Source organism: Squalius cephalus (assembly GCF_949319135.1).
Source record: "Squalius cephalus genome assembly, chromosome: 4".
In the NCBI taxonomy this organism is placed as follows: domain Eukaryota; kingdom Metazoa; phylum Chordata; class Actinopteri; order Cypriniformes; family Leuciscidae; genus Squalius; species Squalius cephalus.
Window position 1 is genome coordinate 12,459,251 of NC_137125.1, and position 144,179 is coordinate 12,603,429.

At 38.5% G+C, this 144,179-nt stretch overlaps 2 protein-coding genes and 2 long non-coding RNA genes across 4 annotated transcripts; 1 reads left to right on the plus strand and 3 right to left on the minus strand.

Annotated features, from left to right (window-relative positions):
* The first annotated feature begins 5,066 nt into the window (after nucleotides 1-5,066).
* LOC307156981 (E3 ubiquitin/ISG15 ligase TRIM25-like) lies at nucleotides 5,067-16,153 on the plus strand. The gene is made up of 5 exons (XM_079868711.1): nucleotides 5,067-5,695; nucleotides 6,091-6,186; nucleotides 6,273-6,506; nucleotides 7,074-7,227; nucleotides 15,457-16,153. Exons 1-5 carry the CDS (start codon nucleotides 5,126-5,128, stop codon nucleotides 15,975-15,977), a joined length of 1,575 nt encoding a protein of 524 aa, XP_079724837.1. The 5' UTR covers nucleotides 5,067-5,125; the 3' UTR covers nucleotides 15,978-16,153.
* Nucleotides 16,154-31,191: 15,038 nt separating this feature from the next.
* Nucleotides 31,192-32,292, minus strand: LOC307157428. Its single transcript, XR_013820956.1, has 3 exons — nucleotides 32,207-32,292; nucleotides 31,705-31,859; nucleotides 31,192-31,383 (listed from the first exon to the last, which is right to left on the minus strand). It is a non-coding gene; the product is annotated as an uncharacterized lncRNA (long non-coding RNA).
* An 8,369-nt stretch (nucleotides 32,293-40,661) lies between these two features.
* On the minus strand, nucleotides 40,662-78,167 carry LOC307157313 (uncharacterized protein). Its single transcript, XM_079869180.1, has 10 exons — nucleotides 77,631-78,167; nucleotides 77,439-77,520; nucleotides 73,181-73,403; nucleotides 50,253-50,503; nucleotides 44,759-50,151; nucleotides 44,487-44,664; nucleotides 43,954-44,171; nucleotides 43,445-43,717; nucleotides 43,173-43,279; nucleotides 40,662-42,110 (listed from the first exon to the last, which is right to left on the minus strand). Exons 2-10 carry the CDS (start codon nucleotides 77,505-77,507, stop codon nucleotides 41,893-41,895), a joined length of 6,930 nt encoding a protein of 2,309 aa, XP_079725306.1. The 5' UTR covers nucleotides 77,508-77,520; nucleotides 77,631-78,167; the 3' UTR covers nucleotides 40,662-41,892.
* A 31,095-nt stretch (nucleotides 78,168-109,262) lies between these two features.
* On the minus strand, nucleotides 109,263-122,591 carry LOC307157447. The gene is made up of 2 exons (XR_013820983.1): nucleotides 122,524-122,591; nucleotides 109,263-109,573 (listed from the first exon to the last, which is right to left on the minus strand). It is a non-coding gene; the product is annotated as an uncharacterized lncRNA (long non-coding RNA).
* Nucleotides 122,592-144,179: the final 21,588 nt, after the last annotated feature.

The following is a 144,179-nucleotide window of genomic DNA, read 5'->3' on the forward strand; positions in this document are numbered from 1 at the left end:
ATAAAAACCAGCTAAAATGAATGACATCTGAGGTGACACATTTATAGTTAAAGCAATACATTCAATCTCTGTATCCAATTTATCTTGCACATTTATCTGATGGCATTGTAAATGCTCTTTAACATATACAAGCAGTCCACCACCTCTTCCAGTAGGCCTATCCCTTCTAAATATGCTGTAGCCTGGAATGCAGTAGGCTGCCTGAGGAGATATCTTTGTTAACCAGGTCTCCGATAAACAAATAAAGTCCAAGTTCGAGTCAGTAAGCAGTTTTTCCACCTGGTCGGTTTTAGAGGAAATACTCCTAACATTTAAATGTCCCCCCAGCAGACCTCTAGGTTTCGATTTCGCATCCCAGATAACTTTAGCGTGGTTGAGTGTATGAAAGAGTGTCAAGTCATACCTCCGTGCCTGTGGTTTTGAGTGAGGTAGATTACTTCTCTTTTGTCGTAGATTGATCCGTTCTGTGGCGTTCCTCCGCCGCGTGCTCCCCACAGCTCCACTTCGCTCTCCCTCGGCATCTCGGCTGTATCCCAGCTGATCCGACTCAAAGCCAGGCTGATCATTCATCGCTCCTTCGCACCGTTTATCCTCGTGTAGTGCACTTTCCGTTGTACGCATATCCTGCCTAGTGCACCCAAAACACAAATCTCCATGTCCCGATTGGCTAGGTAAATCCAGGTGAAAATGCTCGGAGACCCTCGCAGCGTTGGATCCAGCCGGGTGGGCGCACACAGCGTCGCCGCGGCCCGTCATTTTGTCCGAATCGACGCTATTGGAGATAGGGCCTGGGCATTGATGAACGTCTCCCGATAATAGGAGACACAGGATAATGATCAGCGTTTCGCCTTGCGAACTGCGCTCAGGCTGTTTTTTGAGTCTTTTTTTGAATGAGGTCATGAGGCCAGGAAACACGAATGTAGTAGCCACAATGGTCTTTCCGTAGCCAAAATGCTTTCCCCCAAACTTGAGGGAAACATTTGCCTCCACCAGGTTACTATATCCATTTTGATTCAATGTTCTTGTGGCCAGTGATCTGTGTCGCCGTCCTGACGGTAACAGTTCAAACAGGTGGTGTCCAGGGTGAGTGGAGTCTGTGATGATTTTACCTGCTCTCTTCCTCACTCTGGAAGAGTACAGGTCCTGGAGGGTTGGCAGGGGGGCACCAATAATCCTCTCTGCAGTCCGGACTGTCCGTTGTAGTCTCCTGATGTCCGATTTGGTAGCTGAACCAAACCAGACAGTGATGGAAGTGCTTAAAACAGACTCAATGACGGCTGAGTAGAACTGGATCAGCAGCTCCTGTGGCAGATTGAACTTCTTCAGCTGGCGAAGGAAGTACAGTCTCTGCTGGGCCTTTTTCACAATGGAGTCAATGTGATTTGCCCACTTCCGGTCCTGAGAGATGGTAGAGCCCAGGAACCTGAATGACTCCACTGCTTCCACAGTGCTGTTCATGATGGTGAGAGGGGGGAGTGCTGGGGTGTTTCTCCTGAAGTCCACAATCATCTCCACTGTTTTGAGCGTGTTCAGCTCAAGGTTGTTATAGCTGCACCAGACAGCCAGCTGTTCAACCCCCAGTCTGTTAGCAGACTCGTCATCATTTTGGATGAGACCGATGACAGTGGTGTCGTCTGCAAATTTCAGGAGCTTGACAGAGGGGTCTTTAGAAGTGCAGTCATTAGTGTACAGGGAGAAGAGCAGAGGGGAGAGAACGCACCCTTGGGGGGCGCCAGTGCTGATGGTGAGGGTCCTGGATGTGAGTTTCCCCAGTCTCACTAGCTGCTGCCGGTCCGTCAGGAAGCTAGAGATCCACTGACAGATTGAGGATGGCATGGAGAGCTGAGTCAGTTTGGCTGTGAGAAGATCAGGGATGATGGTATTGAAGGCCGAACTGAAGTCCACGAATAAGATCCGTGCATAAGTCCCAGGTCTGTCAAGATGTTGCAGGATATAGTGCAGTCCCATGTTGACTGCATCATCCACAGACCTGTTTGCTCTGTAAGCAAACTGAAAGGGATCCAGCAGGGGTCCAGTGATGTCCTTCAGATAGGCCAACACCAGTCTTTCAAACGACTTCATGACCACAGACGTGAGAGCGACAGGTCTGTAGTCATTAAGTCCAGTGATTTTAGTTTTTTTGGGAACCGGAATGATAGTGGAGCGTTTGAAGCAGCAGGGAACTTCACACTGCTCCAATGATCTGTTGAAGATCTGCGTGAAGACTGGGGCCAGTTGGTCAGCGCAGGCTTTTAGACAAGCAGATGAGATGCCGTCTGGGCCTGAAGCTTTCCTAGTCTTCTGTTTTTTGAAGACTCTGCTCACGTCCTCCACGCAGACCTTAAGCTCAGGTTGGATGGCAGAAGGGGGGAGGAGAGGGGTTGCAGGAGGTGATGGTGGATGTGTGAAGTGCACATCAGAGCGGGTGTGAGGTGTGAGTCTGGGCTTCTCAAACCTGCAATAGAATGCATTGAGAGTGTCAGCCAGTTGTTGATTCTCCACAGATGGGGGGGATGGTGATTTGTAGTTGGTGATGTTCCTCAGGCCTCTCCAGACTGATGCCGGGTCGTTGGCTGAAAACTGGTTTTTCAGCTTTTCAGAGTAGCTTTTTTTAGCAACTCTGATCTCCTTTGTCAGTCTGTTTCTGGCCTGGTTATACAAGATTTTATCCCCACTTCTGTAAGCATCTTCTTTGGCATGACGAAGCTGTTTGAGTTTCCCAGTAAACCATGGTTTATCATTAGTGAATGATAAGAATGTCCTGGTAGGAATGCATGTATCCTCACAGAAACTGATATATGATGTTACAGTATCTGTGAGCTCATCCAGATCGGTGGCTGCAGCTTCAAAAACAGTCCAATCAGTGCAATCGAAGCAGGCCTGTAGATCCTGCTCTGCTTCGTTGGTCCATCTTTTTACAGTCCTTATTACAGGTTTAGCTGATTTCAGTTTCTGCCTGTAGGTCGGTATAAGATGAACCAAACAGTGATCAGAGAGCCCCAAAGCTGCCCGTGGGACGGAGTGATACGCATTCTTTATCGTGGTGTAACAGTGGTCCAATATATTACTGTCTCTGGTAGGACATGTAACATGCTGTCTGTATTTTGGCAGTTCACGGGAGAGATTTGCTTTGTTAAAATCCCCAAGAATGATTAAAAGAGAGTCTGGGTACCTTTGTTCCATTTCAGCTATATGTTCAGCCAGCTGTTGTAGCGCCGCGCTCACACACGCGTCTGGAGGAATGTAAACATTCGCGAGAATGAATGAGGGAAAACTCCCGCGGCGAGTAGAAAGGTTTACAGTTTATGAAATGCACCTCTAAATTAGGAGAGCACATCTTCTTCAGTGTTGTTACATCTGAACACCAACTTTCGTTAATGTAGAAACACAATCCACCACCTCTCGTTTTCCCCGTTAGTTCCGCGATGCGATCCGCTCGGAACAGCTGGAAGCCCGGCAGATGTAGTGCGTTGTCCGGTATGGCTTCACTCAGCCAGGTTTTAACTCAGCGGAGTTAAAAAAATCCTTGTTAGTGCGGGTGAGGAGAAGAAGTTCGTCCATTTTGTTAGGAAGAGATCGGAGATTCGCAAGATGAATACTGGGTAGTGCAGTGCGGAGGCCGCGCTCGCGGAGTTTAACCAGCGCGCCGGCGCGCTTCCCGCGTTTGCGTCTGACCGCGCGTTTTAACAACACCGCTGCCCCTCCAACGAGAATGTCCAGTAAAACGTCTGAGTTATCAAAATCTGTAAAAAACTTGTCTGGTGTGTGTTTCCTAATGTCCAGAAGTTCGTCTTTGGTGAAACTGATAGGAAAAGAATGACTAAACGCAGAACAAACGAACAAAAACAATACAATGACTGGAGAGCTCCACACCGCGGCGCCATCTTGATATTTTTAATGTCCATCAACTTTTTGACATCTTCAGAAATCCCCTCCTGGAAACTCCCTAAAATTTGTTCATTGGTAATCCTCTCCTGGAAACTACCTAAAACTTGTTCATTGGTAATCTCCTCCTAGAAACCCCCTAGGACTTGGTCATTAAAGCCTTTGCCTCTTCATCCTCCTTCTTCTGGACCTTTTCTTTGTCGCATTCTGTATCTCGTCCGCAACACACAGACGGTATTGCTTGCATTTTTCTTCTTTTTTTTTTGGCAAAGCTCTTTCTTACATTTTCAATTTCTCTCTACTCTGCCATATGCTTAATAAATGCTTACAACATTCAGTGTGGTCTGTTTTTCTTTATAAACCATTTTCTCAATAAATGATTTTACAACAACAACTTCTGGTGTCTTGCTTTACAAAAACACTTCCATTATTGTTGACGCCAATACATAATTGCTTCATACACAAAAAGGCATATTTATAATATAAAAGTTTGCATATTCCATAATACTGTCAATTAATTATGAAACAGCAATTTAAAAAAACATTTACTTTGCATAAAGCAAACATTAAATGTGAGTGATTCACTTTACATTTGTGGTCTATGAGCTCTATACGTGTAAACGTCCTCCTATTATTACTGAAAAACAGTAATAAAGATTAAAATAACTTAAAAATAATTACCATTGACAACAGACTTGCTGCCATGAACTGAATTGTTTTTGTAAATGTGACTCATCTTATACATCATGTATTAGTGTATGATTCAACTGTTCCCCAGGGTCTAGTATTAAAAATAATAATAGAACAATCGCAATACATTGCAAAATCGAATCACAGTAAATGTAGAATCGCAATTCTTAAAAATTGCAATACATATCGTATCGGCACCCAAGTATCGTGATAGTATCGAATTGGGAGGTGTATCGTCCCAGCCCTATGACGAACTGGACACAGTTTTCAGTCCTGCAGTACCAGTGAAGTATTTATGAAACAGAATTACTGAACTATTAAGGGTGTTGTCTTGTTTCTCAGTAACTTTTATTCTTTGAGTGTGTGTCTGAGACTGATTAAACACAATGTGTGTGGGACCAGGAGTGAGGAAGCTTTACAGACACGCCTGTTTCGCAAACGTCACTTAAACACAGAACCAGGAAACAAGAAACAGTTTCAGTTCAGGGAAAGAGACACTGAAGTGAAGTTGAACTGTTGTGTGTTTGCATCTCTGTATTTTTGCAGTAAAATGGCAGAAGCCAGAATTACTCAAGATGAGTTCCTGTGTTCAGTGTGTCTGAATCTCCTGAAGGATCCAGTGACCATTCCCTGTGGACACAGTTTCTGTAAGAGCTGTATTACAGGCTGCTGGGATCAGGAGGATCAGATGATAGTCTACAGCTGCCCTCAGTGCAATCAGACCTTCAGTCCAAGACCTGCTTTAGCTAAAAACACCATTCTGGCTGAAGTGCTGGAGAAACTGAAGACTAAACTTCCTGCGGACTGTTACGCTGGAGCTGGAGATGTGCAGTGTGACGTCTGTAATGGAAGAAAACGCAAAGCCGTCAAGTCCTGTCTGGGGTGTCTGAACTCATACTGTCTGAATCATCTTGAACAACATGAGAGTTTGTTTAAAAGAAAGAGACACAATCTGACAGATGCCACTGGACGACTGCAGGAGATGATCTGCCAGAAACACGACAAACTCCTTGAGGTTTTCTGCCGGACAGATCAGAAGTGTATATGTCTGCTATGTACGATTGATGAGCATAAAAACCACGACACTGGATCAGCTGCAGCTCAGAGGACAGAGAAACAGGTATGAACTTGGAGTCTCATAATACTCATTTACAGGCTCATAATTTTGTTTATGGGTCTACTAGAATATATTTACATATTTAATTTCTGTTTTCACCCTCACTGTCTGAATGCTGTTTTAGCCCTAGAAACAGAGACATTATTCATAATACATTCTTTTGTGTTATGCAAGAGAAAATCATATAAGTTTGGAAAGACATGAGGATGAGTAAACAATGAACGAATTTACATTTCTGGGTGAACTATCCTTATAAAATTGATGAAATAATTTCAAGAAAATAACCTTACATGTAAGACCTTTAACCCCTCAGTCTCACCACTTCACAGATAATGGATTCATATCTGTTTACCTGATGATTTGTGTGATGTTTCTCCTGTCATTGGTTTGTCCTTTAGCACCAGCTGAAGGAGACGCAGAGGTCGTTCCAGCAGAGGATCCAGCAGAGAAAGAAAGATATTCAGCAGCTGAGAGAGGCTGTGGTGTCTCATAAGGTGAGTCTGGAGAAGAAGAGAAGTTTGAGATGGCTCAGTCAGGACTCACTGAAGCTCACTGTGTGATTGTGATGTGTGTGTAACAGCGCTCTGCACAGACAGCAGTGGAGGACAGTGAGAGGATCTTCACTAAGTTCATCCGCTCCATTAAGAGAAAGCGCTCTGAGGCGACACAGCGGATCAGAGATCAGGAAAAGACTGCAGTGAGTCGAGCTGAAGCACGACTGGAGCGACTGGAGCAGGAGATCAATGATCTGAGGAGGAGAGACGCTGAGCTGGAGCAGCTTTCACACACACAGGATCACATCCATTTCCTGCAGGTAACAGAGATCTAGAAGAACAGGATCATAGTGGACTTGAGCAAGAGACTCAAAGAGAGACTCAAACATTTCATGACAGCAGAATGAGCAAAAGTTCAGATATAGTGTAAGTGTCAAACACTAGAACTTATAACACTAGCATGTAATGAATATGAGAAGAATGAAGCTGATGCTGTGAAAGTGCTGGATTGAGCAGAATGAGCTGTTGACTGAAGTGTTGATCTTCGTGATGTTCGGTGTGTTCCAAAGAATTCAGAATGAATCAAATCTTCTCAGTCCCTTCCATGTGACACCATTGATGCACTTGATCTCTTATATTAATGATATTGTCAGATGTTTGATCATCCAAGTGTTTTCCTAGAAAGTTCACATATAGTGTAAGTGTCAAACGCTAGAACTTATAGCAGTAGTATTATATAATGAATATGAGAAGAATGAAGCTGTTGCTGTGAAAGTGCTGGATTGAGGAGAATTACTAAAGATCAACAAGAGCCGCACAAATCTGACAATAGTGCAGATTATTGATGAAGTGTGGAGGTGATGAGCTTTGATTTCTGTTTTCTGTAGAGTTTCCAGTCTCTCTCAGCTCTTCCTGAAACTACAGACGGAAATGACAATCCCTTCAGTTCTCTCTCCTTTTTTGATGGCGTGAGAAAATCTGTCCGTCAGCTGAAGGACAAACTGGAGGATTTCTGCAAAGAGAAGTTGTTCTCTGACAGAGGTAAAGTCCTGGAGATTCTGCTCTCAGAAATGATCCTCCATCATCTCATATCATGTAGAAGATCATACTAGAAATGTCTTCGTAATTAGCAATTACTTAGCAATATCTTTTTTAAAGGCGCGCAAATGCCAAAGATTTACGAGATGAAACTTGTAGACCTGGTTTCACAGAAAGAGCTTAGATTAAGCCAGGATTAAGCCTTAGTTCAATTAGGGCATTTAAGTAGCTTTTATAAACGTACCTTAGAAAAAAAACATTACTGGTGTGCATCTTGAGACAAAACAATGGCACTGATCTATTTTAATGTCCAAGTTAATCTACGTAATTAAAGGTTTCAATGCCAGATTTCTAAAGCGGTTATTTAACACTCAGAAATATAATTTCATGATAATAAATGGAGAATACAAGATGCAAGTAACAACAGTTTGTTTATAAATGAAGTGTAGTGTAAAGTCCAAGCAGTCTGGTGCAGGGATGACTGCTCTTACCCCTTCTAAGGCCACCGTGACCTTCGATGAGAATTTTAGAATGACGGGAAACTTATTAATATGACACTTTATTCAACAGGAAGAACAGCTCGTTCCGCACGTCATTACCCTATTTAACGTCATCGCAGATGCGCAGTCCTTTCAGTTTCGGTTTTCAATCCGATCAAGTGTTTACATGTTCTCTCGATCGGATTACAAAAGGGATTAACCACCCCTTTCAATATCTACACTTACATGGACACTTATAATCGGATTGACGGCTCATTTGGACTAAAAAACCTTCATGTAAACACCTTAATCGATCCGATTGAGCTCGATCCGAATTAAATTTTGATCGGATTGAAAGAGGTGGTTTATCCCTTTTGTAATCCGATCGAGAGAACATGTAAACACTTGATCGGATTGAAAACCGAAACTGAAAGGACTGCACATGTGTAATGACGTATGACGCACGGAAAGAGCTGTTCTTCCTGTTGAATAAAGTGTCATATTAATAAGTTTCCCGTCATTCTAAAATTCTCATTTCACTTGTGCGTCTGTGAAGTGAAGCAGGACAACGTCCCACCAGTCCTTGTTTTGGATTATCATCCACAGACGACTGGTTTTGGCTGCGGGGAGGGGCATTTTTACTGCGTGATCAATAAGCAGCACGGCAAAACGGTTAATATGCTCTAAATTATGACCAGAGACGAATTAATATTACGTCTGCTGTTTAAAACAAATAAAGAACCAATAGAGGAGAATATTTATGCGCGAAAAGCGGGAAACTCTGTATATTTGTGCAGTGTGCGCATGTCAAAACATCAGATCCGATTTGAAACTTGTGACATATAAACTCGCACATCAACCCGATTACTTTTATCATTCATGTAAACATCTTGTTCGGATTCATCAATCGTATTGATTTCATTCCGATTGTGTCCATGTAAACGTAGCTAGTCCGATCGAAATTTCATTCGGATCGAGCTCAATCGGATCGATTAAGGTGTTTACATGAAGGTTTTTTAGTCCGATTGAGCCGTCAATCCGATTATAAGTGTCCATGTAAACGCAGCTACTGACATACAGGCAGAAAGAGAGACAGTGAATTCATGAACCCTGACATATAATTCCCCTTTACATGCTTAAATAGTACATGCTTAAAAATAGTAATAATATACAACAAAATAAACATTATAAATACAAATCTATAATATACACCCCTGATAAAAAGTTTGGGATCGTTAGTTTTAAAAAAAAATGTTTTTGAAAGAAGACTTAATTTATTTGATAAAAAAATACAGTAAAAACAGTAATTAGGGCCCGAGCACCGATGGTGTGAGGACCCTCTTGGAATTGCTCTGTTTATTATTAGGGCCCGAGCACCGATGGTGAGAGGACCCTATTGTTTTTGCTCCGTTTATTCTTCTTCTTCTTCTTCTTCTTCTTCTTCTTCTTCTTCTTCTCCAAAGTGAATCGCTTTTTAGAGGGCCTAAACATGCTCGAAAACTCATGAAACTTTGCACACGCTTCAGAAGTGGTGAAAATTTACGTGTGATATGGTTTTCAGAATTGGGGGGGGGCAAATTCGGTAAATTATTGCCCCCACATTTTGCCCCGGCTCCTGGTTTCACGTACAGGTATGAAATTTGGTACATACATGTAATGACCCAATACCTACAGAAAAGTCTCTTGGAGCATAGCCCTAAACACAACAGGAAGTGAGCTATTTTGAACTTCCTCCTAGATTTTGGGCATTTTTCGTAATTTCCTGATGTTGTACTTTAACAAACTCCTCCTACAGATTTGATCTGATCCTCTTCAAATTTGGTGAGTGTAATCTTAAGGCCTTTGTGACGTTAAATTGCTAAGATCTAGAGTTTTCGTCGAAGGGTGTGCCCTCGGCGGCCTGACAAACGTTCACCCAATTTCGGCCTTCTGGTGATATATGCATGATCAGATAAGTTCAATATTAATGTTGAATGCAGTTCCGATGTTGCTAGGCAACCACAGACAGCCTGCAGTAACTCAGCCATACAATTTCCAATCTGTCCCAAACTTCACATGTTTGATAAGACTCCTGTCCTGAACACATGACCATGCTCATATTTGGTTATAGCAATAGCGCCACCTGCTGGTAGCAGGAAGTGTGGCAAATACAAAACTTGCTCGAAAAATCATGAAACTTTGCACACGCCTCAGAAGTGGTGAAAATTTACGTGTGATATGGTTTTCAGAATTGGGGGGGGCAAATTCGGTAAATTATTGCCCCCACATTTTGCCCCGGCTCCTGGTTTCACGTACAGGTATGAAATTTGGTACATGCATGTATTGACCCAATACCTACAGAAAAGTCTCTTGGCGCGTAGCCCTAAACACAACAGGAAGTCAGCTATTTTGAACTTCCTCTCAGATTTTGTGCAGTTTTTGCCATTTCCTGATGTTGTACTTTAACAAACTCCTCCTACAGTTTTGATCTGATCCTCTTCAAATTTGGTGAGTGTAATCTTAAGGCATTTCCTAAAGGCGCCGGGTGGCGGTGGCAGGGGTGCGAGGGCCCTTTCATCGCTGCTTGCAGCTTTAATTATTATTATTATTATTCTCCGCATTTAATTGCATTTTTGAGGGCCTAAACATGCTCGAAAACTCACAAAACTTTGCACACGCGTCAGAACTGGCGAAAATTTACATCTGATATAGGTTTCAGAATTGGACGGGGCAAAATGGCTCGATAGCGCCACCTATAAAAGTTCAACGGAGTGCGCCTCCCGCAACGTTCCACGTACGTGCACGAAATTCGGTACATACATGTAATGACCTAATACCTACAAAAAAGTCTCTTGGAGCATAGCCCTAAACACAACAGGAAGTCAGCCATTTTGAACTTCCTCTCAGATTTTTGTGCAGTTTTTGCCATTTTCAGGCCTCGTACTTTAACAAACTCCTCCTACAGTTTTAATCTGATCATCTTCAAATTTGGTGAGTGTAATCTTAAGGCCTTTGCGACGTTAAATTGCGAAGATCTTGAGTTTTCGTCAAAGGGCGGGTCCTCGGCGGCCTGACAAATTTCGATGTTTCGCCATGAAACAGGAAGTTGCTGTAACTCAGGCATGGAATGTCCAATCTGCCCCAAACTTCACACGTTTGATAAGAGTTCTGTCCTGAACACATGACCATGCTCATATTCAGTTATAGTCATAGCGCCACCTGCTGGCAACAGGAAGTGACATGTTTAACACTGTTATGGACTCCTAATAACATAAAAAAGTGCCAGCAAGTGCTAAACATGCTAACAACATACTAGAAGCATGCTAAAACATGCTAGCAAACCCTTAGCTAAGTGCTAAAGCATGCTATTATTGCAATTAAATAGGAATTTGCTGTAACTCAGGCATGGAATGTCCAATCTGCCCCAAACTTCACACTTTTGATAAGCGTTCTGTCCTGAATACATCTACATGAGAATATTCAGTGATAGTAATAGCGCCACCTACTGGTAACAGGAAGTGTCATGTTTAACACGTTGATGCCATTCTAGCAACATGTTAAAAATGCCATTGACTTCTAAACATGCTAGAAACATGTTAAAACATGCTAGCAATACTTAGCTAAGTGCTAAAGCATGCTAATTCAATGAAACAGGATGTTGTTGTAACTCAAGAAGGCAATGTCCAATCTGCGCCAAACTTCACACTTTTAATAAACGTTCTGTCCTGAACACATGACCATGCTCATATTCAGTTACAGTCATAGTGCCACCTGCTGGCAACAGGAAGTGACATGTTAAACACTGTTGTGGACATATAAAAACATATAAAAAAAGTGCCAGCAAGTGCTAAACATGCTAACAACATACTAGAAACATGCTAAAACATGCTAGCAAACACTTAGCTAAGTGCTAAAGCATGCTATTGCTGCAATTAAATAAGATTTTGCTGTAACTCAGGCATGGAATGTCCAATCTGCCCCAAACTTCACACTTTTGATAAGAGTCATGGCCTGAACACATCTACATGAGAATGTTCAGTTATAGTAATAGCGCCACCTGCTGTCAACAGGAAGTGACATGTTTAACAGTGTTGTGGTCTCCTAATAACATTTAAAAAAGAGCCAGCAAGTGCTAAACAGGTTAGCAACATACTAGAAACATGCTAGCAAACACTTAGCTAAGTGCTAAAGCATGCTATTACTGCAATTAAATAGGAATTTGCTGTAACTCAGGCATGGAATGTCCAATCTGCCCCAAACTTCACACATTTGATAAGAATCATGGCCTGAACACATGTCTATGCTCAAATTCAGTTATAGTAATAGCGCCACCTACTGGCAACAGGAAGTGACATGTTTAACACGTTGATGCCGTTCTAGAAACATGTTAAAAATGCCATTGAGTTCTAAACATGCTAGAAACATGTTAAATCATGCTAGCAATACTTAGCTAAGTGCTAAAGCATGCTAATTCAATGAAACAGGACTTTGTTGTTACTCAAGAAGGCAATGTACAATCTACCCCAAACGTCACACGTTTGATAAGAGTTATCTCTTGAACACATGTCCATGCTCATATTTAGTTATAGTCATAGCGCCACCTGCTGGCAACAGGAAGTGACGTTTAACACTGTTCTTGACTCCTAATAACATATAAAAAAATGCCAGTAGGTGCTAAACATCCTACCAACATACTAGAGACATGCTAAAACATACTAGCAAACACTTAGCTAAGTGCTAAAGAATGATATTACTGCAATTAAATATGAATTTGCTGTAACTCAGGCATGGAATGTCCAATCTGCCCCAAACTTCACACTTTTGATAAGAGTCATGGCCTGAACACATCTACATGAGAATGTTCAGTTATAGCAATAGCGCCACCTGCTGTCAACAGGAAGTGACATGTTTAACAGTGTTGCGGTCTCCTAATAACATTTAAAAAAGAGCCAGCAAGTGCTAAACAGGTTAGCAACATACTAGAAACATGCTAGCAAACACTTAGCTAAGTGCTAAAGCATGCTATTACTGCAATTAAATAGGAATTTGCTGTAACTCAGGCATGAAATGTCCAATCTGCCCCAAACTCCACACGTTTGATAAGAATCATGGCCTGAACACATGTCTATGCTCAAATTCAGTTATAGTAATAGCGCCACCTACTGGCAACAGGAAGTGACATGTTTAACACGTTGATGCCGTTCTAGAAACATGTTAAAAATGCCATTGAGTTCTAAACATGCTAGAAACATGTTAAAACATGCTAGCAATACTTAGCTAAGTGCTAAAGCATGCTTATTCAATGAAACAGGACTTTGTTGTTACTCAAGAAGGCAATGTACAATCTACCCCAAACTTCACACGTTTGATAAGAGTTATCTCTTGAACACATGTCCATGCTCATATTTAGTTATAGTCATAGCGCCACCTGCTGGCAACAGGAAGTGACGTTTAACACTGTTCTTGACTCCTAATAACATATAAAAAATGCCAGTAGGTGCTAAACATCCTACCAACATACTAGAGACATGCTAAAACATACTAGCAAACACTTAGCTAAGTGCTAAAGAATGATATTACTGCAATTAAATATGAATTTGCTGTAACTCAGGCATGGAATGTCCAATCTGCCCCAAACTTCACACTTTTGATAAGCGTTCTGTCCTGAACACATGACCATGCTTATATTCAGTTACAGTCATAGCGCCACCTGCTGGCAACAGGAAGTGACATGTTTAACACTGTTATGGACTCCTAATAACATATAAAAAGTGCCAGCAAGTGCTAAACATGCTAACAACATACTAGAAACATGTTAAAACATGCTAGAAAACTCTTAGCTAAGTGCTAAAGCATGCTATTATTGCAATTAAATAGGAATTTGCTGTAACTCAGGCATGGAATGTCCAATCTGCCCAAAACTTCACACTTTTGATAAGAGTCATGGCCTGAACACATCTACATGAGAATGTTCAGTAATAGTAATAGCGCCACCTACTGGCAACAGGAAGTGACATGTTTAACACGTTGATGCCATTCTAGCAACATGTTAAAAATGCCATTGAGTTCTAAACATGCTAGAAACATGTTAAAACATGCTAACAATGCTTAGCTAAGTGCTAAAGAATGCTAATTCAATGAAACATGACTTTGTTGTTACTCAAGAAGGCAATGTCCAATTTGCACCAAACTTCACACGTTTGATAAGAGTTCTGTCCTGAACACACATCCATGCTCATATTCAGTTATAGTCATAACGCAACCTACTGGCAACAGAAACTGACATGGTTAACACAGTAATGCAGTACTAACCACATAATTATTGTGTACTAAGCATGCTAGAAACAGACTAAACATGCTAGCAACACTTAGCTGAGTCATGAAGCATGCTATTATCACCATTATACAAAACATTTTGTAACTGACTTTGACATACTCTTACTATATATACCTCCTTAAATGTACATTTCCCAACCATGCTCTGTCTTCCTAAAGCCACCGAGTGTTGATGGCACGGGTGCGAGGGCCCTTTCATCGCTGCTTGCAGCTTTAATATTGTGGAATGTTATTACTAATTAAAAGAACTGTTTTCTATTTTAATATGTTTTAAAATGTAAAATAATAATCTGGAATGTATGGAGGTGTTTTTATCTGGACTTTTTGATGAACAGAAAGATTGAAATAGAAATATGAAATGAAAAATAGAAATGTGAGTTATTTTAAATGATTTAAAATGTTTATTAACATTTTAAATGTCTTTACTGTCATTTTAAAAATTTTACTGCACATTTACAAAGTGGGAAAGGGAGCATAACTGTATCATACTTACTAACATCCAAAAAAGCAAGATTTGAAATGAACTCGTGACTTTAACAAAGATGTAAATCAGGACAGGCCTAATCTGGGGATTCAACATCTTCTTCAAAAACAGGATAACTAAAACTAAGGGATAAATATGGGTAACACTTTATTTTAAGGTGACGTGGTTATACGTTACTACATGTACTTACTATAGTAATAACAAATTTGTGCATAATTACAAGTAACTAACCCTAAACCAAACCCTAAATGTAACTCTATAGGAAGTACATGTAGTTAATTGATATTACTCAGTACTTACTAGAGTAAGTACAATGTCACTACATCACCTTAAAATAAAGTGTAACCTAAATATGATCATTTTTCACTGAAAGCCAATTAAAAACATTGATCCATGTTTTAGAGGTAACATCACAGTAGTAAAAAATGTGCTTTTCAAGAGTTTCAGGAAAGGAAGAACAAACTGAAAACTCTTCTGTAAAAACTATTCCACTATGTTTTTATCCTTAACAGGATTTTGTATCAATTCTCTTTAATTTTTGAGTCATCAGATGGAAATTTAAAAAGCTCAAGATCACCTAAGGCTGAAAACACTGAAAATCCCCAACAATAGGCCTACAATGCTTCAAAACTTTGTAAACCATATTATTACACTTATTGGTTAATCAATTTAATGGATCCTTGCTAAATTAATGCATCAGTTGCTTTAAAAAAACATAAAATTATAGGTAAATTCATTCTACCATTTTAATAGTGTAAATATAATAATAGACCTAATTATAATAAACAGAATAATAACCAACATTAATATTCAGGGAAGACGATTAGAAAATATTTTATTAAGAGGGGGGTGTCAGGGACCTGGATGATGGATAATAATGATGATTTGCACAGGATATCAGACAGATCTGACAGATTCATAATTCCTGATTCTGATGTGTTTTCTCTCCATCAGATTCCCATCGTTTCACTCTGGATCCGAACACAGTGAATAAACACCTCCGTCTGTCTGAGAGGAACAGAGTGATTACTAACACTGACAGAGAGCTGCTGTATCCTGATCATCCAGACAGATTTGATGTGTTTCCTCAGGTGTTGTGTAGAGAGAGTGTGTGTGAACCCTGTTGCTGGGAGATTGAGTGGAGTGGGAGATCTGTGTGTATATCAGTGTCATATAAGAGCATCAGCAGGAAGGGACGGGGTAATAAGTGTCGGTTTGGACTTAATGATCAGTCCTGGTGTTTGTACTGCATTTCCTCCAGTTACTCATTCACACACAATAACATAAAGACTGATCTCCCTGTAGAGTCCATCAGCAGGAGAATAAGAGTGTGTGTGGATCACAGCGCAGGAACTCTGTCCTTCTACAGCATCTCTGACACAGTGATCCTCATACACACAGTCCAGACCACATTCACTCAACCGCTCTATCCTGGGTTTAGGGTCCTTTCTGGATCATCAGTGAGACTGTGTTAATGAATGAGAATAGACTGTAGAGAGATTCTACCCATAATGCTTTGAGCTGCATGATAAATCAGTAACAGTGAGATGTTATAGAGTCTCTTATTTTCTCTTCATTACATTAATAACACAGCTGACCTTCTGTCAGTGAAATAACATGTCAGAATAAATGTGTGTAATGAATCCTCATATAGACAGTCAGATGTGTGTGTGTGTGTGTGTGTGTGTGTGTGTGTGTGTGTGTGTGTGTGTGTGTGTGTGTGGTAGAGCTTAGATTCTCTGCCCGAGCCCGAACTTGATCAAGCATCTGTGTTTTTTTAATCATTACTTTATTAGCCTAATTGGGTGGGGAGTAAGCTATGCCATTATCAGAAATATTATATATATTTTTAGCAAAGTAGGCCTAAGAAACAAATGTGTACAAAGTTGCACAAGTTAGGCTACAAAGTTACAAAATGCAACACGTCATGTGTCACGTGCAGCGTCTCCTCCACTCGCACGCATCACACTGGGCCTGCTGTGCTGTACTGTGTAGCTTAAGTGCAACATGGAGCTTGAAGATGTAAAGAAAAAAAAGAAAAACAGGAGAATTAACCTTGAGCAAGTTTGGAGGAAAGTCGGAGGTATGGAACCATTTTAAACAAGTCGTGGGCAGTGACAACATATGTGTTGGCTTTGTCGAGTGCATTAAGTGCGGCACGCTGCTCGCCTACGACAGCAACAAAACGGGACTTCGTCGATGAAGACACATGAAGCATGCCATGACAGAAAGGATGATAATCAGCCTTCAATGTCCTCTTTTGTTACTTCTCCAGTCCTAGGCCATCCAAAGTTCATTCTTGTTCATTTTCTGTGTTCATCATTGTTCACTTTTTTGTTCCAAGGTTTCTTTATTCGGATCCATTTGAGATCCATCCCATTCTGAATAAACAAACGCAGTTTACATGATTCGTCCTTGTTGCATTATTCAGTAAGATAATTCTAAACAGATTTCAATAGTTGAAACAACTCAGAATTGTAGTTGAAAACGTCAGTTATGACGGCCCACGTATTAAAAAAATAGTCTTTTAGGTTTAAATCGGGCTCGGGCTCATAATTACAGTTAATGTGTCGGGCCGGGCCGGGCTTGATTTTTTGGGCCCAATCTAAGTATGTGTGTGTAAATTACCTTTCAATTGAAAATGTATCGTTAAATAAAAAATTTTTGTAAAATTGATAAATGTCAGTTTATTAATAAATGTGAAATATATAAACCCAGATCCTCTGATCGCACTGTAAACCCTTGATCAGTGAAAGTATGAGCACAATTATTCTTATCTAATCCAATTTACTGTAAATAAAAAAGTGTAATGTTTCAATAGAGGTTGTCAAACACTCTTGTCACGGGTGACAAAATGCTGGGAAAAGCGGAACCTTTTTTTTCTTTCCATGTTCCCCGAGGGGAATTATTTTGGTGTAACACCTCACTCCGGTTCCGGGTGTAGCGGAGATATTGTCCAAACTAATTACCGCCGATGCACGACAGGTGTGAGGGAGAGAGGAGCGGTGTTTGCACAGGCTTTCCGCTTCACAAGAGGAGGATAAAAGAGCCATTCGAAGTCGAGTTGAGGTCGAGGTTGGAACTGGTAAAAGTCAATCGGTGTTCAGTTGTTTGGCTGGGTCTCTGTCGTTGTGTTTTGGGGTAGAAGATCTCCTGTTTGAATGCTTACATTTGATGCTGTGATCCTGGAAATTCGTGTAAGTGAAGAACTGTCATTGGAGTCTGTCGTTTAGAACTGCTTGTGGAATACTACTGGATTGAACTGCTGCTTGGATCTGCGCTGGAAGAGGAAGGAAGAAAGATAAGTGAATTAATTTCATCATTGAATCAAATGTAAAGCTTGAAGAAAAGACTGTGAATGTGAAATTTACTGTTGAGGAGGACATCTGTTTCAGTTACATTGGAGAGGAATTGAGAGTTGAATATTCCCGTTGAAATGCATGGATGAAGCGAGGCTTCTGATCAGCCCTACTGTGTGAGTGATTTGCAGTTGTTTGCCTTACCTGATGCACGTCGAATTAATGCTGTGGATTTGTAGTGAACACGAGTGCTGTGTGCTATGCTGAGAAGAGTCTCCCAACGCCTGTTTCATTCCTGTGAAATTATCTACTTGTCCTTATCCAACGTCCAGAATGATACAACTGAACTGGTGAAGTAATGCTTTGTATTATCCTCTTCCACTGAGTATTGTCGTGAAGTAATCCGTCATTGAAGGCTCCTGTTAATCCTCTCCCTCTCTCTGAAAGTTCAAGTCTCGTGAAGAACCGTATGGCTGTGGAAAAGTCTGAATCGTTATACTTACTGACCGAGCTCTGAAGATGTACAACATCGCTGGTAAAGCTGCCTATTGAGTCTCTCGCTAATGTCTGATGGAAGTGTTTGATGCTGAGAGAAGAAACCTTACCTGTTACCTACCGTCTGAGTCCTGCAGATGTGCAGCAACGCTGTGAAGTGAGTTTTTAAAGTCACAATTCCCCTCTCACGTCCTGATAAGAGAAGCTGCTGTTAAGAGAAGAAACCTTACCTGTTACCTACCGTCTGAGTCTTGCAGATGTGCAGCAACGCTGTGAAGTGAGTTTTAAAGTCACAATTCCCCTCTCACGTCCTGATAAGAGAAGCTGCTGTTAAGAGAAGAAACCTTACCTGTTACCTACCGTCTGAGTCCTGCAGATGTGCAGCAACGCTGTGAAGTGAGTTTTAAAGTCACGATTTCCCTTTGCATGTCCTGATCAGAGAATCTGCTGTTGGGCGAAGAAACATTGCCTGTTACTTACCGTCTGAATCCTGCAGATGTGCAGCAACGCTGTGGAGTAAGCCTTCCCAGCCACTATCACACCATTGTGTCTCGAAGACAGTGAAGAATCGATCCAGCGGCTACTCCGGTCAAATAGCCTTAGAAGACAAGAGTTGCTTATTCTTTCCTCAAGTTGATTATTATTCAATAAAGATTGTTACTTGTGAACTAAATTACTTGCCTCCTCCTTTATCCGTCTGTTGCGTGCCTGTGGTGTCGGCTCCTCACGGTGGTGTCTGGAGTCAGGGGCGGCTGGTCATCCGAGTCCGCCCCGGCCTGCACCGGTGACACTCTCATTAGCTTATTCTACATCTAGCAGCACGTTCATAGTTGAGCAACCCATGTGATCTCTACGATGACCTTTGACCTTCCTGAAAGATAAGCCAATCCCACTAGATTATGACCTCTGTCAGTATTTCTGTTAAAGAAACACGCTGTATCTGAAAAACTTAATTGAATTTCTGTCTTTGATCTGTTATTCTTTGTTGTATTATTAAGTCAAGTCGTCTTCATTTATATAGCGCTTTTAACTATGTAGATTGCTCCAAAGCGGCTTTACAGAGATACAAGGATATTTTAAAGTAACAGAGATTGTTTTGGCTTTATAGCAGTTCTTGAATAAAGTTATTTTCCAGCTAAAGTTAATTTTATTGACTCACTTCCGTCGCAACAATCATTAGTTATTAACTTAGGGGCCACTAACACGACACCGTTTTAACAGGAAACTCTACACAGACTTGAAATGCAAAACCTGTGAGAACGCTGATGGCGTGCACATGCGTATTACGAGGTCAGTCTATTGGTATGCGCGTTTGAATATATGTGCGCAGGTTTGGAATTCCCTACAAACCAAGCCTTAAACTACTTGTCTGGCCTTAACATTTTGATACAGAATTTTATCACTTTGGGGTAGATATGCGAACCGAATTTTCCCGGCAACGCTTTATCTGTAGAGTGGTAAAGGGATCCTCCATACGGAGAAACTAGTCGGCACTTTAGCACCCTGCTATGACATCGGGTCCAGGCGCAGGTCCTTCATCAGATCTGGATACAGCCTGGATCCGGCAGGCTGCGGGAAAACCTCGGGATAAACAAAAACACTAAAATTAGCGTAGATGCCATTCTTCTCATGATGTAACGAGTACATCAGGATTTATGGGAAGTGTTCCCAGTTCCGGCTGACCTAATCTATGCAGCCTAACATTGAATTATAGAAGTCTATAATGTGTTATGTGTATGCTAGGTCAAAGAGATGTGTCTTTAATCTAGCTTTGAACTGACAGAGTGTGTCTGCTTCCCGGACAATGGTAGGAAGACTGTTCCAAAGTTTTGGTGCTAAATAGGAGAAGGATCTACCGCCAGCAGTTGATTTTGATATTCTAGGTATTATCCACTGGCCAGAATTTTGAGATTGCAATAGACGTGAAGGTCTATAATGCATTAAGAGCTCACTCAAGTACTGCAGAGCTAAACCATTTAGTGCTTTGTAAGTAATCACCAATATTTTACAATTTATACGATGTTTAATAGGGAGCCAGTGCAGTGTGGACAGAACAGGGCTAATATAGTCATACTTCCTGGTTCTGGTAAGAACTCGAGCTGCTGCGTTTTGGACCAGCTGTAGTTTGTTTATTATGTGTGCAGTGCAACCACCCATAATAGCATTACAATAATCTAGCCTTGAGGTCATGAACGCATGAACTAATTGTTCCGCATTTGTCAATGAGAGCATTATGGCGTAATTTAGATATATTTTTAAGATGGAAAAATGCGGTTTTACAGATACTAGACACGTGACTTTCAAATGAAAGATTGGTATCAAAGAGCACACCCAGGTTCCTAACCGACGACGAAGACTTAACAGAGCAGCCATCAAGTGTTAGACCGTATTCTAGGTTATTAAGTGAGGAAGTTTTTTCTCCAATAATTAGAATCTCTGTTTTTTTCAGAATATTGTAGTAGGAAATTACTAGTCATCACATTTTTGAATTTTGTGAATTGGTAGTTTTCGTTAGGTTGTGAAGAAATATAGAGCTGAGTATCATTGGCATAACAGTGAAAGCTAATTCCATGCTTCCTAATGATATCTCCTAATGGTAGCATGTACAGAGTGAACAGCAGTGGTCGTAGTACTGAGCCTTGTGGTACTGAACTTGTGATCGATAAGACATCTCTTAATTTACTGCTACAAACTGATAACGGTCAGATAAGTATGATTTAAACCATGCTAATGCAATTCCACTAATGCCAACATAATTTTCAAGTCTATTTAAAAGAATGTTGTGGTCAATAATGTCAAATACAGCACTAAGATCGAGTAACACCAAAAGAGAGATACAACCACGATCGGATGATAAGAGCAAATCATTTGTGACTCTAATGAGAGCTGTCTCAGTACTATGCTGCCGTGCAAAGGCAAAAGACCGTAACTTCGATTTTGGTCGAAAATTAGTTATTTATATTTTTGGCACATTCAAGACCTTCTTTATCATGTGGTTAAGTATCTTGAATCAATTCCGTTGTTTTTTCGAGAAAATAATGAATTGTCTTAACAGTAACTTCCAAAAGCCCATGAGAAACAAAGGCAGAACACCGTAACATCAGTTACCGCTCTTTGGCTTTGTTTTGGAATGCTCGAAATGGAGTTACGGTACTCTGCCTTTGTTTAGCCGCGCATCAATATGAAGTTACTGTGCCGGTGTTCTATCAAATAATGCTACCTACCAGATTGTACGCTTATCAGTCCCTCTAACTTCTGATGTCCTCAGAGCTTTGTCTTGCACAGTTGCGGTCAGAACATTTGGTATGGTCTGAACCCGCCGTCGACAAACGTGCGATAACGATCGCAAAGGATTATGCAGAGTTGACAGAAAAACGTTACGCATTGCCGTATCAGATGAATACAACCAAGAATTAAAGCCCCGCCTCACTCAGTTCGGGTACAGGACCTGGTTGAAACACTCACGCATCTAGCTGGCAGAGTGCCAAAACTTCACCGGCGCCTTAGATTTTATACAGGTGTTACTATAATGATTTTGTTAATGGTGATCAGCAACCAAATATTGATAATGTGGAAGTTACTGCCTTTTGCCTTGGCATGACTTCTCACTTTTTGCTGACAATACAAAGGCAGAGTACAGTAACTTTAAAATAGTGGACAAAAGTCAAGTTTGAGCTCAAGATTTTTTTATGTATATAATTTCCATTACTAAAACATTTATTTGCCAGATTTCCAGTGTCCTACCTATAATTAATATGACGGGACAAGTAAAAATCTTTAAAGTCATTTTTCTCAGAACCACACTCTAGCGACTTAAGGTCTTTTGCCTTTGTAGGGCAGTATGGTACGGTCTAAATCCTGACTGGAAATCCTCGCAGATATCATTTCTTTCTAAAAATGAACATAGTTGTGAAGATACTGCCTTTTCTTGTATCTTTTACAGAAAGGGTAGATTTGAGATCGGCCTGTAATTGACTAATTCTGTAGGATCAAGTTGCGTTTTTTTAACAAGCGGTTTAATCATAGCCAGCTTAAAGGTTTTTGGTACGTATCCTAGAGACAAAGATGAATTGATGATATTAAGAAGAGGATCTATGACCTCTGGAAGCATCTCTTTCAGTAGCTTAGTTGGTATAGGGTCTAACATACTTGTTGTCGATTTAGATGATTTAATGAGTTTAGCGAATTCTTCCTCTCCAATAAATGAATCGAATTTTTCCTTAGGGAGACTACAGTGCACTCCCTGATGCAATACTGTAGTAGACGGTTGCATAGTTATAATTTTGTCCCTTATATTATAAATCTTATAAGTGAAGAAGTTCATAAAGTCATTACTGCTGTGTTGCTTGGAAATTTCTTGGCTTGAAGCTTTCTTTTTCGTTAGTTTAGCCACCGTTTCAAATAAATACCTAGGATTATGTTTATTTTCTTGTAATAGGGTTGAAAAATAAGCAGATCTAGCAGCTTTTAAGGCCTCTCTGTAAGCAATCGAGCTCTCTTTCCATGAAATGCAAAATACCTCTAGTTTTGTTTTCTTCCAGTTGCGCTCCATTTTTCTGGCTGCTCTCTTGAGGGCCTGAGTGTGCTCGTTGTACCACGGTGTTGGACTATTTTCTTTAATATTCTTTAAGCGCAACGGAGCAACTGTGTCTAAAGTGCTGGAAAAGAGTGAGTTAAGAGTTTCTGTCGCAATATCTAGTTCTTCTAAGCTATCTGGGATGCTGAGATGATGAAACTGATCAGGAAGATTATTAATAAAGCAATCTTTAGTGGCAGAAGTGATAGGTCTCACATATTTGTAACACGGAGTCAGCTTTGCAGCCTTGGCTAAATGTAATTTACACGAGACTAGATAATGATCTGAGGCATCAACATTTATTCCGTGTGATAATATTAAATCTAGGGTATGATTACGACAATGAGTAGGTCCTGACACGTGCTGTCTAACTCATAGAGTTAAGAATGTCTTTAAATGCCAATTCAATGCATCTTTTTCATTATCTATATTTATATTAAAATCACCAACAATTAGTACTTTATCTGCAGCCAATACTAACTCTGATAGAAAGTCAGCAAATTATTTTATAAAATCTTTATGGTGCCCTGGTGGCCTTTATACAGTAGCCAGCACAAATCTCAAACGTGATTTGTCATTTACACTATATATTTTTACATTAAGCACCAACACTTCAAAAGAAGTATATTTAAAACTAGATTTCTTAGTGATTTTGAAAATATTACTATAAATTACAGCAACTCCTCCCCCTTTTCGTTTCAGACGAGGCTCATGTTTATAACAGTAATTTTGTGGGGTGGATTCATTTAAAGTAATGTCATCGTTTGGTTTTAGCCAGGTTTCTGTCAAACACAGCACATCTAGGTTATTATCTCAAATCATATCATTAACAATAAGTGCTTTTGAAGTAAGGGATCGAATATTCAGCAACCCAAGCTTTATCATTTGTTCATCTGTATTATAGCTGTTTTTTATTTGTTGAACATCAATTACATTTTTAACCTTAGATGGGTTGAAACGTTTTTTTTTTGGATTTTCAAATTTGAGGAACAGACACAGTCTCTATGTGATGATAGCTAGGTAAAAGAGGCTCTATGTGATGGGATTTATCTGACCTTGGTGACGTGAGACAGCTAGCAGATGGTCGGTTAAGTCAGTCTGTCTGCTTCCTGACCTGAGCCACAGATTGTCATGTTTTATTTCTAAGACTATGAGCCAAATTACTAGAGAGAAGAGCAGCACCATCCCAGGAGGGATGAATACCATCTCTTTGCAACAGGTCAGGTCTGCCTCAAACTTTTCCAATTGTCTATGAATTCTATATTATTTTGTGGACACCACCTCGACAGCCAACCATTGAGTGAACACAATCTACTAACTATCTAATCACTCCTGCGAACAGGAAGGGGGCCAGAGCAAATTACAGTGCCTGACATCGTACTTGCAAGTTCACACACCTCTTTAATATTAATTTTGGTGATCTCCGACTGGCGGAGTTTGTGCCGACGTGAATAATAATCTTAGAGAATTTACGATTAGCATTTGCCAGCACTTTTAAATTTGCTTTGATGTCAGGCGCTCTGGCTCCCGGCAAACATGTGACTATGGTGGCTGGTGTCTCTATTTTCAAGTTCCGTGTGATCGAATCACCAATTACTAGGGCACATTCAACAAAATTCTCAGTGGGTGTTTCACTGAGTAGAGAGAATCTGTTTAATGTTGTTGTCGGAACAGAAGAGCGGCGTTTTGTCCCGCGACTAGAGCGTCTCACCGTCATCCAATTGCCCTGCTACACAGGCTCTATTTCAGCCGGAACCGAACAATGTACAGAGTTCACTAAGCTAGTCGCATCCAAAGCAGTATCTAAAGCCCTTCTTACTATCCTCGATTAAAGTTTGGATGCGTGTCTCTAGTTCTGAAATCTTCCCCGTCAGCTTTACTATCTCCCTGCATTTATCACATGTAAATCCTGTGCTGACAGAGAAGGATATTCTAAACATGTTGCATGAGGTGCAAGTAACAATAAGAGGAGAAGATGACATGACTTACCGTGTTTGTTGACTGATCCTACTCACCTAAGTTGTTTGATGGACTCATAAAAGACGCGAGCACGCGCAAGAAAAATAAATAAATAAAGAGCGCGTGGATGGCATGCTAACAGGCTAGAATTACTAGCGAATTACTAGCGTGTTGTGCTAGCAATAACGATTTAGTTTGAAGCTAGCTATATCAGGTTAATGTGTGATGTTGAGTAAGTTATATTTAGCAGTGGTATATTTAGCAGTATAAACAACAAGGAATGATAGTAAATAATGATTCAAAACAGAAAGATATACAAAGCTTTTCAGACGCACACCAACGCAAACAGCAACAGAAGCAACGAGGCAGACCAATTATTACACCATTCCTCTAACACTGACCGACAGGAACACAATGATATCATCACTGACTCTCTCGCATATCATTATTTGACTTTATTAACCACTATCAGTCCAAAAATAAATATACAGTATACAGAAAATCAACTTACATAAGGCTACAATGATAAATGAGACAATATAGACCTACAAACATGTTCAATTATAATGTATATGAAATTTTTGTTAACGTTATATATATATATATATATATAATTACATATATAACAAACAATTGATATTATATAATATAACTGAACACATTTGTAGGTCTTATATCATTTAGCCTAGATGCAGTATATATCCTACAGGTTTCTTTTTTTTCTTACTGGCTGAATGAATGTTTTGTGCCCAAGATTTAATTAGATTGTTTTAAAGATTCATGAATACATTTCTCTCTGGTTTTGTTTGGCAGCTGTAGTACATTTTATGGTTATTAGAAGAACATTAGAACATTTCAATAAAAAAAAAAAAAAAAAAAAAAAGGTTTTTAAAGCAGAATTTAAAATCACGAAATTAAAAATAAATAATATAATATAATTAATAAATATAATTAAATAATAAATAATAATAACAGATAGAATTTTAACTGGTAAGATGAATGTGAGCTTAGTAACTGGCCTGCAGTATATTAGCCTACATTTTATGTAACCATTAACTGTGACTGTTCACTCGTCACCCCTAATTCCAGTGTGTCAGAAGCTGTGAAGAGTGTCAAGGTGTTTTTGTGGCTTTGCCGCAGTAAAGGCTTCTTTCTGGCAACTCGACGTAAACTTCTGATCAGGAACATTTGGGTGATTTCTGTTATCATTATGATCAGGGATATTTGGGTGATTTCTGTTATCATTATGATCAGGGACATGTGGGTGATTTCTGTTATCATTATGATCAGGGACATGTGGGTGATTTCTGTTATCATTATGATTTAAAAAGGACCCAAATAACTATGTGATAATAAATGGCTTTATATGATCACTATCCTTAAATATCTATCCAAAATCAATGCCAAAATTTCACAATTTCTGCCAGAGTATGCAAACTTTTGAGCACAACTGTATCATGGCTTGTGTGTCACATGCTGAATAATAAAAATACCAAACTCAGTCAGTATAACTCAGTTTTGAACATTTACAGCACTTTAAAAAAGAACATTACTGATAATCCTGATAGAATTATTCAATCTATCTCACACGAGTTTCAGGTTCATGAGTTCAGGAGAAGAAACACTCTTCTTTGATCAACTTCTGATGCTTCATTTACAACTGAGCTTGACAGAAGATGTGAAAGATACAATAGACGTTTATTTAGTGTTCGATTCGTGTCTTTGATTTGTGTCGCTTATAAACATTCAAACAGTTTGTTATGGGTCTTAATGTGACGTAAAAAACAACTGCCTCATTCATGGATTTATTCACTGAATATTTATGTTCAGGTATGTTAATATGTATTATGATCATATTTTGTTTATAAAAAGTATTTTCATGACCATCTGCATTGTAGTTATTGTAGCCTCCATGTTTTTGTTAAATACTCTTGTATAATTAAGTGATAGAAATGAATGTTTTTTCACCATTCAGAAGGTGATTTGGGTTTTAAATGTTACACAAAATAATGTGTAAAAATAATATTTTTTATAATTTAATGTGTGACATGTAACAACTACTACATAACTAGTAAACTAGTACTAGTAAATGACTAGTTGAATAAAGTTGTTATTTTTGTTTGTTTTTTGCGCACAAAAAGGATTCTCATTTTTGGGTGAACTATCCCTTTAATATGCAAATAGCTACAAATGTGGTTTACAAGTTAAAAATACACTTTAAAAGCAGTATATTGCTTAATTCCATATTATGTGTGACTAAAATCCTATTTTAAGATATAAAGCAATTTCATTTAAGTAATGATAACAAAAACAATTTATCACAATATATTTTGGATATTTCATTTTTGTTATTGAAAATAAAAACAAAGCACCAAATTACACCCAATATGACAAATACAGAAGAAAAAGAACAGAAATGAAATTAAGTTTTTCAGGTACAGTAGGTTTCTTTAACATGTAGAAATACTGACAGAGGTCATAATCGAGTGGGACTGGCTCACAAAAACATGGTTTTATCATATCAGGCTACTTTCTAGATCAGGACAACCAGCATGAACCACTGAACAAAGAAACTCCAACAATTCTGGACATTTACAGTAATGAAGTGATTCATCTGGACTGATTTCAGAGTTCAGGTCACAGTTTTCCTTCTTTCATACCTTATATATTTCTGAGTAATCTGGATTGAACTGATGATGATTTGACTAAATCTTGTTGTTTTATCTCAGAGTTGTTAGAATATCAGCTTCTTCATCTACAACCGTTACATACGCCACTTCCTACTCATAAGTTGTGATTTATAAAACAAACTTGATGGGAAAATTTGCGCACATGTACGCAAACTCTGACCCATGCGTACAAACATTTGGGAGTTTGGCAACACTAATGGTGAGCCGAGGGACTGACGGCAGATGAAGGAAAACCACTTTAAAGACGAAGAAAATGAAGAAAGCGCGGTCGGAAGAGTCAAGGAAAAGAAAATGACGGCTCTGCGTGAGTGGTATTTACGACAGTAACGTTAAATACAAGTACTCCACAGCAACTGTAGGGGTCGCTGTTTGAGAAAAATGGAAACTGCATAGTGTGCCTTTAAATCCTCATTATGAGTCCTAATCATAAATACAGTGCGTCTTCACAATAACAGCTTAAATAAATAAAATAATGATTTAAACATCTGACATTAGACTTTATATGCAGTAAGAATATATTTAATTATTTAATCTGTATTTTATTCCTCTCCAGTTATTTATGTATTTTTTTTGGTTGACTTTTTGGTTGACAAAATTTTGCTAGCCTGCTTTTAATTTTTCTTTTACTCTGACTTTAATTTAAATTGTTACTACTTTGCTTGATAAATTGTTCAAAATGTGAGCCTATAAATATGAATAACACTCACAATGTCTCACATCCATAGAAAGGCAGACAAGGTAGAGTGTACAAACAAACAAACTTTATTAATGTGCAGAGCAGGCGCGTCATTAGACATGGGCCGAGGTCACGCGCGTGATCATAGGTACTAAACCTATGCGCGTGAACTCGGCAATCGATTACTATGGACTTCGACCGAAAACAGGATGTAAATACAGGTATGAGCGCTGGCTGAAATAACATCACTTTTATTAATATCTTTCACATCTACTGCAGTCAGATTCACCCGTGTTCACTCTGAAGGAATCACTCACATTGGCTGTGCACTTGTAATGACACATCAAGGATGTTAAGAGGCTAAAAGCAGGTTTAAAACTTGCCCCATTGAAGTCAACAGTGCGCAAATTTTAAAAAGAGGATAACACGGTGTAGGCAACACCGATTTTTGTCGTTGTTCTCTGTACTGACAGCACTCCAAATGTACAAAAAAATTAGCTCAATGTTAAAATTGACCGGAGTTCTCCTTTAAGCTTGGTTCTTATGACTTCCTTTACATCAGATGAAGACACACTGAATTTCTTTTGGATATAGTCTGAAAAAGAAAAGAAAAAAAGATTCAGAAAAACTCTCAAGTTTCAGTTACAGTCTACAACACAGGCATATAAGTATGCTTAAACTGAATCTTGCATTGTGGTGTCACCAAATGTTTGGGGTAAGTATTCATACTGTTCCCAATTCATTTGTAATGGCATATTGGTCAGCATTAATGGCTATGAACATTTCAAGTAAAATAAGTTAAGGTAACACTTTACTTCTTAAAGCATTTATGTATAATACATAATTAAGGTGTTCATAAAGCACATTATATTGCATTGTATCTTTTCATAAATAATTGTTACTAAAGTTAAAATGCATTATATTTGCAGATTGGTTGTTACATCTGAAATTGGTTGTTTGTCATGTGTTTTAATGCATTACACATTATGAAGACATAGCATAACACTTTTTGTATGAAGCCTGTATTTATAATGCATTACAAGGGTATTTTTATTGTATTATAATGCATGCATAATGCCTTATAAACAACCTTATAATGTGTTATGTCATCTCATTGATAACCGTAACAATAGTAATAATACTTATTTGTGGTTATAAGTATTAAGAGTATGACGATTTATAATTTTATTCACTTATGTAATAATGGATTATATATCCCATAGTTTCATATATTTTGCTTTCCCAAGAGTCATACTGTATCTTGACACTGTTGACTTAAGATACAGATACAGTACAGCTGAAGTATTACTAATATTGTATTTTTAAATGTAAAAGATTTTCCAGTGAGTTTAAAGGGATAGTTTACCCAAAAATAATAAATGTCATAATTCATTCCCCCTCCTGTTGTTGTGACTAAACCTGTATTGGTTTACAATTGTGTTTTTTTCTTTTTCTTTTTTCAAACTTATACAGGTTTGGAACGACATGAGGGTAAATAAATGATGATAAAATTTTTCTTTTTGGGTGAACTATCCCTTTAACTCACTGGAAACTCTTTTACATTTAAAACAATATAATATTGTTTTGTTGATTGCACATATGGAACATGTTTTATTTTCTATGTATTGCAATAAAAATGTAAAAAGCAAATGTCTTATAACCACATGATATCTTATGGCTGTTTAAAAGAAAACTTCACTTTTGTTAAAGCAGACAAAGACCACTTATAAATATCATGAGCACATTGTTAAGTGCTTTAGATGTTTAAAAGAAGACTTTGTTATTGTCCCTTTACTTTAAGCAGTAAAAGAGACTCATAAGATGTAAAATGATACTGTGCAGATCTTCAATGTCAACAATGTCAAGATATGAGTCTTGGGTAAGCAAAATATATGAAACTATGGGTTCTATATAATCCATTATTACATAATATAACACTTATATTATAAGGTTGTTTATATGTTTATTTGTTTATATGTTTATATAATGCATTATAAAGGCTTCACCTGGTGTTATGCACTCTTAAACGTTATGACCACAAACAGGTAAGCATTATAATGTATTGTTACTGTTGTTATGGTTTTTTATAAGATGATACAACATGTTATAAGCTTGTTTAAAATGCATTATGCATGTATTATAATGCATTAAGAATATCCTTATAATGCTGCATTATAAGTACAGGCTTCATAGGAATTGTTACCCAAATCTATTGCATTAATACAATGAAAAACACATGGGGAAGTGGTCTCATTAAGCTCACATATAGAGCAAATTCCACTTGTAAAAATCATGGAAAATCATGATTTCTGTTGTTGAAACTTTACTTTTTATTAGGCAAGATAAATATGTTGTTCTTAAGTTATCTGGGATAATATCCAGCAGTCACTGGAGAAGTACTAAAACTAACTGATATGATTTATCTTTTTGGTATTTAAAATATAATTTGTTTAACATCTGAAAATAGTTGATGTTATGTTAAAAAACAGTTCTCCATATGTATACAGTTTATCAACAATTCTTTAATGATTGTAATTTTTTTTTTTTTTATGTATTTTTTGAAATGTTAATAATTTAAATGTAAAAGGCATAGGGGGCTTAAGAACATGTGAGTATAAAAGGTGTTTTAATTCCACTCCAGAGTTTTAAAATTTGCAATTAAATAAGTCTTTTAATTATCATTTGATGACAAAAGATCACATGCTATTTAAATGGGAGATAAATCTTGATTTAATACTCACCTAATTCTGAAAGCTATTAATATAACAATTCGAAAATACTTAATTAAAGTCAACCGATCTCATTTTTGAGTCACTTCCCCTAATCACACAAACTATAAACAACTAATTATATACATGGACTGAAACAAACTAACTTGTTTGACAAATAAAAAATAATAAAGCAACTGATAAAAATCACAAATTCTCTTTCACAGCAGACCTAGTCTGTAGAAATACACGAGGAGTTGCCTATTAAGACAGACACTGTGTGAGCTGGAAGTGCCTCCTTGCTGGTCTCTGCATTGGGTGCCTTTCTTCCATTTAGAGAGTGAGTGGCAAGAGTTTCTCGCCCAAAGGTTACAAGGAAAAGCTCGCTGGTAAATTTTTTAAAATCTTGGGTGTTGATCCTATCCAACTGGCTTCTCTTGATCCGCACCCCCTCTCCCAAATTGATGTAATCGACTACCTAGTGGGGAACAGCAGAGAACAGATTCTTTTCTTTTCTTTTCTGAAAATGTAAAAAAAAAAGAAAAAAAAGTTGACCACCACAGTGACAGACTACAATCTAAAACAAAATGGCTCAGAAATGCCTTTTAGAATAAATTATAAAGCTACAGAGCAAAATCCAAAATACTTTTGGTTTGCCCGGTACAGAGTTAAAAACAACATCAGCAACCACAAGATGTGTTATGTAAAAGAGGTAGATTTTAACACACCTAGCTAGAATTGAAAAATCTGACAGAAAATGGAATACAATACAATAACTGTATAATTGGGACCTACTTACCTGCTCACTTCCTTGAGCAGAGCATGGTTCTTGAATTTGAGAACTGATGTTCTGAGTAGATGAAGTCTGCAGAGTGTCAGGCTTCTGCTTTGAAATGCACATCATCTTTATTTCTCCTACTGTGCCTTTCAGCTCCTGCACAACAGCATGAACTTCTGGAAAACAGCAGAGCGACACAATCATGTTCACAATCCACAAAACCTTTACAGTGCCCTCCACATCTATTGGCACCATTTATCCTCAAGGTCTTTCATTCAAAATTCAAATCTAAAATCAAAATAAAATAGTGTCTGTATGTGTGTGTCCTACAATAAAAGCAGCACATTAATTTAGAACAGTGATTCAACTGACTTGAAACCTGTGCATTCATTGTTTAATGCACACCTTCCAGCCAATCAGAATCGAGTATTCTAAAAGAACATGGTAAAATATATACTGAAGAAGATAGTTCACAAGTTGAGAACTGAAACACAATTGCTATGCTATAGCTAGATTTCATTACCTTTCCACTCCCTCAGCTCTCTCTCTGCTTTTATCCTGAGGCGCCGCTCATATTTTAAATCTTCTTTAAGCTCTTATTTCATGTTTTAACTCTTTGATCTCTTCAGCCATGTCTGACCTCTTACATGGCTGAGGAGACAAAGGACTTGGTACACTTGAATCCAGCACTCCCACAGCAGGTCTTGGTTCCTGAAGTACAATATCCGTTATTATGTATTCTAGCTGTAAAGTTATAGTTTATAAAAGATAAAATAAAGTAGCTTTCTGCTCACCTTTATTTGAGTGCAGCTTTGTTTCACCCCAGCCATAATCTTCTGTTGAATGATCTTTTTGGTCTTTTTTTTTTTGTGTGTGTTACCGGTGCATTTTCCTGAAAATAGAAATCACACAATAAAAAAGTATCCCAGAAAAATTTAACTATTAAACATAATGCTTGTCTACAGTGCATTTAGTACATGTATGAAATATACAGGACTTTAGGCCTACATGTAACTGGATTTCTTGATCTCATTTAAATACTATCTATAATCAGGTTGACATTTGAGGAAGAATGTGAATGAGATTTTATCCATTTACCAGGTCCAGAAATGAAGTCTCGCCAACATCTGTTGAGGACCTTTTTATTTTCTCTCTTCTACCCTTTCCTAACGCTTCCTCTGTTGCAAAGAGGGGTATACTGTCAAAGTCACAGCCATTTTCAATTTTTTTTTCTCAAGTCAATTAGGGGCTGATGCTCTCCTAAAAACAAACAAAGACACATTCAGTGCATTTTTGTTTATTCCATTGTTATAAATGTTTTTTTTTTTTTCATAAGTTTTTACTTATATTTAATTGTTGAACTTCAATGATAGCATAATACATTTGTCTATTCACAAAGGATTGTAACGTTAACTGGTTGGAGTGAGATTTTAATGATAGCCTACGATTGATCAGTCTCACTTTATCACCATATTGAAATGAATATCTTTACAACGCAATAAAATGGATCCCATAAATGGTCAGTTTACTTCTGGTAATTGTATTACTAAAACATGACAGTGAATGTATCACCTCCAAAAAAACAACATTGTTTTGTCTTTCTATCAGACTTGAGTTCTGTGTTGATCAGTCCTCGCGAGGCTCTGTGCTCGTGCCTTAATTGCACACCTGCGCGTGCGCTACAAATCAGTACGTAAGCAGCGTTTCCCCCTATTTTCTCAACTACTGTGTTTGAAGAAAAGATAAATAAAAGTATTTGTATAGCCCTCTAAATTAAATAACCAAAGATATGAGGACATTAGACGTTATAGCCTAAGCCTACTCACCACTAAACTGGATGATTCGACAAGGCCAACGCTGCAGCTCGCCTGACGAAGTTTTCTTCCAGTAAACATATGCTTCCTCTTCTTTGTTCCACTTGTGAATGGCCTTGGGGTGTAGTTTAGACATATTTTTGTGTTTTATTTGTGAAAGTTCACATATATGAACGGTGTTGTCTGTGAAAAAATCTACCAAAACGTATTTTATGTCCATCCTGAACTAACGACGACGCTGACTGACAGTTCGCTCATCAAGGATCATAGATATATACACTAGATGTCGCCTTGGGGTTCTAAACATGCATCAAAAGCACCGCCATCTTTGAACAGGGGACTTGTCATAGGAATTAGCTAGGTAACGCTGCTATCTCCGCCTGTACTTCGAATTCATGGATGATGCCGAACTTTTGTGCTGCGTATGGATGTTCACACGAACGAAATCTAAACCAGACAGGATGGGATTACATTTACTCTGTGGATGGTAGTAGTCAAGTTGTTGTTTTTATAAGTTAAGTGTACATTTCTCTGCTTTGAGGAAGATTCTCGCACAAAAAATTAACTGTGAATGTGCTGTACTCTTTAGATATTATTTGAAATAACCCTTGTGTTTAAAATGTACAATATGCAGGAGTTGATCCTCAATACCCACTTTTGGCTGTGTTGTGCTGTGTTGTTCCTAACTTTTGATTTTTTTTTACCGATTGTACTCAAACCTTTTAATGGAAAAAAAACAGTGTGACGCTTGTAACCTGTAAGTACAGTCCTAATAGTATGCTTGTCCTCTCCCTGTCAATCTTCAAACAGTACATCCATGATTATTATACATAGAATTCCACAAATCTGTATGTATCTGTGAGTTTTGCAGACGGATACAGTGGGCTCAAGGGCTTGTTTCTTCCTTGCAAACTGGGGATGGAGGTGTGGAAGGACACTGGAATTTGTGAAAATGTCAACTGTTTAAAGCCTTTCTTTAAAGTGAATTTCCTTTTGTATAAATTGTATCTTAATTTTAATCAATTTTATTCATCAACAAATTACCTGTTAATATAATCATGGAGGCGTCCACGCGGTCACTTGCATTGCACGTTAACTGGAGCGCATGCGCATCTCATCCTAACTTAACGAAACTCAGTGTATGCCTCACACAGACATGAGAAATACATCAAATACACAAAGCTTGATATGTCTTTAAACGAAATAATTCAAAACGAAAGAAAAAGGCTACTTTCTGATTACGTAATCCATTATGTGCATTTCTCTCTATAGGCGCGTTCACTACGGAGATGGCGATCGTCAACTTCATCTCTGCAGCCGAGTCGACACTGTCAGAAGTTTATTAACAAAAATCAATGCACGCGTCACCGGATTTACAAATGCACTTCTTGCTTGTTGCACGCACACATATTATGTTGAAATAACATTATTATTAATAAAACATATTTTAGAATATTTGATTGAATGCTGAATGTTGCGCTTGTTCAATTTAATAAAATTTAAACTTTAATTGTGATCATTAAAATAATTGAATATTAAATATTTAGTGGCCAAGTTTTGCTCATTTATATATATATTATATAGCGATAGTTTATTCTAAGTTTACTCAAGTGGAAGAATGTGACTAATAAACTTAGGCCTACTATGCACTATACATTATATTTTGAAAAATAAGTAGTTATCTTAATATCAAAACCTTAAATTTTCTCTGGACTCAACGATAAATACATGTCTGACCGTTGGAACGAACCATAAAAACTAGAAAATCGCATTCATGACGATTTATGGTGATTTTATTTCCGTTAGACCTTTGCCTACATTGACGTTGATGCATTAAAGATGAGGGGCTTCCCTGTTCCAAGATGGCGGCTCTATTGACGCATTCGTTCCAATGAACTGCCGTAGCCCAGGCAACATCTAGTGTATATATCTATGATCAAGGATCAGTTGCTCTCGAGACTCGTTGTCAAGGCAATGATCGCGCGAAGAAGATCTAGTCACGCGCGTGCTAATTATCTATGAGGGTGAACTCCATATAAACGTACACAAACCATTTGCATCTTTTATGCATTGGCTATATCTTAATTTTTGTGTTATGGCTGATTTATTGTCAGCAAGTGTCCACAAAGTCACAAAGTCTCATGCCATTTAGATTAAGACAATAAAGTTAAGTAATTAATTAACCCTTAAGTTAAGTAATTTCAAAATGACAATTAATAGGTAATATGCATTGCCATTTAAGTGAAATTATTGAACTTAAATATACAAGCTTGATAAAAATTATCATTCTAGAAGAAAATTTCAGATGGCACTTAGAGGCTTTTGCATCTGAACTCTTCATATACATTTATAAAATAAACAAACAAAAGATTGCACTGGTGTTTGATTGAAATGTAGCATCTATATGCAAAATAATCCTTAAAAGATTTCTCATTTAAGGCCATTCCTGTTTGGAATATGTGATTGTGTCAACAATAAGCAGAAACATTCTGCATTTCCATTTTGTAGTGTGGATCATTCATTTCAACATTTATCCTCATCCTCATGTTTAAGAATCTGTTATCTGCTTGACAAATAATTTATGCTACTGCCCACTGACATGCTTTTAAAGCTATTGTTATCCAATTTTTTTGGCCTTCAAACACCTTAAAATGCACATATGTAGGTTCGAGAAATCAAAATTTTCTCGGGGGACCATGCCCCCGAACCCCCCTACCTCACATTTGGGCATAATGTGGGCTGGTGTGGCTGCCCCCTGCATATAGACCTACAATATACATTATTCTCTGTATCAAATCATGTTATCTTGTAACACAGCCCCTGATGTTTCGGGCTCAGCCCCTGATGTTTCGGGCTCAGCCCCTGATACTTTTAAAACCTAGAAACGCCCTTGGTGCAGAGTGAGCGATGCAGGATGAGATGAACAATGAAGACAATGTTGATAAGGTGAACACTTAGCTGAAACTTGAATAATGTCTATGCAGATGAAGACAATGAATTTGACGATGAAACACAGGACAATCGACGATGGGCAGAGACAATGGGAAACAACAGGACTTCATGTAAGCATAACCACTGGTAGGAATCTTCACGAAAGTAGTCTGAACCATGTAGAGACAAGACCAGAGACCAGACACTGAGGTGAAGGAAACAGCAGCTGATATAGTGAGTGCAATAATGACGTGCAGGTGCCGGTGATCAGAACTCCGGTGACAGTGATCTGGTGGGCAGAGTGCAGTGATCAGGTGCAGTGGGCGGAAGTGATGGCTCTGTTGACCGATCGGCAGCTGACTTGAAGCAGTGCATGCCGGTTAGAAATTTTGTCTGACTTGATACAGCGCTGACGCCACGTGACTGTGACGTGTGCCATCGTGAGAGCGTTTCGAGAGTAGCCGGAGAACTCAGCCAGCGCAGCTTCTCAAGAGCGGCTGCACGAGGGCTGATGACGACACAGCTGTTCCACGATTGGCCGGATTCACCGCATGACAAAGATCACGTGTGTCTGTGTTTATTCTCACACCTTTAGTTCCTCTAAAGCTCACAAATCAGTTTTTATAACAGTAAACACTCGTTTCATGTAGTTGCGATGTTATATTTATCAAATTAAAACTGATTAAAAAACGTAGACTCCACTTCATTGATAGTAGCTTATGTTGAACTTTATTCTTGTTCAAACAGACGCTGTATGAAGCAGTACATTAAGTATTGAATGAAAATGTCTCTGAAACATCTGTGTATTATTTGGCAAATATTGCATTTATTTCACTTCAGCTGTGGTAAAGGTCACTACGGGAACCAGAAAGTGTCCGACTTCACGTCTCCGTTTGCAGCTCCTCCCCGCCTGCACGCGCCTACTCTCGCCGATCGGTTACATCCAGCCGCAACCGATGTCGAACACACCTAATGTAAAATGCTGACAGCCACCCCTAAAATTCTATGGTAGTTTTTTGTCATAAAACACATATTGCTTTTACATGTCCCCAATTCTTTTAAAACATTTTAGTTACAAATAATAAATTAAAAACTTATATTTTCTGATCTTAGTAATAGGTTTGCCAACTTCAGCAAAAGAAAATAAGGGACAATCTTGATTTTTGAGGACAAATTGCGTTCTGTACGGGTTTAATATGGAACGGGTCATTTTATTTCCTGTTTGGAATGGAATAACGAGAAATGAAAACCAGCTGGTTTATTCAGTAGCACCTCACTGCAGTACACGAGATCCAGGGGGCGGAGTTGGATCCAACTCTAAGGGGTGGAGATTGGTAGGTTTAAGGGTGGGTTTAGGGATCAGGGGGTGGAGATGGGTAGGTTTAGGTATATGTAAGGTGGATTTTGTGTTCTGGAGTGAGGACCACCTCGGTTTATTAGTTTTTTAGTTTTGTTTAAAAAAAAAAGAGATTTTGGCTCGATTTTAAATTTTCCGTTTGCACACGTGGGCGGCGCTAAAACACCCCTTTTATCTGATTGGTCAAACCGCTCCGCCTTCAGTAAGCTACGAATTTTTCTTTCTGTCTGGCAGAATAAGAGTCAGTACGAGTGCGGCACTGACAAATGCACTGTAATAAAATAATGTCTGAAACCACCACTCACTGTTAACTATGCACAATATTTAAAGCAGAATATGTTGCTGGTCATGTAATTCGTGCTGCTGCGACTTGCAAGCGACCCCATTAATGTGAGTATATGGCAGATTATTTTAGCATGATGTACTTCCCATTGATAAAAACAGTGCAAATAGAAAAATTAATAATAGGCTGAACTGTACCATGATAATATGTCCGTAACATTAGATGTCCGTAGATGACCTACCATAACTGTTAAATTAGAGTTAGGGGATAACAAAGATTGTACAGTATAAAAATCTAAAGTTCCTATAAAACATGAAAACCCAACAACCCAATGGGAATATATCCTTGTTGTGTAAAACATCTGTTCATAATCTGTAATTCCAATACAAACAGCACCGGGAGGCGTCTGGAATAGCTCTGCAATGATCAATCCATATTTTTAAGCAAGCTAATTTTACAGTAGGCTCATATTCAGAATGTCCTTCTCGTGGGCTTCCTTTGTGAAATATAGCAGACCACCGTTTTATATAACAGTTTAAAAAAGGTGGTCTGCTATTTTTCACAAAGGAAGCTCAGTCAGACAGTCAGACAGACAGATATAAATTTAGGAACATAACAAGCATTACAAACTACAGTAGCCTAAACTGGAACCTTTGTAAGATATGCGCTCGTCTTCACAAAAACTACATACAGGGTTTTTAAACATCTTGTGTGGAGAAAATATTGTTTATTCTGGGCAGTATGGCAAGCCGTGGTAAAAAGCAGGATAACTTGTTGGCTATAGCCTACTTGAAAGGAACACAAATTTGCAGAGTAAAAAGTTGTTCGTGTTGTTGAATCATATTTTTTTTCTAGTAGGCTACATCTTAAAATCTAGAGCTCATGACAAATAAAAGTTCCAGATGGACAAACATTAAATGCAAAAACCAGTGTGAATAACAATCAAAACTAGAGAGTGGATACACAGATATGGCCTATTTATGAATGAAATTCGTGCATTTATTTGTCATTTAAACTGATGCAAACAGTAGAAAACACTTATTATCCTGTCGCCCCCTCATTAAGTGGACAGCATTATATAATGATTCATGTCTGTGTTCCTCTGTCGTGTCCCGTGTTTAGCAGTTCCCCTTATGTTGATTAGTCTCCCCAGGTGTTTCTGATTAACCATGCCCCCTTGTTATCTTGTTTAGCTTGTCTGTCTGTATATTTGAGCCCTGTGTTTAGTTCAGTCTTCGTCAGTTCTTGTAGATTGTTGTACCATGGTGGTTGTTCTGTTCTGTTCTGTTCTGTTCTGTTCTGTTTTCTTAGTCCTGAGTCTATACGTGAAGTTTTGAGTTTATTTAATAAAAGTCTACTGCACTTGGATCCTGCTTCCTCCTCTGCTTCAACCAAAACGTAACACATTAAGTGTTACGACCTTCATTGCTCATATAACGCAAGTCAATGGATTTTTTTGGAAAGTAAGTCTGACCAGTTAGAAAAGATATAAGCGAGTCAGAGTCTGAAGGTCTGAGCTGGGTTTGCTCAAGCATTTAAGTTCTAGGCAGAGTCAATTTCTCATAATAATAATAAATAATAATAATGTTTAAATATATGCTGGCTTTCTCAAGCCAACATAATAAAGAAAACTAAGAGAAACATTGATCAATTCAGTATGTAATAACATTGTATTAGTTTTATAATAAAACTAATAACATTTTAAAGGTATGCCATGCTCTTCAACCGACATGATTTAATTAATCCCAAACCTGGTAATTTTGTCAGTATTAATGTACATTCACTGATTCTAGTTTCTCTCTTTTCTGTCTCTTTCTTTTCATGTGAGCTGAGTAGGCTACACATGCTTACATTAATAAATATAAACTTTATTTATATTAAATGTTCTAAATTATTTATAACCTACATATGTCACACACGCCTACCTGCCTTTTGATGTAAATAAAAGACGAGAGTGGTAAATGTTACGTACATACTATCATGGTGCAGTTCAACCTGTTATTGATTTTTATTTCCACTTCCATTTTAAAGGGATGATTCCGTAAACAGAACGGTTGTTAATATCCTGCATAGCCTACTCATTTCTCTTCATTCTCTCCTTAACTACCTTACATTTCCTGATATGGGCGAACCTCGCGTAATCTCAGTTTGAGAAGTGTAATCAAACGTGCCCCCATACATCTCTCCTTCGCTCAGTCGCTCTTTAACCGTCCAAGGTATTGATTCTGAGGATCAATGCACATTACTAAAAGGATCTATTTAAATTTTCTTTGGCTACAGATAGTTTTTTTCCGCGGCCACGCTTCATTTTAAAAGTATAGCTTTCCAAATAGCCCAATTCAGCGGGAAAACCGTGACCATGCCAACATTGCTTATGGGTGAGTTACTGCCACATACATATTGTTTTTTACTCATTTATTTGTAATAACAAATGTCGTTAAACCAATATATTTTCTCATAATAACGAGATTAAAATGACTTTTTTTTCCTTGTTGAATTTTTTTTCTTTTTTTGTTTGGCCGTTAAATAAGTGATTTTTGTCTATATTTACTATAAAATGTATTAATATTTACTCCATTTATGACACAGAAGTAAAAATTTAAAATTTTATTGGCAGATTTTTCAGAAAACGACAGTTACAAGTATAAATCCAACATCATGCAGATTATTAAGAAAACATTTTTGCAATACATGTCTGTATGTTCAGAAACTAGCCTTATTTCACTGGTTATGAAGAATTACGGGATTATAAATTCTGCACGGTTTTAAGTATTATGATTTCATAGTTTTTAAAGTTTTAATCAGAAGAAGCTTAAAATAGGGCATGCTCCAGTTCTGAGCTGTAATGCAAGCATCCGTCTACTAAAGAGAAGCTGAACATTTGCTTTTGGATTTGATTTTTTATATATTTTCAACATTTAATCACAACCCAACACCAATCTTATATTTGGAATACAATACATGTTTTGTGGAATAACCCTGTAATACTTTGACCTTGTACATGTTTAAACCCAAACATTAAAACATTATCATCATGCAAACTGAAGTGGCACACAAGTAAAATAATACAATTTTACTGGCAAAAGTTTCAGAAAATGAGATCAGTTATAAGTATAAGTCCATTCACCAGCATCATGCAGATTAGTAACAAAACATGTTTTACTATGTGTAAAATTTAGATTATTAAAAACAAATTTCACTGATTATGAAGAATTATATGATTTAAAGTAAAATACAAGTTTTCAATAGAACTTTTACTGATTTTGAGTTTAAATGCTCTTATTTTATCACTCCTTCCTAGAAATAAATGCGTAAAATGACCAAATAGGTGAGATGTGTAGGAGATTTCCTATTTTCTATAGCCATCATCTTCACCATAATCATGGTTTTGATTATGGATTTCATTACTGTTATATATTTTTGTAATACATTCACTCAACTCAACACCCTTCCTCTGTTTGGAACTCAATTCATGTTTTGTGGGATAATTCTACATGTTTAAACCTCAAACACACTCATTAAAACATTATTACCATGAAAACTGAAGTAACTACAATAACAAATTTTTTAATCATATTGTACTTTTTTTTCTAATAAAACACAATGTTTCTAGACATTTTTACTGATTTTGAGTTTTAAATGCTCTTATTCTATCACTTCTAGAAATAAATGCTTACAATTACCAAAATGATCACCAATAGATTTGCTAAAATGCTTTTTTTCTTTTTTGCCGTTAATGCGACTTTAGGTGTAGAGATCAATAATTTGCTACTTTCTATAGCCATCACCACCATCTTCATCATGAGGTGTTGAAGAGAACACATTCATTTTCCCTGTAATCCCTGCAGAAGTTTTCTGTACTCCTCAGTGTTGGTGTCCTCGTGTTGATCCTGATTCACCCACTCATCCAGACGCTCGCGCTGCGTCTGATCCAGGATTCCCACGCGGCTGTACTCCAACACCAGGTTTCGGTATCCTGCTTTATAGTAGCCTCGGATGCCTTCATCCGACAAAATGCAGATCTGAGACTGAACACTGTCACCTGGAATTACACACAAGAATATTATTAAGTGCAGCAACACGACAGCTCTGTTAATCTTAGGGTGTATTCACACCAGGAAAGTCCGCTAGTTGACTTGCTTTGGTCTGGACCAAATACAAAGTTGATTTTTTTTGTTTGGTGTGGTTCGCTTTCACACTGCCCTTTTTGAAAGTCAACCTAAATTTATACACAAAACCACACATGTGCTAAGGTCATCCATTCATTGGACAGAAATTCTCAAGCAGGAAGTGTAAAAACAGGCAATTTATGGAGATCTTTCATAGTGCAATTTTTATTCTTTTACTGATTTGGTGTTATCAGCTACTAACGCAATATGAAGAAACTTATGAGCATCATTAGGAATTTTGCGAAGACGAAGATGTGCTGCAAGACGCTTGTGGCGGAGACAACATGCTCTTAACTGATAAAGTTCAAACATTATGAGTGAACAGTCAGTAATAAAATAAGAACAAATACACAAATTACAAGCAGAGATCAATACTAAATAACAAAGTTACAAAGTCTAACAGTAGTACAGAACTTAATAATTAAACCTAAATGTAAAATAACACTATTTGTTCATTGTAGAAATTAAATATAGTTTCATCTTTGTTAAAGCTGTATTTTGTTCATATTAATGTCACAGACAACAGTGGGAATATTGGGTGTCTGCTGTCACTTTAAGACCGAACTGCACGGACCGAAAAAAATGACAAACATCATGGTTTCTTTCTCAACTATGACAAAACCGAGAGAATACTTGAACGGAACATAATTTTGCGTGCATGTGTCCATTCAAGGGCAAGGAAACGCTATCTAAAACGTGCCTCTCTCTCTCTCTCTCTCTCTCTCTCTCTCTCTGCGTGCGTGTGCACGGCTCTGGTCACAGAAGTCCTGATTTTCGCCTCTTCTTCTGCATTACAAAAACACATCGACAAAACACGTCGAAATGATCAACTTTCACTCTATGATTTCACTATCACACTATCACTATTTCACTATTTCACTTTCACTAGGGTAGATTATACATGTGTTCTGTAGGATTAACACAGAGTTTCTTACCTAGAGCTTCTCTGAGCTTTTGTGAAGTAAACGGGTGATGAAGAATCATGGAGTGTTTCAGCAGAAGCTCCACGTCTCCACTAATCATTTTGTCTGCTAGAAGTTTCCTGTTAAAGCAAATTTAACATTTTTTTTAATGAAATAATCAACTACCTAACATTTGTAATGCTGCATCTAAAATGTTCAATCTTCAATACTTCTCCAAATTCCTGTAGTGTTCATTCTGTTTAATTGTCTTGCATGAGCACTGGGTCCGTAACTGTGAACGTTACCTGGCCATCTGCGAGCGGCTGCTTGGGCCCGTAGTTAAAGCTTGTCTGTGATCGTGTCCCAGAACCTCCATGGCAATCAGGTTCTGTCCATTATTGTCAGTCTTTATGCTGCTGATCAGTTTATGAAGTTTAGGATTTTTATTTTTAAACTCGCTCTCTGAGTTTGGGCTTTCTATGAACGTCAGAGCTAGTCTGATGGAGTCCTTGGGTGGAATATGGCTCGTGTTGAGCGTCCCTGTGTTGTTCTTACTGGACCTCCGAGCACTTTGAACACTGTCCAGAGAGAATGAGAATTAGTGACAATGTATTGGATCTTCCTCTGGCTTCTATTGCTGTCTAGAATAAATGGATAAATGACACTCCATGTTATATATACTATTTGTTAATACTTCAATTCTAATTAATTTTATATGAATATCAGGTTATTCCTCTTCCTTTTTTATTTTCATGGATCTCTGTACTGTTGTGAATAAATAACAGAAACCCCTTTCAGCAATCAGAAACTTTACCTGTTATATTCGCCAACTAATCCAAGATGGTACATTTTGATGAGGATACGTTCGTCACTTCTGATGAATTTAACACTCTGTAAGTATTTCTGCAGTGCGACATCCGTCTCCTTTTTACTTCCTCCAGTTATGTCATATTTCCTAGGGTTTTTGTGACTGAAGTCGTATCCTCTCTGGAGAATAAGCATGGCTTTGTACGATTCAATGTTTGTCTGGATCTAATGAGAAATTAAGAGTGTGAGATTAAACACAGTCACCTGCACATGTAATGAGAGATGATCCAGATGGAGTAACACTGTACACTGATTCGTCAGGAATGGGATTTTTTTAATCCATCTATTTTCTGTACTGCTTATCATACACAGGGTTATCTATCTATCTATCTATCTATCTATCTATCTATCTGTGAAACAGCAGGTGATTTCAGTACATCAGTAAATATCAGCAGATCAACAAATAAAATCTGTCTTTTGCACTCAGGATGTGCACAAGTTGTTCCATGAAAGAATCAGAGACAGAAATTGTGTACTTACCTCATTTTTCACTTTCCCACGTAGAATCAATGCTTCCTTCTTTGGGTCTTCTGTCTTGCTGCCAGTTGCTTGTGCTACAGCATGATAAAGAGCATTCTGATGATCCGAGTTAACGCTGATTATCTTGCCATCATCCTGCACAATGTCAAAACGGCCGCTGTACAGCTGTGCATCAGCTCTGTTTTAAAAAAAAATAAAAGAAGTTCATAAGCATTCAAATTGAAATGTATTTATATATGTGAGCTGTATAATGATCTAGTGGTTAGTCTTACTGTGATGTATGTGGGGCTTTTTCAGATTTGGTTATTCTCAGTTTTATATCGCCAGCTGATTTGCTGGTTCCTGGGTAACGTTCCTCGGTGAGCTGTTTCCCATTTTCATCAATGACAGTGAGTTTAATACCTTTTCCATCGAGCAGGTTACTTTTTGTGAGCACATACACATCAAGAGCTTTAACAGGCTGATCAGTTTTGCACATTTCTTCTGTATACTGTATTAGTTTTGTTTTGTCCTCAACTGACAGCTGTTTTACTTCCTTGTGGCTCGCAGATTTTTTGTTGTGTTTTTCCCTCTGGTCATCAAAGAAACGCTGAGTCTTATGTCTGTGCATGACCTTGTCTACCGCCTTTCCTGCAGCAGTGTTCAACTCACTCTTAAATGTGCTGGTCATTAAAGAAGTCATGTGTGTAGAACAGGAACTGATGAATTGTTCAGAGACTTTCTGTGCGATAATCTGTAGAAGATCTCCTTTAAGGCGTTGTACATCATGTAAATTGTGACGTCCATCTTGGTCATACTTTGTCATGTCTTTCTCAAGCTCTCTGATGCTCTCCAGTAATTCAGGAACAAACTTCTGGTCTATAATCTCCTTGCTTGGTACAGCTCCCAATATTTGACAGAGAGTTGTTGAGTACTCAGCTACTTTCAGAACCAGCTTTGCTGTTTCAAGCACACCTGACAGTTTTGCCTTATTCATAAGCTCTGTTGCTGCTTCACACACCTCAGAGAGTTTGCTGATTACTTCTCGTGCTGTGGTACAGTCCAGAATGATATAAGGAATTATCTTTTCGCAGAGCATACCAACTGATTTTTTTATTTGCTCCTCATAATTCTGGTCAATCTTGAAATTCTCTTTTTTCAAGGCAGCTTTCGGAACGCCTGAGCTGATGAATTCGACAAGAGTCTGATCCAGTTTACGGCTCTGCTTCACCGATGAAGTAACAACATTCTCAAAACTTCTTTGTAAAATCTTCTTAAAGACTTCCTGAAGAGCTGCATCGATTGCGTAGTTCATGGCAGTGAGCACAGCCTTTTTCCCGATTTCTTGAACTGCATATTTAGTCGCAAATTTGAAGTTCTGTTTGACCACTGTTGAAGTTGTCATGTTTTTCATTGCAGACTTAAAAGATTCTTTACCGAGGGACGATAAACCAGACTTAACACTTCCTTTGAATGAGGTAAACATTGCCTTTCCTGACTTGATGAATTCAGAAGCAACAGAAGAGAAAGACTTTGTACCATTGAGGAGACTTTTTGTCACTTTAAACACTGCAGTAACTGCTTTCTTGATAACGCTAAAGCCAGCCGTTAGCAAAGCAAGCCCGATGCTGATACTCTTAGATATTGCCCATGACACCCAATCAAATGTGCCCTTTATCATCCCCTCTATTCCACTGATCATGTCAGACACTCCTTCTGAAATCAGGCCCATTCCAAACTGGCTGGCTGTTCCAAATGACAGCGCACAAATAAGAATCCCAGCGAGAACCTGCACCACCCCGAGTATGAAACAAATCAAAGCATCGATGCAAAACTTGGGCTTCTTTTTCACCTCAAAAACAACACCGAGGCCGTAGTCGTATAATGATCTCAGCTCATTAGTGATGATGAAGTTCTTTTCTTTAGACAGAGTGTAGACAGAACAGTCCTCTGTTATGGCGTCACTGTTGCTTTTCTCCAGCTCTTTGAGTTTATCCAATGCATTATCAATGTACGTCTTCCAAGACTTAAAGATGTTCATTCTGGCCTCCATTTGACTCTGAAAGTTGTTGTTGTCTGTACTCTGATCTTTGTTACCAGTTACTGATAAGTTACAAGAGACCATTGTGTTAGAGACTTCTGAGACGTAAACGTCAATGGATTTCTTTGCATCTTCCAGCAGTTTCATAGCTTCTGCTTTATAGTTACCCTTACCGAGGTTGATGGTGATGTATGCCTGGTTATAAAGTGCCACAGCCTTGTAGTGTGGGTCAAAGTTAGCAACTTTTTGCCAATAGGATTTGGCTCCAAAGGCATTGTTGGATTTGTCGCGGCAGTGTAGATCAGTTCTTACAATTGCTTGTTTGACGTGATCATAGAAATTATCGCATTCTCCTTGCAGCAACTTTCCACTTGTTTCGTTTATTGCCCTAATAAGATCTGCTTCAATTTGTTTGAAGTCATCATGCCTATTGATGTGATCTTCGTGAAGGGTCAACCACAAGGCCCAAGATTCTTTCAAAGCGTTGATGGCTGGCTGATAATCAAACTTAGGCTGATGATGTTTAAAGCAATCAGGAATATTATTGAGTTGCATTCCCATAGGGTCCAGTTTTTCTTGCTGTGTGTAATGCCCATCAAAGTTTTTCAGCAATGTGCAAAATGTGGAGAACAGATTTTCCTTTAGGTTTATTTCAACCAGCTCATCACTTTCCATGTCATGGATTCGTTTAATTTCATAATCCTCTCTTAGCTGGCGCATGATTTCCACAGACTGACCTTGGTAAGCTGGTGCGAGATGATCACAGTTCACAACCATCTGGACCATCCCAGGATTGCCTTTTCGAGATGTACGACCAAATATTTGTTTCTCCACTCTTCGGTTGTGTGGAAAGTGAGTAAGAAGAACGAAAAGACCACCACACTTATTCACACTTTCATCAACCTTGATGTCTGTACCCCGTCCTCCGAGATTTGTAGCAATGATGATTCTGCCTGCACAGAATTTCTCTCTTTCAATGTTGTGCTTCTCACTGATTGTGTACAGAGTAATCTGTTCTGCTTTAAATCTGCCGCTGCCTTGTATTTTCTCATGTATTTCATCTGCTGTTTTAACATCTTCACAAATTAGCAAGACAACTTGTCCTCTCTCTGCTACTTTCCATGAAGTTTCACAAATGGTCTGGATCCATTGGTGATTCCCACCTTTCACCTGGACAACTGGAAGCTCCACCATCCTTTTATGGCGATGTGCAGGTACAGTGTAGCTCTTGGCTTTATAATGTCTTGCCAGAAAGTCCTGATCTGCCTTACCTCCTAATGTACCAGAAACACCAAATATGCCACTCCCGCTAAGGTACCTTTTAAAATAATGGAAATTTGACATGTAGTTTGTCACGTTGGATATCGGTGAAATTGCAAGTTGGTGCTTGAACTCCAAGAATTGTTGCAGACCATTTCCCCACTTCTTGTTTTTCTCCAGCACACCACTCGCTTTAAAGTCCACTGGAATTATCGCATTATACTTGTCATGGCTGTCAGCAACTTCTCTTTCAGCAGCCGGTGAGGTGTCGATCATGTATTCCCGGCCCTGGGACATCTCAACAGCCTTTAGTGCATTCTCAACAAAAACTGGTAACTGATTCTCAACATAACTTTTCAAGAAAACAGGGATGACAATGAAGTTGTTGGATTCTTCGGCTGTTTGGAGGTTATCTGAGTACTTAATAGATGACTTTATTGTGCTTACAGTTGCATCAATGAGGGATTTCTCAGACATGATTTCACAGGCTAGTCCTCCTTCCAGCAGTAGCATTTCAACAATAAGGTCACCTTGTTTTTCCTGAGCTTCAAAACATTTTGCTTTCTTGTTCTCTAACGAATAGCACTTAAACACTGCACTGTTTTCAAAGACCTCCTCAAATATACTCAGAAGATCGTACTGTTGTGAAACTCCAAGTTTCTTCAAGACTTCAGATAAAGCTTTGGACATTCTGTCCTCATTTCCATCATCATCATTTTCTTTCTTGGTCTCAGCTTGACGTAACATTTCAACATCCTCCTGGGTGTAGAACCCTAAAGTCACTCCAGGCAACAAGATCTCATTTGCTGAAAAGCTTTCTGATGTTTCCAGCCCCATAACGGCTGCTGTAACAGCTTTATGAAAGTACTGTATCCTTGTCGCCCATTTTATCTTCCCTGTTTCAAGCATTTCAACTGGTTGACAAGTAGATATCATGGCCCATATGTTGGAAAGGACTTGCTCCACATGCCTAAATCCACTAGATTCATGTGACAAGAATGTTACTTGAACTCCGTTGTCCAAGGTCATGTAGTCCACTTCATCCACTATTACAAGCTCAAACTGTCTTGTACCGCGAGTAGTCCTCTTCTCAAATTCCTGTTTCAGTGTGTCTGCAGCAAAGGCTCCCACTGTGCCATATACTATTTGTTGCCTGTAAGCATCTTTAAGATGTTCCTCTTGTTCCTCTGGTGAATAGTTACTTAAGTAAAGTGGAGGTACTACAGATGAGGTGACACCAAACATTTCAAAAAACCTTTTCCACTCTTCTTGATCTCGTCTGGCTAGAACTGGAGAGCTTGTCACAATGTCCACTTTGGTTCCACGAATGGCCAGGATTGTTGCAAACATGGCTAAGATACAGGACTTGCCCTCACCTGTGCCAATCTCTAGAAGACATCCTTTATCTTCTGTCAGCTGTGCCAGGAGGAGCAAAAGCAATGATGCTAGTTGTGTACATCTTGGAAAATAGCCTTGAATCTTCGTATTGTCTTTTGTGGTGATTGTTGAACAGTCTTGCACTGCTATTGACATTCCAATTAATACGTCTTTCAGAATGGTGATATCTGGGTTTGTAAGATTAAGAGAGGTTATCTTCTTTTTCAAATCAGTGATTTGTTCTTTAGTAAGGTCCACCAATTTATATTTTGGGAGTTCCGACTCTACGTATCGAAGTACATCCTTCAACAGCACCAAGACTTTCTCTGGGCAGTTTGCTTCACGAAGTTCCTTCACAATTGTGTCAGCGTCTTTATCTTTGTCGTTTTTTATTTGTTCTTGAAGAAACATTAAAGGGTTTTCATTCGTAAGAGCAGAGAGAACGTGGATGCAGTCCAGGTGGTAGGTTTGTGCTGTGTGGAGAACTGAATCGAGTTGATCACATTTGATAGCTGGACTTTTGCAAATGAAGAGCATTATTTCTGTTGGTGTCCAGATTCTGTTGAACAACATTTGACCCAAAATGTCCCTACTTTGTGGTGAAAGCTCTGAGATCATGTCAAGTACATTTAATAAAATGTGTTCTGCCAAAGTTGGATTTGTGGCATGAAGCTGCTCCACCAAACCCAAGAGAAATTCATACTTCTCCCAGCCAAGCGGCTGATCTTCATCATCTTTGACATCTTCAGTGCTACTGTGCAGAATGAACTGTAGAGATGCCTCAAGAACTGTGAGCTTCTCTGTAAGAGACAGTTCATTATATCCTATAGCATGATCAAAGGTAAACTGAGACCCTGCTGAAAGGTTGTTTTCTCTACAATGTTGAACTGCAAGTTCATTCTGGAGCGTCTTAATCCTGTCCCAAATCTGATAGTGCTGTATCTCTTTATCTTCTGTGATCTGGTACTTTAACAAAAGGTCTTTGAATTTTTCTTCAACATCTTTAACCTACATAAATGTGCAAAACAAAAATGGGTCTCAGTAACAAGTGATGTGTTATCAAATGCTGTATACACAGTTATGCTGCTCAATCCAAATTAAATTCATACCTCGTCCCTCTCAATCGCAGCAGCGTCATCTTCTATTTGCTGATGGAGAACTTGTGTGCGTTCATGATGTTGCTCGTGACCTCTGAAGCTCTGTTTTTCACGAAGCCGCTCAGTTGCTCGAGAAAGCTTGAGTCTGGATGATTCGCTCTCTCTGTCCAGCTCCTGTTGAATCCTTTGCTCACGTTCCAAACGTTCCAGACGTCTTCTCTCCTCCTCTTGCTGTCTTTGTTTTTCATCTTCTTCAATTTTTCCTGTTAAAGACATCAGACACTAGGGGTTGAACGACTAAAGATATTTTTAAGTCTACATTTATGTGATGAAAGTCGAGTCGACGTCGACTAGTTGCTGACGACGTCATAATGAACAAATAAGCCTGAACCTGAGACTCGAACACGGGTTTTCTTGTGCACATGAATAGCATATATGACACAGCGCTCCTACATTACAGCTTATTTTTTATCAGTTCTTTTGTCTTTGGGTTGTTTTATTTCTCACAGATTTCTGCTGGTTCTAAATCAGATACAGATAAAGTAGTATAAATCTTTATAAAGTAAAGATTCCATTTATATGAATGAGTTTGTGAGAATTAGTAAGAGTGATTACATGTGAATTAATTCTACCTGGCAGCATCTCTCTACTAATAGTGCAGCTGTGGGTTTTAGTTATTAAGAAATATATGCTAGAACTTTTCAGTTTCCAAGCTGTTTTTATTGATATATCACAGAACAGTGTTGACAATACATTTCTGCGCTACTGAATGATTCTGTGTGCAGCGTGCATGAAGTGCAAGCTGTGTGTGATTTACAATGCAGGAGCAGCGCATTAGTTTAGTTTACGTGTACAATAAGCTTTTTAAAACGTGCATTCTCCCGATCAATTTTGAGCATCTAGATGGTATAGTCAAATATATCTTGTGGAGTGCTCTCAGAGTATGCATTTGCATTTTATCATTTTAACTGTTTGACTTATAAGATTTCTTTTCCTGTTGCACCCTCTATCAGTCATAACCAGCGACTAGTCGACGTCAAGCTTAAAGCATCATGGCAGAGCATTAAAGTCGACCAGTTGACTAATCCAGGGGTTCTCAACCAGGGGTCCGCGGCCCACTATGGGGCCTCAGTGAGCCTCCAGGGGGATGCTAGATAACTTAAAATTAATTTAAATATATTAATATAATTTATAAATTTTATTATCAATACGTTAAATTAAAAATAAAAATAAAGCACTACCTCTCTCGTACATATTCTGTGATTGTTTCGGAGCAGCCTGAGCCGTTTCTCTTTGCGCTGTGTGAAATACAGACTGAATGGCGGCTCAAAACACACAAACGCATTATAAACACAGGATACGTATTAGGAAAACTGAAACTACATATCTCACGGTGCGTGTCCACTGTTGCGGAGCGAGCATTTTCAGTTCATTCCTTTGAAAGCTGAGCTTTGAAAGAAGTGTGCTGATAAAGGCTAAGGGGATAACGATGGTAATGAAGGTAAAGGAGGTCGTACAGGACTCGTACATTATTAGGGCCCTATGATTTCCGTGATGCGGAAAACACGGACGGAATCACGGAATTTACACATGAAAATGGAATTCTCTTATACACGCGGAATCGCACAATATGCATATATTTTGTTGACATATTAAATATACAATTTTTTTTTTTTACTTCCCTCTCATTTTTTCAGTTTAAAACAACAAACGTAACTCTACCTAAACCCAGAGCCACAGAGAGACATCTGTCAATACAGTTAATATACAGCAGGGTTTCTCAAAGTCGGTCCTGGAGGGCCACTGTCCTGCACAGTTTAGCTCCAACCCTGATCAAACACACCTAGCTGTGAGTTTCTAGTGATCCTGAAGACATTGATTAGCTTGCTCAGGTGTGTTTGATCAGGGTTGGAGCTAAACTGTGCAGGACAGTGGCCCTCCAGGACCGAGTTTGAGAAACCCTGATATACAGGGACGCTTTTCAGTATGTGCGCAAGCGTGAACCACTAGTGTTTCTTCTTGCTGCGTATCTTTTACTGTCTATGGCAGGGGTCTCCGTGGCCTGATTGGAGGTAACTAGCTCGTCAAGGGGCCGTGCACATGTCGTTTCTTTTGCGCGCTCAAGTTTGTTATTTCAAATGTAGGCGCGGCAAGCGCGCTCATAATTGAAGCGATGCGCTCATTTTTTCCAGGCGCAGCGAGATGAAAACACCTCAACTTTTCAGAAAGCCGCAAGCGCACCGCAGTTCATGTGACAAGAACCAACATATCAACTTCACCCTTTCCGTAACAACATTGAAAGCTCAGTCAACATAAAGGGTAGGGGTGCACCACAAACACTACGGGTGTTTTTATCTTCTCCGTAAATAAACCTTGTAGCAGAGCTACAGCAAGCGTTTTTCGGTGGTGGAAATCTATTAGCTACTGAAACTTATTTGTCGTTGTGGAGAGCGCAGTGCATGGTTGCATAGCAACGACAGACGCCATGGGAAAATCGGACAGAATTTTACTATTAATAATAAAAGATAAGCTAATATGCATTGTATTTGTAAATGTCAGTAATTTATCTTTTTTGACTCATACTTTTTATAAAAATGATTTAAAGGCTTAAATATGTGAGGTTTATCTTTTTATAAAACATTCTTTGTGAAAAATGATTTAAAGGCTAATTTAATCTTTACTTTAATATTCATCAATCCTACCTTGTAACTGTTACCTTCATGTTACTGTTATTTTTGGCCAGAGATTTGTTGAAGGTTTGGCTGAATTTTGAATGTGCTTTGCTGAATATATTAACAGTTTAAATAAAAAAGCTGAATTGTGAGTTTGTGTAACTGAATTTTTAAAGGGCAATACTGCTTAGAAGTGAAAAGAAAACAAGCAAATCCGGAAAATCCGAAAGGGCTGAAAATAAATTTGCAAAAAAAAATAAAACGGATTTCATAGGGCCCTACATTAGGCACGCGCGAGTCCGTTATAATTAATGCGCAAACAAACCGTGTATGTTGTGCGTTCTTGAATGGTCGCTATAACATCGTATTTAACACAGTTCAATATATATTTGTGTAGTTATTGGGTTGTTGATTGTTTTATAACCGATGCTCGCCGAAGAAGCGTGTTTTTGAGAAGTTTGTGAGGATCAGTGGTGTTGACACATGAACATCAGACACTCCAAACAGAGTGTTCTGACAGAGGAACTGTTCACTGATGACATCGACCCGCCTTCAGAATGGCAAGTTTATACATTAAGAATGTTTGTATTTTTTATTGGTATTTTGGTGTTTAATAATTCCAAAGGGATATTTATGCAGTCCTTTGGCAAATCCCTGTGGTCTTATTTGGTATGGCAGGTTGACTTGTGTGAATATGTATTGAACCAAAAGAATCAGGACATAATCAGGAAAAATATACACAGCAAAAACCCCAGTTGTAAATGAACTCTACTCAGAGTTGAAGTCCACACTCAAGAGTATTAAAATAGTAAAAAACGTTTACATGGACACAATCGGAATGAAATCAATACGATTGATGAATCCGAACAAGGTGTTTACATGAATGATAAATAAAGTAATCAGGTTGATGTGCGCGTTTATGTCACAAGTTTCAAATCGGATCTGATGTTTTGACGTGCACAAATATACAGAGTTTCCTGCTTTTCGCGCATAAATATTCTCCTCTATTGGTTCTTTATTTGTTTTAAACAGCAGACGTAATATTAATTCGTCTCTGGTCATAATTTAGAGCATTATTGATCACGCAGTAAAAATGCCCCTCCCCGTGGCCAAAATCAGACGTCTGTGGATGAGAATCCAAAACAAGGACTGGTGGGACATTGTCCTGCTCCACTTCACAGACGCGCGAGTGAAATGAGAATTTTAGAATGACGGGAAACTTATTAATATGACACTTTATTCAACAGGAAGAACAGCTCGTTCCGCACGTCATAACGCTATTTAAAGGGATACTCCACCTCTGGAAAGATGAATGTGTATTTAAATTGGGTCATTTATGTAGAAGAAATGTGAAATTATTTTTGAATTTGGAGCTTTCTAGACTGAGAAAAGCCAGAAAAAGTATTTTTGGCTCATGTGGATGAAAGACAACAACTCCCAGAATGCACTTGCTTCGCTGCCCTAAGAGGCCACTCCCAAGCCACGCCTACCGGTTAGAGAGCAGTTGTAAACAATAAAGCTAAGCTAAGTTACTAGTCTCCGTGAGTCTGCCCGGGTTTTTGAGATTGCATCGCACAAAATGTCCGGGATTCGGCTTTTGCGTTCTACAGTTGCCATTCATTGTGTTTACTGTGGCGAGCAGTACGAGGCTGAGGCGCGCAGGAGAACGACGCGAGGCCGGTGGCGTGATTACTGATGACCGACACCTGTGAGGCACTGGTCTCGTATCTCTCACGGAGGAGCGGGTATTTTCTTAGCAATGGTAAAACGCACATCAACCGATCACGCCACCGGCCTCGCGTCTTTCTCCCGCGGCCCTAGCCTCGTCCTGCTCGCCACAGTAAACATGATGAATGGCGACTGTAGAACGCAAAAGCGGTGGCGTGATTACTGATGAGCGCATGTGAGACGCACCGGTCTTGTGGGCTATCTCTCACGGAGGAGCGGGTATTTTCTTAGCAATGGTATAACGCACATCAACCGATCACTTGTTTAGCGTTCATGTAAACACTACATTCAGATTCACCAATCTGAATGAATTCAGTTTGATTGAAACAAAAGGTGTGCATGTAAACAATGAATGGCGACCGTAGAAAGCAAAGCCGAATCCCGGACATTTTGGACGATCTCGACGGCCGGACATGCAGGTTTCTGCCGGTGAAATCAAACGCACTGGCACTGATCTGTGATAGGTCTGTTAGCGCATTAGCTCCAACCCCCTATGGGCGGGTTTGAAAGGGTGGGAACTAGTGCTTGTAGTCTTAACAGAAATCCCCCCCTCTTACACTTCCTCCTACAATGACGCAAAATGACGATTTTTGCGTCATTGTAGGAGGAAGTGTAAAGAGGTAAATACATATTTCTCTCGTCTCAGGGGAAAATGAGAAAATGTTGCACGACCATTCAATAGTATGACTGGGTTTCTAACATTGCAAAGCTTAATGCAAATGGGTGGAGTGTTCCTTTAACGTCATTGCACATGCGCAGTCCTTTCAGTTTTGGTTCTCTCGATCGGATTACAAAAGGAATAAACCACCCCTTTCAATCGGATCGAAATTTCATTCGGATCGAGCTCAATCGGATCGATTAAGGTGTTTACATGAAGGCTTTTTAGTCCGATTGAGCCGTCAATCCGATTTTTCACATATTCTACCTTTTGTTCTACACTGCTGTGTCCCTTCTTGTAAAAACGGTCTGATGATTTCCGGGTTCTATGAAGCCCCTCCCTCAAAAACATGCAATGGGCTCAGATTGGTTAGCTGGCCCAGCGTGTTGTGATTCGCTAACCACCTAGTGCACGTTGTTCGGAAACATCACGCCCCTTACCTTTACCGGTAGTTCCATGTGTGTCAATATTGCCTTACCAATTTGAGCCCGAATCAGACCCAGAGTATATTAGAACCTGTTCAAAAACAGCTGTCACAGGACGACAAGTGCAAAAAAAGTTCGCTGGTGAGATTAAACAGACGTTTGTAGGTGTGTGTCGGATAAGTATGAATTAGCATTTAGCAAACTGGTTAATGGGGCCAAACAGCATTGTTTTATTTCCTTCTTTGCTACAACTACTCATAGCTAGACAAATATAACATGGCCTCGTCCCCTTTATTTTGTGTTCCCGGAGGAGGGCTTTTAATGGAAATGTTGGGGTTGGTGATGTCACTAACCCTGGAGGAATTCGTTGTAGTCCTTAAAAACTGATTTCTTTAAAAGAAAATATCTCCCTTTGTATTGAACTTTGAGCGTCGTAACTTTGCAGAAGTTGTAATGCCTGTTATTGCCTGCCAGATTTTTTCTGTTTTTTTCTAAATAAAAATCAGTAAATTTATTCTCATTTTTTACATTTTTGTCTATTTAAATTCTATTTACAAACTCACCACACACAATAATGGTCAATAACTGTAATTTGTTGAAAGCTTATCTTTTTCTGAAAAAGATGACACCTCGCACATGAAGATAGTGTCACAAGGTGACAAAGTTGAAGCGGAACTAAGTCCCGCTGAAGTTGTGTTCCACCCGGGACTGTGCCACTGTAACACCGGGCCGGTATCAGCTGCATCTGTCACCATAGCAACAGCGGTTAATGACAGATCAACATCAGGTGCGGGGGATTACGCTGGGATCTGTGATGAGGCTGTGTAGGCAAATGAAGCACATAAAAAGGAAAGTGAAGAGACAGTTGGGTGGTTCTTTCTCCCCGGAGAGGAGGGCACGAGGAGATGTGAGGCGCGCAGCACGTGAGCGGCCGTGGCCGCTGATGCGGAGGGAGGCCGCGAGAGAGAGAGCAAGAGAGAGACAGAGAAAACTTCGGCTGGATTGCGGGCGGAAGCCTTGGTTGCACTGTGAGTCTGTTGAATTGCAGTTTTATTGTGGAAATGAGCACGAGTGAAACCTTACAGTGTGTGGTGGAAATGTGAGTGTGGGAATTATTTCTGCTGTTCACTCGCAATCACAGCTGTCCATTCCTCTCTCTGCTCTGAGCTCAATGAAGAGCCTGCTAATGCTTGAAGAGCCTGCTAATGCTGTGAGTTACACGTGTCTATTCCTCTCTCTGTCTGAGTCCAGTGAAGAGCCTGCTAATGCTGTGAGTTACACGTGTCTATACCTCCCTCTGTCTGAGTCCAGTGAAGAGCCTGCTAATGCTGTGAGTTACACGTGTCCATTCCTCTCTCTGCTCTGAGTCCAGTGAAGAGCCTGCTAATGCTGTGAGTTACACGTGTCCATTCCTCTCTCTGCTCTGAGTCCAGTGAAGAACCTGCTAACGCTGTGCTGAGAAACGCGAAGAGAACACTGAAGAAGAGAACGCGGAAGCTGTGAATTATGTTCATTCCTCTCTCTGTCTGAAGGTGCTGAGAAACGCGAAGAGAACGCTGAAGAAGAGAACGTGGAAGCTGTGAATTATGTTCATTCCTCTCTCTGTCTGAAGGTGCTGAGATACGCGAAGAGAACGCTGAAGAAGAGAACGCGGAAGCTGTGAATTATGTTCATTCCTCTCTCTGTCTGAAGGTGCTGAGAAACGCGAAGAGAACGCTGAAGAAGAGAACGCGGAAGCTGTGAATTATGTTCATTCCTCTCTCTGTCTGAAGGTGTTGAGAAACGCGAAGAGAACGCTGAAGAAGAGAACGCGGAAGCTGTGAATTATGTTCATTCCTCTCTCTGTCCGAAGGTGCTGAGATACGCGAAGAGAACGCTGAAGAAGAGACGTTTTAAAATTGTTTTTATTATTTAATAAAGAGTATATTTATTTTGAATTCTGTGTCCGCCGTCTCCTTCGTGTCCACGGCCGGCTCCTCAGGGGCGGCACGCAAGCGAAGGGGTGGGCGGCCCGCTGGTGCTCCACCCCGACCTGTGACATAAGCCTGCTAATGCTGTGAGTTACATGTATCCTCCACTCTCTGCCTGAGTCCAAGGAAGAGCCTGCTAATGCTGGAAGGGCCTGCTAATGCTAGTGAAGAGCCTGCTAATGCTGTGAGTGATACGTATTCTCCACTTTCTGCCTGAGGCTAGTGAAGAGCCTGCTAATGCTGTGAGTGATACGTTTCCTCCACTCTCTGAGTCCAGTGAAGAACCTGCTCTCCAAAAGAAGAGAATGCTGAAGAGACTTTTAAGAAACTTTTTATTTATTTAATAAAGAACTTTTATTTTTGAATTCTGTGTCCGTCTCCTTCGTGTCCACGGTCAGCTCCTCAGGGGCGGCACGCAAGCGAAGGGGTGGGCGGCCCGCTGGCGCTCCACCCCGACCTGTGACATAAAATGGCGTAGTCGGCAGGATGCCGCCCTGAGTTGAGCGACCGTGGGCCGAGGGTATGGCGACCAGTTTTTTTTCTTTTTTTTTTCTTTTTGCTTTGTTCTTTTTTTTTTTTTTTTTTTTCCTTTTTTTCTTTTCTTCAGCATCCTGGAGCGGATTGGTGGGGGGGTATGTCACAAGGTGACAAAGTTGAAGTGGAACTAAGTCCCGCTGAAGTTGTGTTCCACCCGGGACTGTGCCACTGTAACACCGGGCCGGTATCAGCTGCATCTGTCACCATAGCAACAGCGGTTAATGACAGATCAACATCAGGTGCGGGGGATTACGCTGGGATCTGTGATGAGGCTGTGTAGGCAAATGAAGCACATAAAAAGGAAAGTGAAGAGACAGTTGGTTGGTTCTTTCTCCCCCGAGAGGAGGGCACGAGGAGATGTGAGGCGCGCAGCACGTGAGCGGCCGTGGCCGCTGATGCGGAGGGAGGCCGCGAGAGAGAGAGCAAGAGAGAGACAGAGAAAACTTCGGCTGGATTGCGGGTGTAAGCTTTTGTTTGCACCATGAGTCTGTTGAATTGCAGTTTTATTATGGAAATGAGCACGAGTGAAACCTTGCAGTGTGTGGTGAATACACGAGTGTGGGAATTGTGCTTCTGCTGTTCACTCGCAGTCACAGCTGTCCATTCTTCTCTCTGCCTGGGTCCAGCGAAGAACCTGCTAACGCTGTGAGTTATACGTATTCTCCACTCTTTGTCTGAGGCTAGTGAAGAGCCTGCTAATGCTGTGAGTTACATGTATCCTCCACTCTCTGCCTGAGGCTAGTGAAGAGCCTACTAATGCTGGAAGAGCCGGCTAATGCTGGAAGGGCCTGCTAATGCTAGTGAAGAGCCTGCTAATGCTGTGAGTTACATGTATCCTCCACTCTCTGCCTGAGTCCAAGGAAGAGCCTGCTAATGCTGGAAGGGCCTGTTAATGCTAGTGAAGAGCCTGCTAATGCTGTGAGTTACATGTATCCTCCACTCTCTGCCTGAGTCCAAGGAAGAGCCTGCTAATGCTGGAAGGGCCTGCTAATGCTAGTGAAGAGCCTGCTAATGCTGTGAGTTATACGTATTCTCCACTTTCTGCCTGAGGCTAGTGAAGAGCCTGCTAATGCTGGAAGGGCCTGCTAATGCTAGTGAAGAGCCTGCTAATGGTGTGAGTGATACGTTTCCTCCACTCTCTGAGTCCAGTGAAGAACCTGCTCTCCAAAAGAAGAGAATGCTGAAGAGACTTTTAAGAAACTTTTTATTTATTTAATAAAGAACTTTTATTTTTGAATTCTGTGTCCGTCTCCTTCGTGTCCACGGTCAGCTCCTCAGGGGCGGCACGCAAGCGAAGGGGTGGGCGGCCCGCTGGCGCTCCACCCCGACCTGTGACAATAGCACATTGTTTTAGAATTTTCCAGTCAAAAAATCAAATTATGTGAAAAACACCTATTTTAGCTTCAGGTTCTAAAGGGTTAACAGCCAATGACATTTACAGCTGGGGAGACTGGACTGATTTTCTACTGTTTAGTGTTAATCGCCATCTAACTCAGCCAGTTAAGAGCTACATTTAGCCTTAGGTGTTATATGAATATGGTCCCTGAAGCACAGGTTTTATCAGCTGACAATTTTCAAAAATAAATAAATAAATAAATAAATAATTAATTAACACATTATACGCACAAATACAAATTTACTTTTAGAAATGGTGTTTTTGAAAAAAAAAAAAAAAATGCTGTTATTGTTTTGGCAAGTTTACTGTTTAAATTAAAACATGTATGAAAACTTGTGTGATATTCCTTTTTAAAATAACGTTTTAATAGATTTCATTATTATTATTATTATTATTTTAAAGTACATTTTACTGTGAATTTTCTTTCATAATTTCTTTGAGTTAGACCAAACTTTTATTTTGGTGGATGGTAGACATTTGAGTTTCTGTGTGTTTTAAATAAACTATTATTATTATTATTATTATTAGGTATATTCTACTGTGCAATAGTAATATATTTCTGTTATAACTTCAAGTTATATCAAACTTTTATTTTGACAGGTTTGTCATAAAGACATTACAGTTTCTGTGTGTTTATGATACAAATGAATAACGCTAGTTTTATCAAATGAAATGGTGAAATTCTCATTAATTGACTCTCATAGCAGCTCTGCGATGAAGTTCACATGTGTAACCCACATCATGTCCTCATACAGTGATACACTGAAAACACCACGAGCGTCACGCGTACTTGTGTGTGTGTGTGTGTGTGTGTGTGTGTGTGTATTAGAGCACGCAGTGAGCGCTCATTTCCAGAGAACAAAAAACGCGTAGAACAATTGCAGTCTCTTTGAGCTTTAATATTCAGACACTAGTCCATATCGAGATTTGATTCATTGTACAGCCCTACTTTTGATTTATTCATTCAAAAAATTGGCAAATTCCATGAAGTTCTACTTTATTCAGTAAGTTCCATTTGTGAGTGGATTCCGCGATTCGATCCGTGTTGCTTCGCAATCACAGATGGGGTGAATTTATGAATGAAAGTTCTGTCACAAAACAAAGTTGTTAGGTATCCTCACGTTTTTTAAAGTGGGTATACGGAAATACTTGGCCTTTCCTATTGGGTATACTGCGTATCACGTAGACTACACCACTGCCCTATTTTCGCTGTCAACTTTCAGATTTAGATTCTTTGATAGTGCCATTTTCTCTCACTATAGCTAGCTTAAATGTTAACATCACTCAGCACACTACATAATAGCGAACCTACAGCATGCAAACAATTTGAAAAATTGCAGTTTAGTATGTGAGGATGCCATGGAATAATTGGCATAAAGGTAAAAGTAGGCTACGTCAAATAATTATTATAATGAGTTAGGCTCCATTGTGTAATAAGCAAATTAAAATAATGCACATTTATTATTCACAATATGGACAGAGGAAATAAAATAGTTTGTTAAGAGCATGACTCAAACATGCCATTAATGGGCTTTAAGGCATTTAAGTCCTCTTTTATTTTTTGTTATTTTTATCCATTCTGCATCTCCCACATGTGTGTTTTAGCAAGGCCGTCTGTGTTGCAAGTTGGTGAATAAAGATACTTGTCAGGTTACGTGTAACTACTGCTTTATTAATTTATCCAGTGTAAAACTCGGACAACACCACACAAATGTGTCTTTTTGTTATTGACTGTCCTACTACAGGATTTAACACAGAGTAACAGCTCACTACCAGTTACAAAAGACACTGTAACAGTCTGTCACGGGCAATTCCAGTTGCATTATTCATCAATTAATTTCTTTAAATTATCCTTTGACTATGTTCTGGCCTGCCATCTAGTGGCAAAATTATTATTTTTTGGGCCTGATGCCAAACTTACTTATATTTAATTCAATTCACATTTATTTGTATAGCATTTTTCACAATACATATAGTTTTAAAGCAGCTTTACTGAAAATGCATGTCTAAATTACAATTTAGAGTGATCTGTTATCAGAGATGACTGTGTGTAAGTGATGCATTTCAATAAAGTTTTCATTCAGTTTCATTGGTAAACAAAGCATTAAGTTAATGCAGAAACAACAAGCTCATTTAAATAAATAATAAATGTTGTTAAATGATTAGGATACATTAGCATTGGTGCCTTTTTACAGACTCAAAATATTAGTATAAAAAGTCAACAAACTGCAAAAAATAAAACCAACGTTTTTTTTGAGGTAATGTAATGTTGTTAAGACGGATTTCATACAATGGGTATCGAAAAAAGGAACCGGTATCAAAGTCAAGGTATCGGTATGGAAATTTTTTTAACAATACCCAGCCCTACCAGCAACGGACACAACCTGGAAATCCTATCAGTATGGATTTTTGCAGATAACTGGTGCCAATTCATCGGCAAAACTGATCAAACGATCGACCTCTAGTGATGACTGAACATTAGTAAATACACCTTGTGTTAACAAGCAGAATCACTAAAGGAAAGAGTCACCGTTTGCAGGTCACCATTATGGTGATTTGTATTCACTTTAGTTGGGCTCTTTACCCTTGACTTTTTAACATTAGTTTTTCTCTGGCTGCAGTATCTGTGTTTATAAAACACATTAATCATGGCAAAGAAAGCCAAAGGAAAATGTGATCAGGTGTTACATAACCATCATGTAGTGGTTTGAGTCACTGATCTCGTTCAATATTTTAAAATTCAATATTTAGGCCTGTATAGCTGCTGCATCTCTGCAGCTGCTGTATAGCATCTCATAACCTTGTACTCCAAGTTATATTAGGTAAAATGCACATGATTGTCTTTTCTGTTTTTACCTTGGGATGCCCATCCCAAGATAACTAGAAACTACGCTGACTCCAGTTTGGATCAAGATTCTTATGAAGACCCAACACCCGTGAAGAGACGACTACAACTCATGCGAGGACTTCCGATGACAACAACTCTGAATCAACATGCAAAACTGTCAAAATTTCTATATATATACATATTCTTTCATAATGTGGTGATAAAGCCTATTACCTTCCCTTATAATTATATTTGGGTCATAAGAGAATTGGCTGTCACCATAGTAATATAGAGGTCAACGTCACCAACATCGCGAACGCTGTATTGTTGCTGCTTCTGGCATCAGATGTGGACATTAATGTCACGGTTTGCAGGTTCGCTTGTTCATTCTGTGTGTACTGCTCTGATATGATTGCCTATCAGCGTCAGCTGTGCTGACGAGCAATCAGATCAGTCGCAGGTGTGCCTCGTTTATGAGTCTTATATGTAGTGCTGTGTTTGTCATGCTTATTATCAGATCGTAGTGGTGGGCAGATCGAGGCTTCGTGAAGCAATGAAACAGTTGAACCAAATGGGCCATATTGTTTCGAGGCTTCGAATCAATCCGACACCCGTCTCAACGGTGACACCTAGTGGTCACTTGCAGGTGTTGATCTGAAACAACCTTGACGAGCCATTAAAAAAACGTGTTGTTTTTTATTATTGTATTTTTCTAATCTGTGAAGCTTGTAACCTATAGGCTCCTCACTGTGCATAATGTTATTTTGGTCCTGCAAAATGAATATTATTAAAAGAAATCAAGCCACAATGTCTCACTTTTTTAGAGATTTTTTTTTCAAAAATATTAATTTCTCTGCTGTGGAAGGACTTAGACTACTTCTTTTTTCACAGATAATTTCTCCAGCCTTTGAAAAAATCCTCTCACAAGGGACACTTGTTGCTGGCATGCAAAGATATTTTTTAGCAAGGACATACAAATGAGGAAAGATTACTGCTCTCTCTTTCCAGTAAGTTAGTGGATCATGAGTTCTGGGCAAATACGCATCGTTGATGTATTTTTTCACTTCCACTGTGGCATCAGCTGTAGCATTGTGTGTCTCATATGTAGACATATAAAATGTATATTCACACAATATTATATTATATTCACATTGAAGCTATTTTTAACATGATTGGCAGTTGTGATTGGCACCACAGATGTACGGCATCTCTTCTAGGGAGCCTTTTATCTATCTATCCAAATCTATCTATCTATGTATCTAGATATGTATCTGTAATCTATCTATGTATCTAGATATGTATCTAGATATGTACCTAGATATAATCTATCTATTTATATATAATCTATGTACTTACATATGTATCTATAATCTATCTATATATGTATCTATCTATTAATCTAGCTGTCTATATATATGTATATCTATGTATCTATTAATGTGTCACTATTTGTATACTCTGTCTGTCTCTAGCCTATCAGTCAATGTGTTGTGTAAATTTAAATGTAAGCCTAAATAGCCTATAACTAATCAAATCGCACTATGTCACTATATCACCAAAAATCCGCTATCTCAAAATCAAACTCCTCTCACAAAAACCCACGAGGTCAATATGCGTTGATTTCACTTTTATACAGATGTGCGATTGTGTTGTCTGTTCCCGACCGTGTCAATCAAACGCTGATTCGGCGGACCACACCTGATGAAACACTTAGTGAAACACTTCGAGGCTTCGTTTGGCCATAGTCACGTGACATGGGTGTTTTGAATCACGCTTCAGATCAGTGTTTCGAAACACCTGCACTTCGGGATCTCGCAAAGCTTCGGAACGTCAGTTTCGCGTCAGCCATCCCTATCAGATCGTTGTTACTGGTTCTCTGTTGTCTTGCTCTCTGTGCAGTTGTTCCATCCAGTTCTCCTGTTTTTATGGACTGTTTCCTGCTCTCTGTTGCCTGAGTTTTGGACATTTACCTGGGTTGACATTTCACTGCTGTTTCCTTCAGCGGTCCCCGTCTACTAGGATCGGATTACAGCCCACTGCAGTCCCCTGCGCTGCCAAAGACCTAACTGCTGACCAGAGACTCTACACCAGCTTTTCCTGTCTTGCTTCCTTGTTGTTCTAAATAAATATTCACTTTAATTCGCAATTGGATCCTGTGTTTCGTGACCTGACAATTGGAGAGAGATGTATGCGCATTTGGTGACTTTGTGAGATTATCACCAGTCACCTCTGATAACCCTTTAAACTGTAATGTAGAAATATGCATTTTTAGTAAAGCTGCTTTGAAACAATATGTATTGTGAAGCGTATTTCGTTCATAGTTATGGGTGGTTGACATGACATAGCCTTTTTTTGGTCCAATGTGTCAAAGTTAGGTAAATTATAGAAAAATGTCAAAAACTGTGGTGATATTGTTCAGAAAGTGCTGTTTTATATGAACAAACAAGAGCATTCATGGGATGAATCTTCCATGTTTTTTTTTTTTTTTTTTTTTCAATTTTTAGCCAAACCAGAAAAAGTTCATATGGCGTGACTGTCCCAAGCACATTTCACAAATTCAAATTCTGAATAAACAAGAAAATTAATTCATTTTCTGTTTATTCAATCATATATTGATAACTCAGATGTCTACTTGTGAGTCTGCTTGACTAAAAGTTCAGGCATAATATTGGATATCATATGGTGTGACGCCATATTCCTTTTTTTAAACGGGCAATTGTTTGGAGACCTTTGGGGAGTGGGGGTCCTCCTTCTTTCAGGAGGAAGAACAACATCTCAGAAGGACACTGAAAGTTACAAGGTGAGTTTTCTCTCATGTTTTCAAAAAAAAATCAAGTATATCCGGCACTCCTGCTTCAGTTCCCTTTTGCACTGTCTTTTGGTGTGACGCATTTTACACAAAAATGCCCAAATGAAATTATTTTTCAGTCAAAATTACCTTTAAAACTATATTGTCATTGTAGTTAGCATGGTTTTAGCATGTTAGCATAAAAGCACATTGCTTAATGTCATGCTAAGTACAAGAAACCTCATATTGTGGGACACAACATCATAAGGTGTGACAGGGTTTTCTTGTCACACCATATGATTATTTTGTCACACTATATGATATGAAACACATTTAATACATAAATAATGCTCTTAGATGCATATTTTATAGCTAATAGTTAAGTTTATTGAATATTTCATCCTTTTAACACATTTTGATACTATATTATTCACACATTTAATATCTATACACCAACTCAATTTGGTGAATCCCTACTATGCCTACTAATCCCTATTTTCAAGCTGAATCCATGTTAAACTACAGCATTTTGTCACTCAAATGTTTCCCTTTATTTATTTATTTTTCAGTTTGAGGTAGATTTCAGTAGATGGCGAATACAAAAAGAACAAGGAAATACAGGGAGAGATTAAATGCAGATGCTGTAAGGAGAGAGGAGGTCCTGAGGAAAAGACAAGCAAAGTAAATGGAAACATTTAACTTATTGATAGTGATGCAGGGTGCTGCATCAAATAGCCTATGCCAGTTGTACAATGTGCAGTTATACTGAGACCAAGTTGAAAAGCATTAAACTTGAAAAACTCGGCTCAAAAGAAAGCTCTACAGATAAACACACGCGAATACTCACTCAGACATGCATGAGGCTCACTCAATCACTCTTGAATGCAAAAGTAAATGCAATAATTATAATCTGATTATTTTTTGCAGTGTATATTTCTGAAATGCTTGTGTACATGATTGAATTTGTCTATTTACAGATATCAAGAGAAAAAACTGAAAGGGGAGGTACAAACATTCAGAGTGAATTCTCTTCCACCATCAAGAAGAGAGAAACTTAGGGAATTTGCACAGTTAAAATAAAGGATAAAGACAGTCAGTTTTCAGGACAAAATCTACAAGACAACATAAATTTCTGGAAATATAAGAGTTGGTAGAATAGAGCCCAATGAGTTCCATGACTTACATTTGAGATGTTTTTTTTTTTTTTTGTACTTTTTTTCAGCCACCAACATAGTGGTCAAATTTACACAATAGTTAGTAATTGTATAAGGGTGGTTGACAGTCATATGTCAACCAGCCTTATACAATTCCTAACTATTGTGTAAATTTGAAATGATACAAAAAGTGTTCATGCGCATGAAAAATGCGTAGAAAAGCTCAGAAATAGATGACATAGATGCAAAATCTCTAGCTACGGCAGCTAGTGGTGGAATGTAACGAAGTACACATACTTTGTTACTTTACTTAAGTACATTTTTCACGTATCTGTACTTTACTTAAGTAGAATCAATAGTGCATACTTTTGACTTTTACTTTGTTACTTTTTGCAGCAATTATTATAATTTCTACTCCACTACATTTCTACAACGTTTCGTTACATTTTCGTTACATTTTCTGATCCGTTTTTCCCCCTGCCAAAACAGGGATTGAAAAAAATCTCCATGTTTTCGGTGCTGACGCGTTCATGGTGGCGCTGCCAATAAAGCACCTAAAAGCTGTCACAAAGAACCGGCAAAAGTAATGAATGAATAGTAAAATATAGCAAGGAGCCATTTTAATTGTTTATTAATAAACAAGTGTTTTCTGTGTCGGCTGCAAAGATTAAGTTGACGATGCTGACTAGCGATCTTTGCAGTGAACGCGCCAGAGAGAAATGCATTTCATACGAATTACATAAGCAGAGAGCAGTCTGTTTCCTTTCGTTTTGAATTGTTCTGTTTAAAAGTAGACATTTAAAGCTGTCTATAGATATATTCAGGGTACCCCCAGGATCCTCCAACTTAAATTCAAGGCTTTTTAAGACCTTTTTAATACCATTTCAAATGAAATTCAATGCCAACTTCGTACCAATTCCGACAGAAGTATGAGGGGAAAATGTCAAATCTGTATACATTTTAAACCCTAAAAAATAATTATGTACAAGTAGACTACTTGAATTAAATAAAACATTTTATGTAAATTATTAGTCATATAAAATACATACGCAGCAGCGTTGTAGCATGCACGTGTGTAGGCCAATGTTAATTTTGGCAGCCATTTTTGATTTAGTCTTACTCTTCATCTTCAGACGAAAATGCTTATTGGTCTTAGTCACATTTGAGTCATTCTGCCTTTCATAGTTTTAGTTGACGAAATGTGTTTGCATGTTTGTCAACTTTTAGTCATTACATTTAGTCAAACTGCAGTTACTTTAATTTTGGTAGCTATTTTATATGCAGTCTTTAGACAGAAAATGTCATAATTATTCTCTCTAGGCCAATTCGATTAAGCTTATGAGAAATTAAAATTAAGCTAACAGGCTGTATTGACATTGCACTTTTTAGCAGTAGCACTTGTGCAATTCTACATGTCCCTTTTCCTTAGTTCTCCAATTTTTTTAGAGTGCCGTACCCCCTCTCTTCCACGACTGCAGTCACATCTTTCCATTAAGGGACAATATTTGCCCCATTTAATCGATTTTTCCATTTCATTTTTCACCTTTATAATACCTTTAAAAAATAAATAATGCTTTAAATAAAACAATGTTCAATAAATATTCAATGTTAAAAAACGTTTAATATTAATAAAAATATGATATTAAAATCGCCAGTAGGTGGCGGTAACTCATTGTCTTTGTCAAAGCCACAGATTTTGTTGCAAAATAGAGCAATAAGCCTGACAATACTGTTTAAAATGTAGTACATCACTTAATGTTACCCTTTTTTTTTCTTTTTTTTTTACTGTTCTATAAAATCAGTGTCGCATTTGAAATCGTGTGGATAGTCGAGAAACATTGCATTCTTGCTCGCATAATGATCAACATTAAAAACACTGCTGTATATCAGCCTGCATTTTGATCGCAGATTTAGTCGCACAAACAGCGCAAGCGGCTCATGACAAATCTTCTCAAATGAAGATCGCTGAACTCCAGCTTGTCTGTGTTTTCAGATCATCCGCGCTTCTTCAACAATGTAGAGAGAGCGCGCGTGCATAGTTGTGGCCAGATACTACTGAAAAGACCGGGTAGAAAACATGTTCTTTTAATAGAAAAGCTCTGATTAGTAACCATCGTAACGGGTGCGCACGCTTTCGCGCGTTCTTCTATGACGTGAAGCGCGAGGTGCACTCAACGTTACGCGACTAATTTTTAATTAGTCTACATTAGTAACAGTTAATTTTGTTACGGTATGAATTTAATCATAGAAAAGGAAAAAAAAAAGTAAGACCTTTGTAACGAAATTAGGGTTGGGCGATGTCCCCTAAATTGGCAGTTGACGATGTTTACAGTTAAACATCGCGATGGACGATGATATCGTCGGGAGGGGGGGGGGGGGGGTGCTGACGATCACGAAGAGACAGGGATAGTGCACATTGTAGCTACTTACATCTACTGTGTTTACGCCACGGGAATACTCGGCTTGGCATTTTGAAATATTTCTATGTTTATTTGGCCGTTCAGGCGCGCAACCGAAGACAAAGGCTACTTGACCATGTTGCGCTCGGAGCGCGCGCGCACCATCCTGTCAGTAGAATTCAGTTCTCTTTCGCGACTTATCGTGCTTTTAATATTTCTTTTCAATAGCACATCCTGCTCTTTTCTTTCTCATTCATGTTTTGTTATGAACTTTACATAATCGTCAACTGAAATCTGTGCGGATTATCAACAATACGATACATTTATGACATAAAGGTCTCTGCGGCTAAAGTGAAAGTACCAGCGGCCAACGGGTGAAATGTTTCTCTTTGCACAGCAAAGCACCCGTTTCAATAAAAGGATATATTAAAGTTTATAAAGCCTACTTTTACATTTTCATTGCTGTTTTAAAATGAATTTCGCCATCACCTTAAACAAGCTGTTCTGCTTGAATCCCAGTGCAGGAGCTGTAACTGTTAGGTTACCACAGAAACGTAAGCGTTTGGTTGATTACTGTGGTGACTCGTGACACTCGCGAACAGCACTGAACACACACGTCTTCATTTTTTTTATCGTTTGTTGGTAAAGGGTGAGAGACCTTGCGAGCCACACGAGCCATAGGTTCCCAACCACTGGTGTACACACGAAAACGAACTGCCGTGAGACTGGGCTGGTCTGACAGGGTGGGGGGCGTGGCATCACGATGGTGGCTCTCGATGGTGGATGATGATATCGTCCATCGGCACAACCCTAAACGAAATCCAAGACTTTGTATACCAAATTCAAGGCTTTTAAGGCCTTAATTTGAGATTATCAAATTTAAGACTTTTTCAATGCTTTTAAGACCCCGTGGGTACCCTGATATTTCTCAGGTCTGTGAGGCAAGTAGGCTAATACGCTGAGTTTCGGTTCATTTATGAGAAGAGCTCCAGTTTACGCGCTAGCGCCTCCGTGTTGTGATTATCTATTATCTGCTATATTTACTTATTATTTATTAAATCCTGGCAATTTGTTAATGAAACATTGATTAAAATTAAGATACAATTAATACAAAACGAAATTCACTTTAAAGAAAGGCTTTAAAACTTTCACAGACCTCAAACAGAAAGCACAAAGCAGTCTTTTAGTGCCGCTTTCAGAGCTCTCACGTGCGTAACAGAGAACTGTCATGTTACATTGTTTTTTCCTCATAAATGGGAACACGAAAAATAAAATAAAATCAATATTTTATGTTCTGTGGAGAGCCAACCCTTCCTCATCCGGTGGGTAGTAGGGGTGTAACGATACATCGATATGGATCGATGCATCGATACAACGTCTAACGATACGATGCATCGATTCCACACTTAAAATATCGATATACACCTTTATTTTGACACTCTCCACATTCTCACGTAATATCCTTCCGCCAAAGCGCACATTTTCGTTTACTCACCAACCGCCTGCCGGTGTGTAACGTTAATCTCCTCATCTGAAAAAGACGCCTGACAAGACTGACTAAACCCTAAACAATTTTTTTTCACAAAAGTCGGTATTGTCCGCTGTCAAGGCATTGCGAGTTCATGTTTTACAGCAGAAACAGACAAGCACTCGCACCCTTGTTGGTGAACACAACTAGATAAGTCCGTTTTAGTGACTCAGCGCGCAGTATTTAGGTCAGATGTCACTTCGAAAAGACGCGCTGGCTAAGAGGAGTTTCGTCAAAGCTGACTAAAAGTGATCGAGGATGGATAATTTCAATGAACTCGTGATCTTTTCTTCAGGGCGTAAAAGGAAAATTAAACCTGAAACATTTTCACGGAACTAAAGCAGCTCGTTTAGTGGTGAGGGAAAAGCTCTCTGTAGCTACTGCGTGTACGTTATCACAACAACGTACAAACAACAAAGTTTGTTAGGCGTCTATGTCAGCTGAGGAGATTAACGTTATGAAGATTAACCGAGTGTTGTATTATTTATCATAGCAATTACTTGGTTTTGTTTGACTCAGAAAGATGAAATGTGAATGTATCTGCTCTGCTAAAAAAAAAAAAAAAAATTTTAACATATTAAAGCATACTTTCAATTAACTTTAATTTTGTAATTTACCTGTATTTTTTAAGTTATTATTATTATTATTTATCAAAACAACCCAGCTGCAGTTTGATTGATATTACTTGGATGCACAATAATAATAAAAAACATGATTTATGAAAATGAACAAGAACGGAGTACTTGCAAATGACCACTTCTGTTATAAATGTCAAGTCAAGTCAAGTCAAGTCAAGTATATTTGTATAGCGCTTTTCACAATACAAATTGTATCAAAGCAGCTTCACAGTATTAAATTAAAATAATACAACAAATATCTAAATATCGATTAATCGATCGATATAGCCCTGAATCGAATCGAATCGAATCGTATCGTGGAATTTTTTGAAGTATCGGAAAATATCGTATCGCTGGCTGAGAGAATCGATATCGTATCGTATCGTGATGAACTGTCCGATTTACACCCCTAGTGGGTAGTATTACGTTTGGTTTGCGCAGTGTAATTCACAGAATTACTAAAAAATATTTTGCCACCAAAAGTTTACGATTTTTTGTGTCCCATAACGCATGTGTAGCCTAGGCTATTTCCCTCATATTAAATATAAAACGCATGTGTAAACTGATATTTTTCTAATGTCTGGACTCCTTTTTTTAGGGAGTAGCCTATGGATATATCAACAGTTTCAATATGTATTAAATGCATTTTCTGAGAATTTATATTTCAAGTTTTTGCTGCAAATGTCCCGTTTATAACGCTGGAATTGCCCAATATTAAATCATTTATCCTCAACTATTTTTGTGGTATAGGTCTACGTTTTGTTAACTTCAAATAAGGGGTGTGTCGCGATTCTGCCTTCTCACACCGCGGCACAGGTTTGTGGATCTGAGTGTAGCGATTTCGGATTCATATTGCTTATTGTTACAGCCCTAATTATTAGAATAGCCTATAGACATTAGGAGAATAAATTATTATGCAAGTACTTTTACTTTTAATTCTTAAAGTACATTTAAAATCAGGTACTTTTTACTTAAGTAGGGTTTTCATTGTGGTACTTCTACTTTTACTAAAAGTAAATATGTCTCTGGTTATTTGTACTTTTACTTAAATACTGAGATTCAGTACTTCCTCCACCACTGATGGCAGCCAATCAATCACCACTCCGGATTAACGCAAATACCTTACTTTTCGTAACGAGTTACGAGTTTGGTTCTGTTACTCTTAATTTGTGTTCCGAAGATGAGCAGGTTTGGAACGACATGAGGTTGAGTAATTAATGACAGATTTTTAAGTTTTGGGTGAACTATCCCTTTCATTTTGATGATTTAATGCTGCCTGTAGCCAATAATTGGCTCTACAAAAACACATTATGGTTGAAATCATCTCAGTCTAACAGCTTAATTTTTTCCATATTATAATGTATTATAAATAATCAAATGACTGTCCTACGAGAGATTTTTTAATTAAATAAAATTTCTTAGTAAAGACTTGTACAGTTAAAACAGCACTGTAAAAATATAGACATCTGAATTTATATATTTAATATATCACTAAGTTACATCAAGGGTCAAATAAACTAGAAATGCCACATTTCTGTACAAATGCATAATGAAACCATTTTTTATGTGTGTTTACGTCTGGTGTAAAACATTTTTTTGCTCAGTTGGCCAAAATGTCCGGCCAATAGAGAAAAGATTTGCTCAACAAGAAAAATAAATAGAGGGAACATTATGCTGTCAGTCTAGATGCTGATGCTTAAGGCCATCCCAATTTACATGAAACTCTACCTGCAACATTTGGAAAAGCAATCGCAGAATGTGTCAACCAGAGCAAATGGGAAAACAGCATAAACATTGAAAAAAGTGAAAATATTAACAGAAAATGTCAGAGAGCACAAAAACAAATATGATTTTTATCGAAAAACATGATTTTTGTGTGCAATTCGGATAATTTTTCATTAATGATGCAGTTTTGTGTAATCCAATGTGTAAAGTGTTTAAACTTTGGATTCATGCTTTTTTTTTTTTATGTTTTTTTTATGCTTGACAATATTGTTTGCTATTATGATATTTTTGCATTTGTTTTTCAGTTTTGTACAATACATTTTTTATTTTTTGATCTGTGATTATAATAATGTTGGCATTACATTAATCACATAAAAGAAGTGAAACTTTTTTAAACAGCAAAGGGGAAATAAATATGGAATGGGACGCTCAAAAAGTATGGGTGTGTTGATCAGGGATGCACATAATTTTGGCTGAGTAGTGTTGTGCAGAACCGATATGTCTGCAGGAACTTACCGTAGTTGGGACAGTAATGAGTGCCACCCTCAGAGGTGCAGTGCATCTGAATCCTGGAACGGTCGTAGGTTTCCCTTAAGATGAAGGAGGTGTCGCCTTTATGAGTGTTAAACTCGTACGTAAAACTGTTCCACGTGTGATGATCATATCTGACGTAGATGTAGCGATGGATTAACCTTTTCTCCTGATAGGATGTTCTGCTGCCAGCACCAACACGTGTATACTGGGGAGCAGAATAATACATCAGATTCCATCAGAAAAGCAGTGGATAAATGGTAACACTTTAGAATACTGTTCCGTCGGTAATGAATAACTTCATAGGAACATATAAGTAGTGCAATATTAGCAGTCTAGTGACTACTATTAACTAACAAGAAACTGATTAACAAATTAGTAAGTAATAGTGCTTAGTCAAATGTGGTAGTTCACCATTAGCTAATCAAGAGCTAAAAAATGTTCATACCTCCCAGAGGACTACATGAATAATGTATAATGTATAATTCATTCTAAAGTAAAGATTATGGTAACCCACCAGTAATGATTCAAGTATTACCAAATCCTTCGGAAGTAATTACTAATTATTTGGAACAGTAATAAATGAAATCATTGTATTTGGTAATACTTTGGTAACACTTTTGGTATTTGGTAACACTTGAGTCAATACTAGTGGGTTACCATGATCTTCATTTTAGAATTAATTATACATTATGCATTATTCATGTTAATTATGAACCTGTATATACAGGTGCTGGTCATATAATTAGAATATCATCAAAAAGTTGATTTATTTCAGTAATTTCATTCAAAAAAGTGAAACTTGTATATTATATTCATTCATTACACACAGACAGATATATTTCATATGTTTATTTCTTTTAATTTTGATGATTATAACTGACAACTAATGAAAATCCCAAATTCAGTATCACAGAAAATTAGAATATTACTTAAGACCAATACAAAAAAAAGGATTTTTAGAAATGCTGACCAACTGAAAAGTATGAACATAAAAAGTATGAGCATGTACAGCACTCAATACTTAGTTGGGGCTCCTTTTGCCTGAATTACTGCAGCAATGCGGCGTGACATGGAGTCGATCAGTCTATGGCACCGCTCAGGTGTTATGAGAGCCCAGGTTGCTCTGATAGTGGCCTTCAGCTCTTCTGCATTGTTGGGTATGGCGTATCGCATCTTCCTCTGCACAATAACCCATAGATTTTCTATAGGGTTAAGGTCAGGCGAGTTTGCTGGCCAATTAAGAACAGGGATACCATGGTCCTTAAACCAGGTACTGGTAGCTTTGGCACTGTGTGCAGGTGCCAAGTCCTGTTGGAAAATTAAATCTGCATCTCCATAAAGTTGGTCAGCAGCAGGAAGAATGAAGTGCTCTAAAACTTCCTGATAGACGGCTGCGTTGACCTTGGACCTCAGAAAACACAGTGGACCAACACCAGCAGATGACATGGCTCCCCAAACCATCACTGACTGTGGAAACTTCACACTGGACTTCAAGCATCTTGGATTGTGTGCCTCTCCATTCTTCCTCCAGACTCTGGGACCTTGGTTTCCAAATGAGATGCAAAATTTGCTCTCATCAGAAAAGAGGACTTTGGTCCACTGTGCTTTATTAAATCCAGAGTCAATGCAGCCGTCTACCAGGACATTTTCAGAGCACTTCATGCTTCCTTCATTTTCCAGCAGGATTTGCACCTGCCCATACTGCCAAAATAACCAAAACCTGGTTCAATGACCATGGTATCACTGTGTAATTACTGTGTGATTTCATGTAATATTCTAATTTTCTGGGATTTTGATTTCATGGGTTTCATAAGCTGTAAGCCATAATCATCAAAATTATAACAAATAAAGGCTTGAAATATCTCACTTTGCATGTAATAAGTCTATATAATATATTAGTTTCACCTGTTAAGTTGAATTCTTGAAATAAATCAACTTTTTGATGATATTCTAATTATATGACCAGCACCTGTAGTAGTTCTTCATAGTCCTCTGGGAGGTATGAAAAATAAATAGTAGTTATTAATTTTAGCTAATGGTGAACTACCATATTCAGCTGAGCGCTATTAATTACTAATTAGTTAATCAGAGTTTTTTGTTAGTTAATATTTTTTACTAGAATGTAAATAGTGCATTACTAATTTGTTCCTGTGTAGTTAATCATTAAAGTGTTCCCTGTGGTTCACACCTCAGAGCTGAAAAACTAAAGAAAAGTGGGAGTTGAGGGCACTTTGATGTATTTAAAAAATATAGCCAAATGACAACAAACTCCCAAGAATGAGGGAGAAACGTGGAAGAACATTTCAGGTCTAATAATATATTCATTACATTCACGAGCACTGCAGTCTCTGAACAAATGATGCACATCAGTTTAACACAGAAAGAATAAAGGCATGGTTACTTTGTCCATTCTTCTTTGAATTTACGGTCTACATAATTGTCTTCTGTGTATCAGAATAATTCATTGTGTGATCACGTTTATGATCAGATGTACTGCTGTCCTTATTTGCACATATATTTCTTTTGAAGAATGTGTGCATGTTTCATGTTTAGAGCTCTAGTCTAGAGTATATGAAATATATCCAGAAAACTTGAAACACGCTCTCTCCAGTCCATATATGATCTGCGTTGTGAGCGTTGTTATTGTTAAGCATATTTTAAAAATGTTTGTTAGTCAAACTCCAGCTCTGACACCCTTGCGGGGAAAATACAAACAACACTTTTGTGTTTCTGAGGGAACATACACTTATGACACGTGTGTCGATTGCAGAGCTGATCAGGGGTCTCATGTATGAAACTGTGCGTAGGAACCTTACTAAAAGTGTACGTGCGCCCGAAAGCCACAAATGGCGTACGCAAAAAAATATTCAGACTTCTAAAACCGTTCGTACGCCAGAACCTGCGCAGAATTCACTTTATAAATCCCATTCAGCGGAAGATTGTGCGCACATGCGTCTCTACCCCGAAATAACCATATATGGAGCTTACAACGCCTAGTTTTACTATGCAGATCCTCATCTGCATATCATTTGCATATGATTATTCATCCACGTGATAACGTTTAACGGTACAAGACACATTACATTAATAAAAATCAAGTAGTTGCCTATATCTTGCCTTGTTTTTGAATACATAAATCAAATAGTGTAAAATACATTTCAGAGAAAGTTGTTCTCAATCTTTTCCACTGGCCGAATTGTATTTTTAATTGATTTATATTTTTAATGGAAACAGATAGGCCTTGGGCATTATTTGCACAAAACTATTTTCTCAGACAATCTGGTATTATCATGATAAGCAGTTATCTCTGTGGTTAAAACATTAAAACACAGCACGCCACAGGAAAAATGTTCAAAAACATGGCATCCACAACAAATATTTCTATTGATTGAATATAAAAAATGTTGTAACTTCTCAGTAATGATTTCATGTTTAAGTGTTTAACTCCATTAATTTGAACGGCATATTTAATCTAAATGTTTATATCAGAAGTAAAACATAGTTTAAATCATTATTTTATTTAACTGTCATTTGCGTCAGTTTCACTAAACGGCCCAACGCGCTCGCTGGCGCGGACATTTAAGAAGGGATGGATATTTGCTTCAAGTGACAGGCTTGGTGAGTGAAATTATATTTGTATTATCTTTCTGTATATGTTTAATTTTTCTGTCTAAAAGTGACCAAAAAGACACTTAACTCCAGCTCACCATTGGTGTCGCCAAACTGCTCCATCTCTAAAACGTTTGTGCGCATGGGTCAGAGTTTGCGTGCAGGTGCGCAAATTTTCCCGTCAAGTTTGTTTTTATAAGTCACAACTTATGCGTCGGAAGTGGCGTACGCCTCTTTCAGGGCCTGTTTTGTGCGTACACAAAGGTTATAAATGAGGCCCCAGGAGAGGTTAACAAACGGCGCTGAAGCGGTCTTTCGTGACATTTTAATTCTCCGCTGTGCAATGCGGAGAAAAGCTCAGCCAATCAGCTCTCCAAATTAATGCATATACCTCACTTTTCGTGACTTATATCTGTTAACATCTCAAGAAAATGTGTTTTAGGGTTTCATGACCTTTTAATGACGGAACAGTATTCTAAAGTGTTACAGAATAAACGAACACACAAACTGATATTGTTGCGAGATATGTCATGTTTTAGGTTATTATCTAGCTAATCGGAGGACATAACTAGGGAAAAATAACTTTGAAACAAAAACAATCGTGTGTAGTGAATGCATCAAAAGTTCTTACCCCACTGTCCTGGCTAGCATAGTGCCAGGTATAAGGAGTCTCATTGACGACTGTAACCTGGGCCCCCATTATTCAGGATATTCTGTTACAGTAAAACAGTAAACACAAGTCAATATTTAACAGTTATGCAAAGTAACTAAAAGAAATGTATAATAATTGCATTATTATAACTATAGTAAAAAGAAATGGAACCTGATTTCATTCCTGTGCAGAGAAGTCGGTGTCTGTGAGAAAAGTGAAGAAGCTCATGCAGTCTGATGCTCTTTATAAACCGTCCATCAGAGTGTGAGGAGAGAAGGGGGTTGAGCTTAGGACCAATGATGTGATGTGCTTTACTATCTGGTGTTGATGAGATCCTCCTCTGTCAGTCTTCTGGCTCAGCGTTTCCAAAAATGATAGGTAGCAACCTTCAAAAAGAGACCTGTTGTGTAATTCCTGATAGTGTCAGGATTCTGACACTTCGGTCTAGTCTTTTCTTGGTTTTGTGACAGAGCTCTGACACTGTTTTGTCATGTCTTTGTGTGGACACGCGGCTTCGAGCGTCCTCGAGCCGTGCGCTCCGCTCTCTTTTCTGTATGCCTTGTTTCATGTGCGGTGCGGGGTATGGTGTTTGGATCCCGGCACGTCTGTCTAGTTTGGTTTCGGTTCTGTGTCGGGATTCAGACACTCATGTGTTTGTCCTCTGTTGTGAGCACACAGGATGAGCTTTTGCTCAATCTCTTGTCGTGTGAGCGTCCGGTTTCGATTTCGCTCGGGCCGTACGCTCTTCTGTCCACATGTGTTGTTGTGTTTTGTGTAGCACACGCCTTGGTCCCCTGAGCTGGGACTGGTCCCCTGAGCTGCCAGCTCCACCCTGGTCCCCTGAGTTGGGACTGATCCCCTGAGCTGCCAGCTCCGCCCTGGTCCCCTGAGCTGGGACTGGTCCCCTGAGCTGGGACTGGTCCCCTGAGCTGCCAGCTCCGCCCTGGTCCCCTGAGCTTATTATTTAAATTATAAATGCTCGTTATGTGTGATCGGGACAGTGTTGTGCTCCTCGCGTTTTCAAACCTGAAAAACGCGTTTGGTGTGATCAGGGCCTTAGTCCCCTGAGCTGCCGGATCCGCCCTGGTCCCCTGAGCTGCCGGTTTATTTTTACATGCTTCTTTGTTCATACTTACCAAGGGTGCCAATAGTTCTGACAAGGACTGTGTCTAATGGCAGAGCAAGAGGCTCCAATATATGCAAATACATTCCATGCAAGCACATTCCATTCTCTTACAGGTCTCTACACACACATAGCTCCAATATATGCAAATTAGTGGTGTAACGGATCACATTACGTTTTTTTTTTTCCGGATCAGCAAAAAAGAATGAATTAATAAATAAATAAATAAAATACAAGAAAAAATGGGGGGTTTTGAAACAAATGTAACTTTGCCTGCTAAAATCACTCCAATTCGAGTCCAACTCAATCCCTGGTTTCTCAAACGTGGACTCGGTTGTGAATAAAAACAGCATTGTATGTACCGAGACACCGGGCACAAACAGTCGAATTTGTGATTCAAAACATTTTCATTAAGATATTCTAAAATGTTTGATTTATTTATTTATTTATTATGCATTTATTTATTTATTATTTCTCTTTATTTGTACTCGAAGGGAAGGCTTGAGGGTTCCCTCATTTTGTCCAGCCATTACTAAGGATTCATCTAAAAGTCTAATGTGACTTGTAAATGTTTTAAATCCTCAGGCTTGGAGCAGTTTTAGTGCTGGCTGTAAAAAAGCATCTGTCATCTTTAAGCTCCAAACCAAAGATGCCTACAGGTTTCTGGAGGTTAGTCCTTCCTCTCTCTCCAAAGAGGAGTGGCAAAAGGAGTACAAAAGTATAAAGAAACGACTGGAGAAAATAGACCCACCACAAAGTGTGACATCCTCTGCTACACCTGCCATTTCTTAATGATCTACAGAGTGAGACACGCACAAGTGTGTTTGTTTTCTGTCTTATGATGCTGGTAACCTGGGATGATGATGTTAGGCTTTTTAAATACTGTACTTGTAAACTGCAGAGTTCTGTATTACCGTCTACTTAACGCCTACCCTTACGAAAAAGAAGTTTATTCAAGTGTTCTATTAGTATACTTATTTTAAACTAAAAATAAGAAAGTATACTTTCAGTCTACTTTTTATATACTTCTCAGAAATATACTTTATGTACTTCTCAGAAATATACTTCAAATTGCACTTAAGTATACTTGACTTATACTGACAGAAACGTCTAAGTATATTTGGCCTATACTTGTTGATCGAGATATACTTAAAAGTATAATTAAGTATTCTAAGTATTCTTGGCTTGTACTTGTGTTTACTATTTTGATTTAGTAGCTTATTAAATACTTTTTTTAAAAACATAATATTACATACCGTCTTAAACTAACATGTTCAGCTTTATATAGTAACAAACTTTCTGGTGGAATAGCCTATAGAGTAAATAAAATAAGCATGGAAAATAAGTTTATTCAAGTGTTCTATTAGTATACTTCTTTTCAACTAAAAAGAAGAAAGCATACTTTCAGTCTACATTTTATATACTTCTCAAAAATATACTTAATTACACTTAAGTGTACTTGACTTATACTGAGAGAAAAGTCCAAGTATATTTGGCCTATACTTGTACTCAATCTTTTGATCGAGATATACTTAAAATTTTAATTATTCAAAGAATACTTGGCTTGTAGTTGTGTTAACTCTTTTGATCGAGTAGCCTATTAAATATACTTTTTTTACATTGTTTTTCATATACAGTCTTATGCAACTTTGTTTGAAAATATTGATTAAAATGTTGATATAAAACAGATATGTTTCTAATTCTGCGTATCTGAATTTTTGTGTAGGCTAGTTCACTGGTAGTGTACATATTTACTTTAATTAAACTCTTCCCCACCATTGACTGAAATTTCCAGCTATCCATGTTTTCACTGTTATACGGTAGGGGGCGCTATGACACATCTTCTAGTACAGAATCTCTGGATCAAAACACAGGAGAAGAAGAAGCTGAACCATGTGATAGAAGATTGCTCACTCAAATGTAAAATAATGTGATCATCAAACATTAAACAGCTTGCAAATCAAAACTGCTTAATGTTTTCAAATGAAATGAAGCGTAGGCCTAACCCATGAAGAGAAAACGACTGTGAAGCTTTGGGGGTGTTGGACTCGACCTACTCCACCTGTGTTTTGATCATCGTTCTGGATCTGATCAAGGCGTAGTCTTTGACAAAAATGTGATTTTCTCAACTATTTTCTCAACATTTTAACAAAATGTTGTCTTTCTTTATGAAACTTACTGACATTCGAGTGTTGATAAAAAAGGATGCATGAAGCTAATCAAATGTTTTTAAAATTAAAGTAGAGTTAAAGGTATTTTTCAAGTATAAAAAATAACATTTGAACATAGTAGTATACTGTAGGCCTACTGCAACTGCAAAAATTGTATATAAATAGTAAACTATAAGTATAATGTTAAGTTCACTTAAAAAAAACTTGTAGAATAAAACTACTAAACTAGTAGTTTACTGAGAGTACACTAAAAGAGTAAAAATAATATATAAATGGTAAACTATAAGTATGATGCTAAGTTCACTTAAAGAAAACTACTAGTTTAGTAGTTTTATACTACAAGTTTTCTTTAATTGAACTTAACATCATGCTTATAGTTTACCATTTATATATTATTTTTACTCTTTTAGTGTACTCTCAGTAAACTACTAGTTTAGTAGTTTTATACTACAAGTTTTCTTTAAGTGAACTTAACATCATACTTATAGTTTACCATTTATATATTATTTTTACTCTTTTAGTGTACTCTCAGTAAACTTGTAGTATAAAACTACTAAACTAATAGTTTACTGCAGTACACTAAAAGAGTAAAAATAATATATAAATGGTAAACTATAAGCATGATGTTAAGTTCACTTAAAGAAAGCTTGTAGTATAAAACTACTAAACTAGTAGTTTACTGAGAGTACATTAAAATAAAACTTGTAGTATAAAACTACTAAACTAGTAGTTTACTGAGAGTATACTTCAAAGTTGCTACAAGTATTAAAATAGTAAACTACTAGTATACTCATAAGTTCACTTGCAGTACAAATGAGAAACGTAATTATAAACTAGTTGTGCACTTAAAGTTTACTACTGTTACACTTATAGTACACTTAAACATATACTTTTATATACTTCAAGTGGGCCAATTTAGTCCCAAGCGGTATTAAAATAGTACACTTACAAGTTTACTACTAGTACATATTGACATTAGTATACTTACTACATAAAGTATACTTAAAAATATACTTGAACATTACTCAAGTATACTTCATAAAATGAACTTGAAGTATACTTTTTTTTCGTAAGGGTAAACACTCTTTATATAAACTCCTCTCCATATGTGTCATCTCTTTATGAGCTCTTGCAAAAAGACTCCTGTTGAATGGATAAAGAAAGTACGGAAGCCCTGAACCGCAAGGTGAGAAAAAAAATAAAGAAAACTTATCTCGTTATTTCGACTTAATAAGTCGTTATTTCGACATAATAAGTCGTTATTTCGACATAATAAGTCGTTATTTCGACATAAATATCTCGTTATTACGACATAATAAGTCGTTATTTTGACATAATATCTCGTTATTTCGACATAATATCTCGTTATTACGACATAATAAGTCGTTATTTCGACATAATATCTCGTTATTTCGACATAATATCTCGTTATTACGACATAATAAGTCGTTATTTCGACATAAGTCGTTATTTCGACATAATATCTCGTTATTTCGACATAAATATCTCGTTATTTCGACATAATAAGGGGACATTCTAATATGCATTAAGCTACATTTAGCGTTCTTATAATGAGTTTCTATGGGAGGAAAATGCTTAACGTCAAATTAAACGCTTTGCGTTCATATTCTGGACTTATCTGATTTTTGTAGTAGCATATAGCCTACTTTATTATGATTTTAGTATCATATTGATTAATAAATGCATGCACAATTATCCATGAACTTGATAAATGTTGCAGATATGTTTTAGGCTACTATCCACAAACAAATTGCTTTCAATTATGTGTGCAAAATTCAGAATTCAACGAATGCAGTGCAACAACAACAATAATAGTTAAATTAATATTAGTATTAATAATAATAATAATAATAAAGGTCGCCGTAGTGCTAGGCTAAGGCAGTGCAAGCCAAGTCAAGTAAAACAGAGTTTCTTTGCGTTCATAGTCTGGACTTATCTGATTTTTTTGTAGTATTTATTATGATTTTAGTATCATATTGATTAAGAAATGCACGCACAATTATCCTTGAACTTGATAAATGTTGCAGATATTTTAGGCTACCCATAAACAAATTGCTTTCAAATGTGCAAAATTCAGAATTCAACGAATGTGCAGCGATTTGTACAAATAGAGACATTTTTGTGTATAAAAGACATTTTTTATTTTGTATTAGTGATTATAATTTGCGCGTCCATTTATTGACGTCTGAGTCGATCTCATTTGAGTGTATTCGGCAATTTGCTTAACGTGGAATTAAACGCGTATATTCTGAGCTCATCAGATTTTGTTGTGCATATACTTTATTACTATGATTATTTACTGTGTTTGGTCTGTTAGTAAATATGTTAAGATTTGTATTCATTTCGATATGCCACTAGAGGGCAGAATAAGACCGGGAATTATAGAATGCATTGTAGTTATGTTGACCTACTGTTTTCATAACACTGGATATTCTACTAATTTATACTGTTCTAAAACGTTGCATATTAATGGCAATTAACTTTGGCAATTACACTAATAATAATAAAAATGATAACAGCCGCAGTAGTGGTATAAGGCAGTGCAAGCCAAGTCAAGTAAAACATAGTTTCTGATCTGCAAAATAGGCTATCTGCGATTGAGTTGTGTAAAGTTAACAAATAAACCAATCTAATAGATAAACTATCAAGCTGGCTGAAAGAGCAATACTGACAACAAAACTAGCACAAAACTATGTGTAATTGCCAAATAATTTATTTGCCATTAATATGCAACGTTTTAGAAAAGTATAAATTAGTAGAATATCCAGTGTTATGAAAACAGTAGGTCAACATAACTACAATGCATTCTATAATTCCCGGTCTTATTCTGCCCTCTAGTGGCATATCGAAATGAATACAAATCTTAACATATTTACTAACAGACCAAACACAGTAAATAATCATAGTAATAAAGTATATGCACAACAAAATCTGATGAGCTCAGAATATACGCGTTTAATTCCACGTTAAGCAAATTGCCGAATACACTCAAATGAGATCGACTCAGACGTCAATAAATGGACGCGCAAATTATAATCACTAATACAAAATAAAACAAAAATGTCTTTTATACACAAAAATGTCTCTATTTGTACAAATCGCTGCACATTCGTTGAATTCTGAATTTTGCACATTTGAAAGCAATTTGTTTATGGGTAGCCTAAAATATCTGCAACATTTATCAAGTTCAAGGATAATTGTGCGTGCATTTCTTAATCAATATGATACTAAAATCATAATAAATACTACAAAAAAATCAGATAAGTCCAGACTATGAACGCAAAGAAACTCTGTTTTACTTGACTTGGCTTGCACTGCCTTAGCCTAGCACTACGGCGACCTTTATTATTATTATTATTAATAATACTAATATTAATTTAACTATTATTGTTGTTGTTGCACTGCATTCGTTGAATTCTGAATTTTGCACACATAATTGAAAGCAATTTGTTTGTGGATAGTAGCCTAAAACATATCTGCAACATTTATCAAGTTCACGGATAATTGTGCGTGCATTTATTAATCAATATGATACTAAAATCATAATAAAGTAGGCTATATGCTACTACAAAAATCAGATAAGTCCAGAATATGAACGCAAAGCGTTTAATTTGACGTTAAGCATTTTCCTCCCATAGAAACTCATTATAAGAACGCTAAATGTAGCTTAATGCATATTAGAATGTCCCCTTATTATGTCGAAATAACGAGATATTTATGTCGAAATAACGAGATATTATGTCGAAATAACGAGATATTATGTCAAAATAACGACTTATTATGTCGAAATAACGACTTATTATGTCGTAATAACGAGATATTATGTCGAAATAACGAGATATTATGTCGAAATAACGACTTATTATGTCGTAATAACGAGATATTATGTCGAAATAACGAGATATTATGTCGAAATAACGACTTATTATGTCGTAATAACGAGATATTTATGTCGAAATAACGACTTATTATGTCGAAATAACGACTTATTAAGTCGAAATAACGAGATATTATGTCGAAATAACGAGATATTATGTCGAAATAACGACTTATTAAGTCGAAATAACGAGATAAGTTTTCTTTATTTTTTTTCTCACCTTGCGGTTCAGGGCTTCCGTAAGAAAGAGATAAAAATGAATCAATAAAGTTTGATAACATCATTATTGACTTTTTGTTTTAAATAATCTTACATGTCTTAATTATTTTTACGAAAATTCACTTAATTTATTAGAATTTAGTTTCAATATTACTTTAGCTCTACGCTTAATCTGACTCCAATTTCAAATGGGTATCAAATTTAGATTGTGTTTCTTATTAGAAAATAATTATAAATATTGGTTATGATTTAACTTTGATCTTTGATTATTCTGGATATCCCATACTTTCAATAATTCATTCATTAAGGGTATCTCTTTGAGACTGCACGTTGACCAAACATTGCGAGCTCATGATCACAAACTAGCCAGTTCTGAAATAGAGGATGCAGTGCAAACTATTTCACCTTTAAGTGGTCGCTCTCTGCTGACTCATAACAAAAAGTGTCATTTTTTTTATAGTCATGTACTGCAACTTCCGAAGTCAGTGATAGTCAGAAATCAGAAGGTCTCCTTAATGAGGTGCTCCATTCTTTAGCGCCTTCGGTTTGATTTGCGGAAACACCAGACTCCACATTAATCTATACTAGAAAAAAATTATTTGAGAGTCATACAGAATAAATCAAATATAACATTTTATTTGTCAGGTAAAAATGTATCATGCCAAAAACATAAGTAGACAATTAAAAGCCAATTCATAAATAATAAATACACAACATCAATTGCTCAAAGATGACTCTAAGAGTATAAGAAATGTGTACCTTACAGAGACACACAGTGGTGTGTGAGTGTGTTCTGAGTGCAAGACTTGAGATGACACTGACACAGCACTGCATGGGGGTTTACTGGTTACAGATTCCCAAAGACTGCTCTGCCACTTACCCTTATATACACAGACCAGAACAAAAGGCTTGGTCGCCTGAGCTGGGACTGGTCCCCTGACCTTTTTATTTCAATTATAAATGCTTAATGTTTCAGCTATTTGACTTCTGTTAAAGTGAAATTTTTCAGGGACAGCAGTGCATAAATGTGCTTATACTGTATAGTAACAGCCAGTATTTTAGATTATTACACAATAAATAAAACAATAGTGCCAAGTTTTCTAACACATGGATTTACTTTGTCAATTTCGTGACCAGATGACTTTGACAAAATTATTTAAAAATAAAACTTTTGAAACTACATTTAATAACATTTAGTCCCGTACAACACAGAGCCCTGCACATAACATACAAGATGGTGGCTCGTTAGTCTGTTGGTGTTTGTCTACTTGTCGTAAAAAATAATCTTATTATTTTATCTTAAATGGCCTGTTGATGCTTTATAAATCTCGTTTAAGGAGCCCATCGACTATTTCTAACTTACATGATCTTGATTTTCAAAGCTAAAATCACTCCAATTCAAGTCCAACTCAATCCCTGGTTTCTCAAACGTGGACTCATTTGTGAATAACAACAGCGTTGTATGTACCAAGACACCGGGCACAAACAGTCGAATTTGTGATCGATTGCGGGTCGCTATTTGGGACTAGAGCTAGAAGGATTGAGATTTTAATGGCGGTATCGAGGTATTCACAGCTCTCAGCTCGAGTCCTTTAGCAAGGGCTTATTTGCTGTTGCGGTGTCTTCAGTGTTGTCTGCCGAAGGTCGTGTTTTAGAGGATCCTGGAGGATTCTCTAGTACGTGCTGCCTCATTTTATGGGCTTGTAAGGGTTCTACGGCTGAGGACTCTGGAGGACAACGTGGCGTTTAAGCACCATCATGGATCTGGGAATCTGAAGGATCTGAAGAGATTCTGTATGGAGGAATGGTCTCTGATCTCTTGTCAGTTGTTTAAACTAAAGTACAAATTTAGACAAAACTAATTAATCATTGAAGGAGAAGACTCAGCTGTTCTCTTGGCAAAAGGAAGTTGCAAAAAGTACTGAATAAAAGGGTGCCATTAATTCTGATCAACGTGTAAAGAGATTTTTCCCCATATTCACAATTATTTTACTTCAATGAAACATTTGATTTTTGTGATTTTTTTATTTTATTTTATTTTTTACAAAAGATCAAAATGATTAAGAATGCAGATTTATTTGTACATGCTTCTTTGTTCATAATTACCAAGGGTGCCAATAATTCTGACCATGATTGTATCTAATGGCAGAGCAAGCACATTCCATTCTCTTACAGGTCTCTACACAGACACATAGCTCCAATATGCAAATTAGTGGTGTAACGGATCATAAAACTAAAGGTTCGGATTACATTACGTTTTTTGAGACATGGACCGATCATTTTTCGGATCAGCAATGAATAAATAAATAAAATACAAGTAAAAATGGGGGGTTTTGAAACGAATGTAACTTTGCCTCTCATTTATTACTTTAATTTCTTTGATACCACAGCAAAAACTCTTAATAAAGTTCAAACATTATTAAAGACAAATGAACAGACAGTAAAAATAAGAATACGCAAATTAAAACAGATAATACTATAGAAAAGTTACACTGCATGCATAGTGTTCACTGTATAAATGAAATACAGATTCATCATTGCAGTTATTTTTAGGCTGCTGTCATTAAATGCACAGAAACAATGCATGAATGCACGACCGAATGCACTGAACAAATACAATGAAACACAGACGATTTCTTTTACGTTCACTTAAGACATAACCAACTGTATAAAACATAATTTTGTGTGTTTATGTGTCCGTTCAAGCTCAAGGAAACAGAGCTTGATTATGTGTTCGCACGCCATCTAAAAAGGCACTTCTGTGTGCGTGGGTACTTTGAGTGTGTGTGCACAGAAAACAGCGCGCAATTGCGAATCAAGATCTCTTTTGCCTCTTCTTCCATTTGAATTGTTTAAAAATGCTTGAGTGTTTTAAATTGGCAAGACTTAGAAACACTTGCAAATAATTAACTTTCACTATATAATGGTTAAATGCAATTCATCGGCGAATCACATGTGTTCTGAACCCTGGGGCCTGGTTCGTATGGATCACAAATCAACTACAATCCGTTGCACCCCAATGCAAATACATTCCATGCATGCACTTTCCAATCTCTTACAGCCCTCAACACAGACACACATAGTCAGATACATGATTAAAATAGTAGAACAACTTGTTCACACAAATGGCTATATTATACTTAAATCAATTATATTCTGATTAATAAAAGTCTTCCAAACTCTGCGCTGTACAGTTTATGGGAGACTATGGTTGAGGATTGTGTCGTTTTTTTAGAACTTGAAACAAAATGAGTGTGAATAATGACACAATGACCTAATCCCTTTCAGTCATCTAAATATTGCATTATAGTTTCTAGCAACTGGAAAAATGGTAGTTAATTCAATAGTAAAAAAATGTTTGTAAATACTCTCATTTATATATTCAAGATATCTGAAATACCTAGCTTTTAACCAAACCTTTTATGTAGGATTTTCAAAGGCAGCTTCACAGAGCCATAAAAACAGCACCATGTGTGTGAAGTGCAAGAAATTCATATGCAGAAAGCACACACTTGCTGTGTGCTCATCACGTCAGAAGTAACTTCTTGACTTTATGAAATTTTACAAAACAGCCAACTTAGGAAAAGTAAATATTTTCATTATACAGCTACATTTAATTGTTCAGTTCTAAGCAAAAAAAAAAAAAGTAAAAAAAAAATGTATATGCAAAACAAGTCAGTATACTGTTTATTTTCAAATTTTGTCAAAACAAATCAGTTTTAAAAAAATTGTTAAAAAACATTTTCATTAAATCATATCTTCAGATATATATTTTTATTTTATTTTATTTTTTACAAAAGATCAAAATGATTAAGAATGCAGATTTATTTGTACATGCTTCTTTGTTCATAATTACCAAGGGTGCCAATAATTCTGACCATGATTGTATCTAATGGCAGAGCAAGCACATTCCATTCTCTTACAGGTCTCTACACAGACACATAGCTCCAATATGCAAATTAGTGGTGTAACGGATCATAAAACTAAAGGTTCGGATTCCATTCTCTTACAGGTCTCTACACAGACACATAGCTCCAATATGCAAATTAGTGGTGTAACGGATCATAAAACTAAAGGTTCGGATTACATTACGTTTTTTGAGACATGGACCGATCATTTTTCGGATCAGCAAAAAAGAATGAATAAATAAATAAAATACAAGTAAAAATGGGGGTTTTTGAAACGAATGTAACTTTGCCTCTCATTTATTACTTTAATTTCTTTGATACCACAGCAAAAACTCTTAATAAAGTTCAAACATTATTAAAGACAAATGAACAGACAGTAAAAATAAGAATACGCAAATTAAAACAGATAATACTATAGAAAAGTTACACTGCATGCATAGTGTTCACTGTATAAATGAAATACAGATTCATCATTGCAGTTATTTTTAGGCTGCTGTCATTAAATGCACAGAAACAATGCATGAATGCACGACCGAATGCACTGAACAAATATAATGAAACACAGACGATTTCTTTTACGTTCACTTAAGACATAACCAACTGTATAAAACATAATTTTGTGTGTTTATGTGTCCGTTCAAGCTCAAGGAAACAGAGCTTGATTATGTGTTCGCACGCCATCTAAAAAGGCACTTCTGTGTGCGTGGGTATTTTGAGTGTGTGTGCACAGAAAACAGCGCGCGATTGCGAATCAAGATCTCTTTTGCCTCTTCTTCCATTTGAATTGTTTAAAAATGCTTGAGTGTTTTAAATTGGCAAGACTTAGAAACACTTGCAAATAATTAACTTTCATTATATAATGGTTAAATGCAATTCATCGGCGAATCACATGTGTTCTGAACCCTGGGGCCTGGTTCGTATGGATCACAAATCAACTACAATCCGTTGCACCCCAATGCAAATACATTCCATGCATGCACTTTCCAATCTCTTACAGCCCTCAACACAGACACACATAGTCAGATACATGATTAAAATAGTAGAACAACTTGTTCACACAAATGGCTATATTATACTTAAATCAATTATATTCTGATTAATAAAAGTCTTCCAAACTCTGCGCTGTACAGTTTATGGGAGACTATGGTTGAGGATTGTGTCGTTTTTTTAGAACTTGAAACAAAATGAGTGTGAATAATGACACAATGACCTAATCCCTTTCAGTCATCTAAATATTGCATTATAGTTTCTAGCAACTGGAAAAATGGTAGTTAATTCAATAGTAAAAAAATGTTTGTAAATACTCTCATTTATATATTCAAGATATCTGAAATACCTAGCTTTTAACCAAACCTTTTATGTAGGATTTTCAAAGGCAGCTTCACAGAGCCATAAAAACAGCACCATGTGTGTGAAGTGCAAGAAATTCATATGCAGAAAGCACACACTTGCTGTGTGCTCATCACGTCAGAAGTAACTTCTTGACTTTATGAAATTTTACAAAACAGCCAACTTAGGAAAAGTAAATATTTTCATTATACAGCTACATTTAATTGTTCAGTTCTAAGCAAAAAAAAAAAAAAGTTAAAAAAAAATGTATATGCAAAACAAGTCAGTATACTGTTTATTTTCAAATTTTGTCAAAACAAATCAGTTTTAAAAAAATTGTTAAAAAACATTTTCATTAAATCATATCTTCAGATATATATTTTTTGGAATATTTGACAGATGTTGATGTTAAAAGTTTACAGTTTGTACCTGAATCTTTGTTGTTTTTCATAGTGTGATTTTTGAGGAATTGTATTGAATCCAATTAGGGTCAATTTGACCCGCTCCATAAAGGGTGTACACAGAAATCGAACAGTGCACAAGGGTTAATGCATATTTGTGTTGGCCTCGGGGCCAGCTGTATGCCAGTGCATTCCTGCCATGTTCCTTCAGTCAGGGAGTAAAACAGCTGGCACTGAAAGGTTTCTGGAGAGGCAAACAGGTCTACCTGAGCTTCTCCAAACTCTCTCCAAATCAGCTAAACCACCTGTGGGTGGAGTCACCACTCTCCCGTGAGTGAGCGCAGCTTGTGAAAGCTTGTCGGCCATACGGTTGAGCACACCGGGGAAATGAATGGCCCGCAGCGACCTCAGATGCTTCTGAGTCCAGAGGAGGAGATGGCGGGCGAGTTGCAGCATACAACCTTTTAAGGAAGTGTGGTAGATTTTTCCCTAAACCTAACTATCTGGCTCGTCTCCAGTCAACACCCAATTGATCTTATTAACTGGGACGTCTCCAAATCAACACCCGATACCTTTATACTCTAGCTCTTGCATCTTCAGTCGACAACTGGCCGAGTTTTCTTACTCTAACTTATTTCCCTAAACTAGCTTACTTCCTGAGCAGGAATAATCGACAAACAGACTTCAGCAAATGTTCTTCATATGCTTTAATCACGACCAGAAGAGTTCCAGAGCAGTTCTCAGGGAATCTCTCCCAAGAAGAAGTAAGGCCGGAGGATCTCAGACAAATTCCATTGAGAAATCCCACCAGAAAACACGTATACAACAGTTTTTATAGAATCGAGACAACAAATAAGATTATCGTGACTAACATGTCACCTTCAATATGATTGGTTCAATTGGTTCAAAAACCCTAACCTTTTCCTCTGTCACTGGCACAAGAAAACTCTGTTTTTGTGATTACTTCTCACAAGGTTTGAGAACTAGTCATCTGTCTAGTTTCATTTCCCTATTTGCTATTTATACACACACACACTCAAAGTCACAAGTTCCCTTTCGAAAGGGAACTCGCACTGCGTCAAAGCGCTAGGGGAACGCCTCAGCGTGACTGTCGTGTTTGTACAGTGTTTTCAGTCATCAATCTTATTGGCCGGCGTCAGCCATGACGTCATGCTCTAGCGCGACCAGTAAGTATTAAAGGATGCCTAGAGAACATGTCATACACTTTTTCGTCTTCAGGGACTGGTTTACTGACACTGTGAATGACGAAACTATGGCAACAAGGGAAGTGTGCCGACCCGTGTGAGAGGTTTCTCACACCTGGTGACACTCACTACCTTTGCGTGCTTTGTCTGGGCGAAGAGCACGCGCGCTCTGTTCTCGAGGGGACAGAGTGCGCGGACTGTGAGTGTTTCTTAATGAGAACGCTCCGTTCTCGTCTGTCTTTCTTCTCGAGGGAGGAGGGACAGTCATCTTTTCCCCGCGGTTCGGGTCCCGCTCATGCCGAGGCCGAGGCCGAGAGGAGACTCGCGGGGATCTCAGAGGGAGCTCGGTCACGAGTTTGAGAGAGGAGTGAGTGAATCTCACGAACTCGTCGGCGGGTGACGAGAACGAACTGTGGGGCAACAGACTCTATTGACTCGTGCCCGCCAGGCTTGAGTTGCCATGGCAGCACGTCAGAGTGGACGCACTCAAAAAAACCAAAAAAAAAACCTTCTATGAGCGATTTCTCTCTCTGGCCACACCCTACCAGCACCGCTAGCAGAGTTGTTGGCACTACATGCCTACTTCAGTTAAATAAATGCAATGCAAAACAGAATCCATAGTGGCTCGGATCTCGCGTTTGCCGAGGCAGCGCGTAGATAACGAGCCCACTCTGCAATAAAGATTCTGTGGGTGCTGGCTGTGTTCATTGAGAATATACCAAATATAGCACTTAGGATGTCGTAGGTTTCTTCTAATTTTGAGAGTTGCTCCATCCTCCAGAGTTCCATGCAAACAGCCTTCCAGGTAGAGCTTGAGAAGTGGCCCCTCACGCTCTGAGGAGGTGCTTTAGGCCCTCACTCCCTTTGCTCTGGTCATATTGAGCTAAGCTCTCCTAACTATATGTGTCAGGCCTCCTCTCCTTTGAAAGTCTTCATGCTGAGGCCTCCATACAGCTTGGTAGAGCATGGAAGGAGTTCTGCCTCATTTCTGAGGAATCATAGGACCCGTCGCTCCCTGAGCTCTGGTGGTAGTTGAGCTAAGCTCTCCTAACTATATGTGTCAGGCCTCCTCTCCTTTGAAAGTCTTCATGCTGAGGCCTCCATACAGCTTGGTAGAGCATGGAAGGGGTTCTGCCTCATTTCTGAGGAATCATAGGACCCGTCGCTCCCTGAGCTCTGGTGGTAGTTGAGCTAAGCTCTCCAAACTATATGTGTCAGGCCTCCTCTCCTTTGAGAGTCGACCTGCTGAGGCCTCCACATATAGTTGACTGCGTTGATTTCTACACTAGCATGTGTCCTCCTCTCCCTTTGAGAGTCATCCTGCAGAGGCCTCCATGCAAATAGATATTGCAGGTGGAGCTTGAGAAGTGACCCCTCCCTCTCTGAGGAGGTGTTCAGGCTCTTTGCTCCCTGAGCTCCGGTGGTAGTCGAGCTAGCTCTCATAACTATATGTGTCAGGCCTCCTCTCCTTAGAGAGTCATTCTGCTGAAGCCTCCATATATACATGTTCCAACTATACAGTTTGGCAGTTCTGGTCTGTACTCTAGCATGTGTCAGGCTTCCTCTCCTTCGAGAGTCATCCTGCTGAGGCCTCCATGCAAACAGCGTTACATTTGGAGTTGAGAAGTGGCCCCTCCCTCTCTGAGGGGGTGCCTTAGGCCCTTCACTCCATTAGCTCTGATGGTCATCAAGCTGGCTCTCCTACTATCTGTCAGGCCTCCTCTCCTTTGAGAGTCATCCTGTTGAGGCCCCCATATAGATAGTTTGGTGGTGTTGATTTATTATTACATGCATCAGGTCATCCTGCTGAGGCCTCCATGCAAACAACACTGCAGTTTGAGCGTCTATGAGGCCCCTCCCTGTTTGGGGAGGTGCTTCAGGCCCTCCGCTCCATGAGCTCTAGTTGTGGTCGAGTTAGCTCTCCTAATATATGTGCCAGGCCTCCTCTCCTTTGAGAGTCATCCTGCTGAGGTCTCCATATATACAGCTGGCTGTTCTGTTCTGTACTTTAGCATGTGTCAGGCCTCCTCTACTTCGAGAGTCATTCTGCTGAGGCCTCCATATATACATGTGTCAGGTCTCCTCTCCTTTGAGAGTCATCCTGCTGAGACCTCTATACATATAACTTGGTAGAGCATGGAAGGGATCCTTCCTCATATCTTGAGTAGATATTAGACCCGTCGCTCCCTGAGCCTTGGTGCTAGTCGAACAGGCCTCCTCTCCTTTCAGAGTCATCTTGCTGAGGCCTTCATATATACAGTTCGGCTGTCTTGATCTGTTTTTCTTTTAGCATGTGTCAGGCCTTCTCTCCTTCGAGAGTCATCCTGCTGAGGCCTCCATGCAAACAGCATTACAGATGGAGCCTGAGAAGAGGCCCCTCCTTCTCTGAGGGGGGTGCTTTAGGCCCTTTGCTCCCTTCACTCTGATTGTGGTCGTGCTAGCTCTCCTAAATATGTCAGGTCTCCTCTCATTCGAGAGTCATCCTAATGAGACCTCCACATATACAGCTCGGCAGAGAACGGAAGGGGTTCCACCTCATTTCTTGAGTAGTTGTTAGACCCCTCGCTCCCTGAGCTCTGGTGATGTTTTGAGTTCTCTCTTAACTCCATATATCCAATTAGGTTGTTCCGTCTTCTAGCATGTGTCAGGTCTCCTCTCCTTTGAGAGTCATCCTGCTGAGGCCTCCATATATACTGTCGGCCGTGTGGATCTGTTTATAGCATGTGTCAGGCCTCCTCTCCTTCGAGAGTCTTCCTGCTGAGGCTCCCATGCAGACTGACGTTGCAGGTAGAGTTTCTTCTCTGAGTTGGTGCCCCAGGCCCTTCACTCCCTGAGCTCCGATTGACGTTGAACCAGCTCTTAATATGCGCCAGGCCTCCTCTCATTGAGAGTCATCCTGCTGAGGCCTCAATATATACAGCTCAGCAGAGCACGGAAAGAGAGCACCTAGGGTAGCTGTACCCTAGCATGTGTCAGGCCTCCTCTCTTTTGAGAGTCATCCTGCTTAGGCTTCCATGCAGACAGCATTGCAGATAGTAGTACAGAATAGGGGCCCTCTCGTTTTGGAGAGTTGTCTTTAGTCTTTCTCTGTCTGAGCTCTGCACTATGAACTATTCACATTTGTTCTGGAGACCATGTGGGCGTGAGTGTACAGGCTTCCTCTGCTCTCTGAGTCATCCTCCGCCTCCCATTGGTCTAACCAGGTTTTGTGGCTTCAGCATTAAGCATGATAGCCTCCCTGGCATGGGGGTTGACTTCAGTCCCTCTGAAAGTAGCAGGCCAGTGCCCATAGGCTCTGAACCGTACTCCCTTAAAGGAACCCCCCCCTTTAAAATCGGGTTGTGGTATCCATACCTTTGAGCTGGTGCTCAGGCAGTGGCCGTAGGGAGGAATGCTACTGTTAGCCTGACGTGTAAGCAGTAAGGGGCTTTGAGTTAATGTGTTTGTGCTTGTACAGCCATAGTTGCTAAAGCATCCCCTCAGCATGGCAGCATGGGTATCTCGTTCTCCTAGTGCTTTGACGCAGTGTGAGTTCCCTTTCGAAAGGGAACGTCTCAGGTTTACGACTGTAACCTTGGTTCCCTGAGAACAGGGAACGAGATACTGCGTCTCTTCGCCATGCCTCCGGTCTGCTTATACAGTCCCTTCAGACGAAGAAGTGGATGACATGTTCTCTAGGCGTCCTTTTATACTTCCTGGTCGCGCTAGAGCATGACGTCATGGCTGACGCCGGCCAATAAGATTGTCGTGTTTGTACAGTGTTTTCAGTCATCAGTCACGCTGAGGTGTTCCCCTAGCGCTTTGACGCAGTGTCTCGTTCCCTGTTCTCAGGGAACCAAGGTTACAGTCGTAACCTGAGACGTTTTCCCCCAAAGAGTTTGGAAACATTTAAAAACATATGAATGTCGTTCCTGCAAGAAAAAACAAATGTTAGTTGATTAATTAAAGTTTATTAATTAAAAAATCCATCACATTAGTCAATAGGCTTTACAAGAGTGTGGAACTTTGCATCGCTACGGTGTGACAAAATTGTTGCCGTGTAAAAATACACCCAAAGATTTAAGCACAACTATTTACACACATGCATACTAAGTAGGAAAATATCTAACTGTATATTGTAGATTCCATTATCTGTTTATTTGGGGTCAGAGAACATCCATAGCTCATACATCTCTTTAATTTGTGCAGGATGTTGAAGTGTTAGTTGAAAAAGGTATTAATTAATAACAATTACAAGATAATGGTAATGGACTACCATTGTTCAAAACATTTATTTTTACAAAGCTCTTAACGCTCACGCAATAATAGTGACACATTATATATTTTTTCCTACTATGGAAGTCAATGGGACCAGTTAACTGTTTGGTTACCGACATTCTTCAAAATATCTTCTTTTGTGTTCAGCAGAAGAAAGAAATTCATACAGGTTGAAACAAAATGAGGGTGAGTATATGATGACAGAATTTTCATTTTAAAGTGAACTATCCCTTTAAAGGTGCATGAGTGACTAGCAAATATTCACAAAATTGTTTGTTTCTTAGAAATCACAAACTGCACCTTTTAATTCTTAAAGGTCCCATGACATGAAATTTTCACTTTCTGAGGTTTTTTAACATTAATATGAGTTCCCCTAGCCTGTATATGGTCCCCAAGTTTCTAGAAATTTCAATCGGTGTAAATCGAGCTTTTGCTATCTTTCTCTGCCTTTGAGAAAATGGAGGCTCATACGCGCTGATCTTGAATCTCCTCTTTATGACGTCATAAGGAGAAATGTTACCTCCCCTGTCTCTGCTTTGCCCGCCCAGAGAATATTTTCCGCCCATGAGAAAATGCGCTAGGAAGTAGGAACGCGCGTGCGCGATTTTAGTTTGTCCACGAGAGATATCATGGCTTTTGAGCGAGCGAAGCATAACAATTGCTCAATAATTGGATGTACAAATGAACACCGAAGGGTCAATACAGAGCTGGGCTTGCCGAACATCTGAAACTAAAGTCTGGATCACTCTCTTTGGCTCAGCTACACACCTCGGACAAGTAAGTCAACTAATGATATATAAGTGTGTTGCTTTACTGTTTATGGTTACCTAGATTGTTGCACGTAGAATGTGGCTGTAACATTAGCTATGCAGTTTATGTGTGTGAATACACACACTGTAACGCGAGTGTTGTACACTTCTTTGTTATTTGGATAACCATTTTCCTGTTGGTTATATGGCGCGCGCGATGTCCGCATTTCAAGATCGCAGAGCTTGATGTAATTGTAATAAGATAAATACAGACGTTACAGATCTCTCATACCGTTGCGCAAGATGGTCAAGGCCACACCCTCCACCTTGCACCGCCTTTCTCCTCCTCATTAGTATTTAAAGCTACAGACACCGAAACAGCCCGTCTGAAGGAAACTCATTCTGGGACTGGCTTGTAGTGGCTATAATTCTGCACCGAGGCTGAATTTTTGGAAAGAGATTTCAGATACAGTACTAGGGACCACTAAGGCCTATATTAAAGCCTACAAAAAGTAGCATGTCATGGGACCTTTAAGCCATTATATTAGGAAAAATCATAAATGTCTTAATTTGTCGTCTTTTTCTATTATAACTTTTTTTTCTCTCCTTCCACCCACAATATGACTGATTTTCAATTAACACAGGTGGATGAAAATTATGGGATCAACTGGGATGGACCCCCAAGTCACGATAATGATGGAGTACAAATTCCAGAAGTGGCTCTACCTCGACAACTAACCGAAGAGGAATTGGGTAGTCTGCCGAATCCTAATGTGCCCTTTTCAGAAGCCATTGACACATACTACAACCAAGCGTGCCGCACAAGCCCTGAAAAGTGAAGCCAAAATGCCTCGATCGTCCCCCCGGTGACTGGTCCTAGTATAGGTCATAATCCCCGCCTCCCTGTGTTATTCAATGGGATGTGAGACCGACTAAACAATTAAATTACACTTCAAATATCTTTTTTCCAATTTCTTTCATTTGCTGTCGTTTTTATCCCGCTGATGTAAGTTCAAGTGTCTGTTTCAAAAATAAGTTGGTTTTTAGTTAGTTACGTGATGCTATAAAAACGGTGGTGTAACGTCATGATTGACAGGTTTTCCGAGCGAAGTAGTCACTGAAGCACCAACGGACATTTTTTTCGGGATCTGCAGAGGATTGTATTTACTTTATTTTAACAAGCCTCTTGTCGTACTGCAATCAATTTTTTAAAAAGTGCACTCAGGGAGAGTGCATTCTGTGAGAGTGAGGGCGGAGCGTTGATTTCGCGGCTTTACTTCCTGCTCACTACTGCGCAGGTCTGGTCCCGAGGTCGCTACTGCGCAGACTCAAGTTCCAATATGTCAGCGCCATATCGGGACACTGGCGGCTTCAGTTCTCATCAATGGAAGAGAGCGAAGGGGCGTTGTCCATCTTTTTTTATAGTCTATGACTACAACACAATCACTAAAATTCACCAATTATTGGACATTTTGTAAATATTACTGTATTTTATAGCATTCCAAATGTTGGTATAAACTCCCAGCCAGTTTATTGTACGTTGATTCAATAAACCAGACAAAACACTGCATTTTATTAAATCCGAATAAAATACTTTTATTTGTCTGACATTTCAGACTGTTGAACAAAACAGTAAATGAAGTTAATTTACCATTGTAATAGGACAGAAAATATAATTTATATGTGATATAAAAATTACTCTCAAACTAGGGTGCAAAACTGTATTTTTTTAACAGGAAGCATGCACCAATATTGTGACTGCATCATTGTTACAGCCAAAAAATAAGCAAACCTGTAGTTTTAACTGTGACCTTTAGGTAGTGTAACATTAAATACTAAGGGTGAACTATAACTTTAACTCTAGAAGTTACTTTAGCTGAAGTTACATGTTAGTACACAGAACAGTAATTACACCAAACCAAACCCACTCTCTATGAATGATACAGCAGCTTTCAGGTCCTTATGGAAACTCTCATAAGTGCTATATTTTGCTGGGAGTTTGATGGTTTCTCTACAAGTGGATGCCGTTGGCATTGCAACATCAGAGGACACCTCTATACAGATTCTGAGGAAGATTCCCCAACCCACCCAGAACTGAATGAGTTGCATCAGCTCTTCTGGTGTGCCTGTGTAAAAATAGAAATCTTCAATTATAATACATTTTCAGAGAGTGAATTATTACTAAAAGTCTGTTCAATAACATAATACAATATAATATAGTACATTGTGTGGTTTCAGGAGACTTATGAATATACCGTAGTGTACAAATCATATGGAGTACTTTCATGGTGTACATACCCTTTTTGGAGTCACTATAATCTGCCAAAAAAATGGATTAAGAATACAAAAAATAAATAAAAATAGAACCGACAACGGACGGGCCCAGTTAGTCATTGGATTTTTGTAAAATGTCAGTATTTCTCTCTCTCTCTTCGGGACTTTTACGTAGATCCATCTTTGCCACAAGATCTGGCTGATCCTCCACTTCTTGCAGTAGAAAACGTCTAAATATGTAAGCAGCACGGTTCAAATCAGGCTCAGTTCTCCAGTCTGCAAAAATTTGCATATGGTTATATCTGTAGTATTAAATTATTTATGCAGAAAAAATAAAATGTTAATTTGCAAATTGCCAGACTTATGTTCATAAAAAGACCTTCAGTATCCTCACTGGTGAATTTCAAATCTCCGCTATCTAGTCTCCTGCTACTCGTCCCTTCAAAAGCAGGATCATGACGCTGCTCTCTGCTGAAACCTGCTCTTCATGCTCCTGTCTGCTGGTCTCTACAGGTCTCTTCTAAAACCTCGTCTCTGACTTCAAGGTCAATAATCTCCTGCCTGTCACAGTTTTGACCTCTGCTGTTTTCGTCTCTTTCAATTATCTTCTCTTTTGCTGACCTATTTTTTAGAAGAAAAATTATGTTATATGACAAAAAAAGAGCATAAAATGAACTGTGAAAATGTAAGTTATATTAAACATGTTTTCTTGATTCTTGTGTTTAGCGACACATGTTGTATACAAGAATCAAGAAAACTAAGGATGCACCGATACCACTTTTTCCAGAACGAGTCCGATACCTTGTAATACGATACTTGCATTTTAGGTACTCTCCGATACCGATACCATATAACCGATACCTGTATTTTCACTGCATTTGTAATTTTTTAAATGTATTGGTACAGAAACCAAAAGAATTTAAATCATATTATTTGGCTTAATTTGTTCATCAAATAAATATTTCCTTCAGATATTTTCATGCTTAATTAAACCTGCTAAAATGCATTGTATGAGCTTATGTTACTTTCACTCTTCATTCCTTTGCTCATTCCTTTGCTCTATCATATTTTATCTTTCATTTAATAGCACAGCACATATTTAGAGCAAGCGCAAGATGTGAAAGACAATTAAATTCAGTATTTGCGCGCTGAGACACTGGTTTTCGGGGCGAGCGCTTTGAATGTTTGCGTTCATGGAACTTCTTGACTTGAACACATCCTGTAATAATGTAGGGAATCACTCTTTATACATAAATCAGGTAACAGTTCTTGTTTTACTTACATATACGATTTAGTTTTAATCCAAATAACACGTGCTGAGTGAACGATCAGCAATCAAGAGCATTCAACAGAACTTCTCTCTCTCTCGTCAGTTATTGTACAGTAAATGATAACATATTCTTTGCCATTGACATCCGACTGAACTACAAACTTTCCACTGACGTTTGTAAAAAATGTGTTACTATATTTCGTTTAATATTACACTAGTAAGATACATTTACTTCATAGACAGCCTTCCCCCCCACCCCCACCATTATACCCTCTGTTGTCAGTGTTTCTTTGTCTGGACACAAACACTATTTACGGCCTGGTATCGGAGCATTATTATGAGTACGAGTACTAGTATGAGTACATTGAGCTCAGTATCGGCCCTGGTATCGGTGCATCCCTAATTTACTGCATGCTTGTGGCCTTTATGGATACATACCATGTCAAGGTCTTTCTGGAGAGGCCTTATATACACAATTGCTGCATGTATTCCAATGGTGTCTTGAAGATAATGCGGTGTATACCCTTCTGATGGACAGGGGATGACTTGCAAAGTTTTTGTCCTCGTAGCCCCATATGGTCTGAGCAATTCAAACCCCCCACCATCTTTCAGTTTTGGAAACTCCATAAGCAATGTGGATTTGAATTCTTCAGATGTGCAGTGCTTATCTGCAACAGAAATGGTCAATTAAACACAAATCATGAGAAAATGAATCCAATTTTTTCCAGAGAGCACCGGACTAAAACAAATTACACCCATGTTATCTGACATATTTAGAAGAAAAAGAAAAGTTATATCAGGTGACTCAAAGTACTAAAATTGTTCCAAACAAAATGGAGGAAAAACCTGTACCTGGGAAAACTTCTTTTGTTCTCCCAACCCTGAACATTCAAGATCCATCTTTTCCCACGGGTGTGGTACTTTGCAGTCACGTCGTCCACTCAAACAGAAAAAATTGTGAGTGTAAGTCTTTTTGTTGCATGGCTTTTTTAAAGTACAGTGGTATGAAAAAGTTTGGGCACCCCTGTAAATTTTCATGATTTTCTTTTATAAATCATTGGTTGTCTGGATAAGAAATTTCAATTAAATATATCATATAGGAGACAAACACAGTGATATTTGAGAAGTGAAATAAAGTTTATATGATTTATGGAAAGTGTGCAAGAATTATTTAAACTAAATTAGGCATGTGCATAAATTTAGGCACCCTTGTCATTTTATTGATTTGAATACCTTTAAGCACTAATTATTAGAACTCAAAATTGGTTTGGTAACCTCAGTGACCCTTGACCTACATACACAGGTGAATCCAATCATGAGAGAGGGTATTTAATGAGGCCAAATGTAAGTATTTCTTCTCTTTGCATCTTCTCTGAAGAGTGGCAACATGGGAGCCTCAAAACAACTCTCAAATGACCTGAAAACAAAGATTGTTCAACATCATGGTTTAGGGGAAGGATACAGAAAGCTGTCTCAGAGATTTAAGCTCTCAGTTTCAACTGTGAGGAACATTGTGAGGAATTGGAAGACCAGAGGCACAGTTCTAGTTAAAGGAGAACTCCGGTCAATTTTAACATTGAGCTCATTTTTTTGTACATTTGGAGTGCTGTCAACACAGAGAACAACGACAAATATCGGTGTTGCCTACACCGAGTTATTCTATTTTTAAAATTTGCACCCTGTTGACTTCAATGGGGCAAGTACTAAACCTGCTTTTAGCCTCTTAACATCCTTGATGTGTCATTACAAGTGCACAGAAAATGTGAGTGATTCCTTCTGAGTGAACACGAGTGGATCTGACTGCAGTAGATGTGAAAGAAATGTATAAAAATGATGTTATTTAAGCCAGCGCAAATACCTTTGTTTACATCCTGTTTTTCGGTTGAAGTCCAAAGTAGTCGATTGCAGAGTTCACACGCATAGGTTTAATACCTATGATCACGCGCGTGAACTCTGCAATCGACTACTTTGGACTTCAACCGAAAAACAGGATGTAAACAAAGGTATTTGCTGGCTTAAATAACATCATTTGTATACATTTCTTTCACATCTACTGCAGTCAGACTCACTCGTGTTCACTCAGAAGGAATCACTCACATTTTCTGTGCACTTGTAATGACACATCAAGGATGTTAATGTTAAAATTGACCGGAGTTCTCCTTTAAGGCCAGAAGTGGCAAACCAAGAAAGATCTCAGATAAGCAGAGGCACAGGATGGTGAGAACAGTCACAGTCAACCCACAGACCAGCTCCAAAGACCTACAACATCATCTTGCTGCAGATGGTGTCACTGTGCATCGTTCAACTATTCAGCGCACTTTACACAAGGAGATGCTGTATGGACGAGTAATGCGGAAAAAGCCTTTTCTCAGCACACGCCACAAACGGTGTCGCTTGAGGTATGCTCAAGAACATTTGGACAAGCCAGCTTCATTTTGGAATAAGGTGCTGTGCTGATGAAACTAAAATAGAGTTATTTGGGCAAAACAAGGAGCGTTATGCATGGCGGAAAAAGAACACAGCATTCCAAGAAAAACACTTGCTACCTACAGTAAAATTTGGTGGCGGTTCCATCATGCTGTGGGGCTGTGTGGCCAGTGCAGGGACTGGGAATCTGGTTAAAGTTGAGGGTCGCATGGATTCCATTCAATATCAGCAGATTCTGGAGAACAATGTCCAGGAATCAGTGACAAAGTTGAAGTTGCGCCGGGGCTGGATCTTTCAACAAGACAACGACCCAAAACACTGCTCAAAATCTACTAAGGCATTCATGCAGAGGAACAAGTACAACGTTCTGGAATGGCCATCTCAGTCCCCAGACCTGAATATTATTGAAAATGTGTGGTATGATTTAAAGCGGGCTGTCCATGCTCGTAGACCATCAAACCTGACTGAACTGGAGATGTTTTGTAAAGAAGAATGGTCCAAAATACCTTCCGCCAGAATCCAGACTCTAATTGGAAGCTATAGAAAGCGTTTAGAGGCTGTTATTTATGCAAAAGGAGGATGCACAAAATATTGAGTTAATTATTATTTTGTGGTGCCTAAATTTATGCACATGCCTAATTTAGTTTAAATAATTCTTGCACACTTTCCATAAATCATATAAACTTTATTTCACTTCTCAAATATCACTGTGTTTGTCTCCTATATGATATATTTAATTGAAATTTCTTATCCAGACAACCAATGATTTATAAAAGAAAATCATGAAAATTTACAGGGGTGCCCAAACTTTTTCATACCACTGTATGTCGTCTAACAGAGGACAAAGAACTGCTCTGAGGTTATGGTGAAAAAAGTCTTGACACCTCACCTGTGGAGACATGAAAAGCAGGGTTATATATACCCCCATTCCACATATAAACCCAGTTTTAAAATTAGCGAGGTCTGGGTTGTTAAGAATTTCACCATAATTACACCTAGAATGCAACCCAAACATGTACATATAAAGTTATTATCATAATCCTGAATGCAGTATGCTGCCAGTAGGAATCTATCTGTCCGCTGTTTACGTGTCTTTTGGTTATTTTAAGTTTGTGTACAAAAAGAATCACAATGCTGATTTTCATTTTCAACAACTGGATGAGATCGAGAAAGCAAGTGTACCTGCATTTACAGTAGGCTAGATATAGCATTTTCCTTCAGGTCAGTCCTATATTCATAATAAAAAATCTGTTTGAATCCAGTGTGATATCTTGTACTTATAACAGTTAATGGGTTGTCCGTGCCTATAGTCATGTCAGTTGCGTCTTTATTCTCTGTGATCACAAGTTTGAGTCATTTCAAAAGTCTTCGCTACTGACTGACTCACTCATTAAGACTCTGTCTTTGTCTCCATCTAATGGAGAAATAATGTAACTTCTTCTGTTGCTTTTTATGGTCAGGGACTATTTTTTTCCAGCGGAAGGAATTGGCTTTTAGTGATTTTACTTCATGAAAGTTGCATAGATACATATTTTTCGGGTTTAATATTTGTATTGCGTGGTAACCGTTTTATAAAAGCAATAAGGTACTCTAGGCTAGTGCTGTATCTGAATAAGTCACGGCTGAAGGGCGTTGTTAGGCACGACGCGAATATGAAACATTGGCCGAGGTCTTCGGGTAAAGCTAGCGGGTATTAATGTCTGGCTATAATTGTTGTAGAAATTGTGTTACTAAGACTTTTGTACACCCAAATAGTTGAATTTCCAAAACAGCCTAATACATAATAATAATAATAATGCATTTTATTTAAAAGCGCCTTTCTGGACACTCAAGGTCGCTGTACAAAATAAAAACACAAGAATATATAAAAAAACAAGCAAATAAATAAAATAAAAATAAAACATGGCACAAATACAAGTAAACAGGACAATGTGTGTTTCACAATGAGTGAGATATTTTGAACAGGTGAGTTTTGAGTATGGATTTGAATTCTGTGAGCGAGTTAATGTTCCTGAGCGAGTTCCAGAGTTTGGGTGCAGAGCAGCAGAAGGCTCTGCTCCCCATGATACTGAGGCGGACAGAGGGAACAGAGAGATGGGTAGAGGAGGAGGATCTGAGAGAGCGGGACGGGGTGACAACATGGAGGAGATCTGACATGTAAGGAGGGGCGAGGTTATGGATGGCCTTGTAAGTGAGCAGGAGAATTTTGAACTCAATTCTGTATTGAACTGGTAGCCAGTGTAGTTGTTGAAGAATAGGCGAGATGTGGTGCGAAAAGGGAGTTTTGATTATGACACGTGCTGCTGAATTCTGAACCAACTGGAGCTTACGAAGGGTTTTGTGAGGGAGACCAAAAAGGAGAGAATTACAGTAGTCAATGCGCGATGTAACCAAGCTGTGAACAAGGATGGAAGCAGAGTAAATGGTAAGGGAGGGGCGGAGACGATTGATATTACGGAGATGGAAATAAGCTGACCGTGTGATGCTGTTGATGTGAGATTGAAAAGATAGTGTACTGTCGAGGACGACACCCAGACTCTTTACCTGAGGGGAGGGGGAAACTGAGGTATCATCAATGAGGAGAGAAAAACTGTCAAATTTAGAGAGGGTGTTTTTGGTGCCGATGACAAGAAGTTCTGTTTTATCTGTGTTTAATTTTAGGAAGTTTGAACTGAACCAAGATTTTATTTCTTGTAGGCAGGTGGTGAGGGAGGAGGGAGGAAGTGTGGAGTTTGGTTTGCTGGAAAGGTAAAGCTGGGTGTCATCCGCGAAACAGTGAAATTGAATGTTAAATTTGCGGAAAATATTGCCAAGGGGAAGGATGTATGTGATGAAGAGGAGGGGCCCCAGGACAGAGCCCTGGGGCACTCCTGAGGTGACTGGAGACGGCTGGGAGCGGAAGGATTTGATAGTGATGAACTGAGTGCGGCCTGATAGGTATGACTGAAACCAATGAAAAGGGGTGTTAACAATGCCGATGGAGGATAACCTATGGAGGCGGATGGAATGAGAAATTGTATCAAAGGCCGCACTCAGATCAAGGAGAACCAGGATGGATAATAAACCAGAATCAGCTGCAATGAGAAGATCGTTTGTTATTTTGAGGAGGGCTGTTTCTGTGCTATGGAGTGGACGGAAACCAGACTGGAAGGGTTCATAGAGGGAGTTGTGAGTGAGGTGAATGTGGAGCTGGGCAGCAACTATTTTTTCTAAAATTTTGGAGATGAAGGGTAGATTAGAAATGGGATGAATGAACCTCATCGATTATGGTCTAGTCTAACATCATAACTAACATGGCCTACCAGATACTTACTCTGAACAGTTTCTCTGGCAACTGAAGATGCCAGCGACTCAGGCCGAAGAACTGCAGTGGGCCAAGGGTTTGACGCATGCTGGTCAGGCTGGTTGTTTCCACGTTCTAATGCTGCGGCAGCTTCCCGCAAAAACAGATTTCGCCATATCTCGTCGTCTCGATTACAATATAATCACATTTAAATAATTTCGTTTCACACATTCAACTCATGCACACGGGACGTCAACGACTTTGCTTTACAGAAGGCGTCTCTAGCGCCATTACTTGAATAAGCCACACCCACTCATTAACATAGAATTTGCATGCAGGTTGTCTTTGAAAATGAAAACGAAAATGAAAACTGAAATAAAAGAGGAATTAAAATGACAACTAAAATTTACATTTGAATTGTGTCACTATTATTGCGTGAGCGTTAATAAAGAGCTTTGTAAAAACTGTATTTGTAGTTTCTTTTTCACGTTTGGCTTTTCATTTTAAAATTGGCAGTCTTGCCTCGAGACTGTAGTGAACATGAAATGTGAAATCACCAATTGGATTTTATTTTTCAATTTGACAGGGATGATGCACTGTCACCGTGAAAATGAAATCATTTAATTTCATTCTCAATTTTGTCACATATTTTGCGTACAGTTTTCTGTAATGAAGTCGTTAATCTGGTTTTAATTTTCATTTTAATCATTTAATTTATTTATTTAAATTTGGCAGAAAATGCCTTCCATAGATATCTGGATAAAGTCACAGAGCCTTAAATCTTTCTGAGCAGATGACATGTTACAGATTAGTTTTTAAGAAATAAAAAGCATTACTGTTAAAATAAAGCATATAAAATAATAGATATATGAAATAAGATGTTAAATTATTAATTATAAGTATTTTAAAGTTAATCTTTTCAAATGTGTTGAAGTTAAAAACACAGATCCTTGAATTTCTGAGCAGAGATGTGTGCTGGGCTGCTAAATTGAAGATGAAGATTGTTTCAATCATGGCAGGGGCACCGGCCCTCCCCATCCTCTCTGTGTTGTTGTAGTGTATTTGCATTTGCAATTTGTTTCAGGAATCATCACGCATTTTTATTTATTTTTTTATTTTTTTTAAGAAATCCGAGGACTCCACATTGCTCTTATTTAGGTGAAGTTGTATCTTTTAGAAAATCACAACACATTTTCAGAGACGAGATGAACGCAGCATAAGTAAAGTTTGTCTTGAGTGAATATTTAATTTTACTCGTCTTAATTCAAAGCATGATCTTACTTTTTCTATGGTAGCTATGATCTATTGCACGTATAAGTCGTGTATTATTTTTTTATTTTATAAACTTAGGGGCCCCTAACACAACACCGTTCTAACAGAAAACTCTTAAGTTCTTTCTGTGCAAACTTAAAAAATGCGAACCAGTGAGAATGCCGATGGCGTGCACATGCACATCACGAGTTCAGTCTATAGGTATGCGTGTTTGAATATATGTGCGCAGGCGTGTAGTCCTTCCCTACAAACCAACCCTCAACAAACTACTTGTCTGGCCTTAAAATTTATAATACAGAATATTTATCGCTTCCACGTAGGCCTTCACAGGGAAGAGCCTAGTTGACATTTCGCTTCCAGGCGCAGGTCCTTCATCCGATCTGGATACAGCCTGGATGCAATACTTTAGCCGAGCTCTAGCGTGAATGACTGATGTAACATAAATGTTGGTAAAACAGATCTTGCTCCATGCTTAATATTTACTCAAAGTAGTGAGAACGACAGACGATCTGCATTAATAGACACAGTTATAGGTAATAGTGGCCCACAACTGATTTGCAGAAGTATTTCAGTAAGACAGTGATAATGTGAGTTAGCCAGTTAGCAGGAGACCTACACAATATAAAACTCAAAACTAAGTATTTTGAACACCATCTTTCAAGAGCAAGCAGTTTGCGAATCCTGCATTGAACTCCGAGATTTGAGAGGCAGTCTTCAGTGAAATAAAGGGAACACAGCAAAAGTTTAGGAATAAACTGCTGTGATATCGTTGTAAAGATGAACTTTAACCACTGATTCTTCACATGCTCGTCCTTGGGCAGTGAAAAAACTGGCTTTGCCTTCACATTATAGAGCACAGCGCCGTCTTCTCGACATGATGCTGTCCAGTATCCACAGGAATCAGCTGTTGGTTTGAGGTTCAAGTTTTCCCTGGTGTCTGCGTGCAATAAGTGGGCGGGCAATATTCTAATGTTTCGTCTTGACGTCACAACGAAACGGCATATGACTCGTTTGAAAAACAATTCATTTCATTGACTCAGAGTCGACTCTTACGTTTGAAATACAATAACTTTATATACAGTGCACTTTCAGATTTAAAACTTTGCAGGATGTTTTCATTCACTTAGATGTTACACACTACATGAAAGGTCATTTTCAAAAATCCATAATAGGGGCCCTTTAACCCCTTAGCTAAGAACCAAAAACAACTTGTTGATCTATATCAGGGTATATCATGTTATGTATTATATCGTATTATGTTTTCGAGTATGCCAGGGATGCTTATGTAAACCTCAGGGTTTGCGTTATTTCTGCAATTCTTTCTACAGTGATGAGACATTAGGCTTCACTCCGGTGTGAGTTATTACATGATTCCTAAGGTGATTCTTGTCTGTAAAACTGTAAAAATGTTCTCTCATACATGAATCCTCATGTGGTACAAGAGTTTCAGATATAAAGAAACCCTTTTCACCTTGACCACATATAACCGACTTCTCTCCAGTGTGAATGTTCATGTGCCTGTTAAGGCTTACTTTTAGAGTGAAACTTACTCCACACTGTTGGCAATGTGAATTTTCATGTGGTAATTAAGGTTTCTTTTTCGGGTGAAACTTTTTCCACACTGCTGGCAGGTGTAAGGCTTCTCTCCAGTGTGAAGTCTCATGTGGACTTTAAGGTGTACATGTTGATCAAAACTCTTTCCACACTGAGGGCATCTGTAAGGCTTCTCTCCAGTGTGAATCCTCATGTGCCTATGAAGGTTTCCTTTTTGATTGAAACTTTTTCCACATTGTTTGCAGGTGAAAGGCTTCTCTCCAGTGTGAATTTTCATGTGGTAATTAAGGTTTCCTTTTTGGTTGAAACTTTTCCCACACTGTTGACAGGTGAAAGGGGTCTCTCCGGTGTAAACTCTCTTCTGGACTTTAAGGTTACAGTCTTGAACAATAGTCTTTCCACACTGAGAGTATGTATAAGGCTTCTCTCCAGTGTGAGTTCTCATGTGCTTGTTAAGGATTCCTTTTCGGGTGAAACTTTTTCCACATTGTTCGCAGGTGAAAGGTTTCTCTCCAGTGTGAATTCTTATGTGGTCTTCAAGGTGTCCTCTCTGTTTGAAACTATTTCCACATTGAGGGCACATGTAAGGCTTATAAGTATTGTAGCTGAAAAGACTTGTAGTCCCGTTTTTTTTTGCCATTTCTCGTGAGGACTTTTCAGTCTGTGACCAAGTACAAGATTTTTCTCCAGTAATGAAAACATGCTGATTGTTATATTGATCTTTCTCTTCCATTTCATTCAGTAATTCAGTCTCCTCTTTCAGTGCCATCAGGTCTAAGAACAAAACAGAGAAACAAATTGTTAACCCCAGTTTAATGGCACAAAGCAACAGACATCAAAACATCTATACATCTAAAGCATGTTAACCAATTTAACCATCCTATACCCAGTTGGTGTTGAAGAATTTCCCTTGTCTCATGTAAAAGTCTGAATGCTGTAATGCCTGGCCAGGTGAAACCAAAAAGAGCTTTTTGGCAGCAAACACTTAACATGGGTTTGCTTCATACAGGGAGAACAAAAGTAGCCCATGTGTAAAATGAAATAATCTGCTGTATCTTTAATTATGTGGGCCTAATTTTCTGCCAGAGGTCCTGGACATCTTGTTCAGATACATGGCATCATGGATTCGATCAAATACCAACAGATAAAAAATCAAAACCTGACAACCTCTGTTAGAAATCTTATAACGGGCCATGTTTGGATCTTCCAACAGGACATTGATCCAAAAACAAACATCAAAATCAAAACAAAAATGTACCACTGAGCACAAAACTAAGCATCTGCAATGGCCATCCCAGTCCCTGACCTGAACCCTATAGACAATGAGTGGAGTGAACTGAAGAGAAGCGCCAACATGGATCTGGGAATCTGCAGGATCTGGAGAGATTCTGTATGGAGGAATGGTCTCTGATCTCTTGTCAGGTGTTCTCCAAACTCATCAGGCATTATAGGAGAAGACTCAGAGCTGGTATCTTGTCAAAAGGAGGTTGCAAAAAGTATTTAATAAAAGGCGGCAAATAATTGTTCCTTAAGTGTTTTGGAGAAAAACATTTATTTCATAATGTGATTTCCCCCCCACTTTCAGTTCTTTTACTTCAATGAAAGGTACAATTTTTGCATTTTTTTAAAATTAAATATCAAAAGGATAAACAATGCAGATTTATTTTTCACAGCCATCTTTGATCATATTTACCAAGGGGGCAAATAATTCTGACCAGCACTGTATGAGACATATTCATTTTGTATTGAATGCCATTTATTCCATATCTAAATCCCGATTATATTAAACATTATTATTCTAATGTAAAAACAACCAACATACTTTAGTGTATAAGAACATAGTTTATGTCTGGACAGCGTTGTGTGAGAAAAAAAAAAAAAAAAGAAATCACAGGACAGGTTAATTACTTTTGGAGACTGGCTGCATTTATCATCAAAACAAAAATAAATTACAGGTGGGTGAGGGCGTGGGTGATCCTCGCTCCGATGCGGGACAACAGGTCATCAAACTGGGCGCAGGACAGGCCGAAGTACTGCTGATAGTGGCCGTCATCCAGGCGCAGCTCCTGGAGCAAATGGTGAAACTCGCCAAACTTGGTACGCCTTCGGAGTACAGAGTAGGGGTCAAGTACGGCGATGTTGACCCCTACGCCCCTTTTCTGCTCTCCAGAGCAAATACAGAGTGGTAACTCTCTCGATGAACATTTATACCCCGTCAAGGTCACTGAGGTCTGGTGATCAGCTGCGGCTGAATGTGCCCAGGACCAGGCTGAAGACCCGAGGCAACCGCTCTTTTTCAGCAGTTGCTCCCAAATTGTGGAATGATTTACCGCCGCACATTAAAGTTGCGCCCACCCTCCACACTTTTAAATCTCGTTTAAAAACATATTTTTATTCCTTGGCTTTTGATTCAACATGAGAGCTGATGTGGTCTTCGTTGTCGTTGTCATTGTTGATGCTTTTATTTATTTATTTTTGTTTGTTTTTGTTTTATATTTTTTATCTCTGTAAAGCACTTTGGTAACCTTGTTGTTTGTTTAAATTGTGCTATATAAATAAAGTGGTATGGTATGGTATGGTATGATGAACGCTCAATCAACATCAGCCATCTTGCAAACCGCCTAGCACTTGCTCCTCCCAGAAAAAGCGGATTTCGCCTTGGACGCGCGTCAATTTCGCTTCAAATGCTTGCTTTACACACACGTCCTTTTCGCTTTGGAATTAAAAATGTTCAAGCGTCGAACTACACGCCATAGACGTGAATTTGACGCTCTATTCGCGTTTGGTGTGAATGCAGCATTAGAGGTCCTCGTATCTTCCGCAGGTCTCACGACACAATCTTGCCAGTTTTGGGTTATCAAACAGAGGTAATTGTCTACTGAGATTTGCCGCATTTCACGCTTACACAATCAAAGATACTTTTGTATAGCCCCCATGGTTTTGCATACACTTGAATTTAAAATAACGTTTACTTCAGTAGAGGTATGGCCACTATTACACATATTTGTCGACCAACTTTACTTCTCTTATACTAGCTTTGGTTTGGCCATGCCGTGATTTCTCATGTACACTTATCTAAAGTAACATTAAATTAAAACAGAGGTAAAACAGACGCACCCAGATTTAGATTGATAAACCAGCATTTTGCTGCCCTAAACGGAAATAACTTGTCTCTGCAAACAAAGTACACTTGAATTGATGCCAAATATTAGAAATCAATCTTAGAGTCAGTCAGAATAAAATCAAATGTGTACAATTTATTGACCAGGTAATAGAGCAATAATTCAAAATCAAATTCATAGAATAAAATCATTGGTCAATCAAATATAACAACAACAATTCAGAAATCGAGGAATTAAAGAAACATTTACCTGGCAACGAAAAACTACACACAGCGATTGTGTGGGAAGTCTACCTACAGACTCCACAAACCTTTTTTTTTTAAAGGGACAATGCACATCAATTGACATTTTTTGTTTACACTCAAAATGTAAATGCGCCAGAGTTAGCAGAAAAGCTACTTTTCATCTGTAGTCCCTTGGCATGTCAAAAAGAACTGCACAACTGTTCACAACTGTGGAATCAGAATTTGTAAATGAATGGGTTCTTGTTTTACATACAGGAGGTAATTTGAATGGAAGATCTGGGGGAGGGAACACCTTTAAGGGACACATCACTTTTCCCATATTTTATAACTTCTTTTAGCTTTTCATTATGGTTGGGAGAATGAGACCATTTTACCAGGTGCACTGAGGCACTTTAACCCCCTGAGGTCGACAATCGCGCCGGCGCGATAGGCTCGCTTTTTTCAGTTCAGTTCAAAAGAAATTAATTTTGCTCTGTTGACTTTGATATTACAAGCAAGTTTCATACATCAATCGATTCTGTTAAATGTGTAGCCTATTATTTTTGTGTATACTCACAATAAAAACAAAGTGTTGTGCTTTTTGCCAAATAAAGAAAAATAAACGTGATGCGAGTTCTGCCTTCTCTCTGTCAGTGAAGACCATTCTGAAACGCGTCCGAAAATGAACTAACTCAGCGAATACTCAGTCAAACAGGCATACAGACACACAGGCATGAAGCTTGAATTATCTTCTTTTAAATGAAGTAATTTATATAAAAAACAAATATTCTCATCTTGTGAAATCTGTATTAAAAGAGAGCGATTCCAGTCGAGCTAATTAGAGCTCATTCAAAGGTAATGTGAATCTGCCCATGGAGAGCGCGTGCTATTCAAACGCAAATTACTGAGGCAATCCACGCAAACCTGTGAACGCCCACATATCAGCTCGAGAAAACACAAGCGCTGTGAGAAATAATAATAATAATGGAAAATCTACCTCAGAGTGCGGGTATTGCAGGAGAGAGGATCCGAATAACGTTACTGTAGTACGTTTTTTTTCCTTCTCAAGTTAATCGCGTTTCTGTGAATGAATGAACGGCAGCCGCAGAGATGCGCGCTTTTTACCACAGCTCGCAAAAAGACAGTTTAAATTTAAATTGCGTCTCTGTGTGAATGAATGATGATGTTTTAGCAAACTGTATTGCTATACTGAGATGAGTAAAAATCGACAGAAATATGTTGAAATAAAATGTAGGCTATTTGTATAAGCAACGTATTAAACTGAAAATTAACATTTATATGCCCTAATATTTCATAAAAACAACGTTACAGTCAGGCGTTTCTGTTTGTGAATGAATGTTTCGGTTTTAGCAAACTGTATTGCTATACTGAGTAAAAATCGACTGAAATATGTTTAAATAAAATGTATTTGTATAAGCAACGTATTAAACTGCAAATTAACATTTATATTTCTTATAATAAAAATGAAAGACCTATGTTACAGACATATGAAAGACAACATTTCGTTGATTAGTTTTGGATAGATTATACATTTTTACTGTAAAATATCTGCCACCTCAAATAAGCTTTTGTTTGCCAATATTTGCTCATGTTAAATATAGTATGTTTTGTCAAAAATAAAGTAATCAAATAATCAATCAAATCCTTAACTTTGAAATATGTATGATAAAATGTATACTTTAGTTTTTACAAAGAAAGATTACACTTAAATTGTTGTTGTAATTGTAACCTTTTTAATAAAAAAATATATTTACAAGGTAGATGTAAACAAACTATTAAAAGGTAAATATAAGCCTTTTCTTTAAATAATTTTTATTGTGTTTTATTAGTGACAAATTTGGGGAGAGGATAAATATTCCAAAACTGAAAATACAGTATGAGAATTAACTGCACAATTACTATGTTTTCCTTGGATATTATACCGTATTTTCCGGACTATAAGTCGCACTTTTTTCATAGTTTGGCTGGTCCTGCGACTTATATTCAGGTGCGACTTATATATCAAAATTAATTCAGACTGAGATGAAAACATTACCGTCTACAGCCGCGAGAGGGCGCTCTATGGCGGAGTTATTCAGAAGCGACACTAAGGATGAAGAAAATTCAATGGATTCAGTGATGTGGAATGAGATCGTGGGAGCTTGGTGAACTTGTTTACTGGTAAATTGCTTGTTGGACTCGCTGGCTTATGTTAATTTAGCCTATTCAGCCTCCCAGGTATATGTTCTTTATGCTATTGTGTAGCTGAATAACTGTTAATGTGTTGCGTTAACATACCGGACACCTACTCAGCCTGTTGTTCTGTGTGCTACTGTGTAGTTGAATAACTTGTCTTTCCAGATTAAATGTCTGTTCTTGGTCTTGGATTTTGTGAAATTAATTTCTAAATAAATGCGATTTATAGTCCAGTGCGACTTATATATGTTTTTTTCCTCTTCATGACGCATTTTTTGACTGATGCGACTTATGCTCCAGAGCGACTTATAGTCCGGAAAATACGGTAGGCCAAATTGCAAGCACAATATGTGGAAAAATAAAAAAGAATTGAGATGCTTCCAACTGTTGCTCTTGCATTCTTGTGGCTCAGTGACTCACCTGAATGAATGGCTAATTAAGTATGCAGGCCCCATTGCCTCCAGGTGCGAACCACTAAATATTCATGATCGTTGACGCCCACTCCGCATATTGCCTTTCCAAACAGAAAGTGCTTTCAAAATTCAAATCAATGTATTGTGTTATGTGAATGTTTAGGCAGGGTGATTTTCACATCATTTTGAAGAAAAAACACTAGGCGATGACATCCATTAGACAAAAGTCTTATTGGCACATATTTAGTATGTGTTTTGTGGCCTTATTTCAGAAACTTTAGTTTTTAGTTTTTTCAATAACCACACATAAACATTTTTCTCTCAAAAATGCAGACATGTACATTCTTGTTGCTCACATATGGTAGCCCTGTTTGTGCTAAATAGTGTGTAATTTTTTTTTTGCCATTAATATGTTTATAAGCAACTGAAAAAAGCACAAATGTCAGGGCATGTCAGAACATCTCAAGGACCCCAAAAACACCTTAGACATGTATAGTTACTTTTTTGTCCATCCTTAACATTACATAGGTTTTCAGTGAGTTTTAGGTGAGGAGATAGTGAGAGTGAGGTGTAGGGCTGTCACTTTACGTTCGAAAATCGATTGCACAATCGATCGGACCAACCAACACAAGTTTTGAAACCGAAAATAGGGAATCGATTTTAACGGTCTTCTCTCGGAGCGCATCCAGCTCGTCACGATACGCCCGCAGCGAACGCGTGTCACACAGCAACTGCAGGATCTGACAAACACACATAACAGCAAATTATACTTCTGCATAATGTGTCTCTTTTTACTACAAAAATGTGAATTCTGCCGGTATTTAGAAAGTCTCATGCATACAGATACAGATTCGGGCTACGGTCTACAATCGCCTACGTAGGCGAAATTTGTTTGACATTTCTAATCGTAAACACAGGCATGTTGAATCCTGCAGTGATTTTTTTCATTGATGTTATGGCAGTCCACTCTGCTTATTGTTTTTCGAGAATGTTGCACTCCTGTTTGTCATTGTGCACGAAACTTCACGCCAATAAATTATCAGAAATATTGCTGACTTGTGCGCGTCTCAAGCGCCCTTTATACGTTCATCCTAATGCCTTTTAGTTGTCCATGGATTTGCCTATATTTGGCGTTTAAAATGGAAACGTCTTTAGACGTGGAAAATTGATTTTACAATTGATTCAATGAACACTTATGTCTCAAAAATCGAACAGGATTTTTTCACAAAAGTGACATCCCTAGTGAGGTGTGAGCTGCAATGTGTGCTGCGTCTTGGATGTTTCTGTTACATATGCAAGAGAGAGTTCAAATGTTAATTCTCAGGAGAGTCTTTGTTTCCTCGAGGGGTCGCTCAGACTTACTGGCTTAAATAACCAAAATATGAACATACAACTTAATGAACTTAATTATCAGAACAATTGTGTCTTCTGAACCAGTATTTGTGAAGAACTTCGATCAGGATTTAAGCCCAATCATTGCATAAAAACTGCTTGAAGTTACAAGTGACCTGCTTTTACCATCTGATTGTGTGTCAAAGTAAAATAATGACAAACCTCTTTTCTTTTCTAGACCCGTTTCAACTGGTCGCTCTCCCTTGATGCAATAATCTGCTGCAGCTTGTACACGGGCTGTATGCCATCTGTTTACAGGCGATTAAACGAGGCAACTTTCCAACCTCAACCTCTTTCTCTTTGCACCAGCCGCACATCTTCCACGTGAAACAGAGCTAAACCATTCCAGCAGTGAAACACACGGTACAGCCAAAAACATTCGATTTGAACTATCATAGTAACACAAATTGCTTCCACGTATTAATAACTTAAATAATAATAATAATAATTCATCACTTTTATATTGCGCTTTTCTAGGTACTCAAAGCGCTTTTACATATGGAAGGGGGAATCTCCTCAACCACCACCAATGTGCAGCATCCACCTGGAAATTTTTTCAAATTGCGCCAGAATGCCCACCACTCACCAGCTTATTGGTGGAGAGGAGACAGGGGGATGAAGCCAATTAGTATATATGGGGGTGATTAGGAGGCCATGATGGACAGAGGCCCAGGGATTAAAGTGAAAAAAAATCTTCTGACTGAATTTTTTTTTTAGGCCAAGTCATATTCCTTTAACTTTTTAAATAGTCGAGACCAATAGCGTTTTAAGGGGAGACGTTTTAAACCGCTTTAATATTGCCAGTAGGCGTATTTTAAAAGCTATTTTAATCTATGAAAACCAGGTAGGGAGCATACTAATATAATTATAATTTGCCTATATATATATATATATATACTAGGGATGTCCCGATCCGATCCACGGCATCGGTATCGTGCCGATACTGGCCCAAAACGCTAGATCGGATATCGGAGAGGAGAAAAAAAATGATCCGATACCTATGATCCGATACCCATTAGGGGTGGAACGGTACGTATTCGTACTGAACGTACGTTCGGTGCATGGATTTACACAGAGAATACACAGTATAAAAATAAATAAATCTCGCGTGCACATTAATTAATGTAATACGGAACTAACGTTACTGTTAGATACGCGCATATGCGGGTTCTTTAGGGACACCTAATCTGTAGCCCGCCTTAGCTCTGAACGCGCGTCTATATCGCTTCAAAAGCTCACTTTATCATTATACACGCGCGGCGCGTCCTATTCGCTTTGGACGCGCGAATGGATTCAAACTGTTCAAGCATCGAACTAGACGCGATAGACGCAAATTTGACGCTCTATTCGCGTTTGGTGTCAGCAAAATGAACAGGCTGTGATGTCAAGATTGCAATGCTGGAGTGTGTGTGTGTGTGTCAGAGAGAGAGAGGCACGGGCGCGATCGAACAGTGGAAACATATAAACATACTCCGTCATTTTCATACAGGACATCATTAAAACTGCAAAAAGTGTTTAGCCTACTTATATTTGTGTAAAACACAACATTGTGCTTTTGTCAAACTGTAAAATCTTGTCAAACTGTAACTGTCACCCAACCAAAATCACACACACACACACACACACAGTTTAAAAGCAAAAATGATCTCATCTTTTGGACATTCATCATTGCATTGGTTTTCATTTCTTGTCCTAAAACAGAGCACTAATCTGTTTATTTTTAAGTTACACATTCTACATTGAATAAAAAAGAAAATCAAATGTGTTTTTAAAAGTAGTATTTTATACAGAAATAAATTATTTATAATTCAGATGAGAATAAAGTTAAAGTTAATTCAAATTTAAAGGAAACAAATATATTGATCTGAAATATAGCAAATTAATTTTAAATTCATTCAGGTTACCAAACATATCTCAAGGTCTTTTGAATAAAGGCTGGCAGTCTTTCATTATCAACTGTTGTTGTGGACTATATACTGGAGAAGTATTTGTTCTCCATTTGAGTGAGATGTTTTTATGTGGCTAATTGAGCAAAGTGCTTCCATTATATTTTATTATTATTAGTATTAGTTCAAGAATAAAATAAAAATATCGGATTGATATCGGTATCGGCAAATAGTCAAAGCTGCGGCATCGGTATCGGAAGTGAAAAAGTGGTATCGGGACATCCCTAATATATACACATACATACATATATATATATATATATATATATATATATATATATATATATATATATATATATATATATATATATATATATATATATATATGTATGTGTATATATATGTATGTGTATATATATATATATATATATATATATATATATATAGGCAAATTATAACACGTTTACACAAAATTTGTTAACACACAAGTAAGTTACTTTTCCCCTTTACTTAACATAAATTGTAAGAATATGACTAATAGTAAAGACTAGTACTATTAAATAAACATTAGGCCTATGCTAAAGCTATTAAATAGCAGTCCCAAACTAGTTTTTGTTAATACAATGTTGGTATGAGCCACTACAGTCATTTAAAAATATAAAAAATGACACAAAGAAAAATAGTGGCATTTTGGGGTTAATATGGAAACGACAGTTACCATGGTGAATACACAATATTAACAATAACTGTTAATGAAACATGGAAACTGGTGAATAGAATGAGAATCATACCTGCATTACTTTTATTTCGTGTAATTTACAACGTAACGGCGTTGCATGCTCGTAGTTTCTTTTGCACTTGATCAGTGAGGCGATACAGCGCGCGCCGCTGCATTTGCGCGTGCAATTGAGTGTGCGCTATGAGAACAGGATAACGGCTGACAGGACAAGACAGTCCGTTTTTTTTAAAGGTGAAAAACTTTATTTCAGCGTACACTTATGTCACTGCCTGCCTGCCGTGCCTGGTAGTTCCTATTGTGCTGGGTTTTCTGAAGTAGTCATGATTCGCCTCTCATAACATAACATGCTCTAAACATGCACGCAGAGTGGAAAAGGAGGAGCGGGGGCGCGGGGAGCAAGGATCAGGATCACAGCGCAAATTTGAACTATATCGATGCGATATGGTCTAATTCCATATCGCATTTCAAAAATATATCGATATATTTTTTATATCGATATATATCACCCAGCCCTACCTGCATAATAAGTGTGTCACTGAAATATAGTTCTACCTCAGCGCTCACCTGTAGCCTGACATGCACTTTCCGTGAGCGGTAATTGAAAACCCGGAGTGGACCATGAGCGAAGTGATTACAGAGTGCTTAGAGTGGAGAGAGGAACGTGCTTTTGCTCCACTCCAGGCTTTGATCACATCCCCCTCAGCAGGGTGAAAACACCTTGTCTTTCCTTAATTTAAGACCTATTCAAACTAAAATTAAGATATTACACTATTTGAGAAATGAAAGCCTATTTACGGCCTTAAAATTATGAAAAGTGAATTTAAGACTTTAAGGACAGACTGGAACCCTGCAATTAACGGAAATCCGTCGTTGCGACGGAGAACTTTAATCCCTGGAGGCCACTGGGCAAATTTGGCCAGGATGCCGGGGTTACACCCCAACTCGTTCTGAAAGACATCCTGGGATTTTTTGTGACCACAGAGAGTCAGGATCTCGGTTTAACGTCTCATCCGAAGGACAGACATCATACCCTCGGGCGGCAGACAGATCCCACCAGTCGTCAACAGCGTTTCTTAGAAATCACTTACTGCACCTTTAAGACAAGGGTTTTCTACATTCTCTTGGACTCCCTTGTGTGGCCCCCAACTTGGTTAAACTTAGCTTAATAAGGAGCTCATTAGTGACTGTCAGTGAACAGTGTCAGTATGCCTTATACCTGCTGTACCATTTTAAAGGGGTCATATAATGGTACATGCACTTTTACAAGTTGATTGTACTGAAATGTGTGTTGGCAGTGCCTGTACACAACCATCATAAAATGATAAAAATCCATCCAGTGATTTTTTTTTAATCTCCTTATATGTTTTCCAATCTCAAAAACCAAGCCGTTCGACCTAGTGACGTCACACGGTCGGACGCCCCCCCACGATTTGTGATTGACAGCAGCGTTTCAACACAGTCCCGCCCTCGCTCGTGAGCGAGCTGTCAATCATAGTCCGCGCGTCATTGTTGATACTCACTGGAGCACTGTCTATGAGCAGAATGGCGTCTAAGCGATTGTGGTGTTCTGTTCTTGGGTGTAATAAGGAACACAGCAGTCATTTTGATGTTCCTAAATCCGAAACGCTGAAGACACAGTGGCTGAGTTTGTTTTCAAAGGGAATATTCCCCACGATCAACGTCAATGCTTTCATGTTTGCGCGAATCATTTCACCAGACTGCTTTATAAACGAGGGTCAGTATAAAGCTGGTTTTGCTAAGAAGCTGCTCCTGAAAAAAGGATCGGTACCAACTATTCGTGTTCCTGCTGCACCTCCAGAAGAAGAAGTGAGTGTCATGTTTTATTAACCTTTATATTAATATTTATATTAATCTTTGCAAATCGCTAGCACGCTTCACGATGAATGCGGCTGTTTACACTCAGGGTACATTATGGCATGTTTTCTATGTACGACGTTCTCAATATAATTTATAATCCCACGTTTATAATGAACAACGCGTTATGGTTATTGTGTACGCACAGAACAGAGGGGCGGGGTGAGCAAAGCTCATTATCATTTAAAGACACATGCACTTAAACGGCGTGCTGAAAACAGAGCTGTTTTTGACCAGGTAAAATGAGTGTTTTCTTACAATACTAATGAGAATTTTTAATTAAAGTATATTACAAACTTTTAATTTAGACCCTAAAGAATCATATTAGCTTGTACCTAGTGTGGTGGCCTGGGATCATCAGGGCTCCAGACTGCGACCAAAATTTTAGAGTGTGCAACTGAATTTTAGCCATTAACTTCACATACTTCTCATACTTTTAAAAATCCAGCATTTAGTTTATCCTGATACGCGCTCATTGTCATTCGTAAACACGACGGCTTTCTTCTTCAATTAGGGGGTTTGGCGTCACAACGGCTATGTTTCCAGGTGGACTACTATTGCGGTTTGTGTCAGTAAATCAAACCAGTGACTAAACGGTCAACTTCACACTGTTTCTCTTAGTAAGATGAAAATAATCTTGTTTAAACTGTGATTAAATAATGTATAGAAAGCGATCAAAGAATGCTTCCTTCAATCGCTGGAGCTGTCAATCAAACAGCTGGACTCTGGACTCTTGCCAAAGCTCCCGTTACTGGCCTTTATCACAGTCCGTTTGTCATCACATCTTGCTCCGATTAGTAGCGTAAATAAATTTCTGTCTGCATTATTGTAAATGGGCGGATGTCAGTAACTGAACTTAAAAATAAACATCAATATTTAAAACTGTTTATTTAGACTTGCATGATACACTATCATGTATGTCATCTTTAATTTTAATGTATAACATTATCAGAGCGACACGATTGTCATGAGATTAACAAGCAGCTCAAGTTAAACCAGTTAGAAGATCAAACCAGTTATTTCTGAATAATCTCTATGAGCTGGAAATATTCCATTATTTAAACAACTTCAATTTGATGTAATTATGGATGATTGCATCGTAAAGTAAGTGCATGAAAAATTGCGAACATTATTGTTTAATATAGGTTTCCCCCAAACCTCTAACTTAATCCCCCTGAAATAGACTTTAGTTATAATTAATATTTTAAGATTTGTCTAATTCTAATGCTCTTTAATGCGTTTGGTTGTTTGTATAATATTCTTGAATAACTAAAAGAACTAAAAACACTCAAAACTAAATCTCTGAGTGTGTCTCAATCAGATCTAGTTCAGTTCACTGGTAAGAGAGTCAGTCAGAGAGAGAGTTAATGGACTTAAATCACCCAATTAAACAAAAAACACTCAAATCTAGCACTACTAATTAATAAAAGAACAAACTATACAGACACTTAATATTTAGCCAATTATGTTTTAAATTTTCACGAAAACAATTGCTATTAGTTTGTAAAAGCTGGAATTTATTTTTTTGACTGAGTTTAATTTAGAGTGCTTTGAATCACTAAATCAGATGTTGCCAATAAATTGATTCAATTGACTCGGAGTTTCCAAAAGCTCTTTTTTCTCCATCACTACTTGCCAGTGACTGTAGTGTTTATGATGAACTGATTCACAATTTAGAGAGCGGAATGAGACGCACCTTTAATATTACTCATGTGTTTTCATTCTGTTACTTTGCTCACAGAGCGTTTATAATGTTAGGTAATGCAATGTTACATTTAATAACACATAATTCATTCTGCGTCGCTTGTAAAAGTTTGAAGTCGATTAAATGGTTTCTACAGGTTTAAATAAACACCGTATACACTTAAAACACAAACCTTTCTTCAGCCGAATCACAACAGATGCAAGAGCGCGGCGCAGCCTAATGACGTCACTGAACCAGACCAAAATAAAAGTCCTCCTGATACAATAAATATCAGCTGTATGCAGTCACTCACATTTGTTTTTTGATCACTGAAAATGTATTAAGTTAAACAATTTGCAAATAGAGCAACATTGAGATCTCCATATCTCTGGGAATTAACCTTATAAGACCCTAACAATTTACATACAAAAATAATAGTTTGTTGAAAACCTGAATTTAAAATCATATTGGAATATTTTTAATACTTATTGAGTTACAGGCAAGCAAACATAGGATAATAATATTTATGGCTCTCAGACAGGTATGTTCTATGCAATTATTTTCATAAAAAGAAACAAGATACACTTCTAGTTTCAACATTATTTGTTATTCAGACATTTCCCTTAAAAAAAAAAAAAGTATCGACTGTATGCAAAGTGACTCACAGTGACCACTGAAAATGTGCACAATTTGACAATATATTCATGTAGCAGCATTAAGGTCTTTATATCTGCGAGGTTGAAACATAGAGGGTCTTTGAAATGAAGATACCAGTAGAACTGTTTATTAAAAAAACATTCTAAAAGGACATAAAGAGATCTTTAACACTTAAAAAAAAAACACAAGAAGTACCTTTTCCCCATTTTTGAACTGTCACGGTTGGCATATAATGCAACAAATATTGCTAAACTCAACCGTTTTTGCTAATAGGCCTACCAATCTCTGCGCAAAAAAATGAAATAATGATGCTGCCATCTTTGTAAAGTAATTTTTATCCCCCTGTAAGTTGGCTCCAAATTGTCGTTTTGACCACCTTAAACAAAATAATGGATTACTTAGTTAATATACATCCATGACATTTAATATTTTGGCTTTCATCACTATTTATGTTTGTCTTTTTTTAGGGAAAATATTAACAAAATAAAATATTACGAAATTTAGTTGATTTGACACGGAATTACCCAATACTGTGTTTAAGATGTACGTTACGTGTACGAGCAAAAATGTGACTTAAATTCCACATCCGTATATTATTTACATATGGGTCTTGTGGGGCTTCATGTACAAAAACCAGAGGCGTAAAGTCCAAGTTCAGAAAGTAAAAGTCCTCCTCAGAAGTTTGTTCCAATCACCTGGATTTGCTAATTAGCACAGTTTTTCAGGCAGGAGACAGAACTAATTAGTGAAATCAGCTGTCTAAGTTCATGGGTGGAATAAACATATGGCAGGACTTTTACTTTCTGACCCCTGGACTTTACACCTCTGACAAAAACTCGCTCAAGTTTAGTACAAAGCCCAAAACAATTATGCTTGTTGTGTTCTACTCCGTGAGACCTTTCAAATGACACATGACTATCTGAGCTGTATGATGTATTTGACACATTGCAGTACATAGTACAAAAAAGTATTTCATAAATTATGAAACCATTTTTTTTTTTTTTCTCTCTCTATCAGCAAATAACTCAGCACTATTTAGGAGTTAATCAGATTTGCTACATTCATTAAGCTTTCAAATGACACCTATTATGTGTTGCTCAATTTTTCATTTTGACCTACTAGAAATACATGCTCAGTTTTGTCCCCCAGTTTGAGAACTGCTGCTATAGACAGACGTGGATCAGCTGAGAGTCAGCTAATGTGAGCTTGACTGACGTGGCTAACGCTACACATGATTGTTGGTTGTCTGCCTTGTTAATTCACAACAACAACTCTGAAACAAACAACATATATTTGTATGTCAGTACCACGGCGATGTGATCGGTTGGCGGAACATAAATATGCCATTCGTATTAATAGCCCTGACTATCAGATGGCCCAACACTTCCTACATATGCACAACAAGAATGATTCTTTACTAAAAATAGAGGTCCTGGAACATGTGAGACCTTTTGATAGAGGTGGTGATAGGATTCGTAGACTCAACCAGCGCGAGTCATTTTGGATCCATTAACTGGATGCACTTCGATATCCAGGTTTGAACGATGACATAGAATTTAAATGTTTTTTGTGACATGTCACCTATGTCTGTACATTGGTTTTGTCTCGTGTTTATTTTTTACTTATGTTCATACTTGATACTTACTTTTATGTATTTCTTTTTCCTCCAGATAACCTACGTTGAGGGATGTTATTGGGAGGTTTTTTTTTCTTTTTTTTTTTTTTTCTTCATTATTTCTTTGTTGGTCACCTGTTGATTTGCTTTTGTTGATTTTCCCTATCCTGTAGACCAGGGGGGTATTCCAGAAAGCTTGGTTAACTTACCATTTGGTAAATCATAACCTCTGGGTTGATTTACCCCAAACCCGCATACCATGAGTATGTCGGTTCCAAAACACCTGAGAAGAGTTAGTTTAATCAACCTCCTACTGGTTACCCAGAGTTAATGCGCGCGCACGGTGAGTACATAAAGACATTTTCAATGGATCGCCGATTTCAGGAGTCACCATGGAAACCCAGGGAGAAAAAAAGCGAGCTACATACTTAGGTGAAACTGAGTTGGAGGTTTTAATGCTTGCTTATGAAGACTATAAGCCCATTATAACAAAAAACACAAAAAAAAAACACACAAAAAAACAATACTGCTGCATCAGCAAAAGAAAGAAAGTTGGCTTGGCAAAAAATAACGGACAGAGTAAATGCACGAGTTTATAAAATTATAAATAGGCTATTTTCCCCTTTCATTGTGAAGCAAAAATTATTTGGGGCATGTAGTAAAAATAGACAAGAATTTACTTGTTGGCCAGTACACTGTAAAAAGTGAATAGTTGGATCAACTTAAAAAAATTACTTCAATTGGTAACACCTAAAGAAATTAAGTTTTCTCAACTTAAATTATCATGTTTTATCATGAAAAACGTGATAATTTAAGTTGAGAAAACTTAATTTCTTTAGGTGTTACCAATTGAAGTAATTTTTTTAAGTTGATCCAACTGTTCACTTTTTACAGTGTAGTACAGCATTACAGTAGTAATGCACATAATTGGCTAGTATGTTGGCTTCTTGTTTTATCAGGTGTAATCCTTCTGGAGCCAGAAGAAGTGTGAGCCAAGTCAAAATGAAACACAAAAACATTCTCCAGCAAGGTAATATTTTCTAAACTTGTTACTGACGCCATGTAATTTAGTTTTCTATGTAGCCAATAGAAAGAAGGCTGAGGCCCGTAAAACAGGTGGGGGTCCACCTCCACCTTCCCTCACCCCAGCTGAGGAGCTGGCACTGTCCCTTAATAAAGGGTGACCTGTGGTCGATGGGATTCCAGGGGGCAGTTTGTCAGACTCAGCTACTAAGACAAGTGGCTTAGTAAAATGTAGGTGTACCATATTAATACTTATGATTTATTGATGTTTTCACTGTTTTTGTCAGTGTTTTAATAAAGAAAATCATCAACATTGTCACCATTTTAAATAGGCATTTTGAATGCATTTTACAGTCATTGATTCACTTGTGCAGTATGCATGCTGCTTTGACTGCATATGCTGTGTACTGTAATCTTATTACTAGTATTCTTAGATGTTCCTAATGTCCTTCTTTATTAGTTGTATTTGTTTAAGAATATACATTGAGTATTGAATATGCATGATTATCTTATTGGTTTAATTATCTTGCAGTTGCTGATGGCCACATTGTATTATTGGATCCTCCTGCAACACCACACTCTGTCACAGTTGTAAGTGATCATTGTCTTTAGGTTTCTGTTTGCTAGACAAAGCATCCTTCCTTATTTTCACTGTAGGCTGAAGATGAAGAGACCACTTCTGCTGTGACAGAAACAGAAAATGTGGGGAGGCCCATAGAGGTATGATGCATAGAATTCCCCTTTTTGCATAAGAGAATAAATAAATTGTCATTGTCATTTTACAGAATATGGCAGGAGATTTTAATACAGATGAGGGTCCATCTACCTCCACACAGAATCTTAGCAGTGTAAGAAATGTTCTGCAGTTCTCCTTCCTCATTTAAAAATTTGGTCTGTGTTTGTATTACAGACTTTATCAGTCATGTTTAATTATTCTGTCTTTCTAATTGCCTGCCAAAGAGCTGTATAAGGTCCACCTTCAAAAGCAAATCAGAAAAAGTGACATGGAGATGGACCGCTTCAAATGGAGGAGAAAAGGCTTAACCTAAAAAAAGGCCAGACTTGAATTGCTGGAGCACCAGCTTAAGGTGGGAAACAGTATGTGAACAGTAATCTGTCATTGATTGATGAATGAAATCTAAAGCAATAAATACAAATGTCTTTTGTTACAGGAAATAAAGAAACAATGAACAACACTTGACTGTTAACTGGTTTTAATTAAAGTGATTTTGGCAAATCATGTCTCGCACCACCCTGCCATCTCTTTGGTCTACTGGGTTCACTGGGGGTTCCTCTTGGCCATCTTCAAGAGAAGGGGGGGCCCTCTCACCTCTCAGTGTGGCAATGTTATGAAGAACAACACAAGCTGTGAATTCACATGACCTTTCTGGGTTGACCCTGAGCCCACGCAGGCACTGAAACCTTGCCTTCATGATGACTATGGTCCATGTTCTGCTGTGGGCAGGTTGAATTGTGCCTGTGGTCCAGGCTCAGGTTCAGGGTAGGGTGTCATCATATAGGGCAGACAGGGGTACCCTCTGTCCCCCCAGCAAGTAACCATTGAAGTGTCATATAAAGGTAGTTAAAGTGTATAATTGCATTTAAAAAAAGCATTAAAAAAAACAAAAAAACCCCATTTTGTAAGGCAAAACATACCCTGTTGAAATGTGTGGCACAATGATGACTCCCTAAACATTCTGGCATCGTGTACAGACCCTGGCCATTTGGCTTCAACATTAGTGATGAGGTGGGTTGCATCACATATTACCTAGTTAGTGGGGACCAGTAATGAGGGTGATTTAATGGTTTAAACACCCAAACATTTAGCACCCAAAAAAATCTATTGTCACCTGCACATTGATGCTATGGATTGACTTCCTATTAACATAGTCTCCTTCATTGACTGAAGGAGCTTTAATGGGAATGTGGGTTCCATCAATGCACCCAATCACATTTGGGAACCCTGAAATTGAAAGTTATATAATTAGAAACTTTTAAAATTATTGTGACTGTCACTGTATACAATATGAATAGATTAAGTATAGTGCTATGTAACTAAAATGGTCTTTCATAGAATATCATAGAATGGACAAACCCGCCACTCTGTGGAATTCCTCTTTAATGACCCTCAGTGGTTTATGGCCAGGGAACTGCACAAAAGTGTGTAGGAACCGTTTGAGTGCAATGCATACTGTACGAACAGCCCTACACACAGTTGCCTTTCCCACATGCTCTGCATCGCCTATTGTATACAAAAAACTGACCGTCGCAAAAAAGTTAAATAAATGGAGTTAAATATTTAACTCCCATTATCTTCGTTTAATAAATTAACGATTATTTTGAAAAACGGCAACGGTCCCGCAAATATTCATTTGGATACGAAAACACATTGATACGTGGTCGTATCACCCTCTCACGGCGGAAAAGAATTCGTATTATCTGTGCTTCCACATTCACTTGATCGTCTTTAAAACGGCACGCCATGCTCAGTAACCTTCTGAAACAAACTAACCCTGGAACATAACCTGCTATCGAGCAGGTTATCTTCAGAGAGTAAGTTCCTATGGTTACATACATACCCAGAAAGTTACCTCCGTTTTTGGAACCGAAAGTTGAGGTTATCCACTAACTTACCCTTAAACTTACCCGGGTATGTCACATAACCTGCTTTCTGGAATACCCCCCAGATTGCTTCATTGGATTAATTGACTAATTTGGACCTTATTAGGTTAATTGATGTTTTGTTTTATGGGTGTGACTTTAGTTGCTTCTATTTGTTGCCATTCTCTTCTTCTGTGTGACTGCCCTGATGAAGACCATTTTGTTGGTCGAAACATGTTGGTGCATATATATATTTTTAAAATGACTTAAGCCACATTCATTAAAGGCTTTTTAACCTGATCCTTCTCCTGTTATTTTGACTGAGTGCCTGGGACCTGCTTTTGTTTTCCTTTAAATATCGTTCTTGTTGATGGACTAGTAGACATCTTCAGAGGTTATCTGTGCTTGTTCGATGTCCGACGCTTTGTAACGCGTTCTGTCAGGAGGAGAAATAGGGATAGCTCACAGATTAAGTTATTACAGAGGCCAGACAGACTCACGGAGGCGATTGGCATCTCACAACTTGCACTTTATTCCCCAATCGAACTCGTGTAACTGTCTGTCACCTGGGGCATGTTCAAGTTCAAAACGGTGCGCAACGTTCTGCTACGGTTTCCGGGTTGAACGTCATGTTTCCTGGAAACGGCGTGCACCGGTGTGCAACGGGGTTTGAGATACGTTTTCTCTTGTTTGGTGGGTGTGTCAGAACTGCAAAATGTATATAAAGCACGTGGTATTAAAGTGAACTCGCACAATGGGTTCAAGGAAAGTAATTTACAAATGTGTTCAATGCAGCTCGGTATACGCAACAACTGAGGATATTAGAAGACATGTTTGTCGTAAGTTTTATTGTAAAAGTATAGGATACATAATGATAGTTGTTTATATTTTTAGCTTCATTGCAAGTGTATGACATTTGGTATAGAAATAGGCTAAACATTGGTAATTAATTGCTTTACCTAAAAATGAGAAAGAAAATACAGGGTATTAAAACAGTATGAACTACAAATAGAGTCAGTATGTGAGGCTAAACAGATGTGTTTTATTTTAAATTAGGTAAGATGTGTGCTTCCATTTCAGTTTCAGCAATCCCTTCACTCGATTGGGATGTTCTCTTTTGTTCTGGGCGGCAAGTGCAGTAACTGTAACATCGGGCATATTTTTTAGTATTAAACACATATTTATACCAACTTCATCAGGCTCCGAAAATTCTTCACAAATAACACAAAGAATGGCCTTCTCAGCTTGCCATAGTTGCAACTCATGCGTCATCAGAACAGTGTGTTCAACGCATCACCGTTTCTGTTTAAAAAACGTTGTGCAACGTTTTGTCGGGGCTGAACGCAGCCCTGTTCTACCGTCCACAGCTTTACTTGATAAACAAAAGTAGGATAAGAATGAGCATCAAACTGAAATAACCCGCATACGGGTGTTCGAGGTGCACATACAATACAGACTGCCAAGTCCGACAGTTCAACAGGGCGCGCGCAGCTCTTAAAGGGGCCACACCTTATTTCCACTCATTACAGCTTCCATCCTACTGAACAGGTACCGGTATAGAGGGCAGAAGGGATCAGGCCGTGAGTGCAGAGACGGCTCTGCACGAGTGCTATTTACGAGAGTAACGTTAAATACAAGTACTCCACAGCGACTCTAGGGGTCGCTGTTTGACAAAAACGGAAAGCTGCATAGTGTGCCTTTAAACTGTTTTCCCTCTCAGGTACTGTCAACATAGATGGTTTGAAAATGTCACAGTGTTAGAAAGAGCCATTACATTATGGCCACAGATCCAGACATATGTTGCTAATGTTAAAGCCTCTAAGATACCACGTCCAAAAAAACAAGTCTTTTGAGTCTGTTGAGAAGGCATGCACTGACTCCATGTTTTTGGTAAAAGCCAACATCTTCCTCCCAGTTGCTCAAGAATGCCAGCCTTTTCTAATAAAGCATCAAACTGAGAAGCCCACACTACCTTTTTTTGGCAGATGATATTTTTACCACATTGATCTACTTTCTTCAGAGATTTGTCAAAGATGATATACTTAAGAGGATGAAGACCGCAGTGAAATTCTTCTCAGAAGACTTTAAAGATCGATCAAACCATAAAGATGCCTCCCTTATCAACATAGGATTTGTTGCAGACAAACAACTTTCAGAGCTGAGGGTGAGGAAGAAGGTTTCTGAGCTAGATGTCCTCACAGTTAGAAAAGTGACCAAGGAGTTCCTTGTCAGAAACCTGCTAGAGAAATGCCCTCTGAAGTACACACTGGTTAGAAACTAGGCATGGCTGGATCCACAGAAGATAAAAGAGAAGTCTGGCCTTTGTGAGAAACAACTGAGGCTGTGCCTGCAGATCATCTCCAGTGCTGGGAAGGTCAGAGAGAACAAGTGTGACACAATCCTCAACCAGTTCAGAGACTTTGCTGTGGTCTGCAAAATGAGTGAAGGTGCTCCAGACTGGACACCTTTCATGCACAGCTGGCAAAAGAGCATGCATTCAAAGATCTGTGGGAAATCGTCCAAAAGGTTCTCCTGCTGTCCCATGGTCAGGCTTCAGTGGAAAGAGGGTTCTCTGTTAATAAGAACATCACTGTTGCAAACATAAAGGAGAGAACCTTGATTGCCCGGCGGGTAATAGTAGACCACCTGCACCATGTGGGTGGGGTAGCTAATGTAGGGATGACCAAAGAACTACTACAGTCTGCTGGCTGTGCAAGAAAGAGATACCATGCATACCTTGATGAGGAAAACAAAAAGAGGGAGCACACACAAAAAAACAAAGAAATGGCAAGTATTACAGGATGAGGTGGACCAAATGAAGATGAAGAGAAGAAAGCTTCACAACAACATAAATGCACTTATGACATCTGCAGATGAAGCCAGTGACAATATCTCTGTGATTGCAAAATCATATGCCCTTAGGAAAGCTGCAAAAGATAAAGAACAAGAGCTACTGAAATATGACAAAAACGTTTACATGAAAATCAATGAAATGAAAAACAAAACAAAAACTTGTAGCCTAGCTATGGCAGTACAGGTCAGACCTGTGTGTGTGTTCCTTACTGTTCAGAGTTCAACAGTGGTTAACACAGCACTTTGTAGTTTTGAGAAAGCAAGTTTAGTTTGAGAAAAAAAAACGAGTCAATGGTGGAGTTCTTAAAGGGATAGTTCACCAAAAAATGAAAAAAACAGTCTTTACAAGTGTGCTGTACCTAATAGCCAATTAAGCAATGTCAATGGACTTTAGCTCTACTTTCTAATTTTCTGGTTAATTGTACATGAACATCCCTTCTGTTTCTGCAGGGGACATTTACAGTTATTTAAATTTACAAAATCACAAAAATGAATAACATTGCACTGCTTTAGCATTGCAGTTTTAATAAAATGCTCTGCTTTGAAATGGACTGGGTTTGGTATTAATTGACTTATACTTAATAATAGTCGGAAAAATGTGTAGAGTCTGGAACAGTATGGAATTTTAAAATGGAAATTGTGTAGGAGCCGTGTATCATGTATCAGGCAATAGCAAAGCTAGTATTTAGACCCTTACCTGCATGTGTTGTGTGTGTGAGCCATTAGGAGACAGTTTCCAGAGGAAGAGGGACTTTATAAAGACTTTAAATGGCCCCATTTTGGTAATAATGAATACAAAAATAATCACAATCACAATTGGCTTACTGTATAAAAACTTTATAAGTAAAAACAGCCAACACAAACATTAAAAGTTAAAGTGGTTTTGCACAGATTGAAAATGAATTATAGAACTATTTATGATAATAATAATAAGTTTCGGCTGCAGACCAATAACAAACAAATAAATGCATTACAAGTTTATGTAGTATATGTTCATGAATTAAATTAAGACAGGGCACATTTTGTAAAACAGATGTCCACAAGTGTTAATACCTAACTCAAAACACAACATTGCAACTGTTAAAATATACACCAATCAGGTTATATTGTGTTGGTTCTCCTTTTGCTGCCAAAACAGCCCTGATATTTTATTTCACAATCATTTAATTCAACAGCACATTATGCAAGATATAGGCATCAAATCACCTTTAGAAAAGCTGAATTAAAAAATGGTAGAATACAGCTGTCATAATATTCATTTTTAAGAGCGGTGTGCAATGCTGTTTTCGAAAATGAACAATCTTTGCGTAGCATCTCTTACCACACATTAACTGAATGTTGGGCTGCTTTGTTAGACTGCATTAGTTTCAGAAAGTACTCATTCTTTCACCATCACACACTTACCTGCTGTACATCCCTAGGAAGGAGAACCCAGTGTGTTTTGGTGCAAAGTGCAGGAGGAGGGAGTGAAATGGCTCCAGTGAAAAGGTCTGATGCTCTGGGGAAAACTGCCGAACATCCTTTATTAGCGCTGAACCATTAGCTACACTCTCCAGGTTAACTGCTACAGTTGATCCTGCATAAACACACATTCTGGGCTTAAGATGAGGCATGACTGTACGATAACAATGAGGTGGGATTTCTCTCAGATCTTGTTCATGTTTTTTTTTTACTCTTTGGCTGTTTGAACTTAAATGAGTTCATTCATATCTATGAGTTCATCTTCATATCTCATATCCTCTCATTCATATCTTCGTTGTGTTATTAGTCAATGAGGGTTTTATCTTGAAAACCAGGGCTGTGTTTCCCAAAAGCATCGTTAGCCAACTATGGTTGCAATTTCCGTCGTTGTCAGAATAGTGCAGCGAGTCTGTGTTTCCCAAAAACATCGTTCCAATGAACATTTGCAAACAGCATCACAAAGTTGTGTGGTTGGAACAACGGTTAGAAGCAGAGTTTCTTGTTTGCATGACATGTGGACTCAACAAATCCTTATCTTGAAACAAATAAGCAAGCTGACATTCAGTGCGATCTATACATTTTATTTACAATACATACAAATGTAATTTACGTCTTTTAGTTGTCAAGAGATTTAAAGCATCATTTTTGAAGAGTAAAAATAACCAAAATGAGAAATAGTCCTCAGATATAATTTCTGAAGAGTGAATTTCACTCTTATGATATCAAAAATATATTTTTGAAGAGTGCGCATGTGTGAATGTGCTCTAGTACGTATTATAAGAGTTATTAAAAAATTACCAGAATGTTTTTTTTTTCGTATTATAAAATGACTCTTATAAGAGTGAAGATATCATTTCTGATATCATTCCAGATATCATTACCAGATATAATTTCTGTAATGAAATGCTATTTTCATACAAGGTTATATACAAGGTTATATATTAATAAAAAAATTAAATAAAAAAACCTGCAATATGCCTTTTAAGGGAAGTTCACAAATGTAATTTCGGGAGTAGTGAACCCATCTAATCTTTCAATTAACTGCTGGAGCATTTAAGCAGCCGCTCACCTTGCTCTGGCATCAGCTGTTTTGGCATTCCTCCACCTCCCCAACTCCACCAAAATAATTTAGGCATCTCATACTCATCATCCAAGCATTAGTAGTCCCACTGGGGGGTGTATCTAAGCTTGAGTTGAAGCTGCTTCTTCGAGCCCCTTCACTGTGGACAGTCAGCCAAATACGCTTAACCTTATTAGCTTAAAGATTATATGGGCAAAGGAACTCGTTGATATGATCATTTTTAGATTTAGGTAATGGGCAAGGAGCGGGACATGCCTTCATTGATGTAACAACAAGTTATAACATCAGCAAAGATGGACAATCAGGGATAACAGCAGCAAGTATTTTAAAAGAATCCCGTCGGAACGGGTCAAGTAGGACCGGTTACACATATGTAGGATGATATTTTAAATCCTTTATATCACTGCGTCCTCTAGAAGCACCTAGAGTTATGTAAGATGTAACAGGACATAACTTGATTCCCTAATCATGCCAATTACAGCTACATGCTTGTATAGAAGTCTTGAATCAGCATTAGGATATTAGTGTTTATGGCCATGAAAATAATATCATGCTGTCTTCAATAAATGTTGTACTTACTTAAACACCTGCAGTTCGAGTCAACACTCTGACACCTGTCAAGAATTCCCCAAATCACTAACCTGATCCCAACACTTTTGTTGATCAAAGTTATAAACATAATCTGTTTGTGAAGGCATAAGAGTGGGCATCAATCTCTTCTGGAGAGGAGGAATTATTTACCTGTGTTGTAGGACCTTCACATAATCCCTTACCATGTCCATTTACCCAATATACAACAATTTATATGATGTGGTTAAGGCAGAACATTACACTTATTTTGGATCCTGTTTTTTTCCAAAGCATCCACGATTCCTTTCTCCCTGCCAAATGTCACTGGTATTTTTTGTAGTCCATTCACAGCTTTTCCAAAATTTTAACCAAAAACAGATGTTTACATTCATTTACATTCATATAGCAAGAAGCTAACTGTATCAACCGGGTAACTGACCAGTACAGATAAGTATAAATGGATGACTATGAATAAAGATATCTAAACATTAACAGTTTTACAAACATTAAAACCATTTAAACAAAATTGGTTATGGTTACATAAAGTACGTGAATGAATGAATGAATGAATGAATGATTAGAAAATTTTTATTACATCTCAAAACTTGTGGCATAGAAGCTTTTTAAAGGATTTGTCCCCCACAGTGCCACAGCCATTTCTTTGACATAGAGAGAATCCTTTGTAGCTGAATTAATCTTCTTCCACACCTCTTTTCTGATCTAAATGTTCCTCCTATGTGGATCTTCAAGACACAAAATAAACAAGCTTCAATTGTATGAAAACAAAACCACTCAAACATTCTTCAAAATATCTTCTATTATGTCCCACAGAAGAAAAAAACGTATACAGAATATATTCCAGGTGGTTGCTATACTAAATGTTGTGCTGTTCCTTTAAGTACTTTGGCTACCACATAAGACCTGTATTTTTTTTTTTTTAAATCTCAATATTAAACATAAGAAGCTGGGGTATTTAGTAAGTGTTTGGTTGCTTTTTGGTAGGGTTACAGGATGTTAGTGAGTCTATGGGTTATGGGTTGGTGTCACATTGTTAGTGGGTGTGGGAGAGAGTGTGGGGTACAGATGAGTATACAAGTGTGTAAAGAGTGGGTTGGGTTGAGGGGTAGTTGATGGAAGGGGTGTGGATGGTTGTGGGGGGAATGGAGACTGTATGGGTGTGAGTTGGGTGAGGAAAGTGTGGTGGCATGAATGGGTTTGTGGGATGGTGGGCGGATGGGTGTGTGGTTGTGAAAGGTTTGGGTGAGGGGGTGTCTAGGGTGTGGGGGTAATGTGTGCCACAGTGCAGATGTTTTGGTGTAGTGCTGCTGTGTCTCAAACTGAATTGAGTCCAGGCATGCTTAAGATTTATGCTATAAATTATTTGTGTAACTACTTGAATAATTTTCAGATATATTATTTTATTAACAACTAGAATAGTTTAGGCTGTACCATCTAACCAGCCTAACTATGATGTTAATCTACCCTTCTAGTTAACCTTATCTGTACATGGAACATGGAATCTGATTAATTGGTAATTAGGTAAGATGTTCACCATCTTGCCCAGGCTGTGAAACCAGCTTGATCAACTAAGTCAGGATGGGAGACCAGCTAAAACCAACTACTTCCAGCTTAAACCAGCTAAGACCAGCCAACCATCTTAAGTTACATATATGCCCCAGATTACTGGTTTGAGCCACGACAGTTTTTTAGATGCATAAAGGGGCTTGACCTTGGTCATTGAGAATGTCAGAGACAGCCTATTATTTATATTTTGGAGTTAATAAAAACTCGGCATTTCCATTCTTGTGTGGTACATGTGCACTCTCATTCCCCATGTAATGAATCAAATATAAATGTGTTTGCAGAGAGTAAATGCCTTTTTCATATTCAGGATTTCTAATGTGATTGTAGCATTTCAGAACTTCCACATGTTTTCAAATGTCCTGATAATTTGAAGCCATGTGTTTGTGTAAGGAAAATACCCATATTTATAACTTTATAATCTAAAATAACTAGCTTCAGCCAGACGACCGACCATACACATCGATTTACGGTAAAAGACTAACCCCTGACTCGACTCACAACGTATATTATAGAAGAGGAGCTTCAGTTTGTTGCACAGCCCTATTTGTTTAAACCATGAGAGAAGCTTACGATACTCCTACATTCTACATCATGCATGTGTCACAGGTTACTCTTGTGGCGCAAGTCAATTTGCTTAGTATGCGTACGATCGTCTGGCGGAAGCTAGTTATTTTAGATTATAAAGTTATAAATATGGGTATTTTTCAAAAACCCATGGCTTCGCTTCCGAAGACCTTTATTAACCCACTGGAGCAATGAGGATTTATTTATTTATTTTTTATCATGAATGGATGCACTTTTTTGGGTTTTATTTTTTTTCCAGCCATTCACTGCCATTATAAAACTTGGAGGAGCCAGGACATTTAATTATGTGTGAGTAAATCATGGGCTAATTTTCATTTTTGGGTGAACTAACCCATTAATGCAATGCTAATCAACATAGCCTGTATTATAGAATTTAATCAAATAATATATTCTCACACATGAAACCACAGAAGTAATTTCAAGTCATTTTGATTTTGAAGCAAAACATATTAAACTCATAAATTGTAGTTTTTGATGGTATGCTAAGCAAACATACTAGCTTTCCCTGTTGTCTTTAACTAATCTTTAAAAGTAAGTACAGGTAAGATCATTTGAATGTTTTTATTTGAATAATTTCATATTTGAAAGCAAATAAGGTTAAGTGAAAGGTCCGATAAAAAAGAGAGATGTAGTATGAATAAAAAATCATGCGATCTTATTTCACTGTTGTTGAGGGTTTTTCAGCTTTGTACAAAGTTTGTTTCGTACATTTAGTTTAATTGTATTGTTAAAGAGGGCGAGCTTTACCTTTCAGTTGAACTGTTATGTTTTCAAGACACTTACATTGTTCTTGCTCCGTCCAAGCAATAACGGTGTCCATGTTATGAGCCGAGTTTTTTATTTACTTCAACTGCTCAATGCTCTGGTAATATCAATGGGATGACCCATTTCAGGAGTTGCCACAATTACATTTTAAAATCAGAATATGAGCATAGCTCACTTATATTCAATAAAATATTGAAACGTTAGCAATACGGATTCTAAACACGAGCGCCAGTGATTGAATGTCAAAGCGCGGTTTGAACGCCCCGCTCCCCAGCTGAACTGGAAGTTTTGATTGGTTTTGCACCCGAGTCAGACCTGTCTGTTATTGGCTGAAGCGCTTCAGAACTGTCTGTTATTGGCTGAAGCGCAGGGCTGAGGGCTCAGCCTCCACCGCACGCAGTCATTTGAAAAGTGTTTGTGAAATGTAAGCTCGCTCTGTTTCTCCGGCTCCTTTGTCAAAGTACTCTGTACTTTTGGTGAAAAATAAATGTAGCGAAGTTGAATACTTTATTTTAATTCTACTCAAGTAAAAGTAAAAGTACCACAATTTAATTATACTCAAGAAAGTAGAAAAAATCTAAAAATCTACTCAAGTACTGTAACGAAAGTATTTGTAATTAGTTACTTTCCACCACTGGTCATTAATAAGTGAAAAGCTAAACATCAAAGGACAATTTTTTTTATTGATTATAATACAGTGTTGAGCTGTTGTGTGAAAACTGAGGCACTGTAAATAAGTATTTTTTTATTATTAAGTAAAGATAATACAACATAGTATATTTTATTCTTATTTTTAATATAGGGCTGAGCGATTACTGGAAAGTAATTACACCGTCTCAACTATAATTGTATAGGTCACATGATTTATCTCTGAGGCCTAAGTCACATTATGTGTTGAGTGTCTATAAGATCAAATAACATAATCTTGATCCCATAGGTATCCAGGAATTGAACGAAACCAACTAAGTAAACTAAGGTGGCTGGAAACGCCTGTTTCCAAGTGGTTAAGCCACTGTTGCATGTCAGCAGACGTGATTTAGTGGGACACTGCAGGGCACATGGGAGTAAGATAACTAACTACTCTAACACTATGTAAATTGTATATTATATTATTTTATATTATATGGAACATCTATTTGCAGTGACATTGGATGAAAAATATGCTTTAAATTGGGGTCCGCGACTGTCACGTTTCTGTGTTTTGGTTTAGTTATGTTATCTAGTTTTCCCCTGTCTTTTGTTATTTAGTCCTGTTACTTAGTTTCTCCTATGTTCTAATTAGTCATGTCTTTCACCTGTGTCCTGTCAATCACCTTGATAATTATCCTGTTAGCCCTAGTGTATTTAAGCCCAGTGTTTTCCCTCAGTGTTTGTCGGTTCTCGTCTTTGTATGGTTGTGTTTTGCTTAGTTCCTGGTATTTTCCTGGTACCTGAGTTTGTGAATCAACCAGCTGCATTTAAATTCTGTTCCCTCGTCTTCAGCAACCTGCACAAACCTGACAGAAGAACCGACCCTTAAAAAAAAAAAAAAAAAAAAAAACCTCCAGTGAAAGCCTCCAGCCGAAGATGGAGATCTGTAAGCAGGCCTTTGTGGGAACCCGCCAAGCTGTGTTCCGTGGGATCCGTGGAGGTCACAGGGGAGGATATGGGCGATATGGGTCCAGACAGCTTTTCCAGCACCAACATCTCTGCAATCTAAACCCAGTCGTCTACCCATCAGAGTCCAATTCAGAGTTCGACTTCGAGTCCGACTCTGAATCCTATTCAGATTCCGATCCAGAGCCTGAGTCTTCCGTCTGCGCTACTGAGTCAAGTCCTGGTGATTCTAGTCCGGTTCCGAGTCCAGTTCCAAGTCCAGTTCCGAGCCCAGTAAAACCAGAACCTGAACCAGTCATCTGCACAGTCAAGCTTATTTACGAGTTTGATGACTTCACCAGTCTCCCTCCTCTCACTCTCATCGGCCCAGAAGATCCAGACCCTGAGCCCGTCACCTGCACGCCAGAATCTGAGTATGTGTTGTCCGCCCTGCCAGAGACTGTTCATGCTGCACTTGAGTCTGCTCGGAAGACACAGCGCTCATTGTGGTGTCCATGGCTGTTTTGTGTGTGTGGGCAGCACACACATCAGCTACAGCCCATGAACTCAGCCCCGAGTTTCCTGAGATGCTGGTCCCATCCAGCCCCGAGTTTCCTGATATGCTGGTCCCGTCCAGCCCCAAGTTTCCTGATATGCTGGTCTCGTCCAGCCCCAAGTTCTCCAATCCGCTGGTCCTGCCCAACCCAGAGCCCTCTTTGTCGCTGGTCCTGCCCAGCCCAGAGCCCGCTGATCCTGCGCCAGAGCCCGCTGATCCTGCGCCAGAGCCCGCTGATACGGCGCCAGTCCTGCCCAGTCCTGATCACAAGGAGTCCAGTCCCGAACGCCAAGAGCCAATCTTTGTGATTGTCAAGTTCCCCATTAAAATTTTGGGGGGGCGCAGTACGTCCTCTAAAGGGACCATGGAGGTTGTGCCGACAGGGTCCCCTGTACCGCCTGATTCATCTGGACCACCTGAAAAAATGCCACCGCCATGGCCACCCAAAGGGTCCTCACCACCATGGCCACCCGAAGGGTCCTCACCGCCATGGCCAACCGAAGGGTCCTCACCGCCATGGCCACCCCGAAGGGTCCTGTTCCACCCTGGTCCCCCGAGCTGCCTGCTCCGCCCTGGAGGCTTCCCGTCCTGTGCAACCACGCCCTCGTCAGCCTCCAGGGCGCCCACCCCTTTGGATGTTATACGGCGCGAGGACGCGCCTTCGGGGGGGGGGGGGGGGGGGTACTGTCACGTTTCTGTGTTTTGGTTTAGTTATGTTATCTAGTTTTCCCCTGTCTTTTGTGCTTTTGGTTTAGTCCTGTTACTTAGTTTCTCCTATGTTCTAATTAGTCATGTCTTTCACCTGTGTCCTGTCAATCACCTTGTTAATTATCTTGTATCACCTTGTATATTAGTTAGCCCCAGTGTATTTAAGCCCAGTGTTTTCCCTCAGTGTTTGTCGGTTCTCGTCTTTGTATGGTTGTGTTTTGCTGAGTTCCTGGTATTCTCCTGAGTTCCTGTATTTTCCTGAGTTCCTGTATTTTCCTGTAACCTGAGTTTGTGAATAAACCAGCTGCATTGAAATTCTGTTCCCTCGTCTTCAGCAACCTGCACAAACCTGACAGCGACGTGATCGTCAGTGCGACCTGGACCCAGTTCATTGCCCTGTAGGTTCAATACTTGAGTTCCTGCAGAGTAATTTTTCGGCGGGGGCAGCACCATCCACTCTTAAAGGGGAAATGAAATGTCCATGTTTTGTTTTCGCACTGGTAGTAGCTCCTCATGTTATGCTGTATTTTTTTTCCTCAATGCTCTGTCTTCCTGTCCTGTCTACCCCCTTGTCATATTGTATGTATGTTTTGTATGGACAGGTTGATGGCTAATTTCGCTGGTACTTGTGACTAGTGACAATAAAGCTACTACTACTACTACGTCACAGCCTACGTAACTGGGTTGGTTGGTTCCGTTGGTGAGTGAAGCGTTCCTGGACCGGACTGAATACACACTTGATTTGAAATGGAGGAAGACGAACTTGAAAGACCTGTTAAGCCCGTGTGTCCCATTGCATATGCATTTGAGCCGATACGGTGTGGGAACCGAGCAGTGGTACGTCGTTATGTCGAACAGCCGGTGGTGGTTTGGGGCGAAGAGCGAGTTGGCAACGCTACCTGGTGTCAGTGTGGCTGTTATACTGCGATGCCCACCGTGTCAGAGTCCATCTGCTGTCAAGAGGCTGATCTTGACCATGTATTGTGTGGTCAATCCTGCATCACCATGGCGCGCACATTTACCATGCTGTGCTGGGAGGTAGACGTGTTGGAAGTGGCAATGCTTTCCCTGAAGGATGTCAGAGTGGAGACACTGGAGCGTCCCATCAATAGCTGGTAAGTCAAGCTAGCTTTAACCGCCGCCGAATGGACCGATAAGGTTAACCGTATGCAGTAACGTTAAAACAAATACATGCTAACTTACATGGTGTTGACAAGAGACAGGAATATGATGGCAGACATCGCAAACAGTATGCAGTAACGTTAAAACAAATACATGCTAACTTACATGGTGTTGACAAGAGACAGGAATATGATGGCAGACATCGCAAACGTTTCCATGTGCAGTTTGTTTACATATAGCGTTAGACGTCGTCTTTTTGTCTGGTACTAATAAACTTCACTAAGTTAGCTAAACACTTACGTTAGCGTTAGCTAATTCATGCTTACAGCTGTTAGCTAATAATGACTGTACCTAACGTTAGTTGTTCGCGGTCAAAACACTGTAATGTAGACAGTTTGATGTCGGGATATTTCTACATTCAGCCAGGTTTATTGCCAATAACTTTTGTGTGAGATCATCACTACACAGCAGCCATATTCTGTAATCTGACTAATTATTCACCCTCTTTTAATTGATAGCAGATACAAATAATACATAATGTAATGTGCTAGATTACATTACCAACATTATTCTGCAGTGCTAAACCCATACAGGCAAACTGTATTGAACAGAATTCTGTGGCCCTGTGGTGAAAACAACAATCAGCAGACCTCCCCTGGTAACTGACTGTCACCTTACGCCTCGTTCACACGGGGCATCAGCGTCAACGCTTCCCATTGACTTTGAATGGGTGACGTCAAGCGTTGCCGAAAAGAATTGTGGATCCGTCGGCGGCGCTTCACTGGCGTTGCTTGCGGCAGAAGTTGAGAATTTTTCAACTTCTGCCGCGAGCAACGCCAGTGAAGCGCCGCAGACGGAAGCGTCAGCCAATCAGGATCACTCTATGCAAATACAGTAGCCAGGCGGCAGCCAATCACATTCATCCTGTTCAAGAGCAGCAAACTGAGGATAAATTTGAGTTCCTGTCTAATTTCATTGGCTGACGCTGCTATGACCATGGCGTCAGTGCCAAACTTCAGCCACGCCTTCCGTCAAGCGTTGACGCTGACGCCCCGTGTGAACGCACCGTTATTCTGGAAGCTTGTTACACAACCAGATGTAAACAACTATTTTATGAACTAAATCATGTGGAACTGCACGAATAGCTAACAGTTCTAGAGAGTATATGTATGAATACATGTTATACTAAACCTAACCAATACATTTCTTTCTTTCTTTCATCAGTCTCTTTAGGTTACCGGCAGTTTACCCTTTGGGCCAGGGGGCATTTGGGGAAGAAGAACCGGATTCCGATTCCAGCCTGTGTTGTTGGCTCCATCAGGGCTGTTTTTCTATCCCTGGAATGTCATGGTTTTGAATACGCATATGATGAATTTTAAGTTGCATTCAATGTTTGCCATTAAATAGGATTCATTGTAATATTTTTTTTTTTAAGGTTTAATGTGCATTTAAATGCTATTTAGTAGATTTGAGAAGGAATGTGAATATTTAACAGCAATGCAGGTAAGTCAAGCTATGTGGTTGAGGAACTGGCTCAGTATACTGTGACCATGGATGTAAAGCCTTGTATGTTTAAACAATCACTCTAATATATATACTCTAATTATAATATACAGTGTAATCATGGAACAATCAAGGAAATTAATTTTTGACAATGTACAGGATTGTACAGTTCTTTCTGCTCTTCCTCAGTCAGGGTTTGCTACTCTGTTACGGGGCTGTGAGGATGCGAATCTGCTCAGATGCTTGGCAACAGACACCGCTTTTTTCCACACCTTTGTGCTGGGCCAGCGTGATAACAGTCTCCGTTTTCAGCTCCTGCAATGTTGCCCGGATGGATGTCGACTTGCACCTATTGATCACTCCTGCCACTATGTTCTTCCTGAAGGTATAATCCTTGTCCACCTTCAGTGGGGTCACCACATACTGTTGAGCAGACTTGGAGTACTGGTGTTTATGTTGCGCCTCACCTTCTTTCGTTTTAGCTGTCTTTCGGCCCACATTACTGTTGTAATCAAGTTCAGCAACCCGCAGACGTGCCTCCAAACTCTCCCTCAGAAATTTCTTCCTCTTTGTGGCGTACTTCGTGTACAGGGAGTGAAGACTCTCTAGCTGTCCTGTGTGAATGCCCAGTGTGGTTTTCTCCAATTTCTTCAGGAGCTGCTTGTCAAGCACTATCTTCTGCAGGTGCTGAAAGGCAGCAGAGCTAGGGAGGAGCCATGGACGCTGACTCTCTTCCTCAGGGGTGTAGGTAGGGTGCTCACACCTGGTCATTGTCTCACCAGATACCCAGTGCTGCACCCTGGTAATATGATGCAGGATTGAGATCCACTTCTCTTTCAACTTTGTCACACTTCCCTTACATGTTGTGACACAAAACCAGAGGTGGTTTGTGATCATTCTGATCCACTCAAACAACTCTTCGTTGTGGCACTGCAGCAGTCGTTTTTTGACAGACTTAACAATGTGCCAGAGGTCATATTCATGCTGTATGGATTTATATTCCTGACGCATGACTTTCTGCACTGATGGGTGGCAGTCGGGTTGCCAAAACAGATATGGTCACATCATATTCTCTATAAGACTATAAGTCTTATTGGAGTGCTTCAGCTGTGATCTTTGAGGGTTTACAAAGTATATTCTTTATTGTCATGTTTTCCATAATCTATCATATTTGTGAAATGTTTGTTCTCTTTCAAACTGTCAAAGATCCTGGACCACCAAGCCCAAAGGAGACCTTACAAAGTAAGTGCAAAAAATGTATTACTCACAGATATCTGAAATCTATCATGGTCCATATTTACCAAAGTATAGGCCCTGATGCAAGTGGGTAAATATGTCTATTGAGTATATTTACATTATTTTGTATATAGTTGCAGAGTCTGGCTGTTTGAATGAGGTGGCCTGGTCAAGGATCCAAAACAGCACACGGGATTCCTTATTTGTGAAGGAGTTGGCAGTGGCAATCTGGGGTACTAAGACTCTGGCGGAAAGAAGTCTCACAGGGAAGGAATGCCCCACAACCAAAACCACCAGGCAGCCCTTAACCCCCCAGAAACTTCAGACATTAAAAGGTAGCAGTAGCCACAAGGT

Coding starts and splice junctions, on each gene's coding strand:
- LOC307156981 (XM_079868711.1), top strand. CDS start 5,126: ATGGCAGAAGCCAGAATTACTCAAGATGAGTTCCTGTGTTCAGTGTGT. Junction 5,696..6,090: donor CTCAGAGGACAGAGAAACAG/GTATGAACTTGG, acceptor TTTGTCCTTTAG/CACCAGCTGAAGGAGACGCA. Junction 7,228..15,456: donor GAAGTTGTTCTCTGACAGAG/GTAAAGTCCTGG, acceptor TCTCTCCATCAG/ATTCCCATCGTTTCACTCTG.
- LOC307157313 (XM_079869180.1), bottom strand. CDS start 77,507: ATGGGGGCCCAGGTTACAGTCGTCAATGAGACTCCTTATACCTGGCAC. Junction 73,404..77,438: donor ATGCTAGCCAGGACAGTGGG/GTAAGAACTTTT, acceptor TCTGCTCCCCAG/TATACACGTGTTGGTGCTGG. Junction 50,152..50,252: donor CTGCGATTGAGAGGGACGAG/GTATGAATTTAA, acceptor ACATTTATGTAG/GTTAAAGATGTTGAAGAAAA.